Here is a 121896-nt window from a genome sequence, read left to right as displayed (position 1 = left end):
TTGAATCCCTTCACTTCAAAGAGGAAGAAACTGAGACTCAAAGAGGTAGATGTTCTCACTATCAAGCAGCTGATTGATGGTGTTGACAGATTTCCCCTGGCATCAGAGAACCCAGCTCCAAAGTACTTGATCGTCTCCGACTATAATCCGAGGGTGCTATCAGGGTTTGAAAGCAGAGTGAGGTGTGATTAGAGAACGTTTTCTCATCACTCTATTGGTGTGTGCTTTGTCTCTTGTCCTTGGGATTTGGGTTTTAAAATATTGTTTGAATGGGGAAAAAAAGCTTCTCGGAACACCTTTTCCTTGTCATTCATTTATTCATTAATCCTTCTTTCATCCGTTGCTCTATGCTGATCATCTCTGGGGAGAGGATAGCACTGAACCAAACTCTTTGTTTAGCACATCAGAGGAACTGAAAATCAGCTCTTTGTTGAGAGGCAATGTGGCAGAAGGGTAAAGCACATAGGTACCAGAGCCATATTGCTTATGTTCCAAATCCTGAGTCCATTCTTGAATAGCTCCTTGTCTTAATCTCATGGTAGTTTTGAGGATCCAATGGGTGAGTATATGTAAAGTATTTAAAACACCGAGCACATGGTAAGGCTATATTAGAGGTTTTTGGTTATATTCTTTATTCCTTGCCATATTTTTATTCACTGTCTCTGTAAAATCATAATGTGAATATGTACAGGGTTGCAGGAAAGTTTGACAGAGGGAAATTAAATTATTTAAGCAAGATACTTTGGTTCATCTATGCAACATCCATATTGCTTTTTCCTATTCTCCCTTACAACCTACATGGTATTTGGGAAGCTAACTCCATTCCTGATACATGGGTGAGCTAAGATCTAGGTGAATCCCAGTACTCTTGTTTGCAAGACAGAGCTCACTTCTTCACTGAGAGTAAACAAGGATGCACTACCCTTATTATGGCTGGCAGCCAGCCCAACCCTACAAAAAGCTTCAGCCTTGGGAAAACCAGCACCAGTGGGTAGCCAGAAAGAGTGATAGACAGAAATAAGTCTTTAATGATATTGCTGAGTCACCAGATCAATCAACTTTGAAACTCCCTTCACCTCCTGACTTTGCTATTATGTAATACCAAAAGTACTTTTTTTATTAAGCTAGTTTGAGTTGGATTTTCTGTTACTAGCAAGTGAAATCTTCTTGCCGTACTACTCAATATAGTAAAAAAAGAAGTCATGAATAACAGTAATAACCACAAAAAATAACCTTTTGGAGAAGTTGCTACTTGGCCAACACTGTTCTAAGTACTGATTTTTACAACAACTCCCTGAGACAGATATCATGTTCCCTTTCTCTGTCACTCAAAGTTTGGAACTCTGAATACCATGTGAAAAATAACATGACTTCAGATCTTATAGTTCCAACATGGCCTGTTTGTGGCCTATTTTGTGCTAATGTTTTTTGCACAGAAACTAATGTATAAAGCCTAATTGAATCACAAAACGCCCAGAAGAAAACATAGGTGGTAAATTCCTTGATATAGGTCTTGATGATATTTTGGATTTGATACCAAAAGCAAAGGAAACAAAAGCAAAAATGAACAAGTGGAACTACATTAAACTAAAGTTTCTGCACAGCAAAGGAAACCATCAACAAAATGAAAAGACAGCTTACTGAATGGGAGAAAATATTTGCACATCCAATATCTGAGAAGGGGTTAATATCCAAAATATATAAAGAATTCATAAATTCGATGACACAAAACAGAAAACCAAAAACAGTCTGATAAAAAAGTGGGCAGAGCATCTGAATAGTTATTTCCAAAGAAGACCTACAGGTGGCCAACGGACACATGAAAAAGAGGCTCAACACTACTAATCATCAGGGAAATGCAAATCAAAACCACCGTGAGAATCACTTCATACCTGCTAGAACGGCTATTATCAAAAGACAAGAAATAACAAGTGTTGGTGAGGATGTGGAGAAAAGGGAACCCTCATGCATAGGTAGTGGGGATTTAAATTGGTGGAACCACTGTGGAAAAGTTTCCCCCAAAAGTTAAAAATAATGCTACCATGCCATCAGCAATTCCATTTCTGGGTATTCATTAAAAAAAAAGTAAAACACTGCCTCGAAAAAATATCTGCGCCTCCATATTCATTGCAGTATCATTTACAATAGCCAGGATACGGAAACAATCTAAGTATCCATCAATAGATAAATGGATAAAGAAGATGTGGTATATAGAGTATTGTTGAGCCATAAAAATGAATGAAATCTTGGGGCACCTGAGTGGCTCAGTTGGTTAAGCGTCTGCTTTCAGCTCGGGTCATGATCCTCGTGTGGGGCTCCCTGGTCAGCAGGGAGTCTGCTTCTCCCTCTCCCTCTGCTGCTCCTCCTGTGCTCTTTCTCTCTGTCAAAAAAATAAAGTCTAAAAAAAAAGAAAGAATGAAATCTTTCCATTTGCAATGACATGGATGGACCTTGAGGGCATTATGTGAAGTGAAACAAGTCAGACAGAGGCGAATTCTGTATGATCTCACTTATATGTGGAACCTAAAAAACAAAACCAAAAAACAAAACAACCCCCCCCAAAGAAACAAACAAAAACTGAGCTTATTGATATAGATAACAGATTGGTGGTTGCCAACTGGGGGTCAAGGGTAGGTGAAGTGGGTGAATGGGGTCAAAAAATACAAACTTCAAGTTATAAAATAAATAAGTCATTGAGAGGTAATGTACAACACGGTGACTATAGTTAATAATACTGTATTGCATATTTGAAAGTTGCTGAAAGAGTAGATCCTAAAAGTTCTCATTATAAGAAAAAAATTATAACTATGTATGGTGATGGATACTAACTAGACTTAATGTGGTGATCATTTTGCAATACATACAAATATTGAATCACTGTGTTGTACACCTGAATCTAATATAATGTTATATGTCAATTATACCTCAATTTAGAAAGCCTAGCCAGGGTCCCTCTTCCTTATTCCCCTAGATAATTTTTTCTCCCAGATAATTTTTTTTTAATTAATGATTTTTTATTATATTATGTTAGTAACCATACAATATATCCCCGGTTTCCGACGTAAAGCTCGATGATTCATTAGTTGTGTATAACACCCAGTGCACCATGCAACACGTGCCCTCCTTACTACCCATCACCGGTCTATCCCATTCCCCACGCCCCTCCCCTCTGAGGCCCTCAGTTTGTTTCTCATAGTCCATAGTCTCTCATGCTTCATTCCCCCTTCTGATTACCCCCCCTTTCTTTATCCCTTTCTTCCCCTACAGATCATCCTAGTTCTTATGTTCCATAGATGAGAGAAATCATATGATAGTTGTCTTTCTCTGCTTGGCTTATTTCACTTAGCATTATCTCCTCCAGTGCCGTCCATGTTGCAGCAAATGTTGAGAACTCGTTCTTTCTGATAGCTGAGTAATATTCCATTGTATATATGGACCATCCCAGATAATTTTTTAAACTAAATACAGAAGATATTCATTTGAGCACAAAACTGAAACATGACAGTTGATTAAGGTTCTTATATATCTACATTTGAATTTTTAGCTTGTTTATTTTATTTTATTTTTTGTTGCAGGTTTAATATGGGAATCTATTGTTCTAGGATTTAAATGCTTACTGCCTTTTTTTTCCCTATTTATTTATCATAATCACGATATAAGGCTCATTTGCAATAGATTACTCTGGTAGAAAGTCAAACTATCTCTCTGGTTTTTTGCATTTTTTGGGTTTTTAGACAAACACTTTGAAGATTTATTCTTCAGAGATGAGGATCTCATCCCTCGTCCTGTATCAGTCAGGGTCCAATCAGGAAAGAGGCACCTTATAGTAGTTTGAATAGGGAAAGCTTAATATAAAGAATTATTAAGTGTAAAAGTTGGTTGACCTGTAAAGGGGTAAAGATAACAACAACAAAAAATAACAAAAAATTCCTTAGGTACTCAGAGAGGGTACCTAAGGAAGGAGCAATGTGAAAAAGAGCCCTCCTCTCCAAGGCTGGGATTCGGGCCACATTGAAAAAAGTGTGGTTTCAGATCATTGGATTGCGAGACGTTTGCTGGATTGCCAGGCCAGGACTGATCCATTTAGGAAACACTTCTCCTAAATGCAGGTGGGCCAAGGCTGGGATGCTGATGTCTGGGACACTGGTGAGACTCATTGGGAAACTGTCAACAGGGATGCCACTGAAACTTGATGGGAAGCCATCCATACAGGTGCCACTGGATGAACCCTACACTTGAAGCTGGTGACAATTAGGAAACAGAAGCAGCAAACGGAAAACACCAGACCCAGAAAGAGAAACCCTATCTCTTTTATAGTGCCTCTCCAAGTCCTTATACTGACAAAGGTTAATGACATTCTCACTGAAAAGGAGAATTCCAGTTTTTCAGAGTGGACAATAAAAAGTGGCTTTGGAACTGGGAGGTAATATATTTTTAGCTGGCATGCTTTTGAATGTAGGGGATTCGTTTTCATATATTCTGTTACGTCAATATTCAACAGTAGCTTTTATGTAAGCATATTATCTATATTACTCGAAGGTAGGTAAAACAGTGTTAACTATAAAATGTCTCTTCATGTCTGGTCTCCATAAAAATCTTGGGGCTCCCCAAATCCTCCTTGACTGATGTCTGAAATAGGTTTGACCTTTGTTTGTGCTAGAAGACTTTGAATCCAATGAAATCTATCTCGTAAGGAGAACCATTATATTGTTGTGGGCCATTAAACCTCAAGGTGGCTGAGACCCTAATGCTGGCTATTGATAAGGGAAATGAGGAATTTTCGAGAAACTAGGATGGAGGTGGTCGCGGAAGAGAAACATGGGCAAAGAATGAAAGGCTACAAGTACAAAAGGCAGTTTTGCCCATTTCTCAATTTTGTCTAAACTGATTATATGCAAAGAGGCAGGGGATGAAATTTTTAAGAATCTGGGAAATTTGGCAGAAATACAGTGACTGGGAACTCTGTATATGATAGGGTGGCTCACATCCTCTTAAGTGAAAAAAAAAAAAAAGGGAAAAATGACTGAATGATAGCAGAAGGTGGAAAGTCCTTGACGGCGAACAGCAAATGAAGGGAAGAGTAAGTAACTGTATGGTGTCTCAAATGTCCACCAGCCCTAACACGTCCATACTTTCTGATTCTATTCCCCGGCATGTTTGAATTCCTCACACAGAGCTTGTTTCTGAGGGGAGAGGACACAGGAGAAAATTGAGAAGAAAGCAGGGGGAGTGGGGCTGAAGGTGGGTGAAGGAAAAATGTGAAAAAGGATGGGTGCATTCATGTTGGTTGCACAGAGAAGGCTCCTGCCTAGTGTGCAAGGGTGAGGTTGGGGTTTTTGAGGAGAAAAATGAAGCTATCCAAACAGGGACAAACGCAGTGTGTTTCGTGTTCTGTTTTGGATGTTCTAGTCTTTTTTTTTTTTTCAAGTAGACCCCGTACCCAGCATGGAGCCCAATGCAGGGCTTGAACTCACAACCCCCTGATTAAGAGTCAGACACTTAGCCAACTGAGCCACCCAGACACCCCTGGATGTTCTATTCTTCAGTTAGATGTCCTTTTTGCCCCAAGCTGAAACTTCTCCCTGTCATGAGTCAGAAGACTCTCCTGTCTCTTCTGAACTTTTCTAGCACTGAGACTCTGAGACATACAGTTCAGTCTATCTTACACATTCCTTCATTATTCTAGAATTGTATTTTAAGAACAAGGCCATGACTTGCATGTAGTTTGTACCCTCACAAACAGCTGGAAGTACTGTGCCTCGTGCTACGCACTCAATAGTTCACGATGTATCTGGTGCCTAAGGAAAGACAGGATTGGGTTTGAAACCTGACATTCTCTATTATGGCTCAATAGGCGGCCACATGGGAGGAGTTTGTAGTACTGAAGGAAGAAGTTCCTCTTTGGCATTATAGATGAAGAAAAGCTTTCTATGGTAGCAAGGCTCTTATTCAAAGAAATAAGAGGCTCAAGGATTTCATTCACTCTTCTCTAGAGTTGATTTTCATCCAGAAACTTGAGGAAACTACCCAACTGAATACTTCGGCCCAATACACTTATAAGAATTATAGGGCAAGACCTGAAATAAAGAAATTTGTAACAATACTTAGTACAAGCTGGAGTCATTGCTAGCAGGACTCCAGGCTTTCTTCCAAGAACTTCAAGGTAATTTAAAGTGCAAAATGAGAGAGCCAAAAATAAATTAATAAAGAAGATAAACTATATTTATTAACTTCACTGTACCAGGTACCACATTAGTGGCTATCTACAAATACATTATCTTACTGAATCATCTCAACCGCACTATGAAGTAAATTTTATTTTCATTGTACAGATGAGGGAAAAAAGGTGAAAGGGTCACATAGCTACTAATATGGAACCAGGATTTGAGTCAAGGTCAGTCCAACTCGGGAGCCTAGGCTGTTACTACCACAGGACACAGTCTCTCTCTTATGAAGAGAATCTATAATAATCAGACTCAGTAGAAAATTCACTTATTCAGTTTAGGCCCATGACATGGGTATTCTCTAAAGGCAGGTAACACCTTCATGGGGACTGGCTGGAGAGGAGTGGGGGCTCCTCAGGGAAGCTGCCTAGATAAGAACCACAGTTTTAGTCCAGTTGGTGGCCCAGCAGGAGGGTGGGTGAGCTGGTAAAGACTTTCTCCAGTGGGGCGCTCCTTGCCAGAGGGAGGGGGTATGGTCTGGAGACAGGTGGGGCCACAGCTGGTCTAGCTTTTTGAAGAGAAAAGTCACTTAAAAATTTATTTCTTGGAATTTCCCATCACATTTTTATATTTGACTTCTGTCAGCTAGAAGAGGCACCTTTTCTGCACCTTTTGTATACAGTGCTCTTTCTGAGGCTTTGGAGGAAATGCTTATTTAATAGTTGAAAGCTGTAACTGAATAGAATAAATCATGTTCTAATACTATGTGGGATACAGAGAAGAACATACTGTAATCTAATCTAGTGGAGAGGAGACAGATTAGAGGCAAGATCAGTTAGGAGTAAGTATTTGACTGTACAATGGGCAGGGTATGGGGACTGACTAAATGTGGGAAGCCAGAGAAAGGGAGTCGTTGACGAGGCTATCGGGTTTCTCACTGGGGGACTGTGAGTGTCGCTGCTGTGCCAGGCACCATTCTAAGGGCTACACACAAATATGTCATTTCGCAGAATCTTCTCAACCACACTAGAACCAAGATGAAAGGATGGAGAGAGCAGAATAGGATCATGATGGCAGAGAAGAGATGTTCGGCTTTATAGACATTGCTATTCGGTAGAGAGTAGGGCATTTGTGTGGAGACAGCCGGTAAGTCCTCGGACATGATTCTATCAGGATTTCCCTTTACCCACAGGGTAATCAGGCAGTGAGTCCTACCAAGAGGCTGAGGAAGAGACTTCTGTTGAGGCTCTGTATCTTTAATTGCCATTCCTTTTTGCAACTTTTCTACAAACGGTATGAAACTGAACTCTCAATATTCTCTCCTCTTCTCTAGCTACAGAAACATGACTAAAGCCTTGAAAGTAGTGCTCCTGTCTAAACATATGTTTATGTTAATGAGAAAAGGTCACTTATTTTATGTAGAGGGAAATTCTTTATTTTTTCTGACACATGATAAGGAGCAGTGAGGCTGCAGGATTTCCGACATAATGGAATGTGAACATCTGAAGATGCAGAGTTTACTTCCTTTTTCTAGTATGATGGAAAAATTTCTAAAAAGATACCGAACTGAATTTCAACTTGAATTTTTAGGTTAATTTTAAATTGGATGGAGATGTGGCTCAAAAGTTTTATGCAGCTCTAAGATATATAGCATTTAAGTTAACATGCAGGAGAATTTTGGGGCGCCTGGCTGGCTTGGTTGGTAGAGCATTTGACACTTGACCTTGGGGCCATAAGTTCAAGCCCCACATTGGGTGAAGAACTTGCATTAAAAACAAACAAACAAGCAGAAGAGTTTTTTCCCTCCATTAGCTAGTTTTTTAGATATGTTAGTTTGCCAGGGGTCCCAAAACAAAATATCAGAGGCTAGGTGGCTTAAATGGCAAAGTTATTTTCTCATCATTCTGGAGAAAACCTGGAAGATGGAAACAACTGGGCATCTGCCCTGCAAAGGGTCTCCAAAGGCAGGTTATCACTCCAACCAACCGGTAGCACATCTTCTGTCCATACCGCTCCTCCCTCCTCACAACCCCGCACCATGTCTGAAAGACGTGGGGACAACACACTGAGATAGGGGATTGGGAAATGAAAGAGTAAGATAGGAAAAGAGGGCTATAAAGGAGGAAACTGTTCTAGATTTCTCTGCTTGGCTTGCAGATGGCTGCCCTCTTGCTGCCTCTTCCCGCAGTGGTCTCTCTGTGCAGTCATGCCCCTGGTGTCTCTTTATGTGTCCAGACATTCTCTTTTTACAAGGACCGCAGTCAGGTTGGATTAGGGCTTACCTAACAGCCTCGTTTTACCTTACTCACCTCTGTAAAGGCCCTGTCTCCAAACACAGTTAAATGCTGAGATACAGGGGTTTAGGGCTTCAATATATGAATTTGGTGGGACATAGCATAGCCCACAACATTGTATGAACTGCACTGAATTTATTTTCTCACCACTGCCTTTCATCTATTTGAGTTTTTCCCTGACCCTTAAAAAAGTCTGGGTAAATTCCAAAATGTCTCCAGACATTTTTTTAAAAATTAAAAAAAAATTTTTAAATTATTTTTTAAAAAAGATTTATTTATTTATTTGAAAGAAAGAGACAAAGAGAGACTGTGCACACATGAGCAGGGGAAGGGGCAGAGGAAAAGGGAGAGAGAAAGAAGCAGACTCCCCACTGAGCGTGGAGCCCAATGCTAGGCTTGATCTCAAGACTCTGGGATCATGACCTGAGCTGAAACCAAGAGTCTGACGCTTTAACCAACTGAGCCACCCAGGTGCCCCCCTTGCTATTGTTATTTTTAAAATTTATTTATTTATTTATTTTAAGATTTTATTTATTTGAGAGAGAGGGAGAGCGAGCATGAGTCGGGGTGGAGGGGAGAGGGACAAAGGGAGAGGGCCAAGCAGACTCCCTGCTGAGCAGGGATTCCTAAAGCGGGGCTGGATCCCAGGGTTCCAGGATCATGACCTGAGCCGAAGGCAGACACTTGATGGACTGAGCCACCCAGGAGCCCCACCCCCCTTGTTGTTTTTAATGTGCAGTCTTCTTTCAGGTTTTAAAAGGTCTTGTTCTATATAAACAAAAAATAACTTTTCTCCCAGTTTTAGTTCAGGACCTGTAGTAAGGAGAGAGGCAAAAGAGCACATGGTAGACCTCTTCATTCTTTTCCTGTCTTTCTCTTTCCTTCCCCATCCCCCTCTCTCACTACGCTACCTCTGAGTCTTCTAGACCCAGTGTGGGATTGTGAGGAGGGAGGAGAGGTATGGGACAAAAGAAGTACTACTGGTTGGCTGGAGTGATAACCTGACTTTGGGGACCCCTTGCAGGGCAGATGCCCAGTAGTTTTGAGATATTTGTTGTGTCCCTAATGTGAACAATACAATCTCTGTCTGGGTTCTTACTATTGTTCCTCAGTCCTTTCTTCAACAGTACATCCTACAGAGACTCTTTGTTTTGGGACCTTGACTTAGACCTGGTTACCTTCCACAGTGTCCACTTGGACCACCAGAAAACCTGTGTCATTGCTCAGTTCTAGAAGTTGGGCCACTTCCACAACGACCCCCTCTCCTTGCTCCATTTCAACGCCAGGACCAGGTTGGCCTCTTGCCTCTAAACTTTCCCAAGTAAGAGTCTCTGTACCCACTGACATTGTGGACACAAGCCAGGGTCCCTGAGAGATTCTCTGGAAGCTCTCCCCTCATCTGGCTTGAAGGGTTGTGTGTTTGTAAATACTGTTCCGAATTCTATCATTAGATGCATAGAGAAGATGCACAACATGTTGACTACTCTCTGAACAATTCCTTCACAGCTTGTCACCTTGCTTCCCCTTATTTTTGGGGTTGAGTTTCTAGATCAACATTTTGGGTGACCGAGGAGTAAATTATAGGTAATGTGACTTTTTTTTTTTAAGTTTTTATTTATTTATTTGACGGAGAGAGAGAGAGAGACAGAGAGAGAATACATAAGCAGGGGGAGCAGTAGGCAGAGGGAGAGGGAGAAGCAGGTTCCCCACTGAGCAAGGAGCCTGATGTGGGGCTCCATCCCAGGACCCTGGGATCATGTCCTGAGCCAAAGGTGGGCGCCCAACTGACTGAGCCACATAGGCACCCTGAGGTAATGTGACTCTTAACACAGTTCTCTGCTCTGGGGCTTCAGATGAGAATCAAAGGCAGCAGGAACAAGTCTACTTGTATTGCTGTATACATCAGTAATTTTACTATTGAGATAATTTAAACACAAAGGTTAGATGCAAGACAGATCTAAAAACAGAACAAGATGGCTTAATTTACAGACTTGTTTTCTCAAAGTATTGCTTCAGTAGATAGGGTTGAACCAGTTTGGTGTGTAGAATTAGTTTCAGAGACTTTCCTCATTCTTTCAGGGTGGTTCCCTACAGACAGGCAAATGGATAGACTTGTGAATGGGAGTTATTTGTAGGCTACAGCCCACAGAGAACATTCCAAAAGCTCTACTTAGGGTCTGTCAGGCCTTCTTTCCCAGAAAGCCAGAATGAAGTGGCTTCACTTAGCATCCACCTATGTCTGGTCTTTCGTATTCCTGATGCTCAAATAATGGCCTACTTCTCATCTACTGTATTCTTAATTTTGGCATAATCACCAGACTCAAACAGCCTGCGTCCCTGGGCTATTTCTGCTTTACTCTTGATTACAATCTGGGCCTGATTCCTGCTCCTTTTTTGCTTGGATTCAGCTGTCTGTGGCCTGGAATTTGCTTCACTATGATTCATCCCATTGTCATGACTCAGAAGGAAGGATCCTGCCACTGCTTTCACAGTTTGCTAACTAAGATTTCAAAAGCTAATATATCTAATTCCAAAAGTCTTTGCTTTGATTTCATGTTTACTATTATTGAAGTCATTTTAAAAACTTGGGAGGGGAGCCTGGGTGGTGCAGTTGATTGAATGTTGATTCTTTTTTTTTTTTTTAAAGATTTTATTTATTTATTCGACAGAGATAGAGACAGCCAGCGAGAGAGGGAACACAAGCAGGGGGAGTGGGAGAGGAAGAAGCAGGCTCATAGCGGAGGAGCCTGATGTGGAGCTCAATCCCATAGCGCCAGGATCACGCCCTGAGCCGAAGGCAGATGCTTAACTGCTGTGCCACCCAGGCGCCCCTGAATGTCGATTCTTGGTTTGGGAGGGTCGTGATCTCAGGGTTGTGGGATCGAGTCCCAGTTCTGGCTCTAGTTCCATGTGGGGTTTGCTTGAGACTCTCTCCTTGCCCCTCCCTCTGACCCCCCCACATGCTCTCTTTCTCTAAAATAAATACATCGATCTTTAAAAAAAAGGGAGAAAATATAGTTTCGCCTTCTCTTCAAAGTTAACGCAAGTTCTTAAAAATGATGGCAGAATTAAATCCTTACAGAAATTCAGAATGGTGTTCCTCTTCTAGGTACTTACACTATGTGGGCTGTTCATAAATGGGCTAAAAAATGCAGCCCACACAGTCTGTGGCAACTTGATGGAAATCAGAGATTCTCCTTCTGGAAAAACTGAAAAAAGGAAAAAGCTCTCCCCCCATAACTGGTATTTCCTCAATAGATAGAAGATTGCCATAACTTGGACATGCTAGAAACTATCAATATGGACAAGCAGGTAGGGGAAAGAAGTTGCAATGGGACAGATACAGAGACTGGCCCTCCAGGACCAGCTGGATGTCTACCACGCAGAGCACAAAAAGCATGATATGCACAAGATTGGTTTAGGCAGGTATTGATTTTCAAGCCTGGCTCAAAAAGAGCCAATTCATTCCTTGAGCAAAGACCCTGGTCCTTGTCATTGATGAGAAAAACATTAGCTGATGTCAAAAGCTCCGGTTACTTAAGCCTGTATTACCCAAAGGACAGGTGTCTATAATAAAATTTTGATCAGACCATGTGAAATGAGAAGGATAAGGTAGTGATTTTTCCTGTAAAGCCAAATGTATTCATTTTAAGGAACTGCTTTTCGTTCTGAGATTTGTTCCCTCCTACATTATTTTTTGGTATCAATATGTGGTTTTTAAAAATAAAAAAACAATGTTAGTGGATAGCAGTTATTTGTTTTTATATCTTTGCTTAGCAAATTAAAGATTAGCAATCTTATATTGGTCCCCAAAGTGTTTTTGAAAATATTACTAGTTCATAAAATCCAAACATTTTGGAAGTGTTGAGTTAAGCCACAACACTATCCAGGGAAATACTATTGACAAAGAAACAAGAAACCGAATCAGGAAGAGACCGTGTTCTTTGGGTGGTGGCAGAGTGTGGACCAAAAACAGCATCAAATCCCAGACCCAATTCCGGGTCAGCAGCAGGAGCTGAGCCCATCATAAATGTCACCCAGGGGTTTTCTATCAATGCTACTTCCGAGTGCCCTTTGAAATTATTGTTTTCTTATTATTAATAGTAAATCAGGAAGACGACAAAGATTTTATAAGAAGCATCAATAAAGTACAAATTATGATTGTATAGTTACAGAGAAAATGAGTATTTAATGTTATCGTAAGTGTGTGAACACTTAAATACACTAGGTTATTATCATTGGCAGGTTGGTGTCACAAGGAAAGGGGCGCCACTGAATCGTCTGTCCAGGCTGAACAGAGCCCACTCCCCTTGGGAAGTGCCCCTACTTGGAGCTGATTGTTTCCTCCTCTGAACCCCTATTATATCCCTACCAGGGATGCCAATATTGGATATTGGGTAGGTCCCCGTGCTGGGAAGGATTCTAAGGTGAAATATGGGCTCAAAGACAAGGAATGTTATGGATGGTCATTGATATCTGCCAAGGGTTCCGGAAGACAAGTCGTGGGGCATATTTGTGGTGGTGGGGTACTTGCCATTTCAGGTCCATACTTTCGTTTGATACTAGCATATACTGCCCAGATTGTACTTACCAGTTTACTAATACAGAAAACTGTTTTTCATTGTGGTGCTTCCTGTGAACCAAATATAAAAGCGGGTTTTCATAATATGGCTTGTACTTTTCCATAGGAACAATGCTTTGCGGCATGCATTCCATTCAAAGACTCAACATCAAATATGCCAGAATGGCAAACAAAGAATGTCTCACAAAAGAAAAGTGGAACAATAAAGCTGTGCTCTGCCTTAGAATTTAGAGATGAAAAAGACCATCTATGTCTTTGCTACCTTGGTGCGGTTGGCTGACCAGCAGAAGCAGTACCATTAGACTATTGAAAATGCAGAATTTCAAAGCCCTGCCTCTACATTTCTCAACGAGAATCTGCATTTTGATGACATTCCCGGTGGTTCTTGCTCTGCCGAGGAAACCAGGACCCAGAGGACTAGGAGACAGAACAAGTCTGTTATGACAACAAGATGGGGGCATTCTTAGCACAAGGTTAGGAGAGGAGACTGGTTCAGCTGGGACACGGGGGAAGGGGGGGACTCTGGGGGGTGGCAGGCCAAGTCATCAGGAGACTTGAAAGGAACAGCTGCGTCATAGGAAATGCTGCCAGGCTGTGCCTGGAAAGTCATTGGAAACTGAAAGGGATCCTTCCTGGGAAGAGATGATGTGTCTCTTCTAAGTTCCCAACCAGTGTTTTGCCTGGAGTTGGGACCCAAATATTAATCAGCAGGGAGCAGGGCTCTGAGGTATAATAAACAAAAGGGAAGAGAAGTAGTCATATCCCTCCATCCCACTTCCCTCAGGCTGCTCAGTAAAATCATCTGGGAGCCTCAGAAACCCTGCTGTGCCTGGACACCATCTCCAGAGATTCTGATTTAATTGGTTTGAGATCTGTCCCACAAGTCAGTGTTCTAAAAATTTCCCTGGCTTATTGTTATGTGGAAATAGCAATGCAAAGTCTCTAACATTTTATTTCTTTAAAGACTTTTAAAATAAAGACCTGCAGGGGAAGAAACAATAAGTATTTACACTCCATTAAAAAAGCAGTTGTACCAAAGCATAAATGTACACTATATAAATTAATATGAAAACTAGAGTAAACATTTGATTAGAAATATCTTCTTACTGTGTTAGAACCTAGAAGGATTATGTGGGTAGGGGGCATAAGTTTGAAGATGCACTTATTTTTTTTTAAACTACAAATAAATTATTGTGTTTTCATTTCATTTAAATTCACTGTCCCAAGCGGATACGCAAAGTATAAATTGGGATTAAGAATTGGGAGGCCCGGATGTGCTTCGTGACCGTGACCTCGTGCTGGTGATTAACTTGATGAATGCAGGAGGGAAGGTGGAGAATGGGTGTTAATTAGACGGCCCCGAAGTCGAGCAGCTCCACAAAAGGCTAATCTTGGAAATGCTGAAATTCTTTTCATTAACACCTAGTTTGCAAATTCCTAGGAAGGAAAGGAGCAAAAAACTAACTTCTACTGGGGACCCATTCTGTGCTGGGCTAGACTTTCTCATTTTGTTTTTTCATAATTACCTTGTGAATTAGAAATTTTTCCCTGGATAAAGAAGGCTCAGAGAGACTACGTAACTTGGACACGGGTAGTAAAGGGCAGATCGGGATTTGAAGTCAGGTGTGTCTGTCTATAGAACCTACAGTCTCTCTATGGCACACATGTTGTGTTCCCCACTGCGAGATAGTATTTCTTTACGTCCATCACCATGTTTCCTACACATGCTCTATCGCTGACAATTGTTTCTTTACGAATCCACAACTGAATTGCATGGGAAACACAGGTAGACGTATGGCCGTGATTGGATTCCCCTCACTTCACATAGCTTCTCATCATTCTCTTCCTGGTCAATCTGGCTATTCCCATCCTATGATATGATCCTTCTCTCCTTGCGGAGCCAAAGAGTCAAATGTTGGCTTCACTCCCAGACTCTCTCTAAATCCTACAGCCACTGATTCTGGACTGGCAGTCTTTGCAGATTTAGGTGGAAGGTCAGATTTCCCAAGCCTGGAGACACCCAAGAGAATTCAGTGAGCTACATGGGGTTTGAGCCTTGATTTGCGTTAGACCCAGGAGGAACTGGAATAGAGTGGTAGCCTCAAACACTAATTCAGAAATTAGTTCAGATTTAGCACTCAATATAAATGTTATGAATTTCTGAGACCCTGCATATTTCTGGAAGTTGCTGGTGCTGACTCTTTTCAAAGGTTAATTCTGGGGCTGCCTCTTCACTATAATTTAATATATTCAAGACTACTTGTTTGAATCAGTAAGGCTGAGCTCATGAGAAAATTTTTTGATAGACTTCACAAAATGGATGTTAAATCTCGAGTAACTAAATGAAAACTATACTTTTTGTTGGATTTGAACTGGAGGAAGCAATTCTATGAGAAATACCAGTGATTAAAGAACTGATAACACCTGTAGGATGAGCTTGGCTCTAGAAGCAGTCTCGTGGTGGTTTGGGACAGCTGTATGGGCACATGATTGTCACAAGTTATGGTTTCAGTACCAGGCATGCGTGTGAACATTCATTCATCTGGGTAAGGGTTAGCTAAGTGGAAAACACAGTTTTGTAACTAGTGTGAAGCTCACCCAGTGCGTTACTTTGGGCTATCCCCACCTCCAATTTAACGTTTGGCTGATTTCCTCTTTATTCAGAGTTTAGATGAGAGATGCAATAATGATGATAATAATATTTGTGAATCTTTGGGTAGATGACTGTCCTTATACATATATACTGTGGCTTATGAAATTAAAAGTTCATGAAGAGGGGGCGCCTGGGTGGCACAGCAGTTAAGCGTCTGCCTTCGGCTCAGGGTGTGATCCCGGCGTTCTGGGATCGAGCCCCACATCAGGCTCCTCCGCTGGGAGCCTGCTTCTTCCTCTCCCACTCCCCCTGCTTGTGTTCCCTCTCTTGCTGGCTGTCTCTCTCTGTCAAATGAATAAATAAAAATCTTGAAAAAAAAAAAGTTCATGAAGAGACTTACCGTGGTACATAGTGCTAGCTTGCATCTTATACTCTATACCCTAAGGAGCTATGCCATGCATCTTTATTACTGAGTTTCCCTGGAATCATGCTTGAGTGGGACAGATACTAGAATTGTGGATTATTTCCCTTAAATCAGGGGGATCCAAGTCTTACTCTATTCCAGAGTCTGTGTGCCCTGAAGAAGTTGAGTGCTAGGAGTAGTTTTGGCAAGGTCTGATCTAGCACTTTTGTTTCCCAGTACAGTTAGAAGAGCAGGGAGGGGGAAAAAAGCGCTAAGAAAGGGAACAATTCTGTATTCACAGGTTGTCTGTTATATTAAAGCTCTTTCTGGGCAGGCATTTTTGATGGAGTGAAAATCACGCAATCAAAGAGCTTTAAAAATAGACAAACATATAGCAGATTTCTTCTCCCAGTAGAGAAAGTACACTCCCTTCCAGGTGTTACCTCAACAAAAGAACAGATCTGGTGAACAGACTTCTGGCTGGATGTTGGCTGCCATTCAACCTCTTGCCTGAGCCCTTGCATATTGCCACTTCGGAACAAACTTTCATGGCATCCTGATACAGGATTTAATTTTATTTGTCTTATTTTACTGCTTATAAAATATGGGGACGGTTTAAGAAGAGTATTTCATCCTGAGATTTTCAATATTGTGTGTTTTCAACTTAAAAGTAGAGGAAAAAATTCTCTCTTCCTAAGTTGAAACTCTAAGAACAACTACAACGAAAAACCCAAATATGTCCAATTTTGATAGGTCAATCAGTGGCTTTTGCACGGCAGAGCAAAATTTATTATGAACTCTAAGTTTGAACAGGTGACCTGTGGGTTTCTAGAGAGAAATGTGGGTACTTTCCAGAGGGTGAATCTTTACGCTATTCCTTGAGCAACAGTGAACAGATGCAGGTTCTTGAGGTCATTAGGGGAGGGAGGAGAAGAGGGAGAGAATTTTGATTTCTACTTTGAGAAGAAGTCTTGATGATATGTGGTTGGATATTAGTGAGAAGATGACAGGAAATGAAAAGATTTTAATATGTTACAGTGAAATCTGGCTCCATCAGAAATCAAGGTAAGCAGAATTCGTCACTTTCACTGATTCTCTTGTTTCATGATACCTGCAAAATAGTGCTGTTAATCTACTTGGTAGAATTGTCAGAAGATTTAAATTGCAATTTGGATTCCCAAGTTCTATCACAATCTATTTCTTTAGCTTAAGTTCTAGGAAAATGACAGCATTACATATATTTTTGAAAACAAATGGAAGGGACAATCACTTATAATTTTTATAACTCTGACCTTTTCTTAGTTTTTTCCTAGTACATACGTATGTTTAGTTGTAGTGTAATGTGCATGCAATTTGTGCTCTACGTTTTTTTTAATTTTCTCATAAATATTTTCATATTACTTAATAGTTTTCATAATGACCATTTATAACAACAGCAAAATATTCCATGGAGTGGATGTATTTTAGTTAACTGTTTTCCTATCGTTGGATATTTAATCTTTGTAGACTCTGCCTTTTAATAAAGGTAATCAGGCTATTTGTGTACATATATTATTAAGATATATTTGGTCTTTAGAAATCATTCTATTTAATTAAAAATATTTTTACCTCTTGCTTTTTTTTTTAACCTTTCAGTGAATGGCCTATGTTTCTGTCTTGTATTCTATAATTTAAACTAAACATAAATATTGAAGTTACTGGTGATGATTTTAAAGGAGCGGTTCTCAAACTTAGTGGCTGTCAGACTCATCTGTGGTGCTCGTTAAAATGCATATTTCTGGCTCATCTTCAGATGTTATGATTAAGTAGAACTGGGGTGTGGGCACTCTCATGCGGGGGCTATAGAGCATGTGGGTGAACACTGACTTTACGGAAATGTAGGACGTCTATTAACACATGTGGTATTAGAATTGACCATAGAATGCTGGAGATTCTATGTCTGAATTTAGGTAAACTTCTAAAAATAGTCTGTGCAGTCTAATGATTCTTGTGTCTATAAGCATAAAATCTAGTTTGGACTTTCTGTGAAAACTAGGTAGGAAGCAGAGAGGAAGTGAAGACTGGGAGAATGAAGAGGAGATGAGCTATTCCAACGAGAAGACAGACAGGCCAGCCGTCCTGCCAACTGTGTGTGTGGATGATAACGGGTGTGGGGAAGGAGGACTCAGGGATCACAGATCAGTAGTCTCTTCCCGCTTTAAGGTGATGCGATAAAGGGACAACAAACATATTTGATTTTTTCCAGAAATCTGCACAGTGATTTCAAATGGAACAGAGCATCTAAACATATCTGGTCGGCTTTGTAATTTGATGATACTAATGGCTTATAGACATGTCCAGCATAAAAAAAAATCAATATCTCTACCTTATCAGAATGAAATATTTATATACCTTATTACACTTCCCCCAAAGGCATCAGAGTATAAAGTGCGATTAGAAACCAGTATATTTTTTATATGATGTTTTTCTATTTTAGAGTGTCCATCATGAAACTCAAAGCATTTGTCAGACTGTTCTTTTTCCTTTATTTCTCAAAATAAGCAATGAGTGGGCAGATATCACTCCTATTTTATAATCACAGAAAAAGAAGCACTGAAAAGTGAAGTTCTTTGCTTTTAGTCCCATAGCAGCTAATGGATCTCTTTTACCAGCTTCCTTGAGGGTTGAGGTCATGTTCCTATAGCCTTTGTATGTACTAGAGCAGGCTTTGCACTGCTGGGTGACAATTTTCCATGTGTCTGTCATATTTCTGCATGTCTTGGAACCAGAGACACGGACTGCCCTTTGCTCTGGAACGTCTTTTCAAGGAGGTTTGTAGAGCAGACAGCCTTCGAAGGCAGAGATAGTGTTTCCCCCAGAGCAAAAGGCAGGCATGGTTGGTGTCCAGTATGAAACATCAAGTTCCCTAAGTTCAAGTTTCCTTTACTGAAATGCAACCCATTCCATGTGCAGGCACCAATCTAGGCCCATCAGTGTAGCCTCTGTGGGGCTTGAAGACAAGGAAGAATGATAAAAATATGCTACTCATGCTGCTTGCTGTGTCATGAGTAATGAAGTCCTTTGTCCCTGATTCAAGAGTCTCATGTCATCAGCCAACAATCATGAAACTGTGACAAGCTAACTTGTTATTTAATCAGTAGAGTAAAATCTCACAACCTTCATAGTTCTTGATAACCACAAAACAGTGTTCAATTAAAGTTTGTAGAATGGAATCAAGACCCAGATAATAGACCCTAGGTCTTCTAACCACAAATTCATGGCACTTGGAGAAGTCAACATTGCCCTACACACGATAGCTGAGAAAGAAATAATAGCAACCACATGTTCCCTGGGAGAAAAAGACACCTAAGTAGAATTAAGTGCTAAAAAATGTGGTGAGTTTATTGTTTGTATTTGAAACTGTTGAATTTGGAGTCACAAACTCGTGTGACCAACGCATGGCATATTAGTTTATTCCCTGTAAATTACTGAGCAGATAGGAAACCAAATCTCTGTCATTATTGTACTCCTTTTTCTTCCTCCCAGAGGTTTTATATTTTGCCCAGAAAAGGGGCGCCTGGGTGGCTCAGTCAGTTAAGTGGCCTGCTCTTGATTTCAGCTCAGGTCACGATCTCAGGGTTTTGGGATTGAGCCCCGAATTGGGCTCCATGCTCAGCGGGGTGTCTGCTTGAGATTATCTCTCTCCTTCCCCCTCTATCCTTCCCTTTGCTTGCATGTGCTCTCTCTCTCTCAAATAAATAAATAAAATCTTAATTTTTTTTTTTTTTTTTTTTTTGCCCAGAAAATGGGGCAAAGCCAGTATGGTCCACTATGGTCACCACGGATCTGCTCTCTGTTTAAGTCAGTGAGGTCCCCTTGCAGCAGTCTACCCTGTTGCTTCTGAGGCATCTGGCAGGGACATCTGTGCTGAAGCTCTGTCTAGGGAGGAAGGTTCAGGTTTTAGGCCCCTCACTCTTCCTGGATGTGAGGAAAGCTTTTCTGTCAGGCCAACTTTTTTCTCATCATCCTCATAACATAATACCTTTAAAGAATTCACGATTTTTGCAAAACGAAGTCAGGAAGGAAAGATTTGGATTTCTGGAGCAAAGGAGTCCGAAGGGCATGGCTCTTTTTCTCAAAGGGGCTGAGGAGGGAAAAGTAATTTTCGAATAAAGCATGTTTTAATATTTGAATGAATTCTCCTGCCACCATGTGCTTTGTATCTTTTCTTTCTTTACATTCTCCTTGGATCCTTTCCCCTAATAAAATTGGATGATCTTTTTTTTTTTTTTTTTTTTTTAACAAGATGGCGTGGGCCATTTGAGGGTGTGAGCTCCAGGACTGTAGCTTGGGGGTAGAAGTGGGATTTTAGAAAGAGATGGCACATACAGAGAGGAAGCAAAATAAATGGGAAACCTGCAGATGGGTGCCTTTGGCTCCCGCTCTCTCGGTTCTCTTCATCTAGTAACTTTTCCTCCCACTATCAGCCTCCCAAGGTGGAACCAACCAACGACATGCCTGCTTAAGCAACACTTTTACATTTGAAGACTATGTAAATGACAATAAAACACTGGCAGGATGTGCAGACTCTCTTGCATACTAGATTCAGAAAGGAAAATATGGTCTGTCTTGACTCTCACTGCTGTCAAGTGTTTAAATTGTCCTTCCAGCATATATTTAAAACACATTGTCATTGCAATGTTACCAAACAGTGAGCGAGTCAATGTATCTGAGACCACACAATGATTGACACTTTATAAGTCAAACAGAGAGACATGGAACCTCGTACTGCGACTGCTGTTTCCAGCTCCGAGGTCTGCTGATACAGTTTTTGACAGTGTGCAGAGATGTGCAATGCTGGTTCGCAACCACAAGCTGTAGAGTCGGGAGGTAGCCTCAGCTCCTTGGTGGCTTGGCACATGCTGCCTTCTTGAGTGGGACAGAACCGAGACAAGGGGCCGTGACGCCACTAACACGCTTTCAAGCGGTTGTTCTTTTTTGTGTGAAAGTTGGGGGGGCGGTTTCTTATTCTGTTGTGTTTTGGTCTTTTACTTTATTTGGGTGTGGAAGTGAGGAGCATGTCTAGGTTACATGCTCACGTGGGATCACTTCCAGACTCACAAAGGAGGCCGAGGGGAGATGTGGGCCTTCTGGGCGCACGGTCATACGTGAACGAGGTCTTGCCTTCAATTCAAAGCATTTGCTGAGTTTCTCACGAATCATCAGAAGAATTCAATGAAGATTCAACTTTTAAAAATGGAATTTGCACCTGAAGTGAAAATTCAGACTAACTTGAACAATTAGAACACAGTTCTGGCCACAGCTGCCCCAGCTACCACCGCCGCTGAAGAAGGGGTGCAGTGCCTTTCACCCTTAGCTCGTGAGCCATTGCAGATGGCAGAAAGCACGGTCTCCGTCCTTGTGTTCTAGAAGTGTAGCTCAGTGCCTGGCACAAAATACATATGTGAGAAATTTTTTGTCAAACGAGTGGAGGAATGAATGCCGGCAATGAACTAACAGCGCAGATGAAAAAAAGAGCCTTTGAGGTTTCCTGGTTCTTGTTTCCCGAGGTTACTCTTTCTATGCCATTTTTTTTTAAGCTCTAATGACTACATCTCATTTTATTACATCTTTTATTTTTTTTCTAATTAAGCTTACCATGGTTCACAAACCCTGAGAAAATAGCAAGGTTATCCACTAAAGAGGGTTTCTTGACCCCCGTTCCCTTAATAGGCGTCCCTGGCAATGTTTTTGACTTCCCCAAAGAGTTGTTACATAGCTTTTATATTCTTTAAATGGAGAAAGAAGAGAACAACATGATCAATGGAATTAAGGCTTTTGCATAATTAGGGAAAAAAACACCCTTTGCTTGGCACAATTTCAATCTTCTTTTTCACCAGCTGCTAAGTCATTTTCATATCCCTAGCTGCTTCCTCCAAGCGCAAACACACCTGTTCTCCCAGCTCAGTACCCATTTTATGCTGGCTCCTAGTGAGCAGGAGATGTGAGTGTTTTGACTTGCATCAGAGAACTGAATAATCATCTCTTTATTCTGGGATAACAACAGGCCTCTTTGGCAGAGGTAGGCAGCTGAGGAATGGTCATCCTCAGAAATTCTCTCCTGAGACTGTGAGCGGGGCAGTGCACTCAGTAAACCAGTTTAGGTATAGACATAAGCTTGAACTTCTTTCTCTGGGCAACTTGTTGCTCTATCAGTCTGTGAAAGCCGCTCCGGCTCGGTTGGACTTATGCTATGGCTGGAGCTTAGTGTCCAGTGGCCAGTCCAGAAAGAACCAATCTTGAACTCCCACGTCTGCTGCCATCAAATCAACCAACAGGTTGCGGAATGGGCAGCCGGGGTGGCACCTCTTACCCTGGAGTTCAAGGGAGGAACTTGGATGCATAAAGCTTGCACAGGCTGTGCGTGAATGGGAGCAAAGCAAAAGCCAGTGTCAGAGATGAAATGAAGGGCGTCAAAGGTAGAGCAATTGGTGTGCTGATTGGCAGTGATATCTGGCAAAAGAAGGGGCTAGGGCCGCCTCTGCTGTTCCTATTATACTCCCATCCGGTACAGACGAAGTCTACGGGATTCAGGAGTTTCAGTCCTCAGCATCCTTACCACTTTTTGCTACAGACTGTTCAAGAATGACTGACTCATTTTTCATCGGGAATTGCTTATAGGTCCCCAACCCCATCTGATTTATAATCATTTCCAAAATAATGGTGTCATTCTGAGGATTTCTTTCCATTGTTGCATTCCGTAACCCTCCCATCTGGTGAGTATACCACTCATCTCAATCAGTGAAGTGCCATCCCGTCTGGTCTGCCGTGCCAGCAAGTCATTCAGTGCTCGAATCACTTCTTCACCTCCATCATATAGTTTAGTATTTTGTGGCAGGAAAACTGTAACATAGCACATTCTTCTCCTAACAGGGAAAAGTGAAATCCGTTACAGAGATGCTAATTAGGCAGAGTTTAACATTAGCTTTAATTTAAAGCAGCCCCCCTGAGACTACCTAGCATCTACCCAGGGTGTCATGCGCTATGAAGCCACACTCCCTCTCAATTAGCATCCATTTATTTGGGAACAACACCAAGCAGTAATAAACAGGCACAACCTGTTCCTTTCTCTCAACTCTGCCCAGCAGCAGCCTGTTCTCTGGAGACTTGCTTCACCAGCCCCAGCAGCCTTTATGGGACTGGCTTCAACCAAACTGGGGCCAAATAGTGTCTCATTGGTCGTCCCCCCATCTCCCCAATCTTAGGTTGTTTTCCGGTTTAAAGTTGCATCATGGCAGTGAGTTAACTGTTGAAATACCTTGCATTGAAAGGAAGGCTCAATCACGTTCAACATGGAATTGGTTTGGCCAGAGGCGACTTTGGGGGAAAGCAAGGTGGTTGGGGAGGCTGCGGGACCTGAGATTGTGTCTGTTAGGTCTGTGAATCAGGCTGCTCCCGTCTTTTGTATCCCTGCTGTGACACCCCCACCTGCCATGTCTTCTCCTGTCTCCCCGTGGCCAGTGTCTCCATCAGTGAGCGAGCCTTCCTGATGCCCTCCTTTGCAGAACTGTAAATGACCAGTATGTTTCTGCTTAATAGTTCATGTTACTTTATTAGTTCAGTTGGAAGGGCTTGTGTGAGACCTCCCAGAGAAGCATTTTTAGTATAGGCAGGGCTTAAAACATTTTGCATTCCGTTTTTAATTCACAAACATCAAACACGAAAACAGAACGTTTTAAAAGAAAGAAAAGGAACTCACACACCACCCACCCGACGGCATTAAATCCCAGCCCCTCTGTAACTGCTTCATCCAGCTGGGGCAGTGCTGCCGGGAAGACCCCGGGGCATGTACAAATACCAGGTTTGATGGATTTGAGACCGTCTGGATAGGGCGATTTTCACAAATTCAGTCCAAACTCGGAAGCTTTCTGTTTTTTTTTTTTTCCTGGTTATGTAGATCAGAGTTAGAATTTTAATAAATAATAAATGAGAGAGGTGGGAAAAGGAAAAAAAAAATCCAAGGGAAATATCAATAATATCAAACGTCTTCTAAGCCCCATCTGTTGCGTAGTCCATTAGCTGAGAAATTGCAGGGAGCCCTAATATTAGTACGTGTGATTGAAATAGCACCTTTCCAACAAAGAGCTTTGCCTTCACTAATCTCACCCATCTTGACAACATTCTTAGCGGGCGAGTGCCTGGGACAGGTATTATTCTTTATGTTTTACGAACAGGAAACACCACAGCACAGGGGTTAGTGGCTGAAGCAAGGTCACACTACTGGTGGCGGCAGATAGAGGACAAGCGCCAAGTGCTGAAACTATGGTACGTCTCGGCAGCAGCTACACTCTCCAGATGGACATCGACCCTGACCCAGATGGAATATGATGACATGAACAGCACTGTTTGGAAACTAATTGTGGGCAAAGGTCAGATTCTCTGCCTAAGGGAATGCTGGTTGCCTACATGGTGCTCTATGTTCTTTCTAATACATAACAAATGTCCTTAGCCTGGGTGAAAACACTTGAAGTCCTTTAGCACCAATCTTTTGATAGAAATATATGTGTATCATAGCCTGAGTTCAGTCCTCTCCCCCCACCCCGTGTGTGTGTGTGTGTGTGTGTGTGTGTGTGTGTTTAGCTCTGGAGCTTTTTAATATGCAGGTCAAGTCTGAGCTCCTGTTCTTAGAACAAATGAGGCAAAAGCAGCAGTAAATCTGGTCAGATATAAATACATAACGGAAGTTCTGTCAGTCTCAGAGGCACTCTGGCAGGTTCCCTAGGGATATGCAGTTGGGTGCCATCTTCCACTATCAGAAAATATTCCTAGTTGGAGGTCCAAGTGACTTGGCTGTAGGCAAGACCACGAGCTTCACAAGAAAAATAGAGGAAGAACAGGGGTTCCTTTACTATTTAAGAAACGTTTACAATGTCAGAAAAGAAGGGCAAATATTACATTTAAAAATGTTCTCTAGATTTCTGTTTTTCTCGTTTTATAGCTCTGGAAGCAAGTACTTAATAGATTTAGTCGGTTCATTCAATCAACAAATATTACTGAAGCTCCTACTATGTGTCAGATCTTTAGGTAGGTGTTGGGACAGAGACTTGAACAAGACACCCAGGGTCTGCGTGGGGCTGATATTCGAAGGGAGAGATAGATAAATAAGCAAGAAAAAAGTGGGAACTACAGAAAATAAACATATGGAAAACCAAACAAAGAAATAAGGTGATTAGAGATTTTGAAAAAGTGCTCTGAAGGAAGTTGGGTAAGGACACAGAGAGAGAGAGAGAGAGAAGAGAGAAATTGGGACAGGCCTCTGGACAAGGTGGTCAGGGAAGACTTTCCTCTTTTTTTTTTTTTTAAAGTTCTTATTTTATTTTATTTTATTTTATTTTATTTTATTTTATTTTATTTTATTTTATTTATTTATTTGACAGAGATAGAGACAGCCAGTGAGAGAGGGAACACAAGCAGGGGGAGTGGGAGAGGAAGAAGCAGGCTCCCAGCGGAGGAGCCTGATGTGGGGCTCGATCCCAGAACACCGGGATCACGCCCTGAGCCACAGGCAGACGCTTAACGAGTGAGCCACCCAGGCGCCCCAGGGAAGACTTTCCTGACAGGGTGACATTGAAGTTGAGGCCTGGAGCCACTGTTAATGTGTAATCTGTGCTATTTATGTGTTCCTTAATGTCTACTGGATCCTCAGTCCCATAGAAGTAGAACAACATCTCATGACTGATTCCTTTGGAATAAAGCTTGGGCGCCCGGGTCGGTCCGTCGGTTAAGCGTCTGCCTTCAGCTCAGGTCATGATCCCAGGGGCCTGGGGTCCAGCCCCACATCCCTGCTCCCTGTTCAGTGGGAAGCCTGCTTCTTCTTTTCCCGCTCCCCCTGCTCTTGCTCTTTCTCTCTGTCAAATAAATAAATAAAATCTTTAAAACAACAACAACAACAGCAAAACCATACACCTTGGTTCTCATAGACCAGTGGTTGTCAGGATCCCTTTACATTCTTAACAATTGTTGAGGATCCCAAAGAACTGTGATTAATGTAGGTTATATCAATATTTTCCATATCGGTAATCAGAGAAATTGAAACATATTTTATTAACTTATTTTAAAGTAATGTGACAGGTTTATTGCTGTTAACATAAGTAATACAATTTGCATCACATATGATACATTCATATGTAAATATAATTATTTTTAAAAACAGAAAAGATTAGTGAGGAGAGTGGCTTTGTTTTACAGTTTTGCAAATCTCCATCTTTTTTTGGCTTAATAGAAGACAGCTGGATTCGCATGTCTGCTCCTGCATTCAATCTGTTGTGAAATGTTGTTTTGGTTGAAGCGTATATTTAAAAAAAATCCAGTCTTAGACAGCTTTGGAGTGGGAAAAGGGAGGACCTCATGTGCCCTCCGAGAACCTGCTGTCACGGAGTATGTCTCCGTACCGCTCAGTATAGCTACACTACAACCCAGGGTAAGCGGAAAATATTCATGGGACGTAGGTGTCTGGTGACCTTAATCTTTATTTATTATTTTCAAATGATTTACATCCCTCGTTGTTATGGGCATGCATTGGGTTAAACTCGGAAAGCCATAAAACTCAAATCCGACTTCCAGCAGCTTATTCCTTTTTGAGCAATTTACAAAGTGACTTTTAAATCTCTGAACATAGAAAATGTAGCAGGTGGTAGAAATTTATACACTAGGACTTGTATTTTCACTTTATTTTCTACAACTGATTTTTATTGTACTCTGGAGACCTCATTCCCACAGACGGCAGAGCGCATTGGCTGTGCCAAAGAATATACCTTCATCTTCGCAGGTCCAAAATAGTCTCTTTTTGGCAATTACTCCGTGTTTTAGGGTTTCTTCCCAGAAGTGAATTTAAAGGAAGCTTATGCTTCGGGGCCCCTCACTTGTCTGGGACCCCTTCAAGTCCCTAGGAGTGGCCCTAGCAATTCTCCATTTATAATTTTGTATTCTTTTTCCTAAAGATGAGTCCTTACATTGTATAAGTCTCAGGGACACCTGGGTGGCTCAGTCTGTTAAGTGTCTGCCTTCAGCTCAGGTCATGATCCCAGAGTCCTAGGATCGAGCCCCACGTTGGGCTCCCTGCTCAGGGGGTAGGGTGCTTCTCCTTCTCCCTCTGCCTGCAGCTCCCCCAGCTTGTGCTCTCTCCCTCTCTCTCTGTCAAATAAATAAATAAATAAGTAAAATCTTAAAAAAATAAATTGTATAAGCCGTAGGCACTGCAAAACCTAGATTTGCTCTTCCTTTCCCTTTCTCAAGGTTCTTTCCTTCTTTTTTCATCTTCTCAAGAAGGCATCTAGGTGAGGGGGATGCTAACTATACTTTCAGCAATGGGAGGGAGAGGGATGTCTCCCCTTGGGCTGCACTCTGCATTCTTGCTGATGAGAGGCTGAAGTGCCCCTGACCCCAGTAACTGTGGCGTCACACCGCTATTTGCTGACTTGGCCCTCACCTTCCTTACAGTGGCACCAAACTTTTGGTGTCTGGCAGCGATCCCTGGCTTAGCAGTGGCTCTGCTCTAGCCTCCTTACCCATGATCTTTGTGAACTTCATACAGGCATGACAACCAACACCCGGACCGCCCCAGCCACGTGCTGGCCCTGGGGAGCAAGGTGCTGTCCTAGGCCCATCTGGTCAGGCACCACGCCTAGTAACTTCTCTCTTGCTCAGGTATCGTGTTGGTCAAGGCTCCACGTGACTGTGGGGCTTCTCCGAGAGGCTATTAGCCTGTGCGGGAGAAACGCTCCTCCTCTGGGAGCCTGCTCTCCTCAATCAATCTGAGTGTATCTCTCACCCAGCCCACCCACAGTCTGACCCTGAGAAGGTGAGGGGGAAGTGAGCGCATTTGCTCTGATCTCTTGTTCTCTTCTTCACCTCTCCCTCAACCCCCCTCCCTCTTCCTCTTCCTCTTTTTTTTTTTTTTACCATCTTAATCATTTTTAAGTGTATTGTTTAGTAGTGTTAACAGATCTCCAGAACTTTTTTCACAAATCTGAAACTCTTTACCCACAAACAACTTTCCTTCTCCCCCACCCCAGATCCCTTGCAGCCACCATTCTATTTTCTGTCTCAACACTACTCTAGGTACCTTAAATAAGTGGAAGTACACTGACTTATTTTACTTAGTGTAATGTTCTCAAGGTTCATCTATGTTGTAGCATGTGACAGGATTTCCTTCCAGTGTAAAGTTGAATAATACCCCATTATATGTATAGATCATATTTTGTTTATCTGTTCATCCATTGTTGGACATTTGGGTTGCTTTCACTTTTTGGCTTTTGTGACTAGTGCTGCTGTGGACATGGGAGTACAAATGTCTTTGAGACCTTGCTTTCAGTTCTTTTGGATACACCCAGAAGTGACATTGCTGGATTATATGGTAGTTCTATTCTTAATTTTTCAAGAAACCTCCATACTGTCTTCCATAGCAGTTTGCACCATTTTATAACCCCAAAAGTGTGCAAGGGTTCCAATTTCTCCACATTCTTGTCGACACTTGTTATTTTCTGCTTTTGTTTTTGTTTTTGATAGTGGCCATCCTAATGAGTGTGAGGTAATACTTTATCGTCATCTTGGTTTGCATTTTTCTGATGATTCTTGGTGTTGCACTCTTTTCATGTGCATGTTGGCCATTTGTATATCTTCTTTGGAGAAATATCTATTCAAGTCCTTTGCCCATTTTTCTTCTCTTGTTTTTCCTGACCTCCCCTTCCACTTTGTAAGTCTCCTTCTTGGGTAAGGAAATTCCCATGGCTAATTTACTCTTATCTCCTCTAAAGTATGGTTGTGGTAAAAGAATGTTTAATAGGGTACCTTAATGGCACACATTTCCTGCTCTCCACTCTATCCCCAATTGACTTCCATCTTCCCTGATACGATTCTGGTTCAAGTCCTGATCCTATTTTATGTGAGCTCTGCAATAATCTTCTGTTTGGTTTCCTTATTTGGTCTTGATCCTTTCAAGCTAACCTGTTCCCCATTACTGGAGTAGTACTATTTACAAAACATTATTTTGACAATTACTCACTGTTTAAAACTTTTCAATGGCTCTCCTTACCTACAATGAAATGTCTAGATTCCTTAGTTGGGAATATCAGGTTATTTATCGTCTGAATTTTGATTATTGGAATTTGTGTCTCTACCATACCCAGAATACCTTTTTTCTCTTGGCATTGAATTGTTTCTCCTCTTATAGTAAGTCTCTCAAGGGCAGGGTCTGGTATTACTCATCTTTGCACCCTTACGTTTTATATAGTGTCTGACACAGGATAGCTACTTAATAAACATATATTTAGTTAACGAAGGCAAATAGTCATTCATAATTATCCATTTTATTATTTTGAATTTTATTACACTGACTTTTCGTTAAGCAGAAGCTAGAATTTATATGAATATATATATATTTAAATTGATTTTTCCAGAACATATATCCCTTTAAGAAATATTAGTATAGGGATACATAATATTTTGAGTTAGTTCCCCCATCTTAAAAATCAACACTGAAAATTAATAAAATTTGAAGATTAAAAAGAAATGACACCATACCCATAAGAAATTCCCAATCTGCTAACAATTTCGTAGCAGAGTTCTAATAAAATATCCTAAATAGCAAGGAATTATGTAGGAAGAGGGACTGATTCCACATCTAATTTTATTCCTCATACATTTTAATAGAGGGTGCTCCTGTTTCCACTGTCAATTTCCTCTTGTCTCCGATTAATGATCCAGAGGCTTAATCATTTAGGGCATTAAGATCTTGATATTTAAGAGACATGCTTCCTCATTTTACCATGATTTAACTTTGCTTGCTGAACCAGACATGACAGAGTCAAATAACGCATTACGTCTTGTGTTCTCAAACGATCTGTCCTGGACCTCATCGCACCCCTGTCACGGCTGACCATCAGAAAGCACTGTCATGGCTGAGCTGCACTTCACATCTTCTTTCCCGAAATGCTCTTGGGCCTCAATACTCCTCAGCCAGTATTTACCTGGCAGGGAAAGATGTCTCATGTCTTCTGTGTAACTGTATAAGGTGCCGCCCAGCCATAAGATGGTGTCATTCTTCTCTTCCCCGCCCTCCATCTCTGCCTTTGACAGCTGGCTCTGGATGAGCCTGGGAATTAGTTGCAGATGTTTATGTCACCCACGGTTCCTTAGGGCTCAGTTGGAAAACTGACAGGTCTCCTTGGCAGGCAGGGAGAGATGTTTCTTACAATTCCTTTTTTTACTGCCTTTCTCCCTGTTCGGTCACATGTTTTCCAGGATCATGGTTAGGTTTAATAATGTTTTTTAAAAGCTTCCTTTTATGAGGTAAAATCTGAAGGTCCTCAGAACTTGAGCATGGCCTTAGATTTGGGAAATCTGTGAACTGTGCTGTTTCTGACCCTCATTGAGTAAATTTGAGTAAGTCATTTGACTCAAGTCTCTGTTTCTTTATCTATCACGTGGGTTTATTATCACCTGGCAAAAGGAGGTTTTTTTTAAAGCTTCAAAGAGATTCTTTGTGAGCAAGTGCCTTGAGAGGTAGGGAGTGTTGTCCAGTATATTTTTGCTTGGTATTATAATGATGTATTTTTGGACCTTTAATTATCAAATTTCTGTTAACAATTATGTGGACGAATCTTTGTTATATTGTAATAATCAGCCGTTTCAGCTAATTTATCCGAACATCTGGTCAACTCCATTGTAATGGGGTTTGGACTGAATTGATGAACAGGCCTGTGCAGAGAAAGTCCAAAATAGCCTGGAAATTTAACTTTGCGATTTAATAAAGAAGCTTCCTGTTTGTCTCGTTCATGGCACCTGTATGACTCACTTCTGAGCCAGATGTTGTACTTCATCATTTCATAACGTGTCATTTCTGTGCACTGACTTTCTTTTCATAGTTTCTGAAGCAAAATCTATTTCATCCCATCACCAGGATATCGTCGGTGACAGCTCCAACACCTGAACAGGTAGCTTCAGCTCTCACGTGGACACAGAGATGGAAAATTTTCTCAGAGTGGAGCCAGCAGGGAACGAAACAGATGGCAGGAAGTGGAAGAAGCAAAGACTAGCTTCTGTAACAAACCCCTGCAAGTTTTGACAAGGCTCTCTGATATTCTGTCAAACCAACCCAGGGCTGAGAGGCAGGTACCTTCTCTGTCTCTGGTCTGTACACTAAGATTTGCCTGAGGAAAGAACTTTCTTGTGTTCTTACCCAGAAAGCTGTTGGGAGGCAGTGAGTTCTTTATTACAGGATGTGATAAAGAAATGGTTTGTAACATAGCTGCTCATCGCCTACACTGTGGATCAGGAACCTTCCCCCCCCCCCCCCAGCCCCCATTGCCACTCTTGGATATTTTAATGCAGTAGATCAGGGAGGGGCCTCTGGCATCTACATTTGAAAGATGCTCCGGTGTCTCTGACTTGCCAAAAGCTAGGCAGGAATGTATTCGAGAACCCAATTATCTAATGGGTGATCATTACAGCCTAAGTCCCCTGCCAACGCTGAGTTTATATGAGTGTATGAGCATAACTCTTCATTTGCAGGGGTCAAAATCGGAATTTTATACGGGGACTAATAGGTAAGGGGACTGTGTGAAGTGGCTCTGTGAAATCTAATAGTCAGTGGTGGGGACTGAGGCTAATTGGAGAGTGAAATTCGACTGAAAGGTACTCTGGTTAACTAAACACAGCTGTGGACAGATGTGGACCTCGAGTCTGCCATTGTAACTGCGTATAAATCTTCTAGGGGTTGAGGGAATTGGGGAGATTCATCTCATGCCTGGAGTTTTTCTTTAGCTTCTCCAGTGTGCAGTACTCATTATTATTTTCTCGTAGAGGTTTTAGCAACGATGTTAAAACGTTAAATGTAAGAGGCATATCTCAGATCGCCTTTTACAAAGATGGAGGAGAGGGATATGATCAAAAGGGATCTGTTTTCTTCTCTCATTTCATGGCCCAGTCTACCCCACCTGAGTACATGGCGGAGCAAGTTTGAGTTAGGTGTGGAGGAGCAGAGTATGGGAACTTGACCTCCAGTTTCTCTTGATTTCTTCTGCTCCTGGGTCCATCCCTAACCCTGTAGAACAGTGGTAAGAAAATGTCAATAAAGTAAGAGAAATACAAATGAATAGGAAGTACTTTGAGAAGATTTAAAAAACGATTTTGAAGTTAGGAGTATTTTAGGGGCATCTGCTGAAGTGCTGCCTAACTGTGGTATCCGTTTTTTCACTTTGGGGCAATGAAATTTTATGAGTCACTAAATACATATTTTGACATCTGGCTTCACTGCTTTTTTTTCTTGAATGCTGTAAATTCTCATCATAAGAATTTCCTTCTTGTCAGTCTTTTGATACTATACTTTCAGTCATTTTCTGGGTGATTTACAGATGGTTGTACCTAATTGCCTTAGCTCTTGAATTCTGGGCTAGGATCAGGCACGAGGGCAAGGAATAGAAATGTCAAAATTTATGTGAGGGCTGGCTAAGTTTTGGCCTTCTCTAGCTGTGTAATTTTTATCCTTGTGCCTATATAATATAATGTAAATTTTTATATCTAGCATTATTCAGTCATGAGTCTTACAGATTTGAAGATTCTCTTGCCTTAAAATTTCATTCTGACACCTAGTCATAATTATAGCTACCAATTTTGGAACTCCAATCCATGTGAGACTCTGAGATGTTTTAATTTTGAATTTGTCTGGTGATTTTGTTTTGTAGAGAAATTAATTTTACATTGACATAAGATAATGAAGGATCTTTTTATGAATAAATTTAAAAAATTCTAAACTGGATATTTATGATAAAAAAAAGAGTTTTGATTTCTATAGCTGAGGAAGTAGGTCTATGCTGTATGGTGCAGGGGGAACTGTGAAGATGTAACCAATAATCCTCTCCATTAGATAACCTTGTGGGGAGGTACACAGGGAAGCACGAGTTTGCAATGACATGTACTGAGAAATTTAGGATAATGTGAAGTCCCAGCTCTCTAAGAACCACCTTGATGAGTGAAGCTGAGAATATGTGATGGAATCTCTGCATATGTATGTATACTTTTAGGAAATGAGCTCAGGATCCCTCTGGAAAACCTTAACATCTGATATGTTAACATTGAGCCCTAGTTGGTCATATTAATTCCTTAACGGTTATTGCCTGATCTGAGGCATTGCTGCCAGAGAGGGAAAGACTAGGTTTTGGGTGACTTACTCCTGGCATTTGCCAGCAATACCCCTGGGGGTGTATGGAGGAGAGTTAATTGCTGAAGCAAACCACAAGAACTCTTGAGAACTACCATGTTCTTCAGGCTGCTGGGAGAGGCTTGGAATGGGGGATCACCCTGAGTTGCTAGCTTTTCCCAGTAAGTCCCATTTCCGGTTGAGAACAACTAGGCATTTGTTTTAGAACCCGCAAAACGGCTTTCACCGTCTGTTTGGTTTGGTCTGCTTTCATTTTTGACTTGGGAATTGGTGTGGAAGGTGATAGAGCCCCGGAGAGGATCCCAATGGCCCAGAAGTGCCATTAGCTGCTTGAAGGCAGGCAGAGCCTCAGGGTAAAAGATCAGTTTTGTTTTCTGGTCTTTCTTGCAGAGAACTTCTTTATTAGGTAGCCTGGCTTTGGCCAGGGCCAGTGAATGAAACTGACCTTGAGCTGCTTGAAGTAAGTTTCATTTTTTTTTGGTCTCATAGGCTGTCTCCCCTACACTCACTGATTTGTACTGTCACTAACATCACGTATATGAAGTCCATAAAATTTGATGAAAATATTAGAATATGTATTTATTTTACTGTCTCTTGCATTTGATCAGAGCTTACTCAGACAGCCTCGTCACAGTAAGCACATTATTGATTATCTAAGAAGACACCCTAGGCATTGTAATTATTAGTTTTTCTTCAAATCAAATCGGCCTAGTCATAGAACTGAAAAGATTAATATGAGCATGGGCAGCAAACGAAAAAAACCGGGAAGACCAACTTTAAATCTGATTAAAATGTCTAGTATACTGAAATTGAGGAGAAGATGTAAAATTAAGAAAGTTACAAGCAGGAAATGGCAAACACCAGCTGAGGCGATAGGGAATGCCATATGTTATATGTTCTTCATGCTTTTTTTTCCTCTTGCTTTTTTCAAAAAAGACTATATATAAAATACACACATTATATATATACATGCATACATTACCCTGGCACATGTATCATTAAGGATCTCCTTGGAAAGGCAAGTTGATATATTTATTTTTTGGAATAAAAAATCCAAAGTTATTTTCTGCAGCATCAGGTTTGCATTTATACCCATGACTCTATTCATTGTTAAAGATTTAAAATTCTAGTCAGTTTTCTTTTGGTTTTCCTGTTGGATTTTATCTGTCCAAGTTCTGAGCTCTGCTGTCTCTCTGTGTTTCTGTTGATGAGAATCCAAGGAATAGTTTTGGAGCCTGTTCCCATCTATTCTTCCCACAATATTTGTTTAACACGGGATAAACAACTGATCACAAAGGATAAACAATGATAGAATATTCTTAATCTTATTATTAGGGCCATGAAAATCTGGGCAACATTTATTACATGGAGGCAAATGGGAATTCTATTTTATTTTACGATGTGGAATTAGTTTTGGATGTCAAAGTGAATTATCCCATTTACGTTCCTTGTTCAGATTTTTTAAAAAAAATTCGACATTTCCCTCCCGCCATTCACTTTTTAGGACCCGTCTGCATATTTATATTCTTTCATCGTTCGCTGCTATAAACAGTAATCAATAAAGCATCCAATAACAAGTCTAGAATTGCTAGTTGTTAAGAAAATCAACAGCTTTTGCAAAAGGAGCAACCATTCGTCCCATCAGCTTATCTACATTTCTCCAGGCCTTAGATGTCTTTGACCTCCGCGGTTTGCCTTCCAGATGGCAACAGCCACTAAATTTCCTCTACATGTTCTGTATTCACGATTTCGCAGAGCTTATCTTTTAAAAACAAACCAGAAAGAGAAAAAATCCTTTAGCCCTGATTAACAATTTATTACCAGTTCACAGATTTGCAAACTTTACATTAATTATGCTCTCCATCCTTATTACAAAACAAAAAACAATGATGCTTTCTATTTTAGAAAGGCGGCTTCCACTTAAATAACAACCTTATTCTACATCTTAGTTCTCTGTCATTGTGCTCTTCCGGAACCTGTGGGCACTGTTCTCCTTTTGGGGAGACAATAATATGGGCTCTATCAAAGCAAAGAAATATGTTTCATTAGCAGCAAACACTTTAGTCTGGGTGTGCCATCCTCTTCTGGAGGACCCATCTGCTAGAAAGGGTTCTTAGTTCAGTCAAAAATTGACAGTGACCTACTATGTTAGCCTCTAATAAAAACAGACTGTAACAAAGGCTCTTTTTAAAATATTTTCTAGGCAATACTTTTCTCTTTTACGACAGCTACCGAGACCAATGTTTTATTTTATTTATTTATTTTTTAAAGATTTTATTTATTTATTTGACAGAGATAGAGACAGCCAGCAAGAGAGGGAACACAAGCAGGGGGAGTGGGAGAGGAAGAAGCAGGCTCCCAGTGGAGGAGCCTGATGTAGGGCTCGATCCCGTAACGCTGGGATCATGCCCTGAGCCGAAGGCAGACGCTTAACCACTGTGCCACTCAGGTGCCCCTATTTTTTTTTAACTTAAAAGATTTTATTTATTTATTTGACAGAAAGAGAGAGAGAGAGCACAAGCAGGGAAAGCAACAGTGGGAGAGGGAGAAGCCGGCTCCTCGATGAGCAGGGAGCCTGATGTGGGGCTCGATCCCAGGACCCTGGGATCATGACCTGAGCCGAAGGCAGATGCTTGACCAGCTGAGCCACCCAGGCATCCCTAGACCAATGTTTTAAAGGGAATTTATTGGTATGGATGCAAACCTTGTAGTAATTCCTAATTCAGAAAGTCAGAAAGGTCTAAGACCTAAAGTGCTGGGGCTTATAAAGAGCTATGTCTACAAAGACATCCATAATCTTAAGATTATTCTATGAAGTCCTGAGTTATTGAAGTTTCAAGTGAATTACTCCTCCTCCTCCTCTTTTTCTCCCCCTTTTAAAAAAAAATAAGCAGATTATCTACCTATGTCTTAGTTGTCTATTGTATTTCCTAAACAAGAGTCTAGGTCAGGAAAATGGAAGCTGGAAGTAAAGAAATAACGGCTTGTTCTTATTATATTATAAATAAAATAGTAGTTATATGTACACAATCCTAGGATGATTTGACCGGCAACTGTATTAGACCTAGCTAATTCTTTGTCTAATCGTTACAAAAAAAGATGCCGAACAGCTGCCAGGAATCAATGTGACCTATGGTTCTCAGGGGAGAAAGAAAAAAAACTAAAAGAAATTAAGGACGATGCCAGGACACATGATGAAGAAATTACAACATTGTGTTTAGAAGAACTGTAGTGTCAGGAGGACAATTGAATGAGAAAATAAATTATCGAGAGTAAAGTACTCAGTAGGCTTTGGAAGCAGGGAGGTGAAAAAGAAAGAAGACATTTTAGAACGTTAATGTAAGATGCAGAGTGAAATAGAAATATTCTTTTCTGTCATTCTCACTCTTTGCTTCTTTCCTTCCCACCAAATCCTGTCCAAGCCCAGTGAAACCAGTCATCCAGATTGTCAGTATCTGTTATTCAGAGTGATTTTGATAATGTGCTTAAAGAAATAAATATTCCCATTTCAAGTAAATCATTTTGGTGGGAGCCACACGGTAAAATGCCTCATTTATCTACCATATCTCTTGTCCCCTGAAGAAGTGACAGTAGAATTTTTGTACTTATAAATACTGATAAATGGTGTTTCTGTTACCTCGTTTTGCTTTGTTTTGCTTTTTACAATGATATTTGCATTCTATGCGATGGTTAGGTACAAGTATTCCAGGGGTAGAAAGACATATGAAAAGATAGGCAAGAAGGAGGAAACGTAAGAGAAGAATTTTATAATTTTGTAACTTTTCCAGAGAACTCATGCCAACTTCTTTTTTTAATAAAATTTAAATAGTGGGGCGCCTGGGTGGCACAGCGGTTAAGCGTCTGCCTTCAGCTCAGGGCGTGATCCCGGCGTTCTGGGATCGAGCCCCACATCGGGCTCCTCCGCTATGAGCCCGCTTCTTCCTCTCCCACTCCCCCTGCTTGTGTTCCCTCTCTCGCTGGCTGTCTCTATCTCTGTCAAATAAATAAATAAAATCTTTAAAAAAAAAATAAAAATAAAAATAAAATTTAAATAGTAACATTCGTTTAATGGGAAGGATATTGTTTTGCTGACACTCAATCACAGTTTACAACATGAATCTGGAACTGACAGTTATGACCCAGGTTCTTTCTAGACTGGTAAGATTACATATCTTGGGATAAGGTGGTCTGGGGGCGTTGCTGACTTAAATTTTCCACCACTTTCCTTCTGTTTGAATCATCACTGGTAACAAAACAAAGATATTGTCTTTCCTTGACCCCCTCCTTTCTTTATTGCTCTCACTCCTTGCTGAAGAACCAACAGAGAGAAGATAATTTACTAGCCTAACAACACATGAAAGTTATGTTCTAAGAGCTGTCAAGATTAGCAAGAGGAGGTCATTGATACAGTCTGAAGCATCTCAGCTATCTAAAAATCTCAGAGTAATACAGGATCTGAAAGATCCAACCTTACTCCTCTGGTGAGGGGCACAGATCCAGACAGAAGGCATAGGGATGGAAAAAGACCAAAAGAGAGAAGACCAGAGGGCCAAGATCCCACGTGTCTGTGTGGGTGGACTTTGTGTGGACTGCAAGTGACTCAATGGAGAGAAGCACAGACATGCTACATGCTATTCTCTGCATTCTTCTAATGGGTCCCAAATCAGTCTTTTAGGGCACATGCCCCTTCTCCCCACTCTGAGGCTGGGGTAACTTAAGGCTTACACTTCCATGAACAGACTTCTTTACGTCTATTTCACCTGCTCTCAGCCCCAGTGCACATTCACTCTGCTCCCACCCCTACCCATTTAGTCTTGGATGACTAGAAGAGTGTGCTATAACACCCCCGTGATGGAAAACACAAACTTGGCATAGACATCACATAGAGATTGGTCGCCTAGATGACCCCGAATATGTTTATATTCATTGTGCCTTCTATTTATTTTTTACTGAAGTATAATGAACACATAATAAACTATTATTTTCAGTTATACATCACAGTGATTTGATAGGATTATATGTTATAAAATAATCCCCACTGGGGCCCCTGAGTGGCTCAGCCTGTTAAGCAGTTGACTCTTGATTTCGACTCAGGTCATGATCTCAGGGTCAAGAGATCAAGCCCCGTGTTGGGCTCCACTGAGCATGGAGCCTGCTTGAGATTCTCTGTTCCTCTCCCAACGCGCCTCTCCCCACTCACACTCTTTCTCTCTCCCTCTCGAAAAACAAACAAACAACCCCCCCCCCCACAAAGCCTGTAAGCCTAGTTACTACCTGTGGCCATACAAAGCTATTACAATACTATTAACTATATTCCCTATGCCACACAATACACTGCATATAAGTCATTCTGTGACTTACGTATTTTATAACTGGAAGTTTATACTTCTTAATTTCCTTCACTCATTTTGCCTCCCCACAACCTCTCCCCTCTCTGGTAACTGATAGTTTGTTTCCTGTATCTGTGAATCTGCTTCGGTTTCATTTTGTTCATTTGTTTTGTTAAGAGTCCACATATAAGTGAAATCATAGAGTATGGGTCTTTTTCTCTCTGACTCACTTCGCTTAGCATAACACCCTCTAGTTCCATCCATATTCTTACAAATGGCAAGCTTTCATTTTTTAACGGCTGAGCAATATTCCATTGTATATATGGAATCTTCTTCATCCATTCATCTGTCAATGGATATTCAGGTTGCTTCCGTATCTTGGCTGTTGCAAACAATGCTGCATTTGAACATAGGAGTGCATTTACCTCTTCATATTGTCCCCCCCCCTTTGGATAAGTTCCCAGGAGTGGAATTGCTGGATTATATGGTAGTTGTTATTTTTTATTTTTTTGTGGAACTACCATACCGTTTTCCACAGTGGCTACGCCAATTTCCATTACTGCGAACAGTGCATAAAGGTTCCCCTTTCTCCACATCCTTGGCAAAACTACTTATCAACAGTACTTATTATTTTTTTCTTTCTGTTAATAGTCCATCTGACAGCTGTGAGGTGATAACTCGTTGTGAGTTTGATTTACATTTCGCTGAACTCGAGCACCTTCTCATGCGCTTATCTGTATTTCTTCTTTGAAAAGTACCCATTTAAAAAATCAGGATGTTTGCTTTTTTAACGTTAAGTTCTGTAAATTCTTCATATATTTTGGATATTCACCCCATATTGGATACATGACTTGCAAATATCTTTTCCCAGTCCGTAGGTTGGTGTTTCATTTAATTGATGGTTCCCTTTCCTGTGCAAAAGCTTTTTAGTTTGATATAATCCCATTTGTTTATTTCAGCTTTTGCTGCCCTTGTCTATGGAGACTGGGCCAAAAAAATATTGCTAAAACCAATGTCAAAGAGGATACTGCCTATGTTTTCTCCAAGGAGTTTTCCTTAAAGAGTTTCATTCTTTTGCATGTAGCTGTCCAGTTTTCCCAACACCATATATGGAAAAGACTGCCTTTCCCTAGTGTATATTCTTGCCTCTTTTGCTATAGATTAGTTGGCCATAAATATGTGAGTTTATTTCTGGGCTCTCTATTCTACTCCATTGATCTATGCATCTGTTTTTGTGCTGGTACCATACTGTTTTGACTACTTTAGCTTTGTAGTATAGTTTGAAATCAGGGAGGGTGATACCTCCAGCTTTTTTGTTCTTTCGCAAGATCGCTTTGGCTATTTGGGATCTTTTGTGGCTCCCTATATACTTTAGGATTATTTGTTCTAGTTCTATGAAAAACTGTCATTGTATTTTGATAGGGATTGCCTTGAATCTGTAGATTACTTTGGGTGGTATGGACATTTTAACAATATGAATTCTTTCGATCCTTGAGCATGATATATTTTTCCATTTATTTATGTCATCTTCAATTTCTTTCATCAATGTCTTATAATTTTCAGAGTACAAGTCTTTTACCTCCTTGGTTAAATGTATTCCTAGGTATTCTTTTTTGAGTCAATTGTAAATGGGATTGTTTTCTTAATTTCTCGGATAGCTTGTTATTAGTGTATAGAAAGGCAACTGACCTACAGTGTTGTTTTTATTTTAAGTTTGCTCTAATTGGTTTCTCTCTTTTGTACATGCTCCTAAACAGAGTTAATCCCTATGAATGAGGCGTTACCTTATGGTGGGATGTAAGTATTACTGGGCGAGTCCTATCTCTTCTAAAATATTTTAGTTTCTTACTCTATCAGTCTCTATGGTTTAACTATTCAGAATTGATTTCTTCAGTCTTCAGAAATGTCCCATTGAATGAACCACGAGAGACTGTGGACTCTGGGAAACAAACTGAGGGCTTCAGAGGGGAGAGGGGGGTGGGAGATTGGGATAGGCCAGTGATGGGTATTAAGGAGGGCACATATTGCATGGTGCACTGGGTGTTACACGCAAATAATGAATCATGGAACATTGCATCAAAAACTGGGGAGGTACTGTATGGTGACTAATATAACAAAATAAAAATTATTTAAAAAAATTAAAAAAAAACAAAAAGAAAAAAGAAGAAATGTCCCATTGAAATGTAAATATACTGGGAAAGATAACATCTTGAGCTTCCAACAGTGGAAAGCAGGGTGGGTGGGTGGGGTGGGTTTGCTTCAGTGGGATGGAATCAGTTTAAATGTCATAAAGCCTAAGTGTGCGGGTAGAAGGGACAACAGTGTTCCCAGAGGATCGTTGATCAGGGGAGGTGAGAAGTTGTTATGTAGACAGGGAGAGTTGTAACTTGCTATGTAAAGAACTAGTTAGCAGTTCAATATAGCTTCCATTCTAGAATTGAGCAGACAAGCTGCTTAAGAGGACCCCTTTGCGGGGGGGCAGGTTGAAAAATTTCATGTTGTTCATCGTCTTGCTGAGAGTCATATACAAATAGGCTTACTTTCTATTTTAAAACAAAGACAACAGAGGGTTGTGACAGAAGCACACTGTAATTGCGACCATGTGTGAAAGCCAAATATAGGCCAAAACAACATTTCTACCTGCCCTGCAGGAGCTAAGACATTTGGTGAACCACTTTCTAAAACGTAAAATAAATTATAAAAAATTCAGTAAATATAAAGAAAAAAAATTCCGTGTAGTTTCATCTTCCAAATACAATTAAGATAATATTTTAGAATATCTATTTCTAGTCTTTTTTTCTTTTAATAATGCTTGTTATTATCTTAGGAAGGAAATAGCCCATTGCAGAAAGTTTAGACAATTGGAAAGGTGTAAAGAGAAAAATCGCCATGAGCCCTACTAGTTAGAAATGGCCACTGTGAACTTTTGGGTGTATTTCCTCCTTGCATTAAAAAAATTTTTTTAAAAGGTTGTATAATGTGATATGGTATGCTGTTGTTTGACCTCAACATTTATTCTGCTCTTCTCCCTGGATACATGGCCATTCAGCTAAAATTCACATTTTTCCAAGTTCCCTTGAGGCTGGGTGTGGCCATGTGACAAACTTCTCAACAATAACACATGAACAGAAGTCATATGTGCAATTTCTGGTAATTTTTTGTAAGGTGGTTGCAGGGGATCTGCTTCTCTGTTTCCTTCCCACTCACGGGGTCTGATAAGAGAGAGCAGGAGTTCCTGGCTGAGCAGGAAATGACACGTGCAATCACCCCAGCTTGAGTTCTGCCTGTGCTCTTCATCTTAGAGAACCCCTGAGCCCTCTGGGGACTTTTCAAGGGGTACTCAGCAGAAGGAAGACTGAGAGTTTGTAACTTTGAAGTCTAGAGCTCATTAGCTTGGAGTTACTGGCCTTCCTTAGAAACAAGTTGATGGGACCTAGGGGGAAAATGTGGATTTATAAATATTTTTATGAGTATTCTATACATTTATAAATACTCTAAATATTTTAATAAATACTTCACATTGGTGTTGGCATATATTTCTATATTGCTATTCTTTGAAAATATGCTCAACATTTATATAATAATGTATCATAAGGGTAAACATTTATTGGACATTTTAGTTGTTTTCAATTTTTATCATTAGAGGTAATTTTTGAAATGTAATTTTTTTTTACTTTCATTTATTAATTTTGTACTTTGGATAAAATGCTAGAAGTAGAATTACTAGGTCAAAGGGCATGTGCGTTTTAAGGACTCTTGGGGTTAATAAACTGTGACCACAACTGTGAGGTACTGGGATGGATCTGTGAGTGTCTTCCTAAAAGATAAATTATACATATGGCAGCAAGGGAAGGGATCATGTCTTGTTTGTACGAGGATCATAAAAAGTCCCTCATTATCAAGCAATTATGCTTGTTTACTCTCTAATGTTTCTATTAGAGAATAGAGTGGCACTTGCCTTTCAGTGCACTGAATAGATAAATGAAGAAATTTGAGATTGATATCAACATGGCTCTTGGAAAGAATCGTTCCCCAATTTGAAGCCATTGTCCACTTATCATCTTGCAGTTTGGCTGTAGTCTGATATCAAATGATTTCCTGGTAGCCATTTCCAAGACCAAGCATAGTGGTGCATAAGGGGTCTTAGACTCAAAGTATCCCACTTTCAATAGAGGCTTGGAAATTGTGTGATATAATTTGAATGCTCTTTAGTATTGTTTGTATTAGGGAATAAAGGGAGAATAGAAGCGTTTGGCTTAAAACTGTTTCACTGATGAGAAAGTCTAAATAACACTTAGGTCAGTGGGGGAAGCAACCCTAGTTCTGGGAGCTCATACAACATGAGTGACTGTTTGGAGGCTTCAATTTTACAGACGAAACCTAAAGCCTGGGGAAGGCATAACTGCTTCCATTACACAGATGTGCTATTTGCTTCAACTCTGAAGTTTCCCCCTATTTTAGACTACAGTTTGCAGAATGACCTTCAATGCAGATTTCATGGTGAGGTTTTTTTTTAACCACACTTCACAAGAAAACCAATTTTACATTTTTTTTTCCTAACAAAAGTTTTGCTTAGTAAGACTGTATTATTCCAATTGCTGTAAGTGCTATCCATAGCAAAAAAGGAGACAACTTTCTAACAGCGTTGCCAGTCCTATGAAATGTACACCAGACCTAGGTAATAGCATGAAAGTCAAATTTTCCTCATCCTCCACTCCAGCTTGGTTTATGCCCTTCTGCATCCACAGGCCAGTCCATCTATTTGCATTTTGCTGTAGAAAGCAAGGCAATGATCTTGGTTTCCTGCTTTGTATGTAAAAGCAGGAGTGTGGTTTCTGGAATGTAGTTGACCCTATGTTTTTGAATGGAGAATATAATCGTCATTACCTGTTCCCTCTCTCATCCAATTGTGCTACCCACCAGCATTGCAGTGGCAGAAGCAATATACCCGGGTTTCCCTGCTGCTTGTAGTCCAGCTAGGAGCTGACCCCAATATAGCCTCCTGGCTTGTTAGCAATGGGAGGAGCAATTATATCACATGCTTGGACAGGCCAGTGAATAATTGGCCAGGTTCAGTTTTGGCTGCCAGCCCTGCTGTTCTACAGAAACTATAAACATAAAGAAAACCAATTAGAGTCCATGGTCAAGGTCTACAGTCTGTATGACCTCACTAGCAGGCACTAGCCTCTCATTTTCCACTTCCTGCTGCATTCCTGAGGTCAGATATTATGCAAAATGATACTAAAATTTGTCTTGGAGTAGGGGTATGGAAGGAAAAAGGAAAATTGTAAAACAAAAGAGTAATAATGGGGAGTAGAGCCAGGAATGGGGAACCAAAAAATATAAGGTTGTAGCAATTTAAGGACTTTGAAATTAGACAGACAAATGGAATAGAAAGGGGAGTCCAGAAATGGACCCAGACGTGTCGAGAATTTAGTACGTTGGCATTTCAAGTTAGAGGAGCAAATACCTATTTTCAGCAAAAATGTGGGGGCTCTGTCTAGCCATCAGAAAGATATAAAGTTGTATCCCTTATTCCATTGCTGAAATAAAGTGCAGACAAAATAGTCAATGTAAAAAATAAAATTGTAAGAACACTGACAAAAAATGGGCAATTAAAAGAATCTTGGAGCACAGAAGACTTTTCTCAGCATGACACAAAATCTAGAAATCATAAAGGAAAATATTTACACACTTGACTAGTAAAAATTTAAGACTGCTGAATAGATAAAAAGCACACTATTAATAAAGTTAAGAGACAAATACTGGGAAAAAATAACCAGTAAATGTGGCAAATAAAGAACTGATTCCTTTAATATACAAAGAACACTTACAAATCAATAAGAAAGAGATGAATAACCCAATAGAAAAGTAGGCAATGGATATGAGCAGCTGAAAGTCACCTGGGTTGGTTGAAATGGGATTAGAGTGGGGTGGAGTGTCTTTGAAATAGATTGGGGGGGGGGACCCAAGGTGAGGCTACTGGACCTGTGGGAATCATATGGAAAGTAGCAGAGTCACATCTTCAGACAGCTGAATACTGCCAGTCGAAGGCAGCAGGGACTCCCATGGGAGCTCAGCCAGTGCAGACCATCTGTCACCCTCCAGAGAACACCACCCATAGCCTGTGCTGAGAGACTGTTCGGCTGTTTCTGTATTATCGCTCTGGTGAGTGTCTTGCACAGAAAGTTGCCTGCACATGGCTTGTGGATTGTTCAACAGACGTGACCCTCAGCTGTGACTTGATACTTTGTCCTGCTCCATCTTATTGTCCCATGTGGTTTCCTCCCTCCTAGGAATGTAGTACAAGTTCTTTGAGATCCAGAGGACACTGGGAGTCAGGAAGGGAAAGGCCGGCATGAGGATTTAGGCAGGCTTGGCCAATGATACAGCATAGCCTTTTTACATATATGCTTGTTTATACAAATATACTCTTTCTGGAGTGATACACATGAAAGGAACTGAAAGAAGGGGTGTTCTGTAACATGGGATTTATAATGATAAATATACATTATCTTATAATAAAAATTGTCCAGTTAACAAGGACCCCCTTCCAATTCCATTTTAATAAAGCTTAGGAACTGTTGGGGGCGCCTGGGTGGCTCAGTTGGTTAAATACCTGCCTTCAGTTCAGGTCATGATCTCGGGATCCTGGGATCGAGCCCCGCATGGGGCTCCCTGCTCAGGGGGGTGTCTGTTTCTCCCTCTCCCTCTCCCCCTCTCCCCACCGCTCGTGCTCTCCTTCTCTCTTAAACAAATACATAAGTAAAATCTTTTAAAAAAAATAAAGTTTAGGAGCTATCATAGAAATGAATATTACTTGTCATTAGATAGACTTAATTCCTCCTATGTCCTGAAGGTTTGGAGATACTTTAGGGTCACAAGGTTGAAGCCACGATACATATTTGTAAGACTTAAGCCACTATGTGTTCTTTACAAAGTTGAAGCCACCATGCATTCTTCACGACCAGCTACATGACAAATAGAAGGATCTAGTTTGAGTGCCTCGCTTGTAGGTCTTCCTCCGACTAGTTAAATGATTTTGAGACCTAACCTCTTTGCAGCCTCAGCTTTCTTATCTGTTAAGGGAGAATTATAATATTAATACTTATTTCTCTGGGTTACTGTGAGGGCTAAAAGAGATAATACGTAAAAGCATTTTATAAGCTGCAAAGTGTATTTAACTACCAATCGTTAATAATGACAGTGCCTTAGGAATCATACAAATGGAAGTTTTTGTTATTATTCAGAGTATTAGTATAGGAAGTTGTGCTCTGGCTCATTATATGATTTATTGTATGAATTATTTGAGGGGGAAAAGTTCTCTTTACAGGCGGATGCCTGGTATGCGCCAAGTTATAGCTCTCTAGAGAGATCCCATTAGGTCCAGGTTGAGGTTATGGAATAAAGGATTTGAGGACCAAGATAAACTATCAAAGTGAAAGCAGAGAAGGCAAAGCAGTGGGGGAGGGGTATGGGGGGTGTTTTCTTTCATCACCAAGAAGTTTCCACTGCTAGTCCCAATGGCATAAAACAAAAGCTGCTTCTGAAGGGGCTGGCTCACACAACTAGGAACTAGTGTCTGAAGCATTTGTGTCTTTAGGAGCTTAGTGGTGTCAAACCAGCCACTTGTCTTAGTTGGGCAGCTTGGCTGAGCCGAGAGTTTGTGTGGATTACAAGTCCAGTAGGTAAAAGGTACCTAAGGAGTACTGCTCTGCTCTCCCTCACTTGCACTTCCTTTCTCTCTCTAGTAAGTAAATAAAATCTTAAAAAAAAAAAGAAAAAAGGAGTACTCATTGGATCTAAATGAGGCATTGTATTTTTAATGATGACTTGAATGTGCAAACATCCAAGGATGAGCTAGTAGAAGAATTTAAGGACTTCTGAATCTTTTTCAACTTGAAAAATTGAAATAAAATATTAATTTTGTTGGTTCTCCAAAAAAAAATCCCAGGTTTCTGTGGCATTTGTCAATTTCCATCGTATACTCCAACCACAGGCAATTTCAAGCTACCAATGTGACATTACTGAACGTAGGGTTGGGAAGAGATGTACATAACCAGTGGTTGTGTTATGAACTGTTGCAAACTAACTTTAGCAATCTCTGGAGGGATCTCAAAATCATCATGTTGAGCAAAAGAAGCCAGAGCTTACACTGTATTATTCCATCTGGATGAAATTCAAGATACCATGTAGCATATAACAGGTGGGTTCCTTTTGATTGCTGAATAGTATTTCTTTGTATGAACATAATACCATACGTTTATCCATTCACCTGCTGATGAACATTTGTCTTGTTTTCAGTTTTTGGCTATTTTAAATAAAGTTACTATGAACAGTCTTGCACAAAAACTGTAATGAACATTCTTGTACAAGTTTTTTAATGGACATATATTTTCATTTATCTTGGGTAAATACTTAGAGTGGAATTGCTGGGCCATAGGTACACGTGCATTTCACTTAACAAAAAAGTTGACATCATTTTTGAGGCATTAGGTACCCAAACTGAGAAAAACAAATGTGAAACCAAGGATGTCCAGTGTCCTCTCTTTAGACTACTTTCAATGCTACTGGTACACACCCTACCTGAGTTTAGAAGAGAGAAAGCCATGACAGTTTGTTCATTCAATTACTCGTTAGCTCACTAAAAAATATTATTGAACACCTAATATGTGCCAGGCACTGCCGTATGCATAGGGAAAACAATGGTAAATAGCTCATGTCCCTGCCCATAAAGAACTTACGGTCTAGGGAGTATCAAGTCTCCTTGGGCTACTTGATTTCTGCCACATTTTTCATCTGTAAAAGGGACAATTATAAAGCCACTCTATTGGTTAATGGGACAGAGAATTTCAGGTAGAGTGACTCGTGACCACAAAATCCAACCAGGTTTGAGAACTGCCAAGAATGTTGACTTGGACTTGCCTAAGGTTACTTTTACTTTGTATTATTATACAACCAGCAAACAGATGTGTGCCTGAAGTTTGGTGGTCTCAGCTGTCTTGGCAGAGTGAAGACCCCAGTCAAAGTAGCCCACAGCTGTGGGTTCTTTGCCCTAATTCAGGATGGCATTGAAGGATGACCTCAAGAGAGCAGTTATGGCTCCACTTTTTCCCCATACAAAAACAAGTCTTGCTCTGCCATAGTTACTTACTTCTGCATTTTATTTCTTATTTTGTCACTGAGCCTACTGAAAGTTTCCTTGCAGAAGACCCCATATGCCATTGTTGAATTTGCCAAAACAAAGACAATATTTATTCCTTCCAACACTCAGCCTCTGATTGGAGAGAGAGTATGGTGGGTGTTATATCCTCCCTCTGGGCAGAGGCAAACAAATGGTGAGAAAATATCCTCCAAATATTCAGGATGCTGCTGCAAAATTACCAACGCCATTATGAAGATGAAGATACCGAGGCTGAGACTCATCTGTGCTGTACAACTTGAACTTGGGTCTATATGGCTGCAAGGTTGGATACATTCCTGACTCCTTGCTGGGTAACATATTGAGAGCTAAGGAGATAGGGAGATTTGTGTCTTCAAGGAAACCCGATGGCTAAATGTTAAGTGTTTGCCCCTTTGGAATTCGTGTAATATTAGGCTGAAGTGACCAGAAGTGGAGTTAGCCCCCAGAAGTTTTTGCTTCATTAGAGGGCCATTTGCTAAAGGCTTGTCTATGTTTTTCTTATTTTAGTTCTGCCAGCAAAACAGACAAAGCCTACTTGCCTATTTACTTACTTTACAAAGTTGCTGAGGGCTGTCCCTTGTTAGACTGTCAGTACAGATCCTAACTGGTGGGGATACCAAGTTATAAGCGGTTGTTAGTTACAAATTAGTCATCAATGGTTATGAATGGTTAGTATGTGGGCTGAAGTTTCTTCTGGAGGAAGCTCCGTATGGACCTCTGCTTGAAGAGAGCCTTGGGTAGCGTGTACTTGGAGAGTGCGTGGAGGAAGGTGCCTCGGTTTGACAACTCTGCTCTGAGGCCTAGCTCACTGTGCCAGAATTTCCTGCCAATGTGTTGTTGGGGGGAGAAAGCTGTGTGGTTTCTTTCTTTTTTTCCCCCTTAAACAAAGCTTTATCTGTAATCACAAACCAGCTGGAGGAGAGAAAAAACCCTGTAGAACTGCATTCAAACACCAGCAGTTGTTTCGAAGACAAATGATTGACTGAACTTCACATTTTTTCCCCAGCAACAAGTTCTAGTGTGAAGATAAAACCTCAGAGAAGAGCAGCCAGTTCAAGCAGCACAAAGTAAAGGAAAAAACGTATTTTGATTTGGTCAGTTGTAGTTGCTTGGGGCAGGTGGTTCTTGTGCAGACTTTTTAATTCAATATCTTATTTTCCATTACCCAAACAAGGATATGAGGCAGTTTGAAGTTAAAATATGAAATATGTTAATCTGCATATGTAGCCACTGCTAGAAAGTGCCTTTTCCGTATAGAGTCAGCTGACCAAGAAAACACAAGGGGATGGATTCACCACGTTTATTCTCATTGCACAGAAAGCACCTTGCTTGTTTTACTTAGTAGGTCTGCAACAATTCCATGCTTTCTTATCTCATTTCTTCCTTGGTAATTAGCATATATATATATTTTTTTCTTAGAGGAGCATATGGCATCCTTACTTGTAAACAAACCCCGCAAACCTCTTTCCGTGTTGTGGAGTCTGAACTGAGCTGTAATTTTATTGAGTCATAATCATGGAAGCACAATGCAGTCCCGGAGATCACAAAATTGGCATAACAGGTAAGTTGTAAGGAACTGGAATAACCGGTGTTGCCAGATGATTCAGAATACGTACACTGTGCATGATGAAAAAATGCAGTGAGGAGACCTAATGACAGCCACCCCAGCCTGCAGACAAAGCCAGGAGACAGGAAAACGATACAGTGAAGAGCTGCTGCGTTTGAACTACGAATCTGGGTTCAGTGACTCTCCAAGGAAACTGAAGTTGTTCTTCAAGCAAAACAGATTTTTTGCTAGGAAGATTCCTATTGTCTGAGATAAAGAGACAAGACTACACACGATTTGTAACTACCTGCTTTGTCCTAAGTCAGTAGGAAAGGAGTGGCTATATATGGTTACATTTTGTAGTCTGGTGTCTGGAATTTCACACGGAAATTTTGCTTGACAACCATTGTCTTCCATATGCTCATCACAATGGCAACACACAAACCCCGACATTTACCTACTTCCTAAACGTGTAGGTGTAAATGTCGTCATTCTAAGTTAAAAAAACAACAACTATAATACTTAAAAATTCCGGCCTTGAGTTGGGAAGGCCAGTTGTTCAGAAATCATAATGAATATATACAATATTTTGATAAATATAAATAAGTGACATTTATAAACTGGTCATGAGAAAAATCCTAATAGGATAATTCAAATATATCCTTTTTTTTGGTAATGTGACACCCAAGGAGAAAGCAGACCCCTTAGACGGAGTGAAGAGGTTGAGTGGGTGCTTGTCTTTTTGCCAAGGGAATCGTTCTAGCACTTTGAAGCTGAGTTCTTATGGTACCCTATATAAGATATATAAGAGAGAGAGAAAATGGGAATTGTCCATGTCAAAGAATAGAGGGAGGAAAGGAGGTGATGTTCAGGAGGGTCCAGAGATCCTCCCTTGCCCTCCTCTCTCCGCCAATCATCCCTTGAAGCTGCCATGTTCTAGGCTTTTCTAAACCCTTCATAGAAGTAACAGATTCCAGAGGATTCACATTAACAGCCGTCCACCTGAGCTGATTTAGCATCTCAGGGAGAGAGATAATTCTAGGCCCTTTCAGGAATTCTGAGCGAAGTGGTTTCAGAGTAGGCTGAGAAAAAAACAAAAATGTTATGAGGTGTGTTAGAATTCCTGGGGTGACCTCAGGACTCCCAAGCAGGGAATTGAAGATTCAGGTTGGGGTAAGACAAACACCACAGCCGGTGCCTCACAAAGAAGGGTCAATATAGTTGGGACTCCGGGTATGGGGAGGCTGTGGGAGATTCACTTCATTAATTGTTACTATAATTTCTGGCTCTGTATTACTCAAATAAACACAAAAAGCCCAAGTGTATATAATAGTTACCTGAGATAAATCTTGCATCGGAGGTCTTAGCCTTGGGTACATACTGGAATTACCTGGGGAGCCCAACAAAAATACTGATCCTGGAGACGTACTTTTGAAAAGATTGATTTAATTGGTTAGGGGTTTTGGAAATAATTTTCTGGGCCCAAGATGGAGCTGCTCTTGCCCATGGTGCCATATGAGCAAAATAAAATTTAGATGACTCTCATGTCCCTGTAAATGCCCTGCTTGGCCAGACACACAGAATATCCAGTAAGCTAATTCCCAAATGCCAGGCCAATCCTGGGCCTTCTCATTCCAAACAAGGTCGACTGTGTCCCCCAGCTGATCTGAGATTTTTCCATTTTTCTCTTCCTTATTTTTTATTCTTTATCCCAAAAAATGCTTCCTGCCTTCCACCCCATCTTTCACTTCTCTGAAGGGGGATTGTCCCCTTCGTGAAGTGTTAGAGCAAGTTTGTATTACTTAAATATATGCACGAGTATATGTATAATGCATGTATTTAATATTTTGGTGAGAACTACTGCCTATAACCTTCAGTGAGTCTATTTAGGTGAAAGCATTGAAATTTGCCTTCTGTAGGAAGGTAAAAAAAAATCGAAGTTAATGTTGCAGTAGTATTTCAGGGTTCGATGGCTACCAAGGTGTAAGAGTTGAGCAGTGTGCGTCTGAGACATATGTAACAACCAGGGTGAGGTTCCCTTTGAGGTCCATCTGGGCAGCCTCAGCCTGATGACCTTTGCTGCCCTTTACCCCAAACCCTTGTTGCAATCCTGTGTTCTCTCTTAGGAGTCATAAGACACTTGGTGATTGCATATCTGCTTGCTTATTATGAATAAATTGTGGGCAAATCAGAGGTTCTTAGGAGCCAAAGATAGCTGTAGTACTTTATTATCTGTAAGATAATTTGATACTTCTTTGAATTATTTGGGGTTTTGGGGGTTGTTAATACTTTGCTTTTCCTTTTCTAGATAAATATATATTGTTAAAAATCTGTCAACCAAACGTAGCTGAGATATTTTGTTCAACAGATACAACGTCTCTTAGGATTTAGATATGAATGAATTAAAAGCTTGGAAAATCTGGAAAGACGAGAAATGGCTGGAAAACACTTTTGGTTGCCCAAGGGTAATGGTGAAACAAAGGGGAAGAAGTAAAATCAAGGGACTTTGGTTGTACTATCAAATCTCCTTGAATGTTTATAGACATTTTTTGGGCAATGATTTCTAAGGGATTTTGGTGTGGTTTTATATCATTAGCCCTCACTACAGGCTTATTTAAATGGCCCTAGGATTCCTACTCCCACTAGAGGCCCAGCCTCCTCAAGGCTGTGATTATGAATTTCCTCCTAAGATTATTTATTTTATTTGTAGATGTAAGGCATAAAGCTGTAATGGTGGAATGAATGAGGTGGGGGGAGATTTTGGGGTCTATCCATATCCTGAAGGTGGCTGACCAGTCCACTACTTCTAATTTTGACTGTCTAAGCTTCAGAATCTGCTTACAGAGGAAGGATACTAGCTTGTCAAAGAAAGAACAATTTACTTAGAGAAGACCATCATGCCATGTTCTTAGATCAGATGCTGTAACAACACTTACTGAGACTGTTTGCAAAATTCTTGTTTTACCTATTAAAAAATTGTTATTATTCTCCTTAGGAAAGGGACTATGGAGATCTTCAGTCTCTAGTACAGTCTTGGCATTGGGACAGAGAAAACCAAGGCTGGAGGAAGTTAGATTGCCAGACTCAACACTGAGTTTAGTTGGTAAAAGAGCTAAAACTAGAGCCTGGTTCTCCACCCCCAAATCCGTGGCTCTTTCCTCCTTCTAGCAGGTTGTAGCCTCAGAATGAAATGAAGAACCTCATTCGTCAACTTTAGAGTATAAGAAAGTGGTTTAGGAACTATGAAAACATTAAAGAAGTCTTGTTCTAATGGTACTTATTAGAGAAGTAAACCACAAGTCATTTACTCTGGACTAGATGGCATATACATTAGTGGTGAGAGTATAGATTTGTATAGACTTCTTGGAAATGAGCATTTGGCAATATGCACCAAAAGCTTTTAAGATGGTCACATCCTTTGACCCAGTAATTCAACTTTTGAGGATTTCCTTAATAATCAAAGTCACAAAGACTTACGGTCATGGATATTCACCCAACATTTATTTATATTATAAAAAAATGAAAATTGCCTAAATGTCCACAGAAGCAGGATTGCTTGGTTAAATAATGATTTTCATTATATAATATGATGTAATAAAATTGTTATTAAAAAAATCATGCTCTTAAAGCATACTCAAAGATATGGCAAGATGGTCATGATAAATGGCAAATAAAAATCAGGCTTACACAATATTTTGTGGGATATAATCCTGATTTTTAAGAAAACAATATATTTATATCATATACAGACACAAAGAAGATTATAAATATAACAAAATGTTAACAATTGCTATCTCTGGGTGGTACCATTATGATTCAGTTTTACTTTTTTTTATGCATTTCTGTATTTTCCAAATTTCTACCAGGAATCTGTATAACATAAATTATGTAAAATTATACAAAACAAAAATATTATTAAAAATATAGTTTGGATGAATCTTAAAAAGGATTTATATCAATGTTTTTTAGACTGAAGACCATTTTGTTCATGGAGAATAAGACCTAGACTTCTGCCCTCCAGAGACACTTGGGAAGAGGAACGAAAGGCCTAGAAAGAACAGACCTGCCAGAAATAATCTGAACCCAAAATAAGTCAGGCTCTTTGGGCCCAACATAGAAGAGTGCACATTTTTAAAGTGCACAGGGGTAAGAATGTCTGAACCTAAGACAGAAAACAAAGTTGAAAAAGCATTAAGTTTTGATGTTAAGCATTATTTCTAAACTCCTAGCCCTGGTGTCTAAGGCTACACATTTCTGAAGTTTACAGAGAGCCTTTAAATGTCAGCATCATTTTTAGCCCAGAGCTCTTTTCTTACACAACATCTAAAAATATCTATTAGTTTAAATTGTCAGCATGCAAAACATTTGCTATGACTTTTCTCATCATATCACTCAAATCATGTCAGAGCGAGAAATAAAGAAAATGCCTGGATAATCTGGCAATTGCTAGTATTATTTGCTGAGATTTTCATGGGGGGTATTTAATAGTAATTCCATAATGTTGGTATAGTCATAGGAAGCCTAACCAAACAGTACTGTCTACTGCACATTTCCATCTAGATGTCCCATAAGCACTTCAAACACATAATGTCTGAAACTAAACTCATAATCTCTCCCCACACTTGTTTGACCCTCGTGGGTTACCTATTTCTGTCAATAGTACCAGCATCCATTTTGTTGCCTGGACTGTAAACTCAAATCATCCTCTAATTTCCAGATTTCTGGGCTGGATTACTTTAAAAACATCTAAATGATCCCTAAATCTAGGCTTGTCTCCACTCCGCAGATGGACTAAATGCTCTAAAAAGGAAATCAGGTTATATTATTTCTTGATTTTAACACTGGATTCCCAATTTCTTCAGGACCCAAAGTAAGTTTCTCGGCATGGCCTTCAAGGCCCTACACGATCTCTATCCTGTTTACATCTTTAGCCTCTACGCTTCCTGGCTCCCCAGACATGCCAACCTCTTGATAGACACAGGACTAACTCCTCAAATTTCAGGACCTAGCTTAGATGTTGCTTCTTTGGTACTCCAGGCTGGTTAAGTGCCCCATCCCGGTAGCTTCCCAGGCTCCATGACGTAGCACCCTATGTTGGAGCTGTCTGCTCACTTGTGTATCTTCTCTGTTAAAACTGTAAGCTCCTGGAGGAGAAAGGTTAGGTCCCTTCCACTGTAGAACTTCAGCATCTATCACAGTGTCTCTTACTATCTTTAGTTAAGAAAGTATCCTCCCTCTTCTTATTGCCATTATCAGCAATGGAGGATTGGAGAATAGATTGCCTATCCAACATTCATGCCACACTACCCCACCGTCATCCCCACCCCGCCCTTGCCTCCACACCCAGTCTTCCTTTTCCACAGCAGAACCCAGATTGTGTTTACATATCCGTTTTCCAAGGGTCTCAGGAAAAGCTGACCCCAAGCCATATTGTCTATTATAATTATGTTAATCCCCTTCCCCTTGCATTGGGTTAAGGCTGGCCACATGACTCTGTCCTGGCCAAGGAGATTTGAGCAGTCCGACAAGGTCTGACGAGGGCTTCTGTGAAAGGAAGAGACATAGGAAGAGGTGGCCCATGTTATTCCTCTTGACGTTTTGTGACTAAAGCCACTGCATCCCTCTTGTTCCCATGAAGGGAACCAGCCTGGAAATTGAGGCAGTAAAAATGCCTGAGTGGAGAAGTGAAATGGGCGTGGACTCTTTTGACATAACTGAGCCCCTGATCAGACCACTTCGAGCCCACCCGAGCTCCAGACTTCCGTGGAAGTAAATTTTCTCATTGCTCAATTAATTTTGAGTTAGAGATCTCTGTTATTTATAGACAAATACATATAAAGATGATTCAAAGACAAATTATAAATAGGTCTTGTTTTACTGAGAATTATTATCCTGGTATTAAAAATATAAGCTTTTTTTCTACTGAGAAGTGTAAAACTGGACTTAATATAATTGTATAACAGATCTGGAACAGCAAACTAATATCGCCTTGCATTGACATATGTATTACTTATATGTTCTTATTGGGAAGGAAAACATGACATTTGATTTTTTGAAATTGGAAGCCACAGAGAAATCAGACTTTGCATTTTAAGTGGCTGAAGTCAGTATCAACAGATTTGGATAAGCCATAAACTAACTATTGAAATAAAATAAAGTAAACCAGCTTTTAAGATATTTCATGTATCCCATTCTTTTACTGAGGTAGAGGTATACATAAAGTCTCTTAGATGTCAACAATTATGGGAAAATTGGGAAGTACAAACAAATGTAAAAAAGAAAGTAAAAAGTCACATATAATTTTATTATATACAGCTAGCTGATTTTAAAACTTTGATGTATGTCTTTTAAGTCTTTAAAAATCAAATATGCCTAATACAAATGAATCTATGTATTTTTATTTATATACACTTACATATAAAATATATGTAAATATATACATAGTCTTGAATCAGGTGTTTTTCGCTTAATATTTTTTCATGAACGTTTTTCCATCAATTATTTGTCAAACCTATGCTTTTACATGGTTATATAATACTCCACCACCGAGATAGATATGCCGTCATTGTTTTACTCATCTCCTGTCGTTGACTACTTCAGGAGTTTCTCATGATTTTTGCTATTTAGCAAAGCATTAAAACAAATGATTGGCAACAAAGCTTGGATTATGTGCTTAGGGTAAATTTTAACTTATGTTGGTCTGTCTTTGGGCCATCTATGCTGTTTCTTTGATTTCTCTGCCTATTCTTTTTTTTTTTTAAGATTTTATTTATTTTCTTGAGAGAGAGAGTGAGTGGGGGGAGGAGCAGAGGGAGAGGGAGAAGCAGACCCTCCGCTGAGCAGGAAGCCCAATGTGGGGCTCGATTCCAGGACCTTGGGATCACAGCATAAGCCAAAGGAAGACGTTCAACCATCTGAGCCACCCAAGTGCCCCTTCTCTGCCTATTCTTACACTAGTCCATAACACTTTTTAAAAATTATTGTGGTTTTATAATATATGTCAGTTTCTAGTAGAGCAAGTTACTCAACACAAATCTTCTTTTAAATATATCTCATCCTCATGGTTTTCTTCTAGATCATTCCTTTAAAAATTGGCCAGAATTCCAAAAATCTAATTAAACTTTTGATTACATTATTTTAAACTTATGTATTGATACTTGGTAATAATAATTAACATTTGTACAATATTAAATCTTCTTATGTCATTTTTTTCCATTTATTGAGGCTTCTTTTATGTCTGTCAGAAATGTTTGAGGTTTTTTCCTGCTTATTACTTTTTTAAGCATTTTCCTCTGCTTTTCTTTAAAAACTTTTTTTTGTTGTTGTTTTTGCTATTGTAGCTGTGCAGGAAAATTCTTAAAAATATGTTGGGGAAAGCTTGACTCTTTTATTGCCAGGCTACTTCTTTTAGGATGTTCACTTTGGCATTTTCTGTTAACAAAATATAATTTCCACTAGGTATGAGGAAGGAATAGTTGAATGTTCTGAGACCCAATTCTGTCACTAATGTAACAATTTATACAAAGTGAATCCCTTCTTATCTCATTTTATAAATCTGAGAATAAATATTTAATATGCCTTGAACATAAGCCATTTAAAAATTTCGATCATTGCTTTTAAAAAATTGAAACTATACTCTAAAAGAGGTAAGGTACGAAACAAAATTTTTTTCTTCTTTGTATATAAAGCAATATAAGACAAGTTGCATTTGAGTTTAGAGACTTGATGGCTCACATAATTATGTAGAACTAATTAATTCAAAATCTGTTTATCAACAGTAGTCTGTAGCTACAGCATTTTCTCCCAGAGGCATTAACAAAGGCTTATCACCTGCTTTCTTGTTGCAGTTTGTCTCAAAGGCAAACCAATACGAAAAATATAAAAATGCTATTCCCAGAACTAACACTTCCAACAATTTACAAGAACTTTTAGTATCTGATACCAATTAGTTTTCTTAGCTTAAATTAAAACAGTTTTATTTAGCCATGAAATGTGTCAAAATAATAAGGATTTTAAAGGCATAATAAAGTTCTCCCCAGGAATTTTTGAAAAATTTAGTAAACACACACACACACACACACACACACAAACACAGATATATATATTTATTTATTTTATTTATATATATGTAAAATTTTAATTATATTTTTTAGGATAAACGTAACAGATGGTTGAGGACTGAAGGATATAAAAGAATGCTATTTTATGCTATAGATTAAACAATATAATGTTCTTTGCACATGGCCTCATATAGTATATGCATATGGAAATAAAAGTAACTATCATGGGCATCATGGGCAATATCTTCCTTTGTATAAGATCAGCAAAAATGAGTTATCAATAAATGTATGTGTCTGATTTTTGATAGGATCCTTTTTTATTTTAATTGTATAATTGGGGCACCTGAGTGGCTTAGTCAGTTGAGCGTCCAACTCTTGGTTCTGCTCAGGTCATGAAGTCAGTGTCATGGGATCAAGCCCTACTTTGGGCTGTGTGCTCAGTGCAGAGTCTGCTGGAGATTCTGTCTCCCTCCCCCTCTGCCCTTCCTACCTCTCAAATCAATCAATCAATAAAATCTTTAATTGAAGTACAATTGACATATAATATCCTGTTAGTTTCAGGTGTACATCTTAGTGATTTGATATTTTTATACATGACGACATTATCCCCACAATACATCTAGTTACCATCTGTCACGTCCAAAGTTATTGCAATATTATTAATTACATTTCCTATGCTGTATGTTACAACCCCATGATTTATTTGTTTTATAACTGGAAGTTTGTACCTCTTAATCTCCTTCACCTATTTTGTCCTGCCCCCCAATGTCTGGTCCCCCTTTGGTAACCAACAGTTTGTTTCCTTTATCTAGGAGTCTGTTTTGTTTTGTTTTGTTTGTTAATTTGTTTTGTTTTTTACATTTCACGTGTAAGTGATATCATATGATATATTTTTTTTAAGATTTTATTTATTCATTTGGCAGAGAGAGAGCCAGCGAGAGAGGGAACACAAGCAGGGGGAGTGGGAGAGGAAGAAGCAGGCTCCCAGTGGAAGAGCCTGACGTGGGGCTCGATCCCAGAACTCCAGGACCACGCCCTGAGTCGAAGGCAGACGCCCAACGACTGAGCCACCCAGGCGCCCCGATATCATATGATATTTGTCCTTCTCTGTCTGACTTATTTCATCCAGCATAATATCCTCTAGGTCCATCCTTGTTGCCACAAATGGCAAGATTTCATTTTTTAATGGCTGAATAATATTCCATTGTATATATATCTTCACACACTGCATCTTTATCCATTCATCTATCGATGGACACGTAGGTTGCTTCCATATCTGGGCTATTGTGAATAATGCTGCAATGGACAGAGAGGTGCACATATCCTTTTGAATTGGTGTTTTTGTTATCTTCAGATAAACACCCAGAAGTGGAATTGTCAGATCATATGGTAGCTGTCTTTTTAATTTTTTGAGAACCCTCTTGAGACGGTTTTCTGAGCAAGTAGATTTCCCCAAACTTTATGCCAATTACTATGTTTCTGGATGTTCACTTGTTTGAACACTAAAGTGAAACTTGTTTTGGGTTAGAGAGCCAGTATTTATTTCTTTTTAAGAAAACAAAAAGGAATTTCAGGAATTGAATTTCTTCTCTTTCCCTATTTTTTAAAAGGTGCATTTGTCTCTTGAAAAATGAAAAATGCTTCTTATAAAGTCAGGGAACTTTTAAGTAACAAAAGCTTATTTTTGTAGCTGGCTTCGCAGGCTCAAGGAAAGGTTCAGAGCACGTTCTGGCTCATTAGCTTCAGGGTGCCTAAGCATTTGACCCTTGGTCTTAATCTTTCCTGTAACACAACTCGAGGAACTGTTAGAAGTTTCCCTATGCCAGATTCAAAATAAATGAGAATCCTATAATGTACCCAAACTGAGTACCTGCAATTCATGGTTGAGAGAATGGGCATGAATCCCGAAGCCCTGAGGGGACTGCATGGTTAGGTGTAAAAACTGAAGGTACCCCAGAACTGATGGCTTTCTCGAGTTGAGAGGGTCTGTGTCCACTCAACATCATTTGTTGTCATGACCATGCACTGGGACATTGAGAGCTGTGCCTGTGAATTATGAGACCTCTACTCTACGAAATGTCATTTGTATTGTTTACTTGGTACTTATATACTGTGCTCTAACTTGTTCTGATTTTTTCTTTAAACAAAGTAAATTTGGAGACGGGTGAAGTCTTTTGTGTCTCACGGGTTTGATTATTAGTCTGAACTCAAGTCCAGCAGCGTGAGTGTTGCAAAGGCAAATTTCCATACAAGAAATTACTCTCTGTATTCTGCTTAGACCCTTCTACCCCCAATCTCTAAAGCCCAAAGTATCTACAAAGAGGAAAAACCTACTTAATTAATGAGTAGGCAAGCTCTCATTATGATTTAACATATGTGTCCTTCCCAACATTAGCTCAGCATCTCAAACGCCAAATTATCAATGGCGCCAGTGATTTTCCAAGGTGGTAAAATTTAAGAAAGAGGTTAGACACCCCCCGACCCTCCCCACACACAGAGACACAGTAAAAATTCTGTGATAAAATAGCATTCAAATACTAGTTTCTCCCAATCTCACACTACAATGTCTGTGAAACATTGACAAAAGACAAAATCTCACATTACCTCATGTTAAAAATGAAAACTGACAGATAATCTATTGCTAAAACCTGTGAACAATTTACCCATTACCACAAGCCAAATAAAAGTAGATTGAGCAAGACAATTTGTGACCTAACCAATTTTTGCCTCCTGAAATAGAATAGGCCAGTTAAGCTGAAAGGAGGTAAAAAGCCATGTATTTCTCCATTGACCCTGGAAAAATTGACCCCTGGTGGGGGAGGACGGCATAGGAAGTACCTTTTGAGATACACCGTTTTCCTTTATTCTCATTTTTCATAAACATCTCACAGGAAATGAGATTGGTGGTATGTCATTGCACCTGGGAACATTTGCTCCCCACAAATAAAGCATTGTCGTTGAGTGTAGTACTTAAGAGCCAGACAGACTTGCCACTTACCAGCTGGGTGACTCTGGGTAGTTTATTTAAAGTCTCTTTTCTCAATGTCCTCATCTGGGATTGCTGTGTTAAATGAGATAAAAAATAGAGAGCTCAATTCACAGGGCCTCGTACAATGCTTTGTTCAATAAAAGGTAGATATTATTTTGACAAAGAAGAGCAGAAAATGAGAAAGTTCCAACAGTCCTAGTAGTGCGTATGTTGTAGATGTAGCTTTATGTCCTTCAGTGTATTAGAGAATCTAGCCAAGGATGAGAGTGGGTTCGACTTCAGCCTTGCCCTGTTACATAGGATGGGTATCTGTCAGATACGGGCCATGGCCAGGAACTCTGCACACCAGCCAGATGCCCAGCTGCACAGGCAATGAGGGATCACACCAATGCCTAAAAGGATAGGATTTTTCAAGCCACACACCCCATCTTTTGGTAAAAGACAAAAGACCAAGACTACAACAAAAGTTAACATGGATTGCACTACTGGGTATTTACCCCAAAGGTACAAATGTAGTGATCTGAAGGGGCATGTGCACCCCAGTGTTGATAGCAGCAATGTCCACAATAGCCAAACCATGGAAAGAGCCTAGATGTCCATTGACAGATGAATGGATAAAGAAGATGTGATACACACACACACACACACACACACACACACACACATGCAAATATTATGCAGCCTTCAAAAGATGAAAGCTTGCCATTTGCAACTATGTGGATGGAACTTCATGCTAAGCTAAATAAGCCAATCAGAGAATGACAATTATCTTTTTTTTAATAATAATTTTTTTATTACTTTATGTTAGTCACCATACAGTACATCATTAGTTCTTGATGTAGTGTTCCATGATTCATTGTTTGCGGATAACACCCAGTGCTCCATGCAATACGTGCCCTCCTTAATACCCATCACCGGCCTATCCCAATCCCCCACTCCCCTCCCCTCTGAAGCCCTCAGTTTGTTTCCCAGAGTCCATAGTCTCTTGTGGTCCATTCCCCCTTCTGTTTACCCCCCCTTCATTCTTCCCTTCCTTCTCCTACCGATCTTGCTGTTATTTCTTATGTTCCATAAATGAGTGAAACCATATGATAATTGCAGAGAAAGACAATTAGCATATGATCTCACTCATATGTGGAATTTGAGAAACAAGGCAGAGGATCATAGGGGAAGAGAGGAAAAAATGAAATGATGAAACCAGAGAGGGAGACAAACCATGAGAGACTCTTAATCTGAGGAAACAAACTGAGGGTTGCTGGAGTGGAGAGGTTATGGGTCTATGAAAAAAAGTATTGCAAGAAGAAAAGAGTTTGGAATCCTAAGTAATATGCAAGAAGACATGGCCTCTGTGAAACAGCAGAAAGCTAATTAATCAGGCCCTCGGTCACCAAAGAACTTAGTACTTCATTTATGCTCTTCATCACTACTTTGCTTTCTACCATCCTTCTCAGTCTCTCTGTGGGTGACCCACCAGTCATGGGCTGAATTTTGTCCTCCCCAAATTCTTTTTTTTTTTTTTTTTAAAGATTTTATTTATTTGACAGAGATAGAGACAGCCAGCGAGAGAGGGAACACAAGCAGGGGGAGTGGGAGAGGAAGAAGCAGGCCCATAGCAGAAGAGCCTGATGTGGGGCTCGATCCCAGATCGCCAGGATCACGCCCTGAGCCAAAGGCAGACGCTTAACCGCTGTGCCACCCAGGCGCCCCTGTCCTCCCCAAATTCTTATGTTGAAGTCCAAACCCCCATATGACTATATGCAGAGATACGGTCTTTAAAGAGTAATTAAAGTAAAATGAAATCATTGAGATGGGCCCTAATCCCATATGACTGGTATCCTTCCAAGAAAAGAATAGGACCTAGACGCACAGAAGAAAGACCATGCGAAGGCACGGGAAGAAGCCAGCCATGTACATGTCGAGGAGAGAGCCTTCAGAAGAAATCAACCCTGATGACGCCTTGATCTCAGAATGCTAGCCTCCAGAACTGCGAGGAAATGAATTACTGTTGTTCCAGCTACCCAGTCTGTAGGGCTTTGTTATGGCAGCCTCAGTAAACTTCTGCACCATCCAAGAGCCTGGACGCTCAGTTTCTTTATTTCTCATCCCCAGGGACCTTCACTTTCATTTCTCTTCAACCCTCCCTCTCACTCCCCTGGGGGGCACCCCGATGTTGTCATAATGCAGAACTGCTTATACTGACATGTATTCAAATGTGGACTGTTTACTAATCTCTGCCCGTAGTTACGCTGCCTGACAACCTTCACACTAGTCGACTCCCACCTCCTTTGCTTTCTAATCTCATTTATCCCGAGATAAACCCCACTTCCTCCCTTCCAGCTCCTTCGCCGTCTTCCTTCTCGACTTAGCCTAGTTGTTTTGATTGATCAGTTCATCCTCTGTCTTGTCAGAATCTTTAAACTTCGGCTTGCTTTCCGCGGCGACAGCTCTGCAGAGGCTCCCCGGCTGTCTGTCTTCCCGGCGCCCGTGCAGCCCTTCCGAGCGCCGCTGAAGGAAACCGCGCAACCGCACGTCTGTGGAGCCCCGGCGGAGTCATCTAGGCCCTCCGCGCGGCCCATCGCCTCTCCCCTTGTCCACAACCACCGTCTCAAACTTCCTCTATTCTCTTTTTCGAAACCCGGACCTTACGACTTCCCCAGCCTCGCTACTGGCAGATGACTCTACTTCCTATTTTGTAGGGAAAATTGAGCTCACCAGAGAGAAATTTCCCCGCAGTCCAGCAACAAACTTGCGAACTTCCCGGCATTCTCGCTGCTCTTCCCAGACCACCCGTCACCTTGCACAGGCGGACGCGCTCGTCTGCCTTCCTCCGGTTAAGCCTTTGACGGCTGCTTGCAGTGCGGCTCCTCCAAGGCCTGGCTCTTTTCATCCTTCTTTATTTCTGTTTTCGTCTTCCCTCTCTCGCTCCCCTCACTCCCCTTCTGTGTTCCTTCTGCTCACCACTTAAGCAGTCTCAGAATATCTCGGTAGCCCCAGGCACCGCTGGGGGGCGGGGGTGCCCCACGCCTCAGGGTGCTGGGGAAAAAAAGGTTGAGACGAGTGCCACTGAAAGGCACACATTTCCAGTGACCCAACTACTTATCTTGAGCTGAAGTTTCACTCATGAGTGAAAGAAATGAAAAGATTTTTCTCCTGTGTTGGGAGCCTCAGAAAATACATCACACGTAAGAATAATAATAACAAATGATGATGATGATGATATAACTAGCGAACAGCATTTCCTCTGTGGGGTGCATTGTTTTAGTGCCCATATTTTAACTCATCTAATACTCAACAAACTTCGAGGAAGGTACTATTTTTATCCCTATTGGAGCGCTCAGAAAATAAACCATATATAACACCACCACCAACGGAAGCAAATATTTGTACAGCACTTACTATTATGAGTTCTTTACACTGGTAACTCACTTATTCTTTTTTTTTTTTTTTAAGATTTTATTTATTTGAGAGAGAGCACACTGGAGAGAGAGCGAGCGTGAGAGAGTGCGCAAGCCTGAGCAGGAGGGAGGGGCAGAGGGAGAGGGGGAGAAGTAGACTCCTGTGCCCACGCAAGGGAGCTTCCCCCCCCCCCCATGGGGCTGGATCCCAGGACTCTGGGATCATGATCTGAGCCAAAGGCAGACGATTAACCAACTGAGCCACCCAGGCGCCCTTCATTTATTCCTTATACAAACTCTGTGAGAGCTGTCCTGTGACCATCTCCACGTTGCTAGTGTGGCTTCCAAGGCCAGGCGATTGGAAAGTGGTAGAGCTGGGATTTGAAGCCAAGCGCTTTCAACGCTCTCCACATGCTCCTCTACACGGGCTTTTCTGAAAAATTATTTTAAGTGATCAAAAAGCAAATAAAGATTAAGACCTGAAGAGAGAGGAAGTCATGGAATAAAAGGGTTATGACTAACTTCTGTTCTATGAGAGAAGGCTCTGGAGGCAGGCTTCCTTATTCTAAGTACCAGCTCCGCCTTACAACATTGCGATCGGAGGCTGATTACTTAACCGTTATATGTCTCAATTTTCTCATTTGTAAGACGGGGAAGAGTGAGAGTATTTACCTCATGGGTTGTTGTCAGGATTAAATATGATAATGTACGTAAAACGCTTATAGTGGTGCTTGGGAATATATGTGCTAAATCATACTAGTACTATTTTATTTTTCTTACGTATCCTCAGCCACGAATAATTGATGATGAACAGGTAAAGTGGAAGGGGGTCTGGCAAAAAGCTCCCGCAGACTTTACAGCAGTGGCTTAAACCCCTTAGGACGGCCCCCAGCACCACTGCAATGGGTCTTCAGCAGCATACCTCTTTTCTTTTTTTTTTTTTAAGATTTTATTTATTTATTTGACAGAGATAGAGACAGCCAGCGAGAGAGGGAACACAAGCAGGGGGAGTGGGAGAGGAAGAAGCAGGCTCACAGCGGAGAAGCCTGATGTGGGGCTCGATCCCATGACGTCAGGATCACGCCCTGAGCCGAAGGCAGACGCCCAACCGTTGTGCCACCCAGGCGCCCCCAGCAGCATACCTCTTAGCCCAGGCAGAAGGGGCCTCTGACGGGTCCCACACCTAGAGGGCCCTTTGTCTTACACATAAAGTCATCGAAGAACACATGGGTGCCTCTATCACTTGGTGATTCATTCTTATGACCGACACCATTCAATTTCAGAGACGTGTTTCTCTAAAATCTGCTTGATATCCTCCAAACAAGTCAACTGTTCAACTGACGTGAAGGTGTGTAGATCGAATCACTATTGATACTGCAGACACTGCACTAGTGAGAGCCCAGGAAGTAATTTAAGGAGTGAAAACGATTAGATAAGAGAAAAATATAACTGGATTGACTTGTCAAATTCTTCCTTTTAATTAGCCTGAACGAAATAGATTCTTAAATGATGAATTATCCCAGTGGTACCAAGTGTCTATTTTCTTGCTTCACCACTTCTTCCAGCGTATGGTTCCAGAAGTACTCCTAAATTAGCACAATATCTGAAAGAGTTGCACTAAGGCTGCAGAAATTCTGCAATATTAAATAATTTATATTACTCAATTAATATAATTTAATTATATAATAGTATATAATTATAGGTATATAATAATAAAATAAAGTAATAAAATAATACATAATAACAAAAATAGTTAAGTAATAATTAATATATAACTCAATTATATAACTCAATTAAATTAAATAATTTATAACACTCAAATTTGTATGTATGTAGGTATAAAGTTAAAATGCATGAAGCATGTAAAGAATACTGATTCTTTACATTACTGAATGGACCTACATATTGCTTTGAGAGAAGATAAAATTTGTAATATACATGATAGCTATGCACATAGTGAAAATAAAAACCTTTTTTATTTTATCTTTATAATAATAATTTATCTTATATGACTCTATTACAATGTTTGAGCAAGATATGTGCATCTTGTTCATTTCTAAATCTATTGCACTAGTAATTTGAAAATTTCTGTTGTGATTATCTCAGCAGAGTAAAGGTTCTTCAAACTGGAACCAACAGAAATCTACTTAAAAACAAGTGACTCGGGACAGATGATCTAATTTGACATTACTGTCAATAAAGCATAAATAATGTGAAAATCTTGATTATAACAACAGTATTTAGTGATTCTGCTGAAATTAAAGCAAGAAAAATTTTATAAAACACAAAATGGTAATTTGTGAATTATATATGTTTTTATTTTATTTCTCACTCAAACATCACTGACCTACCAACAGCATGCATGATAAAAATTTAATTCTGGGGCACCTGGGTGATACAGTCATTTAAGCATCGGACTCCTGGTTTTGGCTCAGGTGGTGATCTCAGGGTCGTGGGATTGAGCCCCACATAGGATTTTGCACTCAGCAAGGAGTCTGCTTAAGTTTCTCTCTCCCTCTCCTTGTGCCCCTCTACCCCACGCACTCTCTCTCTCTAAAATAAATAAATAAATCTTTAAAAAAATTAAATTCTGTTGTTTTTGGTATTTTGGCAAATCTAAGTTATTAGAAGTCATAGCTTGACATATACTTTAAATATTTTTGATCAGTATGAAGATGTATTTGTTAAGGTAGGAGAATAGACTGTATTTTAGCTAACCACTTGTTAGCTTGCTTTCTACTTCTAAAATAATTTGATGTATGGTATGTGGGCGCCCATTTGTACTGTTGCCATGGGTCCTGCAATGCTGTGGGATAAACCTGGGGTCATGGTTTGGGATTATGAGGTCAGGAATTAAATGTGCATTTTTGTAAGAATGAAGGCTTTTTGTACATCTAAAAATAACATCTTTACTTATTCAATATGTTTGCTTATTCATTTAACAAACATTAAGTTCCATGCTGAAGATAAAGGCAATCACTAATTTGTGGGAAAACCGACACCTGGTAGTGCAGGGCTGGGGATGGGCACAGGTACCACTTCTTCCAGGAAGCTTCCCCTGATCATAGGCTGAGATTTCTCTGGGCTTTTTCTTTCCATTGTCCCTGTTTCCACAAGCAGAGTAGGACAGTGAGAGAATTCTTTGGACTTAGTCAGAAAATCTGGTTTTGAATTTTGACTCTGTCACTTGTTGCCTATGAGATCTTGGACAAGTTAATCCCTTAGACTCCCCGAGCTTCAATTTCCATGCCAATAATGTGGAATGAAGAGGACTTGTCCTGGGAAATGCAGTGTTGTTGCATATGGACATATACATACAAAGAGACGACATGTGCTAGATAAAGAAAGCCTGAGAAAGGTCATAGAGAAGAAAACACTCTTCAGATCGTAAAGTGCTATACAAATGTGGGATGGTGATCCTCTTAGAGTCGAGTTCTATTTTTTCCAAGCCTTCCTCTGCCTATAACAATTTACTCCAGGGCTCTGCGACCTTGTCTCCTCCATTGGGACAATGTGGCAAACTACAGAATTTAGAATGCCATGAAATTATACCAACTTTTCCCATGAATAGGAAATTTTTTACATAGCACTTTAATAAAATATATTTGTGGGCTAATTGTCTAGACACCCACTTTTCTTTTTTTCTATCAAGGAGAATTCCTCATCAAACTATGGGAGGAAAGGGGAAAGAGAGAGAAAAAGAAACATTTCCTCAGTTTCTGAATGGAGTAATTCTAACACATTCCAGAGGTGTAGTCAATATTTGTGTTTGGAAAAGGGCCTTAAAGACCAAGTAAAAAATGTTTTATCAAACTAAAGGGAAGAAAAAAATCAGATTTACCATTTGATAACTCAACCTAATTACTACCTTGCAAACCCAAAGGCTGCTACTTCTGAGTCACTTAGGCGTGGTTACTGTATCTCCCATAGGCATCAGTAAGGAGAGACTGGAATATACCGTGAGAACAAATAACCCCAAAGAGTGGCTTAAATTAACAAAAATTTCTTGCTCACCTAGGTGTATTTTCTTCTCCAGGACCCAGGTGACAGAGCTTCTGTTATTTGGAAGGTTGCTGACCTCCATGGCGGAGGGAAGGAGAGTTCTGCAGGGTTCCATATTGGCCTAGAGCAAGTAAGCGTTCCAGCCTAGAGTGTCACACATCACCTCTTCTCATATCATAATAGCTAACAAAGGTTACACAGCCCCATGCACCAACGGAGCCAGCAAATACAACCCCATCTTGGACCAGAAAGGGGTGAATCAGCTGTATTCGGTGAGCATTACTGATGACTAGTGTGACATTGTGGCTTATGTGAGGTGGTAATGTGAACCCTTAAAGTCAATCAAGCATTGAACAAGAAGGCTAGGTGGCTGACTGGGTGTGATTTTTGGTCTCAAGCTCTCCATCTTCATTCATTCTCCTCAGTCTGTCCTACTAAAGCCTCCTATTCCTTCATCAGAACTTACTACTACTTGAGCCAACTCCAAATAATTTTGTACTCTTTTAAATGCAAATGAACAGTAAGTATACTAAACTTAAGTGTGTTCATCTGGTGGTTTTGGAGAACTGGTTTGCTACAGCGCTCTTGAGAGGGGAGAAGTTGTTTTTGAAAGACTGAAACTTCTTTCTATGATTAAAAAAGGACGTCTGAAGGTAAGTCATCTGCTTCAGTATAGAGCCCAGAGTGGATCCTGACCACTTGTGCTGGGACTGATTTATAGGGCTGAGCACCATGGATGGCTTTGCTGTTGCAAGTGCAGGAAAGTCATGGGACTTATGCTTGTCCCTTTGAGGAAACAGGTCTCGGGAATCCCAGTTTTGGGGTGCTTCCAGCCCAAAATGACAAGGAGCATGCTGAACTATGATGCCTAATACAAATAGAATTCGAATTTTCTCTTCTGATAGATGTCCAGGAACTACAATATCTTCTCTCTTAAACATTTAAAAATGCTTCTCATTATCTTTAAAAACATCTTAGAAAAATATATTCTAGGTTGCTTTCTAATTATGCAACAAAATCACTCCTAGTTCTGGTATGTTGGTTAAAAGTCAAAACAGCTTGTATTTGAATACAGCTATACACATACAACATTCAAAAGCTGTTTTCATCATGATAATTAGACATTAAATTGTGATTTATATTGTTAAATACTGATTTGGAGTTAACTAAGTAACAGTCTGGAAATTTACAAGTACTTTAGGCTATTATGCTATATGAAAGTATGCCCATAGTGGATCACATTTTCTTTTTTTCTTCCAAATTTAATGGATTATTTTAATTCACATCTTAAAATATTTTGAATAGGTAAGATATATATGTAACACAAATAGCTAAAGTTACAGAAGTATTTTTTAGTGAAAAGTGAGTGCTCCTCCCACCCCTGCCTTCTAATCCTTGAGTTCCTCCCTCCCTCAGCAATAACGACTATTGTCAGTTTATTGTGTTTCCTTCCAGATATTCTATATTGCTATGAATTTTCAATGGGTGTGTGTGGGGTTCTTAATTTACTTTTACACTTTTTTACTTAACAGGTATTTTAGAGATCGTTTCGTACCACTGTATACACAGCTGCCTTATTCACTTAACAACTGCATCATATTCTATCGTATCGATGTATCATAATTTATTTACTTGGTTCTCTATGAATGCATGTTTATGTTGTCTCAAATCTTTTGCTATATGGACAATCCTGGAAAAACATTCTTCTACTTACGCCTTTATATGTGTGACTTTATTGTAGGACATAATTCTAGGAGTGGAAATGCTAGATCAAAGGCAGATTTTCTTACTAGAAACATCATTAACATGAATTAAATTTTAAACCGTGTGACAGCATTAAACTGAAAAAGTGGGTTTTTGTTTTTGTTTTTTAATCAACCTTAGGCTAACAGTCAAATAAGACATGGTTCCAGATCACAAGGGACTTAAATACTGTAGATAAAGTAGCAACTGTGTAGAAATTATGTATCTTGAAAACCATTCTCACAGTATCCTTATAAAATTGTGTTTACCAACCATAAAATTGAATCTAAGAAATATTTAAATACATGTCTGGACTATGAAAATTCCTTAACTGTGGAAAATTTTTATAAAATTTTTCCTTTAAAAGTAAATGCATTTTCAAATAAATGGTCTTATAAAAATTTCACCAGGAAGAATAATATCAAAGCTGTTAAAATTGTCATAAACAGTTGATAAAATCAAACCGTGATGTGCTTCTTTAAGGGTCTCACTGAGAAATTTTAACTAGAAAATTCCCTGCTTCATACCTTATTCCAAGAAGGTACCTGGACTCTTTAGAAAACCTTGATTAGGAATGATTAAGAAACTTCCCAGGAAGACAGTCAAAATCCATTTCCTAGAGAAGAAGGGTGTGGTTTCCCAGAGCAGCACAAGAAGGGTTAAACTATCATTCTTTCCTGATTATTTCATATCACTTGTATAAGATTGCTAAATGTCAAAAAGTGTTTATTTTTTTGCTAACAGTATAAAACTGAACATACTGTGAGACATAAGGTAGCAGGTGTCTTGGCTCTAAACGATCAAGTCTGTGGGCATTCTGTTATAACAGGTGCTCCAAAAAATTTGAACAGATTTTAACAAGAGCTGTATGGGCTTTTTAATTAGCCTGGTTATTCAGCATGTGTAAAAACCATTAGGTATATGCTTAAAACATCATAGGGTCTAAAAAACAAATGCTTCACATAGTCACTCTCTCTTTCTGGCTCCTCTTAGCTTTCTGCTATTACATTTGACGTATGTGTTTCTTTTATCACAGAAATTCCCCCAGTCGAAGCAGGAGGCCACCACGAACTATCATTGATAACAGCGATAGAATAAGAGATCCAGAAAGCTGTTCTGACTGTTACACAGATACTCGGTACACTTTTAATAGAACTCAAGTTTGACACATATTAGAAAGCAGCCTAACCCTCCCTGGAAGAGCCTCTTTTAAAAAATTCATGTGCCTCACAAACGGACAATTTCCAGAAGGACTTTTCACCGATCTCTACAACAGGAAAAGATGAGTTTTTTACTTGGGATTCATGTTTAGGATTTTAGGAATAATTAATGACAAAAACAAACTCAATTCTATCTATAATTTAGTTAGTTTTCTAGGGCATGTTGTTAATATAGATATTAATTTGAGACTACCCATTTCTTTTTGCTTTTTCAGCGCTAATGTTACATTTAATCTTCAGGATCCAAGTTTGCAGCATTAGTTCATTTATCAAACAAATATTTCCTGAAAATCTATTATGTTGAGTGTGTGTGAGTGTGCGTGGCATAGAGGAATAAAACAGAATTCCTCTCGTTAAGGAACTTCATATATATCATAGAGGAGAGGGTGGTCGACACCCCAATGGTGTTGTAAACAAGCATACTATGGGAGTTGAAAGAATGGGAAGACTGACATTTGGTGAAACTGGGGGAAGGTTTCTTTGAAGCAGGTGGTGACGTTTGATCTTGGTGTCGCAGTTGGGTAGAATTTTGAAGTCACGATAAGAACTAGCATTTGAGGTAGACGACGGCATTCCAGGCACAAATGAGAGGTCACTGAGTCATCATATGATAATTGCGAATTTTACTGTGATCAATGTTTCGTTTTTTTAGATACACAGAGGTAAGGTTTAGATTTGCTTTAAATTACGCAAATGAAAAGGAGCCAATTATTGCTCGCTAATGACGTGCCAGCCGCATTGCCAGAGGCTTTACCCACTTTGTGGATGTTGGTGGCCGTAGCTGACAAGCTCATGAGAGGTGTCATTACACCTGTTTTACACGTGAGTCTGAGTTAAATAACTTATTCAAAGCCATGTGATAAGCAAGTGGCAGAAGTGTCAGGATTTGACTCAAACCCATCTATGCCCAGGCGTTTGCATTTGCCCCAAGCAGGCACCACTCCATCAGTTTTAAAACTAGAAGGAAACCTGTCAATCATCCTTGGGAATATAGTTCATTTATTCTCAGTGGTGGCAAAAATTGGCTCTTGGAGGTTGTGTTAGTCAGCGTTCTCTACAGAAGCAGAACCAATAGGACGGATGTTTGGATGGATGGATGGATAAATAGATATTATAAAAAGATTTTTTACAAGAATTGGCTCATACAGTTATGAAGGTCAAGTGCTACAATCTATTGTCTATAAGCTGGAGAAATAGGAAAGTTAGTAATGTAATTCAGTCTGATGTTGAAGTTCTGAGAACCAGGAGGGTTGATGTATGAGGCAGGAATAAGGGTTATGTGGCCCTTAAACAGTTTTATGTACACTCTTCCCACACATCAACACACAGCTCATTAATGTTGTTGAAGATAAAGGAGGGATCGTTTTTCTAACTTCTTGACATGAATGATTCTATCGCACTTAATTTTTGTATATGTGATACTTTCATATATACCACACCTGCCCGTATGGATACAATGAGATGTTTTCTTCCCACAATCTGCCTTATCCATTATTCAATGCTATTACTTTTTTGTGTATTCTTTAGAGTTTCCTTATATTTATAAAACAAAAACAAAAAAATACTTTTCTGTAACTATAAAATGGCATATTAAGCACACTTCTGCACCTTCCCCCCCCAAATAATTCATTTCAGAGATTGCTTTATATTGCTATGTAGAGAGCTTCCTACCTTTTTTCTTAGTGGCCGCATAATACTCCAGTCCCTTATATGGATGTATTTTGTTTATTTAGCTGTATTCTTTTTTTTTAGTTTATATATATGTGTGTGTGTGTATACACACACACACACAATTGCATTTTTTTTTTACTTTTTACTTTTTTATTTTTTAAAAGATATATTTTTTTTTTGAGAAAGAGAGAGCAGAGGGAGGAGCAGAGGGAGAGGGACAAGTAGACTCCATGCTGAGCGTGGAGCCTGACAGGGGCTTGATCTCATGACCCTGAGACCATGACCTGAGCAGAAACCAAGAGTCCAACACTTAACTGACTGGGACACATTTTTCTTTTAAAGATTTTATTTTTAAGTAATCTTTACACCCAACATGGGGCTCAAACTCACAATCCCGAGATCAAGAGTCGCACGCTACACCAACTGAGCCAGTCGGGCACCCCATATCATCACACCTTTATCCATTCACCACCTTAGTTGTTTCCATATCTTGGCTATTGTAAAGTAACACTGCAGGGAACATGGGGTACAGATATATTTTCAAGCTACTGTTTTTGTTTTCTTCAAATAAATACCCAGAAGTGGAATTGCTAGATCATGTGGTAGTTGTATTTTTATTTTTTTGAGGCGTTTCCATACTGGCTGCACCAGTTTACATTCCCACCAACAGTGTGCAAGGGCTCCCTTTTCTCCACATCTTCGTCAACATTTATTTCTTGTCTTTTTGATAATAGCCGTCGTAACAAGTGTGAGGTGGTATCTGTGGTTTTGATTTGCATTTCCCTGATGACTAGCGATGTAACTGTGTTCTTCTTAGTTGACTTTTAGGTTGTTTGTAGTTTTGTGCTATTGCAAGTAATTCTGCTATTGATAATCTCTTATGGGGGCACCTGATGGCTCAGTCAGTTAAGCATCCACCTCTTAAGTTTGGCTCGGGTCATGATCTCAGCGTTGTGGGATCAAGCCCCGCAGTGGGCTGCGCGCTCAGTGTGGAATCTGCTCTTCCCTCTCCCTCTGCTCCTCCCTCTGCTCATGCTCTCTCTCTCAAATAAATGAATAAATACAATCTTTTTTTAAAATAACCTTTTATAGGGGCGCCTGGGTGGCACAGAGGTTAAGCGTCTGCCTTCGGCTCAGGGTGTGATCCCGGCGTTCTGGGATCGAGCCCCACATCGGGCTCCTCCGCTGTGAGCCTGCTTCTTCCTCTCCCACTCCCCCTGCTTGTGTTCCCTCTCTCACTGGCTGTCTCTATCTCTGTCAAATAAATAAATAAAATCTTTTAAAATAAAATAAAATAAAATAAAATAAAATAACCTTTTATATACATCATGTTATATGTATGCAAGTATATCTATAGGCTATGCTACCAGGCATGAAATTTTCCAGGGCCTAGAGTATATATATTTGTGATGCTGATGGTTTTTGCTAAATTCCCGTGTCTAGAAACAGTGCCCCAATTTATATTTATACCAGAAATGTTGAAGACTGCCTGTTTCTTCATATCCTTGTCACGAATGCATTAATCAAGTTTTTATTTTTGCCCATCAGAGAGGTGACAGTGATATCTCAATGTAGGTTTAATTTTCATTGCTCTAAGTTTGAGTGAGGTTGAGCTTCTTTACACGTGTTTAACCATTTTTTAAAAATGTGTAAGTTGTCTGATCACATTTTTTGTTACACTGAATTGCCGATTTTTTCTTATTGATTTCTAGGAGTTATTTAGTACAGAAACTCTCTCATGTGAAGACACAGATGCTTATTCCCATTTGACATCAATGATTTTTATATTGAATAATTAAACCTAAAATTTTAAAATTTTGTTAGCATGGTGAGTTAACATTATTGGAAAAGACTGCGTAGCATAATTTATCACACACTATTTACTTTCTCATACTAAGAAACAAAAATGGTAGCACTTACAAAAATAATCACACCTATGAGATAACTCCAACACCCTATTTATCACTACGCTATTTGCTTTGCCTGTTCAGAGTACCAGCTACTTGTGCTGGGGGTAGAGGTAGCTCTGTCACTTATTTGGCAAATGCTCTGGAACAAATAAATGACAGATCTAGGAAAGTCCAACTTTCTAAGCCTGCTCTTTATAACCGCTTCCAGTTGACAAGAAACGAGAAGGTTATGTTCTGGGCTTTGCGTAGTACCTAGCATTTAGGGGAATGAAAACTATTTAGTCATTGTGTTTAAAACTCCTCACTGTGGTTACTAGAATAAGAAAGATTTCCATACTAGAATAGAAAAGATTTCCATTCTTGGCTGGTATTCATAGGGCTCAGCTTATACCACAGGGGCTGGTAGCACTTTGCCTGCCTGGCTTATCTTGATGTATTACTTTGGACTGTATGAAATTGTCGTTTTACAGGTCAAAAACCGTTGACTATCCACAGTTCATATGGTTCAATCTTTTTCTGAAAGCCTGCTGCAGTTAGAGAGGATTCAGCTCTCACAGCAAAAGCTTAAAGCTTGCCACGCTGAGCGACTGGAGTTCTAGGGTATTTTTACAGCGCTCCCTCTGGAAGCGAGGCCTGCTGTATTCAGCAGTGACCACAAGAGGGGGCATTTCTCTTGGAAATGGGAAGATTCCGAATGGTTTTCAGAGTAAGTAATGGTAGAAGCAGGCTGGGGTGTGCCGGCGGGGCAGCAATCAACATTGTATGCGAGCAATAAACACAGTATGTGAGGAGAGGGGCGGTGATTGCACGTTAGGTCATTGTCTAGCTTAGAGGAGACCCCAGCAGTTTTTTCTCTGGCAACCTGGAGTTTGTAACGTTGAGAACAGGCGAGCCAGAAGGAAGAGGGACCACCGCAATAGCAGGTCCGTCTCCGGTGGCCTAATTGCTGATTTGATAGCCAGAGCCAAAACATCAAAAATGACAAGCAGAAAGGGTTGAAGGTCTATCTTTCACACAATAGAAAGCATCAGCCGCTTGGAACACAGCTCGGGATGTCGTAAGAGACGCCCTGCGTTTGCCCGCTGCATGGCACATTCCTATCTGAACTCTCCAGTGCCTTGCGAAAAATGCAGTATCTACTGGCAGTGGGTTCCTTTGCATAAATGTTACAGAGGCCCTCACATTAGGCCTGTGATGCAAAAACCATTTTCTTTTGTATTTGCACAGCTGTTAGTCTCTTTAGGGGGGCCTGATTAACAGCAGGCTTGTCCTTCACTTGTCTCAGGAAGTTTGCTCTAAAACGAGAGAGACACCGTGCTGCTCAGTTCCTTTTGCGAGGCCACACAGCAAGTGGGTGCAGAACAAGGGGAGTCCTCCCTTCTAGGGCCGGCTTCTATCATCAAATTTTCAGTCGTGGAGGAAACACGGCAGTAGCCCAGCCCCCTCCGGGAGAACATGAAGTGACCTGACGAAGTTGCTCAACCAGAGGTATTCTTATTAGAAAACTAAAAAACGGGAAAAGGAGAGCAAATCTGTACAACAAATTATGGCAAATTCTCCTGACACGTGGACGGACGGCAGCGCTGGCCAGCCTTCGCTGCCTCGCGTCTGAGGTCAATTAGAATTCAGGGTTCTTGCCTGCAGCTAGTGAACCCGTATAATTTGATAGGGAGATAATAAACAGGAAATGATTTCTTGTCTGTGCTCCCCTCTCCCCAGATCTGCACGAATACCCACGCCCGCTCCGGTGCTTTTCTTTGGTGGTTTGGGGGTGGGGATTCACTCTCCTCCAGCTCGAAAATAAGCCATTGTGCTTTTCATTTGTTATTCTGAGAAAGCAACATGGTTGTTACATTTAAGAATGTGCGCTTGTGCTTGTGATCGTGGATAGGCATGAAGATGGCTGTTTGATCCGCGGCAGCAAGTGCGGCTGCCCCAGCTCCTGCTAAAAGGAAGCAATTTACCAGCAAAGCTGGTGCCAGATGAAGATTCTCAGTGCGTTGCAAGTGAATTACCATGTCTATAATTTTCAAGAAGAAAAGAAAACAGGAAAAAAAAAAAAAAACCCCAACACAAAGCCAAGCAGCGTAAGAAGGGGGATATTGGGCCAAGCTTCGGTAAGAGGCACATAATTCATTGCAGAGATAATGGCTGGCTCGATTGCCCTGTTTCATTTCTAAAACAAAAAGGCTTTGCAGGTAAGCTTGTGCACAAGGAATCGGTGGTTGCCCCTGGGGCTGTTCTGAGTTCTTATAGCCCAGAGGTGAGTCATATTCAGAGAGTGCGTCTTGCATATTTGCGACTGCATTCTACAAAACCGTATGTGGAAGGAAACATTGTAATGTATTGATTTGGCATAATAAAAGCTCTAGACATGTTTTGTAAAATAAAGAATGAGAAGGAATAGTTCGTAGGGGATTCTACTGCAGATAGCATATGAAGTACATCACTGATAATACATATAATAAACAGGGATTGAGATATAGATAGAAAGAGATGGGCTTTGTTGGGGAAAAGTTGGGTGGAAAGCAGCTGGTGTGTTCTGCCGGCTCAGAGCCCTTGAAATACAAGCCGTGTCCCCCTCTCACCACACGTCCCACTTTAATTCCTAGAGCAAAGTAGGGGGGAAAGGATACACGGATTGGAAGAAGTGGAAAGGAGAGATTAGTAGGGCACAGAGGCGGTGAGGAGACAAAGACACCCTTGGAATGGTCCAGAGGCTTTGATTTTAATCCCATTTTTGGAGGTCATTCTGACCACATCTGTTCATGATGCTGTTCTGTTAGCGACGGGGAAGAACCAGGGCTTCGGTGATAAAGGCCCACTTGGGGCTGGAGTGCCTGCGAGGTAGAGCACAGGTGGTTCGCCAAAACAGGTGCTTTCCGTTAGCAGGACGCAGCCCTCACCTGCAGTCAGCACGGGGCGGGGGGGGGGGGGGGGGGGGGGACCTGCCACCGCCACCGTGAGCATTCAGAGGGAAAGAGAACATCTGGGCTGCTATTTGTTTTTCTTATCTTGCTCTTACATTTCAAAGGGACCCTTTGTTCCAGTTCCCTTGAAATGGAAACAAATTTGAGTTCAGGGCATTTCTCTGTAGTCACTTGTATTTCACAGGAATGTGGGTTTTCTATATGGGCTTTCTAACAAGGAACTCAAGAGTTTTAGAAATTCTAGACCTTCTTGACGAGGATAAGCCATCTGGGACATGATATGCATTTTCCAAGAGGCCTGGGAGAAAAAGGGAAATGGGCGTGTTTTTCCAGATCATACAACCACATTGTTGGATCACCCTAAAACTCAAAATCTTATTAGGTTTCTAGATGGAAGGTGGGGAGTGGGAGGGAGCTTAGACTGTTTAGCATCTTGTTTGTGTATTTCGTGGGGGAGGTGACGGTTCTCTTGGATGCTTATGACGAATACAGAGGCACTGGATAGAAATGGCATACAGGCCCTAGATGATTTTAAATGCATTTTTTTTTTAAATCTCTAAGTGAATTCCAAGGCCTAAAAGTGAGTCATATTCTACAAAGAGCTATCCTTAATGGAACTCCGATAAACACTAGACTTCATCCTCGAGGGTCAGGCCAATGGACGTCCCCCCATGGATCTGCCCCACAGATGAGGACAGGCCATCGTGTTACAGCTCCTGGGCACACGCATGTGTTGAAGGCCTCTTGTATATTCAAGAGGGCTCTACTTTCTGTATCTTTTCCAAACATTCCCCATATTTATCCTGCCAATTGCTTTGCTTCAATAAGCCAGTTTTTTAGAGTACTTCCACCATGTATTTTCTAAGGACTTTGCTATTCTAGCCTGACATTAAGTTCCTCCCCCAGGGAGAGGAGAGACTGTGGAAAATGTGATTACTCATAAAGTTTCTAAGGATGGGAAGAGTCTATTTCCATGAAGATACAGTTCTTTTTTGGAGGATTTAGTAAGGCTAGATTGTTTTCTCTACCTAGGGGAACCGGAGACTGGTGGGGGCATGAAGATGTTTTCCATTGTCATAGGGACTAGACCTTGAATACAAAGACTCTAGAACACTCTAGAGAGTTCCAGGAGGAATCTGAGCTCATGAAGCTTCCAGGTTACTTTCTCCAACAAAAACCTAGAATACGAACAGGACTGTGCCTGCCTGGAGCCCTCCCTGCCTGATGGCCAGCAGCTAAGTTCTGGTCTCTGTCTGCTCTGCAGTCAGACCACGTTAATCCATGTCCTGCTTGGACTGATGAACTCCAGGGCAACTGCTTGTCCCAAACCGTGTCCCACTTTTTCTGACCTACACTAACCCCCTATTGCACTCATAGCCAGCCTTGGTTATTGTCCACCTCCATTGCCTGCCTCGGGCAAGGCTAGCGATTTGCTTCCCTAAAACATGTTTCTAGTTCTTTTGCTATAGTAAAAACGCACATTATTCAATATTAGGAAGTATAATACTCTAAAATAGAAACCTAAAATCTAATGGGCTAGGTAGTGCTCCGTGTTCTAGATGGGAGCCATAAGCTTACCCGACCGGTTGAGAATTCCAGGCACACCCCAGTCGCCTGGTGCTGGAGGATGGGATGGTAGATGGAATCGGTATGGGGCACAGTTCCATGTTGACACTGGTCAGAGAGAACAAGGGTCCTAACAGTCTCAGGTGGAATTGCTAGGAGTTAGGGCTTTATCTGGAGCCTGCAGGAGCAGCTGTCCTTTCTTCCTGCCCCCTCTCCCCCCATCCTTACCCAGTCTTCTCTGACTGATCCTGAAGGCCTAATAGAGTCATCAGGACAAGTGTGTTTTCCTGGGAGAAGGAATCCCCTAAAGCCAACAGTTCTTGATTTCTGTGTCTAAATAGGGGTCAAGTCAGCTTTTAGCTGTGTCAAGCTCGTGTGGAGTCGGGTGCCTCTCGGGAGAATGCACACCCTGACCCCTTCCTGAAAGAGCAGCGAGAGCTTGTTAAGCCGTGACTAGGATCCAGGCATTCCTAGGTGTTTTACATAGGCTGCCTCATTATCTTCAATTCTACAACATTCCATGAAGATGTTTTATCGTCACCATTTTCCCGCTAAGGAAATGGAAGCTCCATGAGGTGGAACAACTCACCCAAGATCACATAGACAAGAAAAAGGGGACCTTGGTCTGAACCCGGGTCTGTTGGCTTCCCCAAACCAGTAACTTCTCTATACACAGGAGGAGAAATGCCTGCAACGAGATCTTCATTAGGTAGTATCATTTACACCAAAAAGGTTTTTTTCCCCCATGTACATGTATATTAGACACAGAATTTTCCAAAACAGTGAAATCAAACATCCCCCTTTGAAAAGAGCGAGGTATGCTGCCCTACAGGCAAAGTGCCCTATTGCATAAAGTCAGCAGCTGCAGCCGGCAACTTTTGTGTCTGATTTCTTAGCAACGCTCAAGAATATTTTTTCTTCACTTAATTATTTCCTGTCCTTTTATTTGAATTGCTTTATTCTTCATTTCCTCACATTACCATTTTAAAACAATTAAAAAAATTTTTTTAGGCAAACGAAACAAGAGAATTTATTGCCAGAGGACCTACTTCACCAAAAAGTTAAATAAGATTCCTCAGGTCCATGGAATCTTATATAGGCTAAGAACTTGGATTTCCGCAAAGAAACGGGGAATGTAAAAAATAGAACAAATAAAAGAAAATATAATCTTTAAAAAAAATTTTTTTAAAAAATTTTTAAGTAATCTCTACACCCAACATGGGGCTTAAACTCACAACCCTGAGATCCAGAGTTGCACGTTCCATGGACTGAGCCAGCCAGGCGCCCCAGGAAAATATAATTTTTTAAAAAAACATTACCTCCTCTAAAAAGTCTTTTTAAAGCCGTAATAGTAACAGTGTGTTCTCTCACACTACCATCTTAATTAAGCTTTTCAAATGTGATAATACCTTTTCATGAGTTCTCAGGAATACACTGTTTTTACCACTATGCCATTTTGTTCTAGAAAGAAATAACACAACCGATTTGGGATTCAAGAAGAGACTTTGAAACCCTGGGAAGTGAAAGCAACAGTCCAAACTAACACCCCCACGAGCCCCTCCCCTTCCACTCCACAGCAGTCTTTCCTGCTGGTGGCTTTGCTGGCAGGAGCCGGGGCTGCCCCACCTCCCCCCATCTACTGCCTACCGTGGACCCTAATCGCATTAAGCCCATTAATGATCCATTTGTTTCTTTTCCTCCTGCTTCCACAAAAGGAAATGCATTATTCATTGATAACCTTTCTCCTCCTTTTGTGTGTTATCAATTGTGTAGACCGAGTTCCGTGTTGTCGCCCAGACTGTGATAGTGGCTCTTTTGGTGGCTCTGATGTGAAATTACTCCATTGTCATCAGATATGAACAGGGCTCAAGACTACATCCGGGTAGAAGCTCTTGGTTTCTGTCAGAACTCCGGCTGTCATTCTTAATGGCTTTCAACTGACCCACTTACGCGGAGAGCTGGAGAACCTCTGTGCTGTCCACTTGGAGATACGCCGCTTGCCTCTTGTTTATCTTACAAATACCCTGGCAGATACTACAGCCTCCTTCCAAATTACAGGGGCTGTGAGCACATCCGTTCTCCATACGCCCTTCGATCATCAGCAGCAGAATAAAGCTGACTCTTAGGAGTGGCCACCGTATCTTTAATCGGCGGGGCTTATTCTACAGTATTTCTGGACCAGAGTCCTCGGGGGATAGAACTCAGCATCCCTTTTTTGTGCCAGCGCAACCCTGTTTCAAATGGTTGCTCGGTCCTCTGCGAGCCATATGTGGCTTCTTACGTTAAATGAGCACAGATTTAAAGCCATAGTTGCAGTGCTCCGTAGCCAAATGCGGCTCGGGACTACCGTGTTGGGCAGCACGGTAGACGTTTCCATCACCTCAGAAGGTTCCAGGAGATAGCACTGGTTTAGTAATAATAAGAGCTAAGATTTCTGAGTACGTGTTGTGTGCCCGGCACTGGTCTCAGCACTTTACAGGTGTTCATTGTTTTATTCCTCACCACAAACCTGTGAGCTAGGTACTATTAGTTGTCCCATTTATACAGGAGCAAAACTAGGCACAGAGAGATTATTTATATTATCAAGCCACGTGCATCACGCTGCTGATATGAGGACCGGACAAGACACACACGGACAGTCTGGCTCCAGAGTGTAAGCCCTGCACCTTCACGCTGAATTGCTTCTCACACGAGATGCATTAGGAAGAGACAGACCCAAGCCATCTTCAATGCAAATAAATGTTTTAATTTAAAAAGAACGAAAGACTATTGATCTAGTAATCATCGCTCCTCTGTCCTTCCCAGTCCCACCTGCTCTTGGCAGGTGGTTGACCTTCATTGCACAGAAAGGAACAAGGCAGAACCCCTGGCTCCCTCAGTCCCTTTCCTTACCGCCTTCCTTGGCCCCATTTCTTCATCAGTTTCTGTCTCATTCCTTTTGTCTCCTCCTGGAAAAAGGCAAATGCCTTCACTGGCGTGCCCACTCGCATCCTTTCCTGCCTCATGCAGAACCAAGCTGTCATTATTTACCTTCTCTCTTTCCCATCAACTTCTGTTTTTCCCGCCTGTAAGACTCTTTGTCTTTGAAGAAAACATACGCAGTCCTTCTCTCCCCTGCACTTTATTAAATATGCCAATCCAACTAGCGTCTTGTCCTGTAAGATTCAAGGGCAGCATCAGCCCCGCACCCTTGTCCTCAGCTTTCCTTGCCCCAGGCCAGCCTGATGCCCCTTTTTGGTGTCCCCACTGCCTCCTGCCTACCTTACTTGCAGTCCTCACCACACCATGTTGAGCAAGGCATTTAAATTTCTATTTTATCCAAGAGTTTACTGTTTGAGAGTAAGGATCACGTTCTAATCATCTCTAGAGCTCACCACTAGCTCAATGGCACAAGGTAGGCACTAGATAAACATCGATTGGAATATAAGCATTTATTCTAAAAAAAACCCCCAAACATCTAAATGTGTCAACTTTCTTTTGACTTTACTTTTTCCTCTGATATTGGCTTCTGGTTTTTTATCTTTAAACTTCTTGAAAAATTTATCTATAATCTTTTATTTGCTACCAATTAGCCTTATTCTCTTGTGATTTGGCCTCTCTGTCCACTGAAGAAAAGACATCCTAAACACAGATGCAATGTCTGTGCCTTGATGATACATTTTTTAAATTTGCGGTGTTTGAGATTGATGACCCATCCATGAAATTCTCTCCTACCTTGAATTCTTTTCTCCTCAGCATTTGGACTCTCATTACTTTTTTTGGTGGAATCATTTCTTTTTGGTCTTCTCCTTCTTGCCTAGCTTCTGCCCATCTACCATTCTTTAATTATGGATGTTCTTTAAGCTTTAGGATATCTTCTTTCTCCCATTGTAGTGTTATAAATTTCTATGACTTCCATTGTTTTCAAATGATTCTTGCATTTATATTCCAATCACGTCATATCTTGGCATCTTTACCTTAGGACCTGCCAGTTCTTGAAATTTAACACTTGTAAGCTCAGTTAATCATTTTTGCTGTGAAATTTGTTCCTCCTCCTGACTTTTCAAATTCTTCTAATGGCATCACCATTTTGCATGACCATAGTTCAGTCTCAAACTCGATGCCTGCTATATCTCCAAACCCGTGTTCCTAGTAAGTCATTATATCCTACTGAGTTTTCCTTTGAAATTGCTCTCACTTCTTCTGTTCCTTTCACATGGCTGCTTTCTTAATTAAGACCTTTATTTAGCTCTTGGCTGTACTATTGCAAATATCTTTGAGCATCTCGCCTCCCTCGCCTTCTACCATGTCCTTCACACCACAGCCAGAGTAATCTTCCCAAACAACTCCGATTATGTCTGATTATGTCTTTTCCTTATTCAAAATATCTCTAATGACAGCTCCATGCCTATTTAATAAAGTCCATATCATTCGCTTGACAGTCAAGGGTCATCTATAACAAGTTTTCCTTTCATTTTTCTCTCCTCTCGTTTTGCCTCCTGCATATACCCTGAATTTCTTGTTGTTTTCCAATACATTTCAGAATCTTTTACTTCCATGCTTGTATATATTCTCCCTTGCCCTCGCGCACTCTAACTCCTTCTCCAGCTCCCGTTTTACTAAGTGAGGTATTTCTTTTCAATGCCCTGTTCCAGGGCATTTGCTCCCTGGAGTCTCCCCCACTGGCTTCAGCCAGGAATGATCTCTCTTGCTTTACACTTCCACAGCATTCTATCTGGCCTACGCGTTGCCCGTGCTTGTCACCTGATGAAGTGTCTTCTATGACATGGTAGCTCCCTGAGTTGAACGCACGCTTCATTCATCTTCAGTATTCCTCAAAGTATTTCACTCCGGGCAGATGCTGAGTTGGTATTTGTTGACGATGGCAGTACCCAGCTTCCCTTGCTGCACTCCCGTTGTCCAATGTATAGCGTTAGCATCTGCGCTGGGAGGACTTCCGCTGGAATAAAACAAGGCGAAATAAAAACCTATCTCTTAAATAATGGCAGAAGCTCCGTGGTGCGTCTGTCACCGAATCCCTCTGAAATTCATTTTGAATGGTAACAGAGTATAGATAATAAATGAAGACTTGAGGGTAGTTAAATATTGATCTTGACCTTTCTGTAATACCCACATATCTTTTCCATCCCTTAGTTTCTTCTTTAATGGATCAGCATCACTGTGTTACCTCAGAGGAACCATGGTGACAATAGCAAATTGCCTTGACATTTTAAAGGGTTAAGGCTGTGTGGCCATCACTCTAACCCATTGTGCACTCTTTCCTCTGAAATTTTATGACTCTTCTTGGATGATACCCCACTAACGTACACCTATTGTATTTGAATGGTGGTTCCAAAAACACATCTCCACATCCTAAAACCTGAAGCCTGTGAATATTACACTATATGATAAAGTACGTATTACCTTATATGGCAAAAATATGATTAAGTTAAGGATTTTGAGACAGGAGCTTGTCCTGGATTATCCTGGTAGGTCCTAAATTCAATCACATATATCCTCATAAGACAAACACACAGAGAAGACATAGTCAGAGGGGAGACAATGTGAATATGCAGGCAGCGATTGGAGTGATGTGGCTATAAGCCAAGGAGCACTAAGGATTTCCAGGAGCCGTCAGAAGCCAGGAGAGACGCATGGAAAGAATTCTAATCCAGAGCCCCGAGAGGGAGTGTGGCCTAGTGCCTGGATTTTGGACTTCTGGTTTCCAGAACTGTGAGAGAATAAATTTCTGTTTTAAGCCACCACATTTGTGGTCATTTTTATGGCAGCTCTCGAAAGCTAATATACCTATCCCATCCTATTCTTATTCTGACATTTAATATTTGCATCCATGTTTGGCCTTCTTATGAGCTGCCGGAGGAGTTGTTAACAACCACTGGCTTGAAACTTTTTCATTTAATAGTTATTGAAATTCTACTATGTGTCAGGTATTGTTTTCGGTTTCAAGGCTACAAAAATGATTAGGATCCCATTCCTGTCTCAAGAAAGGCATAGTCTTTTGGGAGGTAAGAAAATCAAAGTGAAAAGAGGGGTAAGAAAGACTTCCTGGAGATGGTGACATGTAAACTGAATTCTAAAGTTTAAATTGGGGTTAACTTGACTGGGGGTTTAAGAGAGAAAACAAATTTAGGCAAAGGGGACAGCACGAACAAGGTCACAAAGGCCAGACTTCACGACAGATATTCATGCGTGAGGATCACCAGAGCTGTTGGAGACACTGGGATCAGGGAATAGTGGGAACCCAAGCTGGAAAGTTAGGGAGGAAGCAGATCAAAGAACACTTCATATGCTAAAATGTAGGGAAAAGCAAATCGTTTTAATCCCTCAGCTAACCACACATAGTGGGTGGGAGGTTTTAGCCACATAGTAGGTATCAGTAGGTGTTCCCTGAATGACTTTGTGTTAAAATGGACACAACTTATAATAAAAACTATTAGCATTAAAAAAAAAAAAAGCAAAGCAAAAAAAAAAAAAAAAGAAGAAGAGCTGTTAGTGTTGCTGTGAAAAAAGATAATGTTTTCTGACTGAATGAATGTCTGAACCTGTTGGTTATCATCTGTGAGACGGGACAACACTATATGTGAGGTAGATAAAATTTACAGACACATGTTTTTTTTTGTTTTTTTTAAATAAAGATTTTATTTATTTATTTGACAGAGACAGAGACAGCCAGCGAGAGAGGGAACACAAGCAGGGGGAGTGGGAGAGGAAGAAGCAGGCTCATAGCGGAGGAGCCTGATGTGGGGCTCGATCCCATAACGCCGGGATCACGCCCTGAGCCAAAGGCAGACGCTTACCCGCTGTGCCACCCAGGAGCCCCTACAGACACATGTTTTTAAACCCAGGACAGTATAATAAATATTTTACAACTTGCTACCTTTCAGGATTGCTTTTATGAAGTCTATAGCGCAAGTCTGATCACTGTATGTATACTAATTAAAAACCTCTTTGTATCAAGACAAAGCCTTCCAGTTCATTTTATTATGAAAAGTGAGGATTTATTCTTGAGAGGAAAGGCGGTGTCATTGCTTCTGTGGCCTCTGTACTGCAGTGAGGGTGGGAAAGGTTGCTTGGGCAAGGAGACACAACACCGCTGCTCTCACTGAAGTAGAGGAACTGTCCCCACATGGTCTGATTATGGCTCTCATGCTGTTAGCGCTAAATTCCTTGGAAGCAGGATGGAGTGGAAAAGTCGGCATCAGGCGAGAACTCTGTCCTGGCAAGGAATATCCAGCTGAGAGAAATAAATGGAATTAAGTGCTTCCTGTCGCTGGATTGATTCTGTTCGGATGCTGCATATTTGATGTGTGATACAAGGTGAAACCAACTATGCGGCAAAACATACTTTCTAATTCTGTCCTGTGAACGGGTTAGAGAATGCCCTACATGTAAAGATCTCCAAGTGGGCCCGTAAAAGTGAAGGGAGCGAGTTTCTAGGAAATGTTTACTGTGCATCCATTGTTTTGTGCTTTTGTGCCAGGCACAAAGGAGATACGTGACTTCAGCTGATGAAAGCCTCAGAGTTTTGTTGGGAAAGAAAATGGTAAGACACTTGACAAAAACACATAATTATATGAAGCACAGTGTGACACTTGGAAGTCCTTAAGTGGAAAGTCCTGTTGGGCAACCAGATTAGAAGGCTAAAGAGGTGGGGTGTGGGTCTGACTCAGCCTTGAAGGACGGGATGAGTTGGTGTGGTAAGAGAACAGCTTGAATGGAGACACAGTGTGGAATTAATAACAAGCGAGCATGTTTATGGGCTGAAAGGAGACCAGGTTGACTGGAGCAGTGGGTAGATTCACGGTTCAGAGCAATGAGATGTTTCGGGCATATAAATGGGATCCAGTTTGCTAAAGGTCTTGAATTAGCTTCCTATTGTTGCCATGACAAATTACCACAACGTCAGCAGTTTAAACCACACAAAGTTATTATCTTACAGTTCTGTAGGTCAGAAATCCAGTGGGCTCGACTGGTTTTTCTGCTGCAAGTTCATAGGGTCAGGGTTAGGTTGCTGGTACAGCTGGCCTCTGGGGTAGAACCCTCTTCTGGGCTCGTTCGGGTTGTTGGAAGAGTTGACTTCCACGTGGTTATAGGACTGAGGTCCCTGTCTCCTCGCTGGCTGTTGGGGGGTGGTAGTTCTCAGCTTCTAGAGGTGGCCTACGTTCTTTGCTTCTGGTCCCTTCCTCCATCTTCAAAGCTAACCATGACAGTTTGACTCTTTCTTACACCTTGAATCACTCCTGTGTTTCCCTCTTCTGCCGTATCTCTCTCATTCTTCTGCTTTTCTCTGCTACTTTCAAGGATCCATGTGACTACATTGGGCCCAAATGAAGAATCTCCTAAACTCTCTGTAATCTTAATTCTATATGCAAAGTCCCTTGTGCCATGTCAAGTAATATATTTGGGTTCTAGGGATTAAGTGCCAAAGCTGAGGAGTTTGAATGGGATCCAAAAGGTAACTGAGAAACTCTGTAGGTCCTTGAACAGGGGAGACGTATGTGGTTACACAGGGAAGACTGATGACAGCACTACTTCTCCCTGAGATCAAGAGTTGCACGCTCTACTGACTGAGCCAGGCAGGGGCTCCTAAAGATTTTCTTTTCTTTTCTTTTATTATTTTTTAGGAGATTTTGTTTGAGGGAGAGAGTGCAAGTGTGCATGTGCACGCATGAGCATGGAGTAGGGGTGGGGTGGGATGGGCAGAAGGAGAAGCAGACCCCCTGCTGAGCAGGGAGCCCAAGGCAGGGTTTGACCCCAGGACCCTGTGATCATGACCTGAGCTGAAGGCAGACACTTAACTGACTGAGCCACCCAGGCGCACAAAGATTTTATTTTTGTAAGTAATCTCTACATCCCATGTGGGGCTTGAACTTAGGACCCTGAGGTGACCGCACTACTTCAAACCAGTATTATTTAACTATTCATGCAACGTTGATTCAGAAGAGAGGCTGCAGGACATAGGGAAGGGAAGGAAGGGAGGACCACTGGTGGCTGTTATGGGCCCTAGTTAGACTCAGGCAATTCTGCTTTGACCCAAACTTGTGAACTCTGCTCAGTAGAAGAAAAGAAAAGCTAATTGTACTTACCCCCTTAGAAGGTAGCTCATCTGACACCTCCACGTGGGGAGGCGCATCCCTCCCCAACCCCATGAGCTTCATCAAAGTATTCCTTCTAAACGTTTAAAAGATTTCTCTTGAGAGTTCTAAAATAAACTCCCTCCATCTCATTACCTTTCCAATGATGCTTGCGCCCCCTTTTCTAGACTGATACCTTGGACAGCCACCGCATCAGGGCTCCCAGCCCTAACCTGGTTCTGGGGATAGTCATTCATTTATTCACTCATGAGTGCCTGCTTTATGTGACTACCATTTTCTGTGCGGGGGTTGCTGCAGTGAACAGAGCCCTTCTGTCCATGTAGCTTACCTTTGAGTAGGAGAGGAGATCAAGGTTCAAATAAATATATATCCGAAGACTCCAATATGTCGAAAATCATTAAGTGGGTTAGGAGGCTAGAGGATGATGTGTGAAGATATAAGGTAGCATTTGGGCAGATGCTCGGAAGAGGTCAGGAGTTAAGTCAGGTGGCGATCTGGGATAAGAGTGTTGCAGGCAGAGGGCAGAGCAAGTGCAATGACCCCGAGGCCACGCATGAGGGCACGTACTTGGAACATTCATGGGAAGTAAGAGGGTCTGCCCGGCTGGAGCAGTGGGAGTGAGAGAGGGGTCAGAGACCTGTTAACAGTGCTGACATAAAGTCACCGACCTGCCCTAAGCAACGTTCTGAAATTGGGCGTGTGAGCTCTTAATACACTGCTTGCTCCAAGATTTTAGTGTGATTCCTGTACAGAAGGATTTATTTGTCTCAAGAAATTTGGACCAAGGAACAAAATAACATATTTCAAGTTCTGGGTATGGATTGCTGCGAAAAATTAACTTGCTATATGCATTTATTGACTATTGTTTATGACATAAACAAAGCTGCTCTTCTTCTATAATAAGAAGAGTTGGTAATATTGTACCTTTCTTATTTTCCATCCTCGACATTATTATACAATAAAGAGCTGAATATATAATATTCTGCTGAGAGGGTAATGAGCAGGATTCAATCACACATTTAAATGAATTTAAAAAAAATCTGAACCCTGTCCAAGTTCTTCCATCTAAGCATCACTTAAGAATCTGTTTGTTCAGTTGAGTTTCATTTCTGCAGCTGCCAAGCCACTTCGGTTCTGCCAGCTCGACTCTCCGATTGCAAAATAAAGGGTGGTCACTTAACAGGGGATGTGAAAAATAAGAGTGTTCTGTGAAAAGAACGACATTATGAGGAGTCCTGATAATGGAAAACCGGAGGCTTCCTGCTTGTGCCCCCCCTTAGCCCGAGGGCAGGTAATTTGGAGGGGTATTCTCACCTTCCCCACATGGAAGCAGTCGCTGGCGGGGTGTGTGTGCTCTTGGAAGATGGACGCACTTTGCTGCAGCTTACATTCATAAATATTTTTGTAGTATAATAGGTTGTCAAAACAAATCTGTGTTTTCCATTTGTGTGTGCGTGAGTGTGTCAGTACGCCTCTTAATCTTTTTGTCCATCTAGGGGTAGAGCACAAATCACTTATTCTCCTCGTTGTGGATTTTTCCTTACAGTATAGATTGGGGCAGGAGTGAGTCATGAAGAACAGGTGAGTAGGTGGCCGTGTGATCCGTGCTTGCGGCTCCTTCATCTTTATTTTAGTGAGTCTGTGTTTCCGCCGAAAACCTGCGGTGGCTTTTAAGCATTTTCGGTGGAAAATCCCACCTGAACTCGGCATTAACTACATCCCTGAACCGCCGCGGGACAGCCAAGGCGGTCTTACTGACCGCAGAACCGTGCCCGCGGGAACGGAGCGCTGGGCTCGGAGCGCGGGCACCGCTGCATGGCTTTGGAGTCAGAGGACGGACAGAACCGCGGTCATGTCCACCCAGCCTCGTGACTCGTGGGCTGTGTGACCCTAGGTGAGCTCCTTGACATCACTGAGCGCCCATTTCCTGTTCTGTAAAACGAGGGAGCGGATGCCTACTTCCTAGCGTGCTTGTGAGAATTACACGAGATCAGATAGGCGAAGCGCCGAGGGTGGGCTCCGCACCTGCTAAGTGCTCTATAGATGGTTGTCATTTTTATGATGATCCTTTTTCTTTGGCTTATTTCATTTTGATGGCACAGCAAGCAGACTTGGCATAAGGCAGCAGTCTTTCTGGTGCATGGAAATATAGGCCCCTGGAGGATAGCACATCAAATCCTGAAACTCAACATATACCTTCCTTTGCATATTCACAATATTTTTCTCCCTTCAAGTAAACCTGGGGAAAACATTTTGTTGCTTGCTGCCTGAGTTGGCCAGCAGTTCTAGTTTCCAAGGAGATCGTAAGTGCACGTATTTGTGTATGCTGATTTGCCTCAACTTTAGAAGAATTCCTCAGGGAATTCTTCAAAAGAAACAGAACATAATGGAAATGTTTTTTCTTCTTTCATAAGCCACAGAAGTGTGTGTGTGTGTGTGTGTGTGTGTGTCTCCTCAGTAATCTAAAAGTTACTTAGAAGTGGTCAGTCAAAATGGAAAGATTTGCTAATGAAATATTTATCTCCCTATGACTGCAATTTTATATGTCCCTTCAAATTAATTTATCTGGGGCTTTCGCTATTTAGAAAAGCATTTAGCTCAATTTAGAATTATAATTAGGATATTCTACACCAACTGCAGTGCTTAATGCAACCCTCTAACTTCACTATGGTTACATCACAAAGGAGGATAGAACTGGAGTCTGTTTTTCTACTCTAGAAAACCCAAAAGCACCTGTTCGGTGTCTATCCTAGAGAGGTATTTGATATTGAGTAATTTATAATCAAGGTTTCCTCCTGGTGCACAATTTTCATCAGTGCTTGGGGTGAAGAACTGTACGTTAGTATTTGAAAAAATACTGGATCGCTGAGCAGAGGATGCAGCTTTCAAAGGCTCTTGGTTCTAATTCTAGATCGACAACAACAGCGCATATGACATTGGCCTCGTCAGTCTCTCTGTTTCCACCCAGTCTGTTGTCAGATGGGCTAATAAACTGCTAGGCCTTCTAGCCTTGTAAGGAGAATTGTTGCTGTGCAGTGGTTTTCATATCTAAGTGCTGGAAATTTTCACTTAGAACCAATGTTCTTTTTCCAGAACTCTCCCATTTTTCACGTCTGTGGTAGTGATCACCCTTTATTTTGCAAACAGAGTTGAGCTGGCAGAATGGAAGTGCCTTGGGTCCAGGACTGATTGATTGATTCATTCATCACTCATCACGCATTTGTTCAGCATTAAGTGGCATCACGTGGTATAAAGACTATGTCTTCAAGTCAAGAATATTGGGATTTTCATACAGACCCTCTCACCAGCGTTGCGATCTTGGTAAGATTATCCACCTTTATGATTTCCAGTTGACACCTATGGACATAGGTTGCTATGATGAATACATGAGAATATGTAAGAGAAATGCCTGTACAGTGTCTTTCTCTACAAATACCACTCGCTTTCCACCAACTGTGCACACCATGCATCCCATTGCGGGGGGTACCATAGTCCTTATCCTCAAGAGAGTTTATACTCTAGATGGGGGAGAAGTACAAGGGAATAATTATAATACTAAGTTTAAGCAACAACTGTCCTGGCTTATGACAAAATGGGTCTGAGGATAGTTGGGATGAAGACCATGTGGTAACGAGGGTTCAACAGGAGAATCTAATGAAACATGGTTGGCAGCCACGCTCAGCTTCTGGAACTGGAGCTCTGCCTTCGGCAATGCCTTCTTCACCAATGGTTAAGTTGTAGTGAGCGCACAAAACTAAAGCTCTCAGGGGTCTTTACTATCAAGGGGATTTTGTTTAGCTATATGTTAGTCCTGTCGGTAAAAAGTTTTCTTATCTACTCCTGAATAGATTAAATGGCACATCAATGTGCTTCTAATTCCATTATCTTTAATATTTTTAATTCAAAATGTCTGCAACGGGTTGGGAGTGCTGGGGGATGTACCCAGCCCCCACAAGCAGATTCATTACCACCCCATCTGCCACCCCAAATGCTAAATCCCAGGAACACCACTGTTTTGCAGTATGTTATATTTTACAAGACTTTGAGGAAAGAGAAACACAGAAAGATAGTGACAATCACTGCAGGGCTAGAGAGACAGAGAGCATAAGGTTAGAGCTAAAACTTCTAAAAAGCAACTGGAGTGTTGGAAAAAAGGAACAGAGGGAAGAATGGAATACATTTACTAGGGAATTAATGAACAGGCTAAAGGTATTTATGTAGGCAGAGAGCATATGGAAAAGAGGGAAATGAATCATGGAAGAAGGTAGCCAGTATTACCATACGATTTATTTATTTCATCTTGAGAAGTGTGTGTGCATGTGCGTGTGTGTGTGTGTGTGTGTGTGTACACATACATATGTGCACATGCACAAGTTAACTTTTTTCATTTATACATGATTGGAGGAAGAAAAAGTCACTAAGTCCAGCCTATGATATGAGAGAGGAGAAGGGTGTCTACCATAATGTGTCATGATGTTCAATGAGTTCTGCAGTGATATATCTAAACTCTGTCCTGTAGAGGAATTTTTTAGTAATTATAAACAGAAAACCATAGAGCAAGGGGAGGGCTTGCAGAGGGCTGAGATCTCTTTGAATGTGGCAATCTCTTTTACTTCCTGGGGCTTATATTGACCCCCACCCCCACTTCTGGAATTCAAGACCCACTGTCATGCCAGGTGATTGGTGTTGCCCAAGCCTAGATAGCTTCCGGTAGGGGTGTCTCTTGCAAGGATTACTGAAGAGGGGAAATGAGAGGCGTGGAGGGATTGAAGATTTTTGAGAGTATGGTGTGGCAAGTTTGAAAGCCTCTGCAACTTGGGGCTCTGGAGGAAGGGAAGGGAAAACAAACTTCTCCCTAAGTATTTCTGTCAACAAATATCTTTTGTCATTAAATGTAATAGTAATGTTGAGGAGAGAGTTAAAGGGGGTGGAACAAATGAGGATGGGAAAAGATAAAAAGCATAAGAGCCTGAGAATGAAAGGGAAGAGAAAAGTCCCAGAAAGGGCTCAGAGCAGTTGAATAAATGGCTGAGCCTGGAAGCTGTAAGAGGCTCCAAGAAGACGGGCCTGCATGAGGCCAGAGGCTGGCCGGGTGTGGAGCTGTCCTGCTAGCCTACAAATGGAAACCTCCCAAAGTTGGAGCTGAGCAGCCCAGCACAAACCCAGGGTCAGAGCAGTGACACCTGTATTAAGCCTAAGACCTAGAACTGTGTTGTTCCTGCAGGGACAAGTTCTAGAACAATCCTTCCTGGCAGGATCTTCTCTACACAGCTATCTGAGCTACGTACCAGTGTTACAGGATTTTTTTCTCCGTTGGTGTCCATGGTTCTTGGTCACCCTGCTTCAAAGAATGAAGATAGAGTGGTGGGCAGCAAAGCAAGGTTTACTGAGCAATAGCAAAGGGATAGTACAAAGCTCCCAAGGAGGAAGGGGACCAGGGAGGCTTGCCACCAGAGTTTCTAAGTCTAAGGGTTTTTATGGGCTTATTGGACGGCTGTTTTAATCTGATTAACCCTCCCTGTGCCTGTCATCCAATCAGGTTTTTGTCACCTGTCTGTCCTATGGGAAAGGGTGGAGTGCTCCTCGCAGGGCTGGTAAAATCCTTTTAAGGTAGGTTTCCTCTTGGGGGGAGGGGGCTTGTACCTGCCTGCCTGTCTTCCAATTATCAAGTCATCACCACCACTATGTGCTGCTCAAACTTGGTGTAAGGAAATCATAATTCAGCACAGAGCCTTGAAAAATCTCCTAACCATAATGAGTTCATAGCTTACATTTGAGCAAGTAAAGAAAATGTAGCAGTTTTACATGATAAAAAATGTGAATATAATTTAACAGCATCAAAAAGATAAAAGAATGAAAATATCTATAAAACAAGAACAGAGCTTATGAAATAAGATGTTATAAATCAAGGATATCATAGAAGAGAACCAGTGAATGAAAAATAAGGTTGTTGAAATAACAAAACTAAACATAATGGACTGGACATAATGGAAGAGTGAATTAGTGAGGCATAAAATTGACTTGAAGAAATACTAAAAATTATCTAATATTTAATGAGCGGTGTGTGCCAAGCATTATTCAAGCAGTTAACACAGTATCTCATTTCATCCTTACAAGAACCATATATATCCCCATTTTATTGATTCAGAAACTAAGGCAAAGAAAGGATGAGTGATTTGGCAAAAGTCACACAAGTGATTTTGAATTCAGGAAGAACCCTTGTATTTGACCACTGCACTATAATATTAACTCACAACATTTCTCAAAATGTACCATAAAGAGATAGAGATGGAATAAATCCCAGACCTTATGAATACAAATCTGCATTTGGACAAACCCCCAGGTGATTCTTAACGCTCCATAAAGGTTGAGATGCGTCCTCTTGTAATTAGTCCCAAGGAACGGTGCTGAAATTAACATACTTGGACTGAGAAAACAATTTTCCTTAGTGAAGTTTTAAGACGTCCAGGAGAAAAATCTGGAAACTGGAGAGCCAAGTGGAACTCTTTGCCAACTCATGTGTTAATCGGAGGAGCACACTTCCCCTAGTTTCTATATATTGTAGGCAGCCAGAGACCCTGGAGACCTGTTGTTGAGTTAGCTGGTAGCTTCCCTTGTTGGGACACAAGGAGGAGGGATGCGGTGCCTCAGGCGGTCAGATGAGAATGGGTGGACATGTGAGTGTGTCTGCACGTGCGTATCTGTCCGTAGATAAGGCTGTGCTGATGGAGGCGTGGCTATCAAAATGCAGCATGGTGTACTTGTCTCCATCTCTTCTTAGACTGTGAGCATATTGAGAATAAGAAGTATGTCTCACTCTTTCTGAAGAATAGTACAGTGCCTGGCAAATAGAAACACACAACGTATTTTGCTGTTGTCGTTGAATGCTCAATTAAATTATTTTCAAGTCTTTTTTCTTGAGGTAGTAATGAACAAAGCTCTTCTTTCACCCTCTATCGAGTATTTCTTTGAATATGACTCAGATTCTGGGAGGATGAGCACACCCAAACATCTGACGGGAAGTTGGAAACACTATTCAGCAGTCCCGAGGACAATTTGGCAAAATGGATGTCCTTTTGGATGCCCGAAGCTGTGCTGAGAAGGATTCTGAGGCTGCATCTGGCCCCCACAGGAAAGAGCACTCCCTTCCATTAATGATGTGTGCCAGGGTGAGGGAGTGGGAGGGAGCAGCGAGTGGCCACATATTTGCCCTGGAGAGAGCCCCATCGGCCAGCCACCTCTGAAAACCAGTCAAGGATGGGTTAGGGCGACATGGGCAATCAGTGAGGGCCAGTCCTTTCACAGAGCTCTTAAATGCCAGGTTACCCAACTTTCAGAAGAGTACCTTGTTTTGAGATGACATGAGAAAATCATGCTCATACCAACATGGACTTGGAAGCTTCTTAAACTGAACCACGCCTGTTTATTCCAAATCCTAGCCATCAAGGGAGCCATCGTGGGACAAGCTGATCAGAAGAACCCGCACTAGTTTATGTGAACTTCATGTCTGAGCTCCCAAGATCTCTGTTGGCAAGACAGGGTTTGAGAATTTGCCACCATTCCTTCTAGTGTGTAGAGTAGAGGACTGTTACATCTGTCAGGGCTCCACATCCCTGTTCGATTCTTCATTTCTTCCCCACTCTCCTCAGACAGCCCTAGCATCTGGGGCTGAGACAGCTTTCAGGAGACTCTTCCCATGGCCTGTCACTCTTGTTAGGCCATCGCATATTGTCCCATCAAAGATTTTACTTGGTCAATTCCTTTATTTTATTTTATTTCTTGCTTTTTGTTTTTTTATGGTGCTTTTATTTCCCAAGATATTTAAAGACCTCTAATGTTTTCCAGCAAGGCAAATATTGGTTATCGGCAAAGAATTAGAAGGTCTGATGGTGATAGACCAGGGACTTAAGGAACTGTAAAATCTGGTACATAATGAGATGGTAACATGGCTCTGTTCGGGCAAATTGTTATAGTGAAGAAATCATGGACTTTGATATCTAGGTAGAATTTTGACTTTCTATTTTAAAATCTGTGAGTTTGAGAAAGTCATTCATTGTTCCCTCATCTGTAAAATGGGTATATTAATACCTCCCTCACGATGCTGAGTGTATAAATGTGTGACACATTGGAACAACTCAACAAAAAATGTGAGTTTCTTTTTCTTCTATTATCTGGTTTCATGGCACATGACGCGATACTATTAATTTTAATTTTAAAGGAGTCCAGAGGGATAGTCTGCCAATGTTTTCGTGTTCGAACTCCCAGTTAGGGAATTCCTCCTTACCCTAACTTGTTATCTTACCCCAATCTCTCCTGTTTTAATTTATTCTGTAACATGTGAAAAAAGCTGATTCTCATGCTGATCAGCAACCCCCCCCCCCAACAAAGGCCTAGATGTGGGGACTGAGAGCCCGAGAGCCATAAAGTGCGAGCAGAGAGTGGCGCCTCGTTGGTGCACTTTCTCTTGCCAGCCGGGCTGGAGTAGGGAGGATTCTGTCTTGATTCTGCACCCTGCTGACACTCCTCACCAGAAGGGCAAATCCCAGTGATGAGGAAGTGCCCTCGTTGCCATGACTAAAAGAGAAATGTCCTGTGTAAAGTATTCTTGCATCTGTAGACGTTGTAAACTTTCTGAGGTAAGGTCTTCTCCAGTCTATTTGACCTGTGAGGAGGCGACGGAAGAAACTGAGTCACAGTCCGCTTGTCAGACACGGACCCAGGAGTCTCCGTGGCTTCCTCTTCCCAAGTCACACCAACCAGTTTACTTCTCAGTTGCTGCTGAGGTGCCAGGACAAAGGATTGAGGGGCAAAACCAAGTCTGCGTGGTGCTCCCAAGGCACCCAGCATAGTACTGACATCTAGAAAGTGCCATGATGACTGATTCTTAGCTCAGAGATTACTGTCTCTCCACCACCAGCCATCACAACTCAGGAATGTTTGGGCTTCAGATAGAGTCTGCTTTTCCCTTCTCTCTTGCACTTAGTGTCGTCGATATGAAAGGAAGCCTGAGTGAGCCTACTTAAGGAACTCTTCCATAGAAAAGACACGCTATGCAGACTTCAGAACGTGATGGAGATTATTATAGTCATATTCAGAAAGTTTATAACCGTTAAGGATGTGGGAACTCACAGATGGGACGATTGGAGCAAGTTATTAAGTCTTGAGAATCCTTTTGTGTTTGGTGGCAGCAAAATGCTAGTAGGACCAAGACCAAACCAGTCACAGCTACCTTCAGTGGGCCCATTATTTGTAGGAAATAGCTTCCCACACGAAAGCCCTGATGCCAACAGGGTGACAACATGGGCATTTCTATGTCTACTACATTCTAACAAGTAGCTTAGTGACACCGTGAAGACCTAGGAACTCCAGCCCGGGGTCAGTGTGCTTGCTAATCGCTGGTTCATGGTCTTGACATCAAAGGAAAGAAAACAGCTGAAAATCAAGAGAGGAATCTATTAGATTAGTGAATGAGGCCAATTAATTCCTTTAGGGACAAAAAACACACAAAAAACAAACGAACAAAAAAAACCCAAGAAAAATGCCGTGCCCAGAAAGTAGGAAAAAAAGAAAAATTAGCATGAGTGTATCAAGGGTATATGAAACTCGGAAGCTTCCTAGGAAGGAAATGATGTGGAATATTACCAACTAATTACTAGGTAGAATCTTCTGCCAGAATTGGGGAGAACAGAACCAAGGGGGAGTCAACCTCCCCCCTTCGTGAAGTACTCATTTCAAAGTCCAATTAAGCCTCTGTGACTCTGATTTCTTGGCTGTGGACAAGGTGTGTGGTGTTCTCATGTTTTTCCATGCTGCTGCCAAGCTTACCCCACACTGTGTCCTTGGGCGTCACTGGACAACTTCCTGAACCTGAGACAGAGCTCATACCTGCTCAGGCGGGGCTATAGCCAAACCAGCTCAATTTCAGAATTAATTTTCTTCCTTTCTTTCTTTCTTTCTTTCTTTCTTTCTTTCTTTCTTTCTTTCTTTCTTTCTTTCTTTCTTTCTTTCTTTCTTTCTTTTGATTTTATTTATTTATGTGAGAGAGAGAGAGTGAGCAAGAGAGGGCACAAGCAAGAGGAGCAGCAGGCAGAGAAGCAGGCTCCCCACTGAGCAAGGAGACCGATGCAGGGCTCGATCCCAGAACCCTGGGATCATGACCTGAGCCGAAGGCCAACGCTCAACCGACTGAACCACCCAGGCGCCCCTCAGACTGAATTTTCAATTCTCAGTTCAGAGCCTCAGTCCCCTGGATGAGATGTTGGCAATCCCGGCGCCCTTCCCAACTGTCCCAGACACCTAGGTGCTGAGGGGCTTTTATAGAACGGTGGGTCTGTCTGGGTCTCAGCTAAGCTAAGCAGTTGTCTCTGCGGGATACCAGGTCAGTCCCTCAGAGTCCCTGTGGCCACCTTCCTCCTCCAACACGTGCACCTCAGTGCCACACCACCAAGTGACAAGATCAAATGGCTTTTCTCCATATTTAGGGTTTAAGGACATAAGTGGTGTTTAGGGGACAGGAAAGGACAGGAAAATTTTCTTCTCCCTAAATGTCTCATGATTATAGAGGATTCACACAGATTTTGGAGTCAGGAAGTCTGCCTTCTAGTTTCTGGCACTGCTACTCTCTTAGTGGAAAGCCTCACTTCCTCTTCATTTAAGTGCCAAAAAGAGTCCTGGACAAGTGGTAAGATCCGTTCTTAACTCTCTTCACTAACCTGTGAAAATGACTTGCAGTCATGAAGGAGCTTTCAGAATTGTGTTCTTTCCTGCCATTTGCCTTTCTTGAGTTCTTACCCTTTCCTTCCATCCAGTCCTGCACTTGGTGCAGCCCTTAGGGCATTTATTATGTTCTATCTTACAGCTGTTTGAATTCTTTTTTTAAAAAGATTTTATTTATTTGTCAGAGAGAGAGAGAGGGCACAAGTAGGCAGAGAGGCAGGCAGAGGGAGAGGGAGAAGCAGGCTCCCTGCTGAGCAGAGAGCCCGATGTGGGGCTCAATTCCAAGACCCTGGGATCATGACCTGAGCCGAAGGCAGATGCTCAACCGACTGAGCCATCCAGGCTTCCCAAGCAGTTTGAATTCTTGATGTCTTGTTTCCTATAGATTTTACATTTGGGAGTATTTGGGGTGGCATTTTATTCACCTTGATTTTTCATCAAAGTACCAAGCAAAGTGCCTGGCATGTAAATGTTTGGTGAGTTCTTAGAGTCTAGCATGGGAACCATGAAAGGCCAACAGTGTCTCCCTCAAGGCAGGTGCCTGGTGTCTGGGAATGATTCCCAGCCCCATAGAAAGTCACCTGTCTCAGTTCATATTGCAGACTTAGCTGGTATGGTGAGTGAGAGTTGAAATCTTTCAGTTCAAGTTGTTCAAGGTCAACTTGTATGTTTTGTGTTCCTAGCTCTTCTTTGGATTATGGTCCTTGGGATTTTTTATTATCATTTCTCTTGGATTTTTTGCCCAGCATTATGATGCCAAAGATGCCATACCCTGACTCCTGTAACCTCAGGGTCTTGAAGACAGGAGGATCTGGTAGGAAATGTGCGAGCTTTAATTGAACAATGACTATTAAAGTGTCAAGTGTTCCCTGGGAAGCGGTCATTTGATTAATGGATACAGACACACATTTTCCCTTCTATTACTTTTTTCCTACTTTGCTTTAAAGTAGAGATGAAAGCAATTTACAGTAGGTATAGTTATCTCCTTTTTTCTAAGTTTATCAGGAAATTTGTAGACTACTTTGAACCTCTGCATTACCAGAGGCAATTAATTAATTAATTGAATAAGTCCTCATGGCATCACAGTCATAATTTATAATGTCAGTGATAATTTATGATGTCAGCAACTCCTCAGGGTTTGATGGTGCTCGGTTCCGAGAAGGATATTAAAGAAATGTAAGCCATGGCTATAGTAGATAGACATTTGTCATGATTTTTGACTCTCCAGTGCTCGAACACCCTACCTACGTTTGGGGAGTTTTCATCTTATGAGACAATGTCTTCCTATCATCAAAGAATCTGAAAATGCCAAATGCTTGCTTTCCTGGCATTTTTTGCAGCCCCAACATGGACATATGACTTGGTGCTATGGACCGAACAACTATGTCTCTCCAAAATTCATATATTCGTATATTGAAGACCTAAACCCCAATCTTAGACTTCCCTCCTTCCAGAACTGTGAGAAATAAATGCCTGATGTTTATACAAGCCACCCAACCTATGGTAGTTTCCAAGAGCAGCCAGAGGAGACAAAGATATCTAGATTCTACCATCTGGGTGCGGCCACCCCTTTTTTGGAAGCCGATGAAACAAAGAAACTTAGAACACTTGAATTCTCTCCTAGGAAGAGTGGTGGTCACAGCAGCAGCCACGCAGAGGTTTCTGGTAACAGTTCTCTTTGTGGTGTCTGCTGTCCTGTGGTGGAGCTGTTGGTGGTGTACCCTGGGAGGGCTGTGTCCAGTGATGCTGGCAAGTTGTCTTCACAGGGCCACCCAGGTCTGTGGTGGGATCCGGAGCCTCACTTTTGGCTGTATAGCCTCTAAGCCTGATTTGTCAGACCTCCTGGAGATTCTGTGACCTACGTAATACATTTTAATAAATTCCTTTTTCTTTTTTTCCCTGACTTAGAAGATCACCATTGGGATTTTATTGTTTTTTTTAATAATAATTTTTTATTATATTATGTTAGTCACCAGACAGTACATCCCTAGTTTTTGATGTAAAGTTCCATGATTCATTACTTGCGTATAACACCCAGTGCGCCATGCAATACGTGCCCTCCTTAATATCCATCACCGGCCTATCCCAATCCCACCACCCAATAAATTCCTTTTTCTGCTTAATTCGTCAGTGTTGGTTCCTGTTGCATCTGAGAACTGTGATTGATCCATTGGCCACGCCCTCTGGAATTTATAGTCTTGGATTGGAGGTGACTAACATACACGAAACATCTGGAATGCATAATTGAGTGCATAGTTTCGTCCAATACATTGTGCTTCCTACTAAAAAATACTACAGGAATAGAGAATGGGAAGAGAAAGTCTAGTGTAATGGTTCAGGCTCCAGACTAGATTCAGGAATCTCCAACTGAAATGACTTTTAGGGCCATGCAGATAAAGTAAACAGATGCAAAAGGTGGAGGTTTGGGAAAAATGAGACAAGATGATGTTGATAAAGCACAGTGCATTATTTATGGTAAATGGATAAAAGCGGTACCATAATGATAACAACAACAAAGGCTAAAACAATAAAAAATAGCGGGTACTTACTCAGTGCTTCCCGTGAGCCAGACCCAGTTCTAGTGCTCTCTTCTTAGGTGACTGTATGGCCAGTTTGCCTGCGGTGAGCCCTGGGGGTATCCTGTTCAGTTTAGCATTGACCTTGGGTTTTTCCTTTCTTTAACAGTCTTTTTTATCAATAGGTGCATTACAATAAGTCAAAATAACTTTCTATCATTGCTTTGCCTAACCTGCGATAGAATCAACCAATGATAACCCTTCTCTTTTTTCCAACCCCTTCTGGACACAACATAAGTGACACTTTTCATGGTCTGCATTCAGAATGCTCACGGTTACAGTGAAGTGCTCCCAGGCAGGAGCCACTAGGACAGCTAACTCCTTCCAGGTTGGGTGGAGTTAGGGAAGAGGATTGCATTTGTCGTTCCTGCTGGCCTTTGGTGAGTGGGCAGACATACCAAGGCCTGTGAGACAGAGCCTATAGGACAGGTATTGGGGACAATATGGTTGAGAAACTGGTTAAATTATGTGAATATGACCAAGAATGATTATTCTGCTTATACCGTTATTCTCAATGTTCAGAAAGTCAATATAAAGTTCAAAAAATTTTTTTGACTTTAATGAATATGGATATGTAGTATTTTATTTTCTTTGAAAAAATTTATTTCTGAAATAGTTTTTCAATAGAACTATTTTATAGGTCCACCAATAAATAAAAAATATTGATCAGCAAATAAATATTTCAAAAATAATATGTATTTTACTTATTTTTAGTGCTGCTTCTCACTTTCAGAAGTATTTTATTTTGTACTTATTTATTTTTTAAGGATTTATTTGTTTGAGAAAGAGAGAGACAGCAAGCAGGTAGAGCCGGGGGAGAAGGAGAGAGAATCCCAAGCTGACTCTACACTGAGCACGGAGCCCTATGGGGTGCTTGATCTCACGACCCTGAGATCACGCAGAAGAATTTTATTTTTGACAATGAATCACCTTATTGATTTTTATTTACTCATTTCATCCTCACAACATCCGTCTCAAACAGATTTTCCTTTTTGAGTTTCTATTTACAGTTAACGAGCCCAAGGGCCAGTGATATACCATAATATGTTGCTTAAAGCACTTAGCTAGTCAGTAGCAAGCTAAGATTTCAAACTTGGCAATTTAGTTCTAGAGTCTTTGCTCACAACCATTATGCAAAATAAAATTTCACAGAAAATATAGGACTCTAGCCCAAAGACCTGCCCTCCTCCCCCGCCTGGCCACTATTTAGCATATAACGTAGGCCAATTCACTTCCCCTCTCTGAGCTTCTGATTCTTTATAAATAGGGGTGCTACTGCATCTCATAGAGTTGCTGGAAGGAGTCAATGAGTTAACATATAAAAGTGCTTTTGTAAGCTGAAGACGCTGTACATATTTAACATCGTCATTGCAGAACTTTTCCATGAATCGAAGGCAGCATTATGTGGGCTGATGCCCCACACTGAAATCAGGGACAGGCAATGACTCTTTGTTGCTCCAATTTCTATTTCCACTTGACTAGATTGGAAGAAAACTCTTCAAATGCATGTAGAGAAGCACACTGTGCTCTTAAGTATCAAGGACCCTCATACTGGTAACAGGAAGCCCAAGCATGTGTGGTGAATTGTCCTGAGGGCACATAGAGTCATAGAGTCATGGGACCTGGCGGATTTAAAATATGGTCTATTCCTTTAGAGCTGTCTGCCAGCAAAGAACAACTTCTGACTTAGTGTCTCTGATTTCTTAGACTCCTGCTGCCTTAAGTCTAAGTGGAAACTGGAAAAAAGACCCATTTCACCGTGGCTGGCCGATGGGTTTTTTAATGACCCCATGATGGGAGAAAGATGATTTCCTGTCCTCCTGGCCATTGCTCAGGTCTAACCACTACCCCTTGGACAACTACAGGAGTTCTAATTGCCTTGAGTCTGAATTCCTCTGACCCATTTGCTTTATAGTGCTACATAGAGTTTTCTCAAATGAAAACCATCATTTCCACTGTCCTGCTTGCAATCCTTTGGTGACTGCCCTTGTCCTTAGGATAAAGTTTAAAGCCCTTTGCATGGTGGAGTAAACACGTACCATTTTTTCCTGCCCCAATCTTACTACACATGGTTTGGGTGGATTTCACTAAATTCAGTGGAACCAAAAGTGGCCATGTGACCCAGGACTGGCTAATCGTAGTATTAGGGATTAGTTCAGGGAAGGGCATAAGATCCAAGCCAACGGGAGTTAGGTTGGGAGTTGAAAAGAGATTCCTGATAACATCAACTAAGTCCTGTGACCAGCTATGCTGAAAAAGTAATTTACCTCTTGAACTTGAGTAACTGTGCCACCCAGGCGCCCCTCTAGCCAGATTCTATTTAGACTAAATTATTGTTTGGAGCAAATGTCACTTCATCCTCTAATACATTAAAATTACTCCCTCTCCAAGAGAACGACAGTCTTGCTCAGTGAGATTTGGATGGGAGTCTCCATTAGCCTCCGAGCAGGTCTAAACTAGGCTGATCCCAGAATGAGCTGCTGGCAGGAAGTCTCAGAATGGACCCTGACTGGTTGGCTTGGGAGTGGTTGGATGTGATAAGCTCAGGGAGATGATGCTGTAACTGTCACAGTACTTCTAGAGAGTTAGTCACCTTCCACTCGTTTCTCGACCCACCCTAACTAGCTCCTACCCCTTCCACAGACACAGCTCTTGCTCAAGTCATCCATACATGATTGTCACAAATCCACTGATGCATTTTTGTCCTTGTTTGACTTGAATTCTCATTAGCATTTCAATGCAGACCGCGGCTGCCTATCTCAAACACTTCCTTCTCCAGCCTTCTGTGACTCCAGCTTTACATCCGCCTTGCCATGCCTCTTGTTTCAGTCTCTTTTGCAAGTTCATCTTCCTCCACACAGACAACTGGACCCTCAAGTCCTGGCCTTCCTCTGTTGGCATTCTCCATTCTCTTCCTACAAAATCTCATCAAAGGCTTCAATTATCCCCACCATGTACATGACTATTTGTTTGTATCCCCAGCCTAACTTTTCACTTAAGCATCAGACTTGTTTGTATAATTGTTCCCTAACAGCTCTACTTAGATGACACTTCAAACTCAACATGTCTAAAACCAGACTCTAGATCTTTGGTCCCAAACATTGTCCTCAATCCGTGTTTCCAATCTCGATGGAGAAGCACCATCTTTTAAATTTTTAAAAATTTCTTTAAAAAGATTTTATTTATTTTGTTTGGCAGAGAGAGAGAGAGAGAGAGAGAGAGAGCGCGCACAAGCAGGGGGAGCAGCAGGCAGAGGGAGAAGCAGGCTCCTCACTGAGCAGAGAGCCGGATGTGGGGCTCAATCCCAGATCCTGGGATCATGACCTGAGCCAAAGGTGAACACTTAACCAACTGAGCCACCCAGGTGCCCCTGAGAAGCACCATCTTACATCCACTTATTCAAGTTAGAAACCCAGGTGTTATCTGTGGTACCTTATTTTCCCTGTTATTCAATCCATCTCTACGGCCAGTTGAATTTATGGTAATATTTTTTGAATCTTTTCATCTATCCAAATCAAAGCTTTTGCTCCATTAAAGTAATCTCCTGAATGATTCTCCAACTTACACTCTTTCCCTCCTTCACTCTATTTTCAACCCCGTAATGATAATCATCTTTGTAAAGCATACATTTGTTTTGTGTCACCACACTGTTTAAAGATCTTTATGGCATCCCATTGCTCTTCACTGGACCTTCAAGGCTGTACATGGTCTCACCTTTACCTATATTTTCTGCCTCATATTGTACCCGTATCTTTGGTTTCGTTAGCTTTCTCTTCTTTGGGTCACACTGGCCCTCATTCAACCATTCCTTTTTGCCTATGCTCCCTCCCATTATAGGCATTTTTACATGTTCCTTTCACTTCTTTCTTGATCTGCTTAAGTCCTACTCATTCTTTAGCTTTTAGTCCAGTGGTCATTTCTTCAGAAGAGCCTTCTATGACACGCCACTCTAGGGCTCCTCCGTGCTCTCACAGTGCTGAGGACCTCCCCTTTGTAGTACTAACCACAGTTCTAACTGTACCTTTATTTGTACAATTATTAGATCATAGTTTGTCACTACTACTAAACTGTTTGCTACATGAGGGCAGGGCATTCTGGTTTGGCTTACCTTTTTCCCCTCCATTAGTTGGGTAATGCTACACAATACACCACCCTAAAATTTCACCATCACATGAAAAGATGTTCAACATCATTAGCCATTAGTGAGATAAAAGTCAAGATCACAATGAAATATCACTTCACACCCATTAGCATGGCTATAATCATAATTTAAAAAAAGGATAACAGGTATCTGTAAGCATGTGAAAAACTAGAACATTTGTACATTTGTGGGAATGTAAAACAGTTCAGCTGCTGTGGGAAACAGATTGATATCTCCTCAAGAAGTTAAGCATAGAATATATATGACCCTACAATTCCAATCTTAGGAATATGCCCCAAGTAACTGAAACAGGCACAAACAATTACATGTATATGCATGGTCACAGCAGCACTATTCACCATGGCCAAAAGGTGGAAACAGCCCAAATGTCCAACAGATGAATGGATAAAAAAATTGTGTTATATGTGTAGATTAGAATAATATTGAGCCACAAACAAGAGTGAAGTACTAATACATGCTACAACGTGGACGAGCCTCAAAAACATGCTAAGTGAAAGAAGCCAGATACAACTTGGCACAGACTGTATGATCCCGTCTATGTGAAATACCCAGAACAGGTAAATCCACAGAGATGAAGTGCAGAGTACTGGTTCCCAGGGGCTGCAGAGAGGGGGAAGTTGGGGGAGAAATTGCTCAATAGATGCCGATCTTCCTTTTGGGTGACAAAAATGCTTTGGAGCTAGATGGAGGTGGTGGCTGTGCACATTGTGAATGTTCTAAATACTACTGAAGTGTTCATTTTAAAACAGTTACTTTATGTTATGTAAATTTCACCTCAATAAATTATTGAAAGAAACATTAATCATTTGTTATTTTACAAGAATCTACATGGTTGGCTAGACTCAGATCTGTTGGTCTAGGTGAAGTAATTGATCTCAGATGGGCTCATTCACATGTCTTCAGTTAACTGTGGGGTTGATTGGGGGTTGGGTGATCTAGAGTAAGTTTGGCTCGGATGCCTTGACTGTGCTCCCTGTATCTCAAGGCAAAGATAGGGGTGAAGGGAGCAAGACCTCTTGAGAGCTGAGTTCAGATTTAACACACTCATTTCCTCTGTACTCAGTTGGTCAAAGCAAATTTCAAGACTAGGTCAGATTCAAGGGGTGGGAAATAAAATGTACCCCTTTATAGGGAGGCTGGAAAGTCAAATTACAAAGGGTTTGGATATAGGGGGAGTGGAGAATTTGGGTTATTTTGCAATTGATATACCATCATTTTTAACCTCTTGCCTGACATTTGTTCAATTAAAAAGTAAGTCACTAAATTTAGGCCAGAAGGGAAGCTGGGTTCCCAATTCAACATTTGAAATGATGAGCACTCATGGACTCAAAGGAAAAGAAAAATAGGATTCCTGAGGTATTAAAGACCTTCTCATGGGATTTTAACTTTTCCAATTATAAATCTGAAGACTTTTCATCACTTGCAAGGAGGGTTGAAAACCCCTTCATTATCTTCTCTGGCCCAGTTCCCTTCTTTTTTACTCCTTGTTTTGGTCAGGGTTTGGAGGCGTTTCTAGTATTTGAATTCTGAGGTAACAGAGTTTAGTAGCTATGGCAGTTACCACTGACGGTAAACTGGCTCTCTTAAGAAAAAGGAAAAAAGGCTGATTTGTGCTGGTTTCCCTTCCACCATGGCCAATTTCAAACTGCCACCTTCAAGTCACTGAATGTAGAGTTGGGAAAAGGCGCACACATGTGGCTCATGAGAGCTCGTGGGAGCCAACTCTAGTCTGCCACTGGTCTGTCCCTGTCACTCAGGGCTCGGCAGCGTCTTGCCTGCTTTACCTCCAGCCATTCTGGAACCACCAGAGTCCATGATCTACTGTGGTTTGTTGCCCTGCCATTTAAATTCTTCCTTTCAAACCGGGGATGTACTGTATGGTGACTAACATAATATAATAAAAAAACATTAAAAAAATAAATTCTTCCTTTCATTCATTAATTTAACAGACAACTATTGAGCAACTCCTATAGACTATTATGGTGGGCTCTGGGGATAAAATGATGAACAACACAAACATGGTCTCCACAGTCCTGGAGCTCCCATTCCCCTATAGAAATAATACTTTCGGGTCCTCTCAAGGGAGTTCTCTACCTCTGACATTTGGCTCAGTGATGCCCTGAGAGGGTGTTAGTGTGGTATACCTCAGCCTAGAGGAAGATCCCGAATTTCTCTTCACTCACACACAATTGTCACTTAGCATAGTCTTTCTAGACTACTTCTTTCTGGGTTGGAACTAAATATTCAATTATAGCTCAACTACATAATTCAATTTTGATAACATTGCTTCATCACAGTCTGAAAATTGAGAGGTTATTTTAGAACCGAAGAGAACCAGAAGAAATCAGAATGCATTTAAAGGTTTACTGTATCACATATTATTCAACATAATGTAATCAATACATAGCACTCTGTATAAATAAACCATTTAGATTCTCACACATCTGAAGGAGAAAGAGGGCACCATTCCCAGAAGTTCTTTCTTTCCATTTGTTAAACCATAGTTCACACCTTTGGGGAATCAAATATTCATGTGAAGCCAAATACTAAGGCTTGTGTTATCTTTTTTCTTCCTTTCTGTTCAGATGTACATAGTTCTCTTTTGGTATACCATTAACCATGGACATCTGTTTTTCATTTTACTCTGTTACTGACACAAAGTGTCTTATTTTTCTTCCAAGGGAGGGGAGGGTTGGGTTGATGGGGATAATCAAATATAACAGCTATTGCAAAATATATATGTATTTTTAGATGATTGACTGAAGTTCCTAACACAAATTATGCCTTAGTGAACAAAAGAAAAATTTGTGATTTATTTACTGTGTCTAGGACCCAAACATAAAGCTTACTACAATCAGTCATCTACAGCACCCATGGCAACTTTGGATGAGATAGAGCAGCCAGGAAGTGTATTTTCAGAATACAAAGCTGCTGGCTACCCTTGATGCATGTAGGGGCATGGAGTTGAGAAATAGTAAGTCATCCTAGGAAAAGAATGCACCCCACTCACCAGCCAAAGTCACAAAGTCAGGAATCCTGGAAAAGAGGAAAAAGAGACTACTGCTGGGGCAATTGGTTTAACAGACTGTTATTTCCTCATGCAAAATACATTGCCTTCCTGCCAATTCTCATGAGCATGTAAAGAAAAATAACCACTTGCACAATTACTTTGGGCACGAATGTCATTATGGGCTGTGAATGATGGGTTGTAGTGAAGTCCCGTGGAGGGCCCCCCAGGGATGTGGAGTAGAAAGATCTGTGTTCTGCTAAATTTCATCAGATCTGGTGTGTGTCTTCAAATCAACCCAGTGGCCAGACTCTCCACGGGAAAGAGGATTATGGAGAAGTGATTGAATGTTTCTATTTGACCTAGAACTGAGGGTTGGAAATGTTACCATTAATTCTTAGTATCAGAATAAATTCCTCTTTGCTCTTCTTTCCAGAACAAATTATTCTACTTTTAGTGGAGCATACCTTCCATCCAACCTGAACTGAGAGTCCCTCGAGAGTGGAGACCGGCCTGGTCCATCTTAATGTTCTCTCTGTTCTTGATAAGTATGGAGTGAACATCTGTTCAGTTAAAGTCAGAGGGAATTAAGTTATTTCACAGACTTCGCAGCCCCCCAGCTGATCACACATTTTCTGTTTAATTAATGGAGCCTTTGGTCGATCTACTACCCTGACCACCGCTGGGACACTTGTGCCTCCTGGGGCTTGGTCTCTTTCTGTAAGGGAGTTACAACATCTTATCTATTTAACAGGGTTTTTTGTAACATCGCATATGAAAACATGTAGAATACTGAAGATTTGGGAAAGGCCTTTGAGCAGCCATAGTCTTAATTTCCCCTTGAGCAGAAGCCCCAACATCATCCCTACCCAGTGATCATTTGGCTTCTATCTGGAGACTATTATTGATTCCAGGAGCCGGGATGTTTCAAAGCCATATAAGTATGTCTATAAACAATATAGCTTTCTTTGTTTCTCAATGATTGAACAGGAGTGTCTCTCTTAAGTTGCCATTGTACCTAATGACAGAAAAATTAATCTAGTTGGTTCCAGGGTTTTTAATTATTTCAGGTTGTAAACTCAGCAGTTCAGTCAAATCCATCTCTCTGGTGGCAGGTTTTAATACCATGCATGTTTACATAGTATCAGGGTATCCGAGAGGCATCTGGTCTTGGAGAATGTCATACTTCGACACTCCCTGCGATATCCAGTCCTTCCTGGCTCCTGGGAATAGCCTCTTTTCACGTCAGTACCCAGTACAATGCCCAAGTCCCCATTTATCTCAAATTATTGACCTGAACCAGTAGTTTTCAAACAGGTGCCATTTACATACTTAAAAATTATTGAAAGCCCGGTAATTTTGTTTTTGTGAATTATGCCTACCAATATTTGCTATATTGGTTATTACAAGAGGGGATTTTGAGGGGCGCCTGGGTGGCACAGTGGTTAAGCGTCTGCCTTCGGCTCAGGGCGTGATCCCGGCGTTATGGGATCGAGCCCCACATCAGGCTCCTCCGCTATGAGCCTTCTTCTTCCTCTCCCACTCCCCCTGCTTGTGTTCCCTCTCTCGCTGGCTGTCTCTATCTCTGTCAAATAAATAAATAAATAAGTCCTAAAAAAAAAAAAAGAGGGGATTTTGAAGTATGTATTCACTTAAAAACTAAAAAATGATCACATGTTAATTAAATGACATACTGTTTGTGAAAATAACTGTATTGGGCAAAATAAAAAAAATCGGTGAGAATAGCTTTAAAAAACATGTCTGTAAATCTCTTTAATGTCTGACTTAATGGAAGATAACTGGATTCTCATCTGTTTCTGCATTCAATCTGTTTTGATATGCTGTTTGAATAAGACATATAAAGATAATCTGGCCTCGTGCAGATATGGAGTTGGAAAAGAAAGGAATATTTAATAGCTTTTTCAGATAACTGCCCGTATTTTTCTTTAATTCTATATCAGAACTCAATAAGAGGTAGTTTCTTAAATGTTAGTTGCAACGTGGAATCTGAAACTATAGGAATAAACCTTTTATATTCAGTTACATTAAAATCTGTTGGTCTGTTTTGCACTCTGACTGGGTCTTCTACCTGTGCCTGATTTCACCATGTGCAGTAGTCATTTGGAAAATTGACTCACCGAGTTCTGCAGATATTCCAAATGTTGAGAAAAATCTTTAATATTGGGAAGATACCAAGATCACCGTATTGGATACAAGTTTTCCAAAATTCTAATTTTTGCTTGAAAGCTTGAATTGTGTGGGCAACACATTTTTTCAATGTTTGTGTTTTTTTTGGATGTAGCAGGCTTGGTTGGCTCATTTTCTAGAAAATACTCATCTGTCAAATATTTAAGTCTGAATAATCATAATCTATCTTTCAGTCTATTGGGATAAAAACGATATTCCATGAAAAAGGCAGCGAGTTCAGCTTGCAACTCAGTAGCACCTGTGCTGATACTCGACGCCATCATCGTGCTTTGAACGCAGAAGTGCTTTATGGCCACTTTCCATTACACTACATAGAATATTAAAAATACTTAGACTCAAGGGACCAGATTTAATAAATTTAACAACACTGTATCATCAAGGACATTTAAAAAAAAGATTTTGTTTATTTATTTTAGAGCTAGAGAACAAGTGGGGGGAGTGGGGAGGGAGAGGGACAAGCAGACTCTCCGCTGAGTGGGGAACCCCACCTGGGGCTCCAGCCCAGGACCCTGAGATCACGACCTGAGCCGAAGTTGGACGCTTAACTGACTGACCCACCCAGGTGCCCCCATTGAGGACGTTCTTCAGTGAAATTGGTCTTTAAACAAAACTTTGCGTGTATGGTGGTGAAGAATACAAAGACAACTAGGACAGTTCGGTGGCCCTACCTCGATTTGTGCTAAGGCACCAGCAGCTCAACTCACAATTGTTTTTTCATCATTAGCGCAAATGTCAACACAGTAAAAAAGGCAAACGATATCTTCCTAGTATTATGAAAATAGTTTTAACCTCATGGATGCCCAGAGACGGTCTCAGTGACTTCCAGGAATCTGTGGGCCACTTTGACACACAAACTCTGAGCAGGGAGTTTCTTCACTCTAACTGTGAGGCTCCGCTAGTTTTCTTTCAGGCCCTCACTGAGCTGTGTTCAAACACTTGGCCTGAAGGGAAGGTGTTGGTTTGTTCCCCATGTTTTGAGGGGTCACGAGAAGTCTGTAAGGCTGCCTCAGGCCCCTCGCAGTGTCATCTCTGTTTCTTTGGTGCTATTGCAGTACAAGGACTCTGTGAAGGTAAGTGGGCAAAAGCCAGTTCTACCTGCTCTCAGACCCCCAGCTTTGTATTTGAGTGGTTTTTTTTAAAAATCAATTTCAGTTTTTTTCTTTTTTATCAATTTCAGAACTTGGTGGGCACAATATACTCTCAGGGACACTCATCAACATTCTAATATTGAACCCAAGTCTGCCTCTTCTTGTAGTCACACATTGGTCTAAATCCCATCTTTTGAATTTACGAAGAACAACCCCATTCTCTTTTCTACATGAGAATCCTTTTGATTTCTTTCAAAAAGGGTATCAAAACCTCCCTGTCATTTCTCTTCTCCAACAATGATATAATGGGACCGAAACAGACCTGGGTGTAAGCGTTTGCACTGTCACTTATGAAATGTGACCTTGGACAAGTTACTTCATTTCTTTGATTTCAGGTTCATCATCTGTAAAATGGCAGTGATAATTCAAATTTTAGAAGGTGCTATGGGGATTTAATGAGATAAGTGTTGAAGGAATCAATTCAGTGCTCGTGCATAGTAGGCATGCAACAAATGTTACTTCTCTTCCCTTTTTGGAAAATGTCATAATTGAAATAAAATATAAATGTGTTTTGAATATGTAATAATATTAAGGTTTTATTAGTCATAATGGCGCTACGAGACCAGTAATCTTATTAAGAGTCATTGCTGTCCTCCCACCTTGGTTTTTATTTTTTTTTATTTTTTATTTTTAGTTTTTTAATCATTTTCATTTTGTTATATTAGTGACCATACAGTACAGCCCCAGTTTTTGATGCAATGTTCCATGATTCATTATTTGCGTATAACACCCAGTGCACCATGCAATACCTATCCACCTTGGTTTTTAAAGTCTGTAAATTTGATCTGAAAAACTACCAGTTGCAGCTGCAGAATGGTGGACTGTTGTGATATCTATAACAATAACTGTCAGTTTGGGGCTCTTTTTTTTCTTTTCTTTTTGGATGAGAGAATAGGGGGTTGTAGAAATAAATGTTCAAGGATCTGAGATGGAAAACTTAATATCGACTCATAACGTAGGGGTTTCCATAAGCGAAAGCAAGATGGATGCCTCATATTTCACAGAAGGAATTAAAGTTAAGGGGCAGATGTGGAACAAAATCCCTTATTGTATTACCAAAAAAGAATAAAATGGATCCAGTGCCTTTCTATTTTTCTAACAAGCAATGGACCAGTGACAAGGAAGCTTGGATTACAAGGGTATAGAACAATGATCTAATTATTAAGCTCTTGTAAACTTGAAGTTCATAAAAACGAAGTTGAGAGATGTGGCGATGTATCACATGAGGTCCTGGGAGATGTAAAACCATTAATCTCTTCCAGGGCCAGTCTAGCCAGTAATAGGGTGGTGACTGGCAAAGGCCTCTCATGGCTTTATGAATTCCAGGATGCCTCATTTATCTGGAATTATGTTTCACAGGAATAAAAAAAATTCTGATAATTCAATTATACCTCTCTTGGAAGTAAAGCTCTTTTTTATTTAAAATAGTGGTTTAAAACCCAGGATTCATGAATCAGTTCTAGGGGCCCAACGACCTGAAAGTCTATGGAAGATTTTGTGGGGTTTCCTCACAACAATTCTTCCAAAGAGAGCATCCATATTTTTTAGACGTTTTTCAAAATGGACTACACTCCCCCAAAACCCTAAGCACTACCATTTTAAGCGATTTTTGAAGTAAATTTTCTGGAAATGATCTAACTTCCCTATTTTATTTGCTACCAATTAGGAAAATGACCTATTTAGGGATATTATCTTCCCATTAATTTGTCTTAGATTCCTATGATTTTGAAACCTTGTGTGTTACCTTTTTATGGCATTTCTGTCTCTTCCTTCCCTGATGCAGTTACATTTTGCCTTGTTACCAGCAAGTTTACTTCTAGCAATTTCGCCCTGCCTACTGTAAAGTGGCTGGGAAATGAGAGAACAAAGCCTGTTAGGATAATAGTAAATAGTCTTTTAGTGAGACTCTGTCCTATGAACAAGTGTGCAGGTGTCAGTGCACAGATAGGAGGACAAGAGGATTGAGCACAGACACGTGATGCCTCCCATAGCTTGGACCTGAACTTGGCATACTCTTACTCCCACCACCTTCTTCTGGCCACAGCAAATCACACGGGCAAGGAAAACAACTGGGAAGGGAAGTAGGTATATTCCTCCCAAAGACAGCAAGTGAATATTTGCTGAATGATTACTTACTTGACCACAGTCTGGTTTTTTTTAAACCGAATTCATATTTTTAAAAAGAAAAAAACTATAGATTACCTTGCTATGATTTCTTAAAAGGCAGGTTAAGCTTTCTAGTAAGCTTCAGAAACTTCTCGAAGCAAGGGTTCTTTGTTGTTGTTCATCCTGAGAGTGTAGCTAATGGACCAAAACAAAACAAAACAAAAAATAAAAAATAAAAATTAAAAAAAACCCACTCAGTTTAATAACTGAAGGAAAAAATGTTGCCAATGTTCCATCAGCCGTGAAATTTCAAATCCAATTCTGAATCACTGTTTATGGATATTATTGTTCGAGTAGCTTTTTGAGCTCCCATGATGCCATAATCCCACAAGGGACAGTTTGTTTGTTTGTTGTTTCAGATAATACCATCTGCTCTTAGCAATGTCTATCTGAAGTCCCCTTCTTTTCCATTATGATAACGTCATTATGTAAGCAGAGAAATTTCGCCGTCCTAACTTATTCATTGCTAGGGAAAAGGGTGCAGCCTTGGTGAGAATCACCACAGAGAGGCATTACCAGTGCTCCTCACTGCCTTAGGGACAGCGTAGGGACAGCTCTCATTCACTCTTCCCAAAGACTGAGAGTTGCTTCCCTTAATTTAGAATATCTCAATGGAGAAATGCTGATGTTTATGTGTACTTCCCGGCTTTTTGTTCTTTCTGGATGTAATTTTCTCTCTTAAAATAAGGACAATATGGCCTATGCCTTTAAGATTTAGTGAACAACAAGCCAAGGCAGGGTGTGGAGCAACCTTGATGAGAAAGAGCACAAGGCTTAGCCTCCATTGGCCAGTGTTTGCATTCTGATGGCTATTAATGAGCTGTGTGTCCTTGGGAAAGTGACCCAACTTCTCTGAGCCAAGTCTCATTATTTCTAAAGAGAGCATGCTAATACCTCTCTCACAGCGTTGCTGTGAGTTTCACACAAATTAGTCCTTAGGCACCTACAAAATGGAGGATACTCATCAGTGTACATGAGTAGGAGAAACTAAAAGAATTTTGATTCTAGAGAGCTAAAAATCCATGGAAGAATCACCAAAATAAAATGAAGAACCACCTTGGATTCTAATCTTGGATGGCATCTATATGAAATTAGACAGCAGAGGAGTGAAGAGTGAGCTTCCAAACACCCAGATATTACAACAATTGTTCACAGTCATTGATTTTTTTACCTTTAAGTCTTTAAAGTTTCAAAAAGGTTAATTCGGACAGCATAGTATCCCTTCTACTGATGGTAGATAGATGGGAGGGCTGGGAGATGGAGGACTAGAATAACAAAGAAGGACATATTTGCTACTGTTTTCAAGTTTCCAGATACTAGCTTTTAATGGAGAGACTATGTTTAAGTTTGTCACGAAAATGATTTCATCTTTGTACAACAATGTAGAAATAAACTGTAAACAAAACACTAACTGTATTTTTGTTTAACATTCAAAGTAATTTTTGTCTAAAATAGAGACTTTTGCAATAATAGTAGTAAAGAGTTAAGGCTTGTAAGGCACGATGCAAAAATGCCTCATCCGAATTGTTTCAAGACCGGCATGAGGACAAATGCTAGGCTGCAATTAAAAATAGAGGCATTGAAAACTAAAATATTTTGAATGTGGATATAGTCACCTTCTAAAAGCAAAAATCATTTACTTCACATAGCTGCCCTAGATAGGAAAGAATACCATGAAATAGCCAAATGAGATAAGTAGAAATGGAAATACACATACAGCTTACTGTCAAAACAACAAGGAAAGGGCATTGGTCATCATCTTTCACTTAGTTTCATGAAAATATTTTTATTTATATTTTACTACATTTTATTTATATTATATTTTCATATTTATTTTTTATGTATATTTAAAAACCAGAGACATATTGAAATATCAAAGAAAACTTTACAGAACACTGAAACGTACCAAAAATAGGCTGGGGAAGTTGAAAGGAGAGCAACGTCTGATTGATGGTTAAATTACACAATGCTGTCACATCCCTGGCAACCGAAGGACATTTCTCCTTTGTGGCAAGAAACCTCTGCCGCGTTTGCAATAATAAATTCGTAGGTGGCGTGTGTAGCCGAAAATTTTCACTAGGGGGCAGCCTCTCACTGAAATGTGAGCGGTTCCTGTCTGCCTCATCTGATTTCAATAAGAAACTGGCCCAGGGAGGCACACGTTCTCCGCACAGCTTCTAAAGGAAAATTTATGCATCTATAAAATGTTGAATCAGCATGGTCGCTAAGTGGTGAGTAAAGGAAGGAAAAAGCCTTGCATAACATTAAAAGCCCAGCATCACTAGATGGTCAGCCATACAAATGTGCTCTTTGAACACAAAACCTTTGCAGCGCGTGTGCTGGGTCCCCGGAAGGTGGGCTACTGTCAAGATTTTTTTGAGTCATAGTTCAGCCTCTTTTATACACACACACACACACACACACACACACACACACACACACACACACACACACACGATGAATTAAAAGCACCGTGCAAGTAAACATTGTACAGCCAGGAAGGGATTAAAACAAGTAGGAATTGATTAATTCCTTAGGCTCTTAAACCCTAGGTTTAAACTGACCCGAACGCTGAGGCTGGGCTGTTCCTCCGCGGCTCGGTGACTTCTGTGTGACCCTATCTACCCACCTATTGTTTTTCCTCTTTGCCACTCTTTCTCTTGCGTTTTATATTCCTCAAGTGATCTCACCTAACAAAATCAACAGCCCCGGCCCCGAGGAGAGTTGTGACTGTGTTTTCTTAACCGGGCTCTGAATGGTCTCAAAGCAGGAGTCAGAGGCAATATTTGAAATGTGATATTGCCCCGTTCTCCTGCGAGCCAGCAGGGCTGTCGGGTCCTATTGTGTCTGTGATTGTAACTGAGAGCTCCGACATCTCCGAGCAACTGGTGTGACCTGTGTGGTCTGGGAACCGGGGTAAAGCCAAGGGCGGCTGGGCGCACTGTCACCTGGGACCCATCTGCAACACGAGGTGGCCATAGGGATGCTTGGGGAGACTTGGGGCTACTCCCAGCTGCCTGTAATGTGAACAGAGCTTTAAAAAGAGGAAAGAAAAGAAATCCACTGGACTAGAGGTGGGCATCCACGGAAGGAAACTCAGGCCCTCCAAATCAGTAATTCCTGGGTAAGGCAGAGGTCAGAACTTGTGACAATAGAAAGCATGGCTGGGAGTGGGCTCTCTGGCCAGACTGGAGTTTGAATCCTGGCTCGGCCGATTGCTTGCTGGCTGGATGACTTTGGGAAGGCTATTTACCTTCTTTGTGCCTTGGCTTCCTCTTCTATAAAACAAGTGCTTTGAATAATACCTGGCACATAAGAATTCAATGAAAGTTAGCTATTATTGTTGTTGTTGTTGTTGTTGTTGTTGTTGTTGTTGCTATTATTACTAAGGATGCAGAGATGAGGGAAGAGGACTTCAAATAAAGTCTCAGTGTCCTCATCTATACAATGGAGGGAATAGTAGAACCCCTTTTATAGAGAGGTGTTAGAAGATTTAAATGAGCTCTTATATGCCGGGTGCTTAGTTTAAACTTGGCAAAGAGTAAGTGCTCAATAAATTATTGTTATTAGAGACATAAATAGCAATGGTGCTGTTCTCTGCTCATAGGAGCTGAAGAGGGGTTGTGGGAAATGAATATGTGTTCACTGCACCATAGTCGCCCATGATGCTCTGTAAACGTCAATTCATTTTACTGCCTTGAGAATTCTGTTGCTTAGGTCGCTTAGTATCTATGCGTGTACTGACTCCAGAGGGAAATTTCAACAATTGGGAACTAGAGTTTACATATAATCAGTTCCATAAAGCAGTGGGTTATTTTATGTCTTTGAGCTCCTTCGATAATCTGAAGTTATCTGTGGAAGCTTACCCCTGAAAAAAGCATATGCCTGCACACAATTTTGCACAAACATTCAGGGGTTTTTGTTTTGAAGCCCATCCAGGGATTTTGTAGAAATCCAAGGGCCTGGGGGGTTAATAATTCCTGCGGCATAGAAAAGAGTATAACTCAGGGTGCCTGGGTGGCTCAGTAAGTTAAGCATGCGAATCTTCGTTTCAGCTTAGGGCATGATCCCAGGGTCGTGAGATGAAGCCTGGGTGGGCTCCGTGCTTAGTGGGTGTCTGTTTGAGATTCCCTCTCCTTCCCCCTCTACCCCTCTCCCTGCTTGCTCTCTCTCAATAAATAAATAAATAAATAAATAAATAAATAAATAAATAAATAAATGGAAGAGCATAATAAGCAGGGATGATTCTTTTTTTTTTTTTTTTTAACTGGGTTGATTCTTATTACAGATTTCGTTGGTAAGAATAAGGTTAGAATATGCCCCCCAAATCAGCATAGGCCCTTAACCAGTTGTTCTCAAGCTATTGGTGGTAGAAGCATAGTAACCTGGGATACTTATTAAAATTAAGATTCTTGAGCTCTTCCACCAGTTTAGTTTAGTAGGTCTTGGTCACTCAGTTGATTTTGATGTAGAAGGCCCTTAAAATACACTTTGAAAACTATTTCCTTAGGTCTGGAGAAACTTGCATTGGGTTCCAAGTAAAGTAGAATTATTTTTTTTTTTTAAGAAACAGAAATCATGTGCATCTTACAGCTCCATAAACCATTTACCTAAACTAAGCATCCCAGACACCTTAGTTTTTCCTGAAGAAAAGGAGTAAAATTGCAACCCCGGAAGGGCCTGGTAGGAGGGCTGGGTTTTCCTTGAGAGACGCAAATTATACTATCAAACAATTAGATGACAGGAAGCATTTTGATCATTTCAATCCCATTTTCTTTTTTTTTTTTTTTAAGAGTTTATCTATTATTTGACACAGACAGAGAGAGCACAAGTAGGCCGAGCAGCAGCAGAGGGAGAGGGAGACGCAGGCTCCCCACTGAGCAGGGACCCCCATGTGGGGCTCGATCCCCAGGACCGTGGGACCATGACCTGAGCAAAAGGCAGACACCTCACTGACTGAGCCACCCGGGCGCCCCATTTCAATCCCGTTCTAAGTGGTCGTCTACCTTAGCTCCAAAGGCGTCAACCTGTACTCTGTTACTTTGTATTTTGGACATGAACTTATTTATCCCCCCCAACCATGTTATCTGATTATGATTGCTTTTCCCAGCCAGGTGGTAAGCTTAAGGTCAGAAACCATATTCGATTATTTCCCTGGATTCCTCTACCCTGATATCTAGTAGAGCGCTCTAGAGATACAGTTTTATAGTTTCAGTAACTGCTTACTTAGCCTGTAATATAATGTGTTCGAAAGGCAATACCATGGACTCCAGTGGACTTCCTGACTGTAATGGGCATGCTTCTAGCCATGGCGATGTAAAAGGGCTTTGAGGTAAAGTGAACTCAAATTCACTTCGATCAGCTCTTCTTCTAGACATAAAATAAAAGGATCAAAATAAACCCGTTTAGGCCGCATTCCTGTTTGGCCATTCTAATGGTGTTGCGGAGCGTTCTCTTCATATGGACTTCATTGTAGTGGGCTTACTTGCCTGGTGTACTCTTAGCTTCTTAGACGTCCCCAAGGGCAGGGGTAGTGCTACTTCTTCCTTCCCTCTTGTTACACTAACGAGTTGTTAATGGCAAACCCTAGACAGAACAAGGGATAAACAAATATTGTCTTCTGACCCTCTGAGGCAGGTGGGGGACAATAGCATCCAGGGTAGCTACCTGCTAACTCAAAGCCATCAGACTCCAAAAGATCAAGTTTTCAGGGATCCAGAGCTGAGAATAGCAATTCACCTCAATCACACCAGTGTATGTGTCTCTGAATACAACTGATGTTATAGGTATTATTTATATATGAAACTGTGATTTTAAAATAATGAGAAGAACACTTGTACAAAGGAATTTTCAGACATCTAGTACCAGGCCATGTTTCGAATTCCTGTAAGCCTCATTACTTTTGAACCTCAAATTAAATCCTTTGTTCCTACCTGAATGCAATTGCCTAAGGGCTTTAATTAATTAATTATTTATTTATTTATTTTTGGTGATGGCTATTTTTAAGACGGGCTTTAAAATATCTGGAGTCTTAGGAGTATTGCCCAGAAATGTAGGCAAACAGAAAGGCAGAGTAACGTAAGATAGTATTTTGGGCAAATATATGGTAACGTATGGAAAGCTTAAAGATGAACATTGGTGCTACCTGGCAGCACACACATCCCGTGTTTCGCTAAACCCCAAATACCTGAAAAACAATTTTTGGCTTTCATCATCTTTAACTCCCAGAAGAATCTGCCTTCCTAGAGAAAGGCACTTAGAAGCATCACTTAGAAGTGACAGACAACACCATCCTTGTGCCTCTGGGATCTGCTATGAGCATTCAGCACCTGGAAAGGGAGGGATGGGAAGGTGCAAATAATGAAGAAACTCAAACCATTTTGAAAAATGAGCAGAGACCAGGTGAGCTGCTTTTCTGCCAAGAATGAAAGAATCTTTTTGAAAATGTGGTTCTGCATCAGTAATAATCCCAAGGGAATCCACAGTGTTTTAAACAAAAGAACACAAGTAAAATCTGACACAGATAACACATAGCCGTACAAGCCTCCCTAGATATTCACTCTTTTTGTTAAAATGACACCAGTGAACCAGTAAAGATGCTTAGAGCAGGTTTATTGAACTGAAAGGAAGTGGGCCATGGCTGCACAGCTCTGGTCTGAAGAGGTCAGTTGTGGCAGGAAGGAGAGGTGCAGCCTCAGACATTTGTCTCTGAGGGGTCAAATTATCAGTGTTCAAAACAATCGCCAGGAGGAACTATCTATTGTTCCACCAAAGCTTGTGATCTTTCTGCAATGGGTAAAAATCAGTGGGCTTATACACATATCTTTCCAGTTGTGGGCAGGTGACTATATGATCAGTCAGGCTCTTTCCAGGAAACAGAAGGCACCCCCACCAGGAAAAGGATTACAAGTCTAGGGAGAGCTGGAGGCGTGGGGGAGAGGGGCTGTTGTGGAAGCCTTAGTGGGGTAGGGGCAGGAGAAATAGACAGCAGTCTCTCAACCTTATGACCTTGGCTGTTGACTCCCAGAAGGCAAGGCTGCTGATGGTGCATCAATCCCAGGCAGCCTCCTAGGGCACAGAGCAAGGCCGACTTGGGCAGGGGATGGATGAGGAGCAGCAAGGAAAAAACTAAGCAACACAGCCACGCTTCCAGCACAACAGAGCACGCTAGAAGAGTGCAGTGTCTATATGCTATTATAAACCCAAACTGATAACAAATCAGATATTTATTCCCTCCCTTCTCTATTAATCCTCACAATACATCTTCACTAGAAAGTCTGCTGAAGAGTCTTACAGCATGCAGGATAGTATTTTATTTCGTCCAGTTGGTTTACCTTTCTTCTACCACTCAAGTAGAGCAGAGCATCCGTGAACTTATCTGTAGACTTTCCGGTCTACCTTCTGCTCTTCTTTGATATAAATTCACTTGGTAACCAAGACTGTAAGGCCGCACATTCTGGCCTTTGCTAGGCAGCTAGCATGCTCCCCATGACCACAGTTAATGATGCTGTTAAGATCTCCCAGCCAAAACTTACTGACTGGTTCCTTGTGTTAGTATCTCAAAGAGGATTATCATCTCGGACTTCATGTAGGAAGTAGGAACTGGGATGTCAAGGCCGTTGTGGAGGTAGATAGCTGGCTGATGAGAGGAGGAATGGGAGATTCACTAACTGTTCGACAAACATTTATGAGCCTCTGCTGGACAATTTGCTAAGTCCAAGGAGAACAAAGATATAAGACATGGGGAACAGGCAAGTACTTCAAGGTTTTGCAATTTAGTGTGGTAAGTGTTTTAATAGGGAGATGAACAAAGCCCTATGATGCCATGCAGTGGAACATCGGGGGAATCAAAGAGGGATTCACAGAAGAGATGGTAAGTGAACTGGGTCGTGAAGAAAGAGTCGGTATTTGCTAAGGATATGACCTGAGTAAAGATAATGTTTTGGGCCAGTGTGGCTGTAACTAGTTGGGGTAGGGGACTAGAAGACAAGGTCAGAAATGAAATATTTTGCACCCATTGGAAAAAGCCTTCCTTAACT

At 41.0% G+C, this 121896-nt stretch overlaps 2 long non-coding RNA genes across 2 annotated transcripts; one reads left to right on the top strand and one right to left on the bottom strand.

The window, feature by feature from the left end:
* Nucleotides 1-19391: 19391 nt before the first annotated feature.
* LOC123782969 (uncharacterized) lies at nucleotides 19392-63356 on the bottom strand. The gene is made up of 3 exons (XR_006777082.2): nucleotides 63055-63356; nucleotides 60352-60414; nucleotides 19392-22941 (listed from the first exon to the last, which is right to left on the bottom strand). It is a non-coding gene; the product is annotated as an uncharacterized LOC123782969 (long non-coding RNA).
* Nucleotides 63357-75595: 12239 nt separating this feature from the next.
* Nucleotides 75596-98911, top strand: LOC148110744 (uncharacterized). The gene is made up of 3 exons (XR_015723968.1): nucleotides 75596-75771; nucleotides 91022-91195; nucleotides 93414-98911. It is a non-coding gene; the product is annotated as an uncharacterized LOC148110744 (long non-coding RNA).
* Nucleotides 98912-121896: the final 22985 nt, after the last annotated feature.

This window comes from Ursus americanus, chromosome 1 (assembly GCF_024610735.1).
Source record: "Ursus americanus isolate L20-20 chromosome 1, mUrsAme1.1.p, whole genome shotgun sequence".
Lineage (NCBI taxonomy): Eukaryota > Metazoa > Chordata > Mammalia > Carnivora > Ursidae > Ursus > Ursus americanus.
This window is presented reverse-complemented; position numbering and strand designations above follow the sequence as displayed.